The sequence below is a fragment of the Rhineura floridana genome, chromosome 3 (assembly GCF_030035675.1).
Source record: "Rhineura floridana isolate rRhiFlo1 chromosome 3, rRhiFlo1.hap2, whole genome shotgun sequence".
Lineage (NCBI taxonomy): Eukaryota > Metazoa > Chordata > Lepidosauria > Squamata > Rhineuridae > Rhineura > Rhineura floridana.
The window spans coordinates 132489530-132633708 of NC_084482.1; the positions used below are offsets into that span (position 1 = coordinate 132489530).

Below are 144179 nucleotides of genomic sequence, written 5' to 3' on the forward strand. Positions count from 1 at the left end.
AGCTCTGCTCACGGCCGGAGTTCGATTCCAACGGAAGCAGGAAGTCGAATCTCCAGTAAAACGGGTCGAGGTCCACTTAGCCTTCCATCTATCCGTGGTCGGTAAAATGAGTACCCGGCATATGCTGGGGGGTAAAGAAAGGCCGGGGAAGCAACTGGCAATCCCACCCCATATATACGGTCTGCCTAATAAATATCGCAAGACGTCACCCTAAGAGTCAGAAACGACTCGCACTACAAGTGCGGGGACATCTTTACCTTTACAGATACCTTGCACGTTAGCTGCAAGCAAAACGGATCAGCAACAGCAAACCTTCCAGGTCATCTATTTGACGCCCACATACAAAGGCACGTGCTATTTAATGATTCAACAGGTTGGGCAACTATCTTGGAGATATTGCATCATATTTAAATTAGCCATAAGATCCTTTAATATTCATATTTATTTCTTTGTTCATCTATCATTGCATAAGCTTGCTTTTTCAGAAAATATATTGCAACATTGAAGACACTGATAATGCAATCCTATACATACCCACCCAGAAGTTAGTCCCACACACCCTGAATTTTCATCTAATACAATAAACATACCTATGTCTAACTTTAAAAATTATGATATGAGCAGATATATAAACAAGCAGTAAAAGTCCTGACAATTAGTTTATTTAAAAAGCTGCTGTGGGTATGATGTTGAAAGGTATGGTAAATGAAATAAAATCAGGCTGTAAGGATGCACAAGTGCTTAAACTCATTGCAAGATTGTTAATAAATAACATACATGATATAACATGCCTAAATGCTTGTTGAAACAAAATTGCCATGCATTGCATTAATTAATATTAACCATGTTTGCTCAGTAATAACTCCCAAAGAGTTCATCGGACTTACTTCTAAGGAAGGGTGCATATATGCTCTATTCTCAATGGCATTGGTAGAGTATGAGCTTTGCATGCAAAAAAAAAAAAAAAAAAGAGGTGCTGGTACTCTGTATCAGTGTGTACTGTCACAAAAAAGCTGTGTGTCTTTGTCTGTGTTTTACTTGGCCTGATGAGTGAAATGGTGCATTCCAAGCCTGATTGCAGGCAGGCACCAGCACTATAAACTCCAAGACCTACAAGAAGCATCGAGAATTCCAAATTATGTCCATGATACTGAGCAAGTTAATATCTAGACTAGGTTATCTCTCATTGAACTTGCATGACCCAGCTGGTGTTGTGTCATGAAATGAACCTTCTACATAGCAGAATCTACAAAATGAAAGCAGCAGGGCAAGAAAAGCAAGGAGGGGGGAGGGAGGGCTGGTGATAAAAGATCAGAGTTCTGGATTCTGTTCAATGCTACATCAGTATTATTCATCATTTGCCAACAAGGTATTTGGCCATGTATAAAGCAGAAAGAAATTTTCCCTGCCCTTCTTATTTATTTAATCAGTAGCTCACCCTTCCTCCAGAGAGTCCTTAATGGCTAGAGTTTTTTCAAACTTAGCCTCATCAAAGTAACCCTTTAAAGTAGGGTAGGTCAAATACAGGCCTGGTTCTCATTAATATGGTACCCTTGGGCCAGGGTTCAAATCTTTCCACTGCAATAATAACAATATAAATAAGCATTCAAATGATATAGCAAGGGACAGTGAATCTTTCTCAGCCAGAGGGCTACACTCCCTCACGGGCAACCTTCTGCGGGACCACATGCCCAGTGGTGGGTGGGACCAGAGGCAACACAGAGGTGAGCCACAGATTTGACTTTGTACAATAGGCTACATTGTACGAAAGACAGAGGTTTCTACACCCCACCTCTATATATCTCCATCCTCCTTCTAGGTAAGCAAGAGGCATTATCACAGTTCAAGGACATCTTGAAGAAGGTGTGGTGAGGGACTGCTGAGGAGTGTGGTCTGGGGGACATGGCCTGAGGAAAATCTTGAGGGGTGGATAGAGAGGTTTGGAGGGCCACATTTGGCCTCTGGGCCTGAGCTGCTTTGGGTTAGAGGGTGACATGAATGACAGAGGGCTAAATCTGGTCAGCTGAACTGTGTGATTTGTATGGGGGAACATTAAGTCATGGGACTTCCCACCCACGGTCTGAAACTATGCAACCTAAACATAGCTAGATCATCTCAGTGAGAAGGAATAGACTAACCACTGGTTTTCATAGCCAAAGAGAGATTTTAACCCCATCCAAACCCAACACTGACAGCTGCACCACACTAGCTCTGAACTCTCTACAGGAAGTGAAAGCCATAGCAAGGAGACACCTGCACACAGGGACCTTCTGTGTTCCAAGTTAGGCAACTGTGTACTAAAATGGAGGAAATTTCTACCAAAGGGGAGCAATGTAGTATGGATGCTCAATGATAACATCGTTCCCTACGTGCTATAATTCACATTCATCTCACAATGGCCCAAATGCAAATGTGTGATGAATCAATATAGGCTGAAATTAGACAGCATGTAACTTAATAGGATCCGGTGTACTGAAAAAGCACATCCAATATTGATACATGTACATCCCCTTTGCTAATTTATTTGAAGGATTTGTGCTATGACAAATAGTCAAGGCTCAGTATTGATAAGTGCACTATCTAGACCTCAATGCTTCAGATTTTTGGGTTTTGCACCCTCCTATCCAATTATCTTCTTATTAGCTATTTCCTATTTTCCTATTAGTCACAAGAGGGCCACTTCACCCTTTCATGCCTTAGCCACTGTGCTGCCATGAACAGTCCTTTGCTGCTTTCCCTCTGCTGCTCAGCAACAGTGAGACAGCTCAAGTCCTTGATGGACGCACAATGGTTCCATTTATTAGCTGATGCTCCCATGCCAAATGCTGTCCTACATGTGGCTAATGCTTTCAGATGGCTAGAACGTCTGTCTGGGACACGAACATGCTGGGGCTTCTAGCCTGAGGTTTTGTATCATGGGATGGATTCTGTTTCTCTTGAGATAGTGGAAGTGATCTTGCAAAAAGCAGTATTTGTTTCCTGGTACATAAGAAAAGTCCTGCTGTAACAGACTGTCCCATGCATGTTCCCCAGCAACTGGCATTCAGAGGTATACTGGCTCTGATATTGGTGGCCATCAGTACATATTGTGGCAGTGAATTCCATAGTTTAAATATGTGCTGTATTTATTTATTTATTTATTTAATTACATTTCTAGACCGCCCTATAGCAGAAAGCTCTCAGGGCGGTGTACAACAAATATGAAGAACTGTATGAAGAACTACTTCCTTCCCAGCAGTGTGAACACACCTGTTGCCATATTATAACTGTTGTACTGTGAGCACTCCTAACAGCTGGTATAGCACAGTGGAGAGGAGAGCCTGGCTGGGAGTCCAGAGTCTGTGAGTTCAAATCCTCACTCGTGTCTCCTGGGTGTCAAGGGCCAGCTCAAGATCACCCCCACAGTGAGTGGCTCAGAGTTTACATAACTTGCCACCTGTGCAGCCATGGGCAAGCTGCAAAGTCTCAAGGAGCCCAGTTGCCCCCCAGCTGGCAGTTGCAGACAAGGAAGGGGCTGGCTTGTGCCGCTGTGGCAAGCTGAGCAGGCCCTCGCCAGCTGGGGAGGACTAGCCTCAGAGGGAGGCAATGGTAAACCCCCCTCTGAATACCACTTACCATGAAAACCCTATTCATAGGGTAGCCATAAATCGGGATGAACTTGAAGGCAGTCCATTTCCATTTTCACTGGGAGCACATCCATGGAGTAAGGGTACCTTTATTGCTGTGCAAGACTTTGAAATCTGGCTTTCAGTAAGAGAACATTGACTGGCAATAATAGGCAGTCTCCAACTAAGTCAGGGTCTCACAACTACTGGTAGTGCAATGGAACTTTCTCCCCTCTCCTCTCCCTGCATGCTCCCTAAATATGTTATATGGGTTCCTTCAAGCCATCAGAGCAGGGCATGTACAGGGGGAGGTAATCCTTGCACTGGCAGGAAGAGTTAGTTGAGTACTGCCCATTGTTACATAAAGTATAATAAAATCTCATACAAAACCAGTTAATATCAGTATAGTTAACTAGAATCTATTAGACTGACGGAGAGCCAGTGGGGTGTAGTGGTTAAAATGTTGGACTACGACCTGGAAGACCAGGCTTTGAATCCCCACACAGCCATGAAGCTCACTGGGTGACCTTGGGCCAGTCACTGCCTCTCAGCCTCAGAGGAAGCCTACTGATAGGGTTGCCATAAGTTGGGATTGACTTGAAGGCAGTCCATTTCCATTTCCATTAGACTGACAGCAGTCAGGGAAACAGTGCATACTTTTTTTAAAAAAAAGATATTAAGCCTAGCTGAAATAACATGTATCTGCAAGAAACCAAATTAATTTAGTCTAGCACAGATTTTAACAGAAGTTTGGGACAGCTCTCTTTTTCTCAGCTATGCCATATCCAAATGTGGTGCTAGAATTACACCACTGAGTTTCTGAAAGGAAAAGTTGTTGATGTCCATCGGCTACTTTTTGTGATTGTGTTATACTTTTAAATGTCTGTTCTTCTGTACTCAGGGCTCCCACAAAATGTAACATCCAACCTTTTAATTGCCCCTCATGGCTAATAAAAGCTAGCAGGATTGGAACAGCCGGCTGGGCCAAGAAGGTGATTAATGCCTCTTTACGAGAGGGAGTGGTCCCACCCTGCCTGAAACAGGCGGTGGTGAGACCGCTCCTAAAAAAATCCTCCTTGGACCCTGATAATTTGGACAACTATAGGCCAGTAGCAAATGTCCCATTCCTGGGCAAGGTTCTAGAGCGTGTGGTCGCTCGCCAACTCCAGGCTCTCTTGGATGAAACTGATTATCTAGACCCATTTCAATCGGGCTTTCGGCCGGGGTTTGGTACAGAAACGGCCTTGGTCGCCCTGTATGATGACCTCTGTCGGGAGAAAGACAGAGGGAGTGTAACTCTGTTGGTTCTCCTTGATCTCTCAGCGGCGTTTGATACCATCGACCATGGTATCCTTCTGGAGCGACTTACGGATTTAGGAGTGGGAGGCACTGCTTGGCGGTGGCTCTGCTCCTATCTCGGGAATCGTCTCCAGAAGGTGATGCTGGGGGAACATTACTCGAGTCCCTGGGTACTCCAATATGGGGTCCCGCAGGGTTCAGTTCTGTCCCCCATGCTTTTTAATATCTATATGAAGCCGCTGGGTGAGGTCATCAGGAGTTTTGGAGTGCGTTTCCAGCAATATGCTGATGATACGCAGCTCTACTACTCCTTTTCATCTTCCTCAGGTGAGGCTGTTGATGTACTAGACCGCTGCCTGGCCGCGATAATGGGCTGGATGAGAGCTAATAAACTGAAACTCAATCCTAACAAGACTGAGATGCTGTTGGTGGGAGGACCCTCTGCCCAGATGGTTGATGTTCGACCTGTCCTAGATGGGGTTACACTCCCCCTAAAGGAACAGGTACGTAGTTTGGGGGTCTTATTAGATCCGCTCCTGTCACTTGAGGCTCAGGTAGCCTCGGTGGCACGGAATGCATTCTACCAGCTCCGGCTGGTAGCCCAACTACGACCCTATTTGAGCAAGGACCATCTTGCCTCAGTTATCCATGCTATGGTAACCTCTAGATTGGACTACTGTAATGCACTCTACGTGGGGCTACCTATGAAGACGGTTCGGAAACTTCAGCTAGTGCAAAATGCTGCGGCCAGAGTTCTCACTGGGACAAAGAAATTTGACCATATAACACCTGTCCTGGCGCAGCTGCACTGGCTACCGATATGTTTCCGGGCCAGATTCAAAGTGTTGGTTCTTACCTATAAAGCCCTAAACGGCATCGGACCGCAATACCTGATGGAGCGCCTCTCTCGCTATGTACCTACCCGTTCACTACGCTCGAGGTCGAAGGCCCTTCTCCGGGTTCCAACCCATAAAGAGGCCCGGAGATCAACAACTAGATCTAGGGCCTTCTCGGTGGTGGCCCCCGAACTATGGAATGCCCTCCCAGACGAGATACGCCTGGCGCCTTCTCTGTTATCTTTTCGGCGCCAGGTAAAAACTTACCTTTTCGCCCAGGCTTTTTAAATTTTGTAAATTTTTAAATATTTTAATTTAACATTTTAAACTTAATATGATCTTAATTTAAATCTCAATGGCAATTTTATTAATGTTTTATAATTGTACTATATATATTTTTTTTCCACACTTGCTCATATTTTAATTGTGATTTTATTTGTTGTACACTGCCCTGAGAGCTTTCTGCTATAGGGCGGTCTAGAAATGTAATTAAATAAAATAAATAAATAAATAAATTCATTCTACATGCTCTTTGCTTCACTCTTTTTCTTCCTTCAGTTTCAGCAACTGCCATTAATTGCTTTTGCTACCCACCCACCCATTCCAAAGCTATGGATCAAGCAACAGATTTACAAGCAATTGCAAGTACTTCCCTCTTTGTACTGTGTTTTGTTAAAAGCAAAAAACAGAAGTGTGAATCTGCAGTCAGGAGGGGAAGGTTGGGATTGAGAGAAGGGAGTGCTTAACTCTTTCTCTCCCTACCATTTCCCAATCAAAATCACCCCCAGTTGCTTTTTCACCCATTGTTATTGGTATGTTTTCTCCAATGAATGGAAAAGCAGATGGAGGGGGTGATCTTGAGCAGAAAAACAGCAGTCAAGGAAAGCATCCCCTTTCTCTGTCCTCCACTGATCCTGGTTCCTATGATTGTTTTTTAAAAAAGAAACACACAGCCACATGTAATGTGTTACTTTGGCCCTATGCATTGACTAATACAGCCTCCAGGTATAGGCAATACATATACAGGATTCTGTTTTGAAGGCAAAGTTGCAATATTGCTACTTTGACTTATGATGAATTGCCATTACAACAGTCTCCAGGGGCTTTGGGGGAACCCTCTTGCCTGACAGGATATAAGAGGCTGCATAGGAGATGCCTGCCTACGCCCCCAGAATCCTCCAAGTCTGGTGGATGTTCAGGGTGAGCCCAGCAATAAGACCTTGAGTGTCAGCAGAGGCAGCAGGGAGCGTGTGAACTACTGCGAACTCCAGTGACTTTCACTTGATAGTAATCTTGGCATCCAGCCTATTTGTGTCATTGTGTTCCGGAGTGCAGCACAGGCTATGAACTTTGTTGACCTTTGTGTGCAGACTCCAGCCAAAATGTGTCTATAGTGGTTCTGCACAGATTACAATGAGTACACATCAAGGACAGAACTTTATGCAAAGTGAATGTCATGGTCTTTTGAAAAAAGAAATGTTTATTCAAAGGCTAAATATATTTTGAGCTAGACATGCCAAAAGGTTTTGTTTGGGGCTTTTGCTCAACCCTCCCTGTCTCTTTCAAAGCTTTTGACTCCTCTTGAGCTTTCCAAGAGATGGAATCCCTTCTTCCAGTGTTGTGGGGCATTTTGTCCTTCCAGGAAGGACTACACAGTAGGCATCCTGCTCTTTCATGTGTATGTTGTCACTAGTGCTTGAATTGGTTACTCTTCTCACCACAGGTAGGCTGGGGGCTGTAATGCCCTTCTTTCAGTTTCAGAAAGCTTCTGTGACAAGAATTCTCATGTCAAAGTTTTGGAAGCAAGCTTGCTGGGAAGGGAAAGATCCTTAGACTATCAGAATACAGACAAATTAATCAATGATAATAGTTCAGTGCTAATGGGGGAGTTTGGATTACGATATGCATATTGTAAAACTGCACTTGGAGAAGAGAGAATCAGACTCCTTTTCAGACACCCCCTCTCCCAGCTGTGCACCCCACCACCACTCAGAACTTACCCCACAAACAATCACACGAAAGTAGTCTCATCCACATCCACACTCAGATATACTCCCCTCCTCCATGCTTTCCTGACTGGAGAAACCATCTCTTCTTACATGTAACTCAATTAAACTAATTTGCTCTCTGACATTCTATGACAGAAAAGAGTCTTATTATCAAGAAAATAGCTCTCAAGCTGGGGGCATACTTTCCTCCCCTCTCTTTGCACCTGTTGTGCCCAAGGCCTGCAGAAGTGGGCATGTGGTTCCCTCCCCAGTCAATGGCTTTCCTTATGGCACCGATTGACATCTTAATTTCCACCTACAGTACTTAGTGACTGAGCTGGTATTTCATTAAACTAACCCCGATAACTGTAATTTGAGACAGGCATGGGACTATAGGCAGCTACCTTATACTGAGCCAAACCATTGGTCCATATAGCTGACTGACAGTGGCTCTTCAGGATTCCAGGCAGGGGACTCTCCCAGCCTTATCTGGAGATGCCAGGGATAGAATTAATCTCTGCCACTGGGCTATGTCCCTTTCCCCTATGAAGCTGCCTTCTGCTGAATCAACCCGCTGATTCACCTACCCAGTACTGCCTTCTCAGTCAGTAGTGAGACTTTTTTTATATAAAGCAGCAAACCGATGATGATGATGATAATACTCTGGCAGTAGCTCTCCAGGGTATTAGGCAAAGGCCCTTCCCTGCATTGCTACTTGAGATCTTTAAAACAATGAGATGGTGGCGATTTAACTGGGATCTTATGCATGTAAAGCATGTGCACTATCAGTCATCTCCCTATTGTGAAATACCAGCTTCACCTGTACTTCAGGAATTTTCTCTTCCTACATAACAGATAAAGAACCCAAGGACAACAGGAAACTCAGAGTCCTAAAAGTTGCTTCATGTGTTTCAACATTTCTGTCATGGAGGAAAGGATGTGAATCTTACATGTAGATCGAAAGTGATGGTCCTACATAAATGTACATCTCTCCGCCTACACTAAGGCAACATGCGGATGATCATTTCTGAGCCTGAATAGAGGACATCTACCTTCAGGTTTCCAAGGTACTAATTCCAGACTAGAATTGCTAGCTTGGTTATTGTACAAAAGTACTGCAGAATGGGAGAAACCTCCTGTCCTAGAGGAGGGGAGGCACCTGTTAACACCTATCCAAATGTCTTTTCCTTTTCCTAGCCTCATCCTATGAAGTGGTGGGCCAAATCACAAAAAAGTTCTGATGTAATCTATATTCCTCCAAATGGAAAGAAGAAAGGATATTTTTTGAAATGGTGGGGCACAAAGGAGTTGAAAAGACAACATCACCACCCTGGTTAATTTTAAATGGCCACAAGATAAGCAGTACCCTTCAAGGACTTAAAAAGTCAGGATCCAGGCCACAAGGAAATCTTCCACAGACAAGCTTTGAAGAACAAAGAACACAAGCAGGTTATAGGAGTGTTACAGACACCAAGAGCTCATTAGCCTGCCAACTTGCAAAATCTTTCACAGCTCAAACATCAAAATGTTCCTCTATCTTACAGTTATGACAGAACTTCAGAGGCCATGCTGCACTGTCTGATTCACTTTCTGGTTTTTCTTAGTCTAAATATAGCTAAACTAAGATTGCACTGGCTTTGCCAGGTTAATTGCTAAACAGAAATAATTATTGGTTCTTCTGATGTGTTGCTTTGTCATCAATAAGAAAAGTTCAATTTTGATATATGGCTGTTTTGGCACTAATAACAAGGTTGTATTCAAGGCTGAATATTTACTCAAGCTTTCTCTTGAAGAATCAGGGCTAGTTTCAGCTTCTGGGCCAAAAAGTAGAGAAAACTGATGCATACAGTAAATCCTATTTACTGGAAGATGGAGAATATTGTGTTCAGTATTCAAATATTCAGTATTCAGATGGAGATATACCTAACTCCATGCCAATGTCCTTTAAAAATTTTTTATGGCCAATGTCCTTAAAAAAAATCAAAACAATTAAGCTAAAAAACAGACAAAAAGCTGCTTTTGCTTGCTGAGTATGCCTAACTAAAATGCTCACTTTAATTTCATGCAATCAATATGTAACCTAGATTTGGATGGTTTTCATGAAAAACATTACCTACTTGGTACAAAACAGGTTGCAGCTTTTCCCATAATTTTTCATAGGCACTATCAAGCTTGCTCATGACTGCACTGGTTACAGGGAACAATGCAGGAGGATTTGATGCATTCCATAGCAAAAGAAGCTGGAAATGCTAAAAGGAATTACATTTTTAAAACATTTGAGGGTTGGGAAAACATAAGCTTGACAGTATGAATGTTTCAAAGGTATAATTAACCCAGTGTAGGACAATTCAAGAGGCAGCTGGACAACCATCTGTCGGGAATGCTTTGATTTGGATTCCTGGATTGAGCATGGGGTTGGACTTGATGACCTTATAGGCCCCTTCCAACTCTACTGTTCTATGATTCTATGATCCCATGGAAATGTACATATAACAGAATGGGATTCCAAATGCTTTGGGGTTTGTTCTACACGGTATGGTCACCAAGGTGGCAACATGGGAAGTTGCCTTACTGAGTTAGACCATTGATTCATCTGCCGAGGTTCTCCAGGATTTCAGACAGGAATCTCTTCTAGCCCTGCTGGAAATGCTAGAGACTGAACCTGAGACTTGCTGCATGCAAATCATGTTGCGGACCTGGGAGTCAAAGCCGATACAACACACACACACGCATTTGCAAATTGTGTCAATTTCCAGTAACAAACCTGAAACTCGTGAATATTCTCCCCAACCCTATATGAAAGTGGGTATATAAGCAAAGCTTTGTGATATTTTTCCTCAAAACTGATTTTTAGGCTTAGGCTCATGTGCCTTTGATTGTTGCTAGCCAGCAAAATTCTTCCTGTACTATTACCACTTTGTGTTAGGTTTTTTGTTACTACTTTTTGTTTCAAAAATTCTGGCAATGTAAAGTGGGTGTTTCTGAGCATGTGCAGAGAAAATCCTGCTTAGGACAGTAAAAATTCTTACTCAGATGGCAATACTATCTTCTGCATTGAAGGTATAGGAGTTGTATGACTCTGCCACTCTAGCCCTTCAGTCTTTTTGAACCACTGTAGAAGAAAACAGACAGCTTTGATAGCCTTTTAAGGACTCCCGCTAGGATCGTTTTAAATGTTCTATGATGGAGACTCATGGGTTTTTTTCCTGTGTGTGGCTTCCTTTACTAAACAACCCCTTCAAATTCCTCTCACTTTTATTAAGGTATGGATTTTGTTTAATTCTGAGACCTACCTACCATCTTATCTCCATCAGCTCTGCTGCTTTTTAGGAATATTCAAGAAAATCAAATCACAAATGAAAGTGAGCTCCATGACATATGATTATAGGGGTCTCTTCTGTTTTCCATAAATAATTTTGGTGTAAAAATGAGTAATACATAGTGGCACATCCAATTCCTTTTGGCATTCATTAGCCAAAGATTCAATGAAAGATTTCATACTTGGGCCTGCCAGAATATAAGCTTCATCACACACGCACCCAACACATTCACACAATATACAGTAGTGATAAAATGGGTGTTCCTAGTGGTGCTGCAATGTTTAGGCAATCAGTTAGATTATGCAACTGGGCAGTGACTTTTTTTTTTAAACCCTTCTAATCCAAGCCGTATTCATAAATACACCTTGCGTGTGTGCAGGTACCATCTTTGAAGAGTCCACCTTCTTTCACATGCAGGAGGGAATACCTCTTAGATGGTGATACCTGCTATGACATTTTTTTAAATTCAGAAATACTGTTTTATTCATATGCAAATTTGTGCAGTTAAAATTGATAACCGTTTTTTAAAAAATGATTAAGGCTCCAGTCCTATCCACACTTACTTGTAAATTCCAATGAACTCAGTGGGACTGGCTTCTGAGTAAACATATACAGGAATAACATTAACCAGTAGTTTATGTCTCACACCTGCATGGAAAGTGCAGTGGGCAACTCGCTGTTATATTGGGCTTGTTCTGTGGGCTGGAGATTACTGTGTATTTGCGTAGTCCACAACACCAATCTTAATGACAGAATACAAATTTCTTCTATCAATTCTGGAAACAAAAGCAAACAACAACAATTGAGTAGACAAGAAAAAGGTTTATTGATCAAACGAGTTTTGGACCTTGCATAAGAACTAGGAGAGGTAGCATATGTGAATTTTGTATTGCTGCTCAAAATGAACTTCCCTGAAGAAGGGCCAGTAGGATGCAAAATATGTTAGACCAATAAACCTTTTTCTTGTCTGTCCCATTGTTTTCTTTTGTTTCCATTTTGCTTTTGTTTTGAGCCCATTTTTATCGGGCTCTCTCAATTTCTGGCCCAAAAGGATCTACTAAAGGCACAAAAACATGTTTATTCAGAGATAAGTCTTATTGACTTCAATTGGATATTTCCAAGTAAGACTGGTTGTGTTTGCAGCCATTCAGAACTCCACCTTTAAAAATGAACAAGAATTAATACTGTTCGTTATTTATGCAATTGCTTAATGAATCAAAATGTAAACCATTCAAGAAGATACTTTGGTTCAGACAGAAACAGAGGGCATGGTCTGGGACATCTGTGCAGGTGGGATGCACAAATATTGCACTTATTCTCCAGTAGCTACAAACTTGATTTGATGGCAATATACTAGAGAAGCCCACACTAGTAGGCTGAATCCTGCACCTACTCAGAAATTGCTAAATAATTTGGAAGGAATTCCACAGGGAAATTCCAGTTTGTAGCTGCTACTTGTTCTCTTATTTAATTTGATGGTGTGTTATTTAATTTGATGGCTTACATACCTAAAATATTTCAGATTCAAACATTGAATTTAATGGGCTGTTTCTATTCCAGTCTTCTGTTATATTTTGCTAAAACATGTGTTTTAGTCGCCACCTGGTGGCTATAATACAGAATAACTTCCATCACAAAAGGAACTTGGATTCACTTTCCAACATGCCTATCTATTCAAATGGTTGATGTAATTTATAGAGATTAGAGAGGGAAGATTTCTCCAATTAAGGCTAGCTCATGAAAAGGTAACTTAACTCCCGCATTGTTCAGTGATGCTTACTCCTGAATAAGTGTTTGCTGCACATCTAATCACACTTATTTGGGAGAAAATCCCACTACGCTTAGTGGGACTTACTTCTGAGCAAACATGCATAGGCTCAGACTGTAGTCTTAAACACACTTACTTGGGAGAAAATATCACTGAAATCAGTTGTGATTACTTCAGAGTCAAAATGCAAAGAATCGAGCTGTACATTAACTTTGCTTACTTAAAAAGTAATTTCCACTAACATATTTCGAATAAAGTGTTATTCCCTGGAAAATGTGGAGCCCTAGAGATGGTCTTACTGTTTTTTGTAGCCCTGGGCTCTTTCAGGAGGAAGGGCGCAATATAAATTCAATAAACAATAATAATTATTGGACTACTGTTCCCATCAGTCCCAGTCAATATAACCCATAGTCATTATTCTGAGACCTGTAAGGCCACAGGTTCCTCACCTGTATCTTAAAAATACAGAATGTTTGGCAATGTTTGTTCTAAACTGTAGAAACTTTATACAGCCACAAGAATGGCTGTAAACTATAGCCAGCATGGATTTTTCACATTCTGCAATGTTAAATTTAAAATACCTCCCATGCCATTCTGTTGCTTCCCATAAGCTCATTTCAAAACAAAACCTTACAAACCTTAGAGTCCCGAACTCAGAAACACTTTCTTAACAACCTTCTAAATTTTCATGGTGATACACAAAACACTCAGAGAGAATCTAAAGTTCAGAGTGTAAATCCAAGAGGAAATAATCTAGACCCCTTGGACTCTTTTCTGTCAGTGGTCTCATAATTTGTTGAAATTGAAAATCAGCCATGTTCACAGAGTATCTGTAAACCTATTACTGACCTTGCCCCATACTCTGACCATCTTCTGCAGTTTAAAAGTTAAAAATGCATGGCTGATTTTTAATTAAGAAATTTAACATTGAAGTCTATTATAATGTTGGGCATGCTCAGTAAAAACTATTAGTGTTCTAAAAGCCAGACTCACAGCTGTTTGGCTTGGCTAATCAGGGGCCCACACCCACGCCAGACCTTTATTCTACTTTAGACCGTCATGGCTTCCCCCAAAGAATTGTGGGAAGTGTAGTTTGTGAAGAGTGCTGAGAATTGTTAGGAGACTGCTATTGCCAACAGCACCAGTAGCCAGAGTGATTTAACAGTAAGCCCCTCTTCTGGAAATTGTATATCTGAGAGGGAAATAGGGCCCTCAGCAACTCTCAGCATCCTTCCACAAACTACACTACCCAGAATTCTTTGAGGGAAGCCATAACAGTCTAAAGTGAAATAAAGGTCTAGTGTGGATGTGGCCAGGGACAGCTTTGGTTTAAATTTGGGTGAGAGACTACATGCTCCTGCTGTAGAATAAAAAGGTGGGGGAAACCCTGAAAAATACCAATACTGTTCACAATGTTTTCCTTCTGTAAAGGAAAGGAGCTTTCCCTCTGCCCAGTGCCCACCCACCCAATCTGTTCTCTCTTCCTTCGTCCCCAAGTCAGTTTCACCTATCTTAAGCATGATTGTACGGGAGTAAATCCCACTGAACTCAAAAAGCATGCTAATAACCAAACTGGCATTTTCCTCCTCCTTCTCCCTCCTATCCCCTCCCTGTTGCCCCTTCCCTCCTGACTTTCCCCCTCCCTCCTCCTCCTCTTCCATCTCCTGTCCCCTCCCCCCATCCTCCATGGTTTTACCTATTGTAAGCATGATTGCACACGAGTAAGTCCCACTGAACTCAATAAGCATGCAAATAATCAGACCTACCTGTCCCCTCCCTCTCTCCTCCTTCCCCTCTCCTTTCCTCCACATTAGTTCCTCCCCTCCCCTCTTCCTTCTCCCCTGGCCGCTCCCTCTCTCCTTCCTGCCCACCTTGGCCATTTTCACCTATCCTAAGCATGATTGCACAGGAGTAAATCCCACTGAACTCAATAAATGTGCAAATGATCAAACCTGCCCTCCCCTCTCCTCCCCCCGCTGCTCCCCTCCCCTTGCGCTTCCTCCTCCTCTGCTCCCTCTCCCCCCCATAGTCAGTTTCATCTATCCTAAGCATGATTGCAGGGGAGTAAATCCCATTCAACTGAACAAGCGTGCAAATTATAAAACCATTCTCTGCAAACTTGCACAGAATCCCATTTCTTACCTCTCAGATTAAAAAGCAGAGAAAATCAGCAACAGGCAAAAAAACCCTTGCAGTTTAAGAACGTACCTATAGCCAACAGACATTTCTATCAAACTTTAAAAAGCAGGGAAATTGGGCAGCTATAGTGAATGCACCAGTGGAGCAGGAGAACTGACCTCCTCTCTGAGATATTGTACTGCCCTACAAATTATGAGTGGTGGCAACACCTGCAATCAGCCCAAATAATAGAAAGAAGACATGTGCTGTGCTGATCTTGTTTTAGCAAGGAGGAAGCAACAGTATTAAGACAGATGATATAGTTCAGATAGTCACTTTATGTTTGATTTACTTTGCAATTTTAGTGACGTTCCCTATAGCAAATCATTTTCTTCTGTTTCTGTGAATATGTGAAGTACAGCAACACTTCGCAAAATGTCTACTAAAAAAATCAAAAAACAATTGCGGAATAATGGCACTGACTATTCTGCAGAATAGTCTCCAGTGGACATGAAGAGTGTCTCGGTTTGCACAAAGCAGTGGGAGGTGAAATACATTCTAGCAAAATTCTAGGTGTGCTTTATGTTTTTAATTGACTATGCCCACCATTCCTTAACTGGAGTGGCTTAATCATGGCAGGCTGAAAACATGCATCTTGGGCAGGCCAAGTTTGTTTCTTCCAACAGCTAGAGTCATTGCTTAAGTAGGAATATATTGTAATCAGTCTGATTTTACATCAAACTGCAGTTTTAGATTCAACTGTTGTTGTTGCTGTTATGTGCCTCCAAGTCGACTGTGACTTACGGCGACTCTATGAATCAGCAACCAAGAGCATCTGTAATGAACCACCCTGTTCAGGTCTGTGGCTTCCTTTATGGAATCAATCCATCTCTTGTTTGGCCTTCCTCTTTTTCTACTCCCTTGTAGAAAAGATAATATCTAATGAATCATGTCTTCTCATTATGTGTCCAAATTATGATAACCTCAGTTTCATCATTTTAGCTTCTAGTGATAGTTGCGGTTTAATTTGTTCTGACACCCACTTATTTGTCTTTTTAGTGGTCCATGGTATCTGCAAAGCTCCCCTGCAACACCACATTTCAAATGAGTTGATTTTTCTCTTACCTGCTTTTTTCACTGTCCAACTTTCACATCCATACATAGAGATCGGAAATACCATGGTCTGAGTGATCCTGACTTTAGTGTTCAGTGATACATCTTTGCATTTGAGGACCTTTTCTAGTTCTCTCACAGCTGCCCTCCCCAGTCCTAGCCTTCTTCTGATTTCTTGACTATTGTCTCTATTTTGGTTAATGACTGTGCCGAGGTATTGATAATCTTTGACAAATTCAATGTCCTCATTGTCAACTGTAAAGTTACATAAATCTTCTATTGTCATAACTTAAGTCTTCTTGATGTTCAGCTGTAGTTCTGCTTTTGTGCTTTCCCCTTTAACTTTCATTAGCATTCGTTTCAAATCCTTACTGGTTTCTGCTAGTAGTATGGTATCATCTGCATATCTTAAATTATTGATATTTCTCCCTCCAATTTTCACACCTCCTTCATCTTGGTCCAATCCAGCTTTCCATATGGTATGTTCTGAGTATAGATTAAATAAATAGGGTGATAAAATACACCCCAGTCTCACACCCTTTCCGATGGGGAACCAGTCAGTTTCTCCATATTCTGTCCTTACAGTAGCCTCTTGTGCAGAGAATAGGTTGCGCATCAGGACAATCAGGTGCTGTGGCACCCCTATTTCTTTTAAAGCATTCCATAGTTTTTCATGATCTACACAGTCAAAGGCTTTGCTGTAATCTATAAAGCACAGGGTGATTTTCTTCTGAAATTCCTTGCTCCGTTCCATTATCCAACGTATGTTTGCAATGTGATCTCTGGTGCCTCTTCCCTTTCTAAATCCAAATTCAACTGTAATTGAGCCCAAAATAGAAATAGAACATAACCTCAAGTTTGAAACACAAAAGGCTGTCTTCACCATCATATGACATTGACCAATAAAAAGGCTTTGAAATCAATAAAAATAAATTTGACACAGATTTCTAGATGAATAATGATAAAAATATAATTTTCTAGGTTAGATTCTCTGTAGAAACAGCAGTAACGCAGGAAAGAAGCAAACTAAGAAGAATACCAACAAACATGCAACAATGTATTTCTCCATCTTTGGAGAAGGCAGGTGTTGCCACCACTCACCATATGCTCAGAGGCATACATTACCAAATTCTTCCAAGCTACACAGGAAGTGGATTGGGCCGTGAAAAACCAGCCCCAATTGTGTTTGCATTTTTACAAGTTTGTAGGGCAGTACAACATCTCAGAGAGGTCAGGTCTCCTGCATTCACTGTAGCTGCTCAATTTCCCTGCTTTTTAAAGTTTGATAGAAATATCTATTGGCTATAGGTACATTCCTAAACTAGAAGGGTTTTTTTTGCCAGTGATTATTAGCAGTGATTAAATAAATAAGTACAGTAGGGCCCTTCTTTTTGGCGTTCCACTAATACAGCAGCTAAAATTAGAGTAATGCTCCACCCATACAGCGCTTATTTCTCTTTTATGGCATTTTTCGGGCATTGGCCGCCATTTTATTGAAGGAGTTCCACTTTTCGGCTGGTTTCACTTTTCGGCGGGGGACTGGAACATAACCCACCGTATGAGTGGGGCTCTACAGCAGTATAGCCTTTACTAGGCAGCAATTTCCAACTTAACTTCCTCCAGTATTGAGCTGCAATCCTGTACCCAGTTTCCTGGAAGTAAACAGTGTCATAACTGCTACTGCCAGTTCAGTTCCAGAACTCAGTTTCCCAAACCCAGGGCAATTGATCCTGCCAAGACACAACCTATGCCTCCCTTACCAGGATTAAAATAACAACAATCATGGAAGGTAGGTCGACTGCCACCGCCACCACCACCACTTAACCTGGTCACCCCCTTTGGGCTGAGAGGAAACCCAAAGTGCCAGGAATAGACCTGCTAAGGATTCCAACAGACAAGAGCCAAACTACACTCCTTGTCTTGGAGCCTTAGGCAAAATAAAATATATAGTAGCTCATGGTTAACTGCCAAGGTACTGGATTCAGAACCAAATTCCCTCCTAAAATGAACATATACTGGTAAATAAGAAGTAGCTTTATTAAATAAAATATGTGTACAATTACAGCAGTAAAATGGTTCCTCAAAATTCACATCTCTGAGGACTAAGAAAAATACAGAGAGTTACAGACACAAACATCTCAGACCCCATCTCAGTCAAGATGTTTCCCCCCACAGTTCTTTGCCTCAGAACTATTTTAGAATCAGGCATTCTTGACAAACAGCCCCACTAAACTAGGCCTTACTTCTGAGTAGACATGTATATACCCCTGCATGCAATGCTAACACTTTGGCATCCACGGTAGTATCCAAAACAGTACATTCTACCGCGTACTGATGGGAGGCAAAGCCTCCAACAGCGGCAAACTGAAACCAAAAAGGAAGTACAAGAATCTTGAAAGCGGCAAAAGTAAGTAGCGGCAGGTGCTGGTCAGAAACGGCTTCTGTGACTGGCTGTTGATTCCAGATGGTGATGGTTCCGCCTTCTCTTCCATCCAGCATAACTCCCCTAAGGCAAGGAAGCTCTTCCCGCAGTCTGCACACCAGACGCTGATATGTCAATTCCCAACAATTCTAAACAGTTACTTTCCTGTCGGAGGGCAGTTTTCTTTGCTTCCTCGCCTCCCCTTTAAGCGCAGGACGCCGTTACTAAAGCGGTCGGAGAAGCGGGCAAACCGAATTGCTCCGGCGGCAACAATAGTGACGGCTGTCGGTTCCACTTCGGGTCTTGTAGAATCATGGCGTTTGCTTGCTTGGTAAGGGCCGGGGAGATGGAGGTAGTCTGTGTTGGCGAGAAAATTCAGACAGGCAGTAGCGCGGTACTAACCGAAGTATAGGCAGGCTGGAAAGTCTGCAGCAAGGGGGGCGGCAGGGAAGGAGGGCATTTGGGTTGAAAGAGGCAGGTCCCTCAGAGTAGTGTGCGAAATGGAGACCTTGTAGTTGCACCAGTGATTTCAGCTTCTCTGTCTTCAACATCCAGTCCTACTAATATTTCACTGTAAAAAGACCCATAGTATTGTGTCGGCAGACAGAAATCGTAGGGGTGGATAGAAAATCAAAAGTAACACCGGCAACAGTAGCATCATAAATACGTTTATTAGGACCAGCTAAAAACGTACAAAAAAGTAACGAGCACGCTTTTTTTTGAGTTTCAACACTTAAAATATGTGGGAGAGAGAAGTGTGTGGTCTGACCATGATGTAAAAGCTCCAGTGTAATACTTTAAAGTGGAATGGAGGATATAAGTAGGTTACATTGTGCTTGGTGCAAAATGAATAATTGGCCTTATGTGCCTAGAAGTAGGATTGTCGGTTCCTCCCCCCTATTTCTGCTTTGCTAAATCCCTGTGCTGGGGGGAAAGTGTTGCCTGAATGCCTGCCATCATTGTAATTGTTAAAGACACAAGTGCCCCAAGGGTTGGGGGAGGGAGCAGGCTATCCTCGTCGAATGTGTTGTCACAGTTTGTCAGAAACTGGGATGGAGTAAATTTGTTTAAATGATTCTGCGCACTTTCTAGGCTTATCCTGCCAGTTTTAGTTTATTTACAATTTTACCATATCAACTGCATAGTAGGGAGCAGAATTGCCCTGACACTAAAGCTGTGGGGGATGTTAAAGCATAACTGGTTTGTATATGATGTATAGGAATCTGGTCAGATCCACAAAGTGCGAAACCAGGAATTCAAGATAAAGTACTCCATAGAAGAGATTGCTTTGCAGATTTGTTTCCTATGAGTTGTGTATAGGTGCAGTCTGGGTTGCAGGGACTGAATGCCTGAAAAACACTGTGTAATATGTATTCTTGACTTGAGCATTACAGTTTTCACAATATTTTAGTGATGATACAAAAAAATGACCTCAAAATGTTTTTCATGTGCCAAATATCATGATCCCAAATATTTTTACTTAGAATTAAGGTTGTTTCTAGATTATTTGTTTGCTGAGCATTCATCCTGATTTGCTTGCACACAGCTATGGGGAGGTTTGATGATATCAAATATTTGTTGACCATTTGTTCTGATTTGTTGTGGGGATGTTAGAAGGTGTTAGATCAAATAAGTGTTATCCCTTAGTTTCCGTGATTTTTCCTGTCACTTTCCTTATTGCAAAAAGTCTGATTTGGGGTGGGGAGTGGGTTTTGTTGCACCAGAGCTCCAAATCATTTTCATTTGCACAACCTGAATTTGCTGATTGATTAATTTGAATCTGATCTGAAAATAGTGATCGTCTGGAAGCACCCTAAGTCCCATTGATTTCAGGGAAGTTTCCATAGAAATGTGCTTAGGATTGTGAAGTAATCGCTGCTACTTGCAGTATGGGACAGGTGCAAATGTGATATTAAATGTACCCTGTGTATCACAGTAATCGCATTATGTAAGATGATGTTCTTAGAACTGTCCTATAAACAGTTATCACAAGACATAGCGATGGCCACAACTTGGGTGTTGGTTTTAAAAGCGGATTAGGCAAATTTATGGAGGATAACGCTGTGAGTGGCTACTAGCCATGATGACTGTATACTACTCCAGTGTTGGAGGTGATATGTCTTTGAATACCAGCTGCTGGGGATCATGAGCTGGGAGAGTGCTGTTGCGCTCAGGTCTTGCTTGTGGGCTTCTCATAGTCATCTGGTTAGCCACTGAAAACAGATTACTGCACTAGATGGACCTTTGGTTTAATGCTGCAAGGTCAACACACTGACATAAAAGCACCAAAGTATAGTCATGTTGTGGGCACTTAAAGGACTAACAAACTTATTAGATAACACCAGCTTTTGTAGGCTAAAGGCTATTTAATGTTTTTTCAGTAAAAGTCCTTTTTGATCGATTGATTGATTGTATTTGTACACCGCCCCACAGCCGAAGCTCTCTGGGCGGTTTACAGTAACTAAAAACATTAAAAACAAATATACAAATTTATTATTATTATTTATTTAATTTGTATCCCGCCCTTCCTCCCAGCAGGAGCCCAGGGCGGCAAACAAGGCATTAAAAAAAGTTAAAAAATCATAAAAACAAATCTTACAATACATTAAGACAAAACAGCTTTAAAAGCATTTTTAAAACTTTGTAAAAGGGTTAAAACATTATTAAAAAATGTATTAAGCAATTCTGACACAGACAGGGATAGCTCTCAACTTAAAAGGCTTGTTGAAAAAGAAAAGTCTTCAAAAGGCACCGAAAAGATAGCAGAGATGGCGCCTGCCTAATCTTCAAAGGGAGGGAATTCCACAGGGTAGGTGCTGCCACACTAAAAGTCAGTTTCCTATATTGTACAGAACGAACCTCCTGATAAGATGGTATCTGCAGGAGGCCCTCACCTGCAGAGTGCAGTGATCGACTGGGTATGTAAGGGATGAGACGGTATTTCAGGTATCCTGGTCCTGAGCTGTATAGGGCTTTGTACACCAAAACTAGAACCTTGAACTTGGCCTGGTAATTTAAAACACATCTTTTAAAAACAATTTGAAACACAATTTAAAAAATTTAAAACAATTTAAAAAACACATGCTAAAGTGCCTGGGAGAAGAGGATAGCTCTCCATACACTAATACTGTTCCAGGGCTGCATGTACTGTGTGTTGAAGAATATAATAAAATTTTCACAAAAGCATCTAGATTTTGTACTAGGAAAAGCTAGATCATCTAACCTGCATACATTATTCAAGTTAAACCAATCTGCATATTTTTCCGTATTTTGGTCTGCTACTGCTAGTCGTGGGGTGAGAAACTACTAAACCAAACAGTAGAAACCAGGCTTCTGAGGTTTTAGCAGGAACTAATAACACACTCTCAAGTGTATCTTCACAGCCACAAGGGATAGAAACGTTCTATTTAAAATGAATACTGAGACTCTTGGGAAGCTGAATTCTTCAGACACTTTTTTTAAAGAATTGCAGCTTATGCATTGCCCTGCAGCGACCCTTCCAAAGAAGTACTTGGGTATAGAATGTTGGGTGTATATGATATAGCTTAATCTACGGGCAGAACTCTGTAGCTTAAAATGAATTCTGAAGTAAGGAATCCATGGATGTGAGACACACTTCAGAGCTCAGTGAAGGCACAGTTTTGCATGAGAGGATGAGTACAGAATATACATGTGTGTATTTGGTGCTTGACATTTGTCTTATTTATTTTATTTATTATTTAATTTGTATCCCTTCCTTCCTCTTCTGCACAGAGTATGCAGGACATGGCTGTGATATTTTTGTGAGATTTAAAAAAATCACTATGAATTCTGCTCTTGTGCTCTATTCCAGAGGTTGTTGCCATGGCACTCACAAATGCCTTCAGTGGCGCCCGCAAGCTCAGAATCTAGGCTTACTTTTTTTTTAAAATGAAACTCTCTAGCCCTCCTAGAAAGAAAGTTATGGAGCAAAATGTGCAGGTACCTTTCTAAGTGATGTGAAATGAACCAGTCTGGCTGCTCCTGGTTGTTAGTGTTTTTAACCAGTGAATGAAGTCAGTGCTGTGATTGATAAATAAGTTGTTTGGATACTAGGCAATATGAACCATTGGGGTCCTAAAGAGCTGCTGTTTTGCCCTTCTCTTCTAATGCACTTTTCATACTTCTGTCTTTTCTCCTAGTCCTTGGAATTGCCATAGTTTGCCCTTCTTTTTCCCCTAGGAACTAGGATGCATCTACCTGTGCTGGGTTCACCTGAGATCAGATAATGCCTAGACATTATTTTCTTCAAATACTACAAAATAAGTGTGGGTGAATGGTAATAAATTCCCTTCCCCACAAATGTGAAAACTTTGCAGAGGTTTAGGCTGCAATCCAATACACACTTACCTGGGAGTAAGTCTCATTGAACCCAATGGAGCTTACTTTTGAGTAGACATGAATTGGATTGCAGTCTTAAGCATGTTTTCTCCTTTGCAGGAGCTAAAGACCAGGGACTCATTAAGAATTCACTGTATAATTAAGTTACACTACAATGGTGTATATACCTACTCAGAAGTGTCATTGTGTTCATTGAGGCTTACTTCCAGGTAAGTGGGTACAGGATGGCAGCCTAGGCTTCAGTTTAGGGCTGGCATTGGGGGCTAAACAGGATTCTTGTGCCTTTAACAGTTATGTGGCAGGCAGAAATTCAACAGGTCAGGCCTTTAAAGTATGGAAATACAATTATTGGAAAAACTTCACCATGATTACTTTCTAATGTTGTGTTCTGCCACACTACAATAGCAGCCATTTTGTGACTGGTGCACCAGCATTTTCTCAAAATTTGAAATGTGCCCTCTGGTCCAACAAAGTTGGCAACCTCTGCTCTACTCTTCTTGAGTTTGGGTGTTTTGTAAAATTTTCCAGCTGATCTGTGCTAAAATACCTATTGTTCTTACTAAGGCTGCAATCCAATATAAGTCTACTCAGAAGTAAGCTCCATTAGAGTAAATGGGACTTACTCCCAGGTAAGTATATATTTGATTGTAACCAAAAGGTACTGAAACTGCAACCATATGAAACTGAAAGCTGCAACTTTTAATCTATTAGATGACTGGGCTAAGCTCAAGATGCTGATATTGGTGTACAAAGCCCTATACAGCTTGGGACCAGGATAACTAAAAGATAATCTCGCTCATTATATTCGTCATATACCCAACTGGTTACTGTGCTCTGCCTCCTCTAGAGTGTCATCTCCTTAGGAGATCTGTTCCATACCATGTAGGAATTGGGCCTTAGTGTGGTAGCATCAACCCTTTGGGACAAGCACCATTCATATTGTCTTTTTGGCACCTTTCTTTTTAAACACTATTTTTAAGTGGACATTCTTATCTCAATCTGTATATGTATTGGATATGAAATTGTTTTTATATGTGTTTTAATCACTTTGGGTTTTTTCATGGGAAGCACTTTATAAATGAAATAAATCAATAAAAAAGGCTGAAAAGAAATCCTTAGTTAATGAGGCAGCAGATTTTTTTAAAAAAATATTTATTAATGCAAGTGCTTTAAAAACTGCAGATGGCAAGCATCTTCAAAAGGCATCCTCCCTTCTGTCACACACAGGATGAATGCCTTTTCTAATATTTTGAAATCTGAAATATTTTTAGCCCATCTTGTATATAAGGTCAAAAAAATTACTAGTCTTTTTTTTTACTAACCTCTTAGCTGACTAGTAAAAAAATGGCCTACCAAGTGAACTAGCAGAGGACATTTCTCTCTCTCCATAGAATCATAGAATAATAGGGTAGGAAGGGGCAGAGACTCCAACGCCCTGCTCAATGCAGAATCCAAGTTAAAGCATACCTGACAGATGGCTGTCCAGCTGCCTCTTGAAAATTCCAGGCTGTGCCTTTAGCTGACACTAGTCTGAGTGAATAACAAAATGAAACAATAAAACCAATAAGAAATCACAATAAAAATAATGCCTGCTATGGCACATGTGCAGCATCCAGAAACAGATAATGTATCCTGCTTACTTCAGAAATATTGTTTTAAGCCACATAAAAATTTAGTTCAATCATGACTTCTTTTTTCCTATAGGAAGATCCAACATTGGAGAGGCATTTCAAAGGCCACCGAGATGCAGTAACTAGTGTGGATTTCAGTCTAAATAATAAACAGCTAGGTAAGTTGCAATGCCAGCTAAACATAATTTTCTCTAGTATAGTTTTTGTACATTGAACAAAAAAGTGTTGTATCTGTTTTTAAATAGTTGGCCAATTTGTTTGCATTTATGAATACAGAGTATGCAGCATGGGATTGGGCCTTTACTAGAGTAGCTAAAATGAAGGAAAGCATCAACAAACCTGAGAACTTGCAGAACAACAACAGAGTAATTATTCAAAAGGTGTGATTGAACTATGCTTATCTGTCAAGCTTTATTCTGTTGTTGATTTTTATATTCAGGTTGTATTTTCAGTTTGTATTTTGGTGTATTATAATTTTATTTTTTACTTGAAATCCCTCTTGAACTTTTGTTATTGGGCAGTATGTAAATATTTGGAAATAAATAGCTTAGAAGAGAGAGCTATTTTCAAGCACCATAGAATAGTAGAGCTGAAAGGGGCCTATAAGGCTATAAGGTCCAACTCCCCCTAGCTTAATGTAGGGATCCCAAGTTAAAGCATAGCCATCAGGTGGCTGTCCAGCTGCCTCTTGAATGCCTCCAGCGTTGGAGAGCTCACCACCTCCCTAGATGATGTGATAAAAAAGTCTCTGGAGAGGTTGCATTTAAGGGATTTGAAATTGAATGCTGGGGAATGTTGCCCTACTGCAAGAATAGGTTGGTTGTGGAACAAATTGGTTTCCTGTAATTCAGTTTCCTTCCCTGGCTATTTTTAAGGAGAGACTGGATATACTTCAAGAGGCATTTTTTACCTAAGGTATTACTGGAAATGAAGTGGATAGTTTGTATGTTTTTTTAGTACTGTGATTAGTAAAACATTAGAGAGCCAGTGTGATGTAGTTGTTAGAGTGTTAAACTATGACCTGGGAGACCAGGGTTCAAATCTCCACTCAGCCATAAAGCTCACTGGGTGACCTTGGGCTAGTCACAGTTTCTCAGCCTAACCTACCTCACAGGGTGGTTGTGAGGATCAAATGAGGAGAGGGGGAGAACCTTGAGCTCATTGGAGGAAACATGGGATATACAGTGCCTTGCAAAAGTATTCAGACCCTTGGCCAATGCTCTCATATTACTGAATTACAAATGGTACATTGTAATTTCGTTCTGTATGATATTTTATTTTGAAACACTGAAACTCAAAATCAATTATTGTAAGGTGACACTGATTTATGTTGGGAAATGTTCGTAAGAAACATAAAAAACTGAAACATGGTGCTTGCATAAGTATTCAAGCCCCACGCATTAATATTTGGTAGAGCCACCTTTCGCTACAGTAACAGCTTTAAGTCTTTTGGGGTAAGTCTGTACCAGCTTTGCACAGTGTCGGAGGTATTTTGGCCCATTCTTCTTGGCAGATTCACTATAGGTTGTTCAGGTTGGTTGGACGTCACCTGTGGGCTGCAATTTTCAAAGAGCGCTATAGATTCTCAATGGGATTGAGATCAGGACTTTGACTGGGCCAGCGTAGGACATTGACCTTTTTGTTCTTGAACCACTCCAATGTTGCTTTGGCCTTGTGCTTGGGATCATTATCCTGCAGGAAACGGAATTTGAGAGCGTTGGTCAGGGGTCTGAATATTTTTGCAAGGCACTATAAATGCAATAATAAATAAAATGTTTTATTTCAAAGAGAAGAGGGAATTTGAGCCTGGTGATCAAACATTCTGCCAGCTGTGTCTGTGAGAGATCTTTCTTGAGTATAATTTTAAAAGGTAGTGTCATCTTTTTATCCAGTAAGTGGCTCTATGGATTCGTGTTTGATGATCTGGAGTATGAAACCGCAAATGAGAGCTTATCGCTTTGTGGGTCACAAAGATGCAGTAATGAGTGTGCATTTTTCACCGTCTGGCCATCTGATTGCTTCAGGTTCCAGGGACAAAACGGTTCGCTTGTGGGTTCCAAGTGTGTAAGTATGTGCTATCTTCCACTCCTTCCTAATGCTAAGTTGTGTATGTGATTTTACTTATTAGGAACACAGGAGCTGCTTTATTCAGAGTCTGATATTTTGTCCATTTAATTCAGCATTGCACTGACCAGCAATAGTTCTCCAGGGTTTCAAACAGGGATCTTTTCCTATCCCTATGTTGAGGTGCTAGGGACTGAATCTAGGATCTAATGTTCTAGTTTTGGTATACAAAGCTCCAGGAAGCTTGGGACAAGGATACCTGAAATATCGTCTTACCCCTTATATACCCAGTCGATCGCTATGCTCTTCAGGTGAGGACCTCCTGCAGATACCATCTTATCGGGAGATCTCTTCTGCACAGCCTAGTGGCATCTACACTTTGGAATTCCCTCCCCTTAAGTATTAGACAGGCACCATCTCTGTTCTCTTTTTGGTGCCTGCTGAAGACCTTCCTCTTTCAACAAGCCTTTGAAGTAGAGACTTTATCCCAGTCTGTGTCTGTGTTGGAATTACTTTTTTAGATGTTTTTAAAGCCTTTTAAATATTTTTAAAAACATGCTTTATTAATGTTTTAAAGTCTTTCGTTTTTAAGACATTTTAGAGTGTGTTTAGTGTTTTTGCTTGCTGCCCTGGGTTCCTTCTAGGAGGAAGGGCAGGATATAAATTTAATAAATAAATACATATGTAAAGCTTGTGCTCTACCACTGAGCTACAGCCCCTTTGTTCAAAGTTTTGAAGATCTGTGTTTGGTTTGTCTTTTAAGCAAGTTCAATTATGGTGAAGATAACTTGCTAATCTTAGAGGCAGAAATTATTTTCCCTGACTGCAATCGGACTGACTGACTTGTACGTTTATCAGTGTAAAACAGATGTATATAGGGGGAGAACAATGCCAAAGCCTCTGTTGCTGCTCACACTAGAGATGGTATTAAGAAGCCCTTTGTGTGTTAGCCTATGTGGGATGCAGTCACTAGACAGAACTAGTGTTAACTGACCACCTGTTGTAGATTGGTTCCAGATATGCCCCCTGTTAAAAATGAGTTGAAGATCTGGATGATATTAGCTGTTGGTGGTGGTGGAGAAATGATATTGCCATGTTGCTCTTGCTTAAACAATAAAAAGCTACTACTTTATCCCATCTAGCTTATGTTGCACGGGAAGGGCTCAGGATGCACTTTCTTTGAGGCAAACATCGACCGCATGGGTATTTTCATTGTGCTTCTTGTGGTATTCAGTTTTTCAGGATTATGCTGAATTAGACGTTTTCTCTGCTTGTTTCCTTGTGTAATTATGGCAAGGAGCTTGTCGCACAATTTTTTAAAAAGGAGCAATGTATTATTTGAGAAGAAAATATGTGCAAGTTGTCAGAGCTTTTACACAGACAATCATAGCAGGGATTTGAATGCCTTTTTTGTTTGTTTTTTTGGAAACCTTTCTCTTATATTTCCTAGCTTTATGGTTTTCAGTTTCATGTATGGAGTTGAGTCATAAACAAGAATACATAAAAACTCTTATAGCTCATTACCTATTTGTGCAAAAAAAAAGTCCAAGGCAAAGTAATATGTTTATGATTAAATGGTGAATTTCTCATTGGATGGTTGTAAAACTTCTCATACTTTCGCCTTCCTCGTGTATGATATAATGTTCTTACGCATTCTTCTTATTGTGTCATTGGAACAAACAGTTTCAACATGAGTCTTGTTTGACTTTTACTACTTCAAACGTTCTTTTTTATTCTGTGTAAAGGATACAAACGCAAGTTGTCTAAAGTTCAGAGCCATTCCAGTAACTAAATTTAAGTCAAACAGTTTCTTCCTTTGCTTTGTTTGGTATGCTCCAGAGGGCTAAAACCAACAGTTTCCTCTTAATGTAGATGTATATGTTAGAAGCTAGTAGGCAAACGTGTGTAAGCTTCAGACTGTTTGGAATGCAATGTGTTGATCTTCTGTTTTTTTCCTAAATTAAGCAAGGGAGAATCAACTGCATTCAAGGCTCATACAGCAACGGTCAGGAGTGTTCACTTTTCTAGTGATGGCCAGTCGTTGGTTACAGCCTCCGATGACAAAACAGTTAAAGTGTGGGCTGTCCACAGACAAAAATTCTTATTCTCATTAAGTCAGCACATAAACTGGGTTCGTTGTGCTAAGTAAGTAAAAATAATTTTCTGTATGATAATGTTGTTGTGGTGATGTATACATGGCAAAAAAACAAAAACATGCATGAGAAAACTACAGAAGCCCTGGAATTTTGCTTAACGTGTTTGAACTCATTAATCTTTTAACATGGCCATCCACGTACTTTAGGAGTTAGCCACTTCAGAGCTTCAGTTGTGTTTCCAACAAAGTCCTATATTGTTGAAAGAGGTGATCCTTTCTTATAGCCCAGACTGACATGAACGTTAGAATGGGAAGACTACAGAATAATTCAGTTCCTTTTAAATACAGTTTTCTCCCTCTTGGTGTTTTCCTAGGTCTAAAATGGAGTGCTGGTGGGTGGAACCTGTGGGTGTGGGTAGAAGAGAGAGAGAGAAGGGAGAAGGTTTTTGTTTTTAAAAGAGAACTTTTATTTCCAGAACAAGCAGTCAGTTAATATCACCAAGTAACATTATTATACTATGCATACTGAAAAAACTAAATCGCACTCCAGAGTACATCCACTGGAATCAATGAACTTAAGTGCATTGTTTTCATTAGGTCTACCGAATAAGGCTAATGTTGGATATACCACTCCACTGTTTTTCTTAAGATCTTTAAGATCTCTTTAATAATTATTGTTAATGTATAGCACAATGGGGAGGAGAGCCTGGCTGGGAGTCCAGAGTCTGTGAGTTCAAATCCCCACTCGTGTCTCCTGGGTGTCAAGGGCCAAAGATCACCCCACAGTGAGTGGCTCAGGGGTTACGTGCCCTGCCACCTGCGCAACCGTGGGCAAGCTGCATAGTCCCAAGGAGCCCAGTTGCCCCACATCTGGCAGTTGTGGACAAGGAAGGGGCTGGCTTGTGCAGCTGTGGCAATCTGAGCATGCCCTAGCCAGCTGGGGAGGACTAGCCTCAGAGGGAGGCAATGGTAAACCCCCTCTGAATACCGCTTACCATGAAATCCCTATTCATAGGGTCGCCATAAGTCGGGATCAACTTGAAGGCAGTCCATTTCCATTTTTTAATGTCAAAGATACTTAGAACTAACAAATGGAGAGAAAAATGGAAAATGTGTCTATACAAATAAGACATCAGTACCTTTATGCAGCATTTCACTATCTGCTGGTCTAGTAAGGAAGAGGTAGGCTTTTGTATTGAACTATCTGTGATTATTATTGGTTGTCTTGGTATCTCACAAGAATTGTCCATGTGTGGAAAAGTGCATTGTTCTTACTATATAATAATAATAATAGTAAAGTCTGTTTAAGGGAGAAATGGCAAGAATGGGTCAACAAGAACATTATTTATAGAATTTGTTACACAATTTTCTTAAGATTCCAAGGCAAGTCACAACAATATAAAAATACTATATTAAAATTAGGCAAAACAAATTACAATTGGAAGAATAAGGTGGCTCCTAAAAAAAAAAAACTTTTTGTTCACAAATGTCTGTTAGCTATAGAATTTTGAAACGATGATCTTGTCACTGAGGCTAATCCTGATCTACATTATGTTTCTAAACTGGTTTTAAATGTCTTTATTTTAGATTTTCCCCTGATGGAAGATTGATAGTATCATCCAGTGATGACAAAACTGTCAAACTTTGGGATAAAGCAAGCAGAGAATGTATACATTCTTTCTGTGAACATGGTGGGCAAGTATTGGTGCAGTTCCTTGGGGATTCAGGGGCTTGTCCTCGAACTTGTGGAACCCTGATTAGAATCTTGATATATGGATGTATAAGAACGTATTTCAGCAGGTGTAGCATGTTTCATGCTGTGAACAACTTGGCATCTAATTTTTGTACATTTGGTCATATTCTCACGTTTTTAATATAACTTTTTGCACCACAGTAAGCTCAGAAACCATAGAATAACAATTGCATTTGTGTCCACATTTTTTGGTAGGCATGCATGCAATTATTTTGAGAATTCTAAAGCTGAGTCACAGTAATGGTAAAGTCGCCAGAAGTTTTTAAAAACAATGTTAGTATCACATGGTGACTGTTCCCATTTGAATATGTCATCATGTGATGGGAATTGGTATTAGACTGATACCATAAATAGTCTTTTTGTAGTCTGTTTGGAATATTGTGCAAATGGCCTGGATGTTACTTCCTTCTGGATTAGTCACGTATCGTAGGATAGCTTTTATTTATCTAAAACATTTCTGTCTCATGTTTCTTTAAGTTTCAGGTGCCTAACAAAATACAATATGAAATAGAATAAAAGCAGTCAAAGTCAGTCCTACCCAGGATTTAGGATAAGGCTTACTTTGTCCTTGATGGAGGGACCCTATTACAGAGGGAGTTTAATTTAAGAGGGACCTTGCATGACTTAAAGTTCTACCTCTCCTCTTGGATCTAGGAAATATGAGATGCCTCTCTTTTCTAGGCTTTACTGTGGCAATGTAAGGCTCTTTGTGATCCCTTCTCAGCCCTGAAGCTGAGTAACTATGGGCCGCCCACTGTCTTTCAGGCAGCTTATTTTACAGGGTTGTTGTGGACAGAAAGTGGGATAGGTAGGGAGAACTGTGTAATCCTGAGTCCCCTAATCTCTTAGATGAAAGAACAGCCTAATTTGGCTGGCGATCACTTGCATTGGGACCTTAATGAAAGGAAAGAGGGCATACTGTATTATTTGGGGCGATGTAGGGTTCTTTTTTTGTAATTGTTTTAAAAATACAACTAACAACAATACTAATAAACCTAGTTACAAAAATCAAATTTAATTTAACTTGCTAATACAAATTTCAATAAGCTATAAAATTCATCCATTTATTGGCAACATTAATGGTCGAAACAGTCCTTCTTTCCTGTTAATTATTCCTGTTTATTTCTCCATGTTTGTCATGTTCAAATATTTTAGCGACCAGGCCTTCTATGTTGGAGGTTGAGAGTTGTTCCAACGTTTAGCCCCCAATATTTTAGCAGGAATCAATCCATTATCTAATGATTTTATCATACTAGGCAAATTATCTTTACTTACCTAATATGATAACTTCCACTAGTCGTACGTGTGCTGGCAGTATTACAACATTGCAGGAAGGGCAAGGCCTCTCTGGGTGAGCAGTGTTATGTAGGTTTGTTCACATCTGCATCCAAAGAGGTCAGTGTGTGAGTGGAAGTTTTTCTAATCCCTGAACTGTGGGAAAGATTTTGCAGTTCACTCTTCTGTGGATTCCTTGTTCCATAGAGGTAAGAGGGCTAGTGCTGTAGTGAAGTAGTCAATAAAATGGGCTGAATCTCGTGGAGACTGTATTATGCTGAAAAATGAAAATTAGCTCATAAGAAGCATTTATCCATTTTACAGGCTTTGGGAAACTCTTGGTATAAAGTAGCATAACATTTTGTAAGAACAACTTTTGAGAAACTAGTATTTTCATTATTTGTTTAAATCAATTTCTCTTCCTCCAAGGTAGAAGAGAGATTCGAATTTGCAATTTAATCTTTTCTGTAGGTTTGTACCTCACGTGGACTTTCACCCTAGTGGTACATGTATTGCTGCAGCGGGCACAGACAACACAGTGAAAGTATGGGATGTTAGGATGAATAGGCTTCTGCAACATTATCAAGGTAAACAGTGTGCTGTCAAAAGTCTTATTTTGTTACGCATGTAGCTGCATCTTTGAAGTAACAGTGAATCATTTCCAAGTTAAACCAGAGAAAGAAGAATAGTAGGTTTTTGCTGCTTCCTTGATTTCTGTTTTCCCCCATTAGTTTTGGTTGCTTTTTAATTAAAAAAATCACAGAACATAGCCAGCATTGTTTACCCATCATAAAGACTCCAGAATTACTCAACCATTCTGCACCAGACAAAGTGTATTCCAAAGCTCATGGTATCTAGACTATACCTGCTGTTTAGTTCAATAAATGGTGCTGCTGAACTTTCCAGTTTTATAGCCTTCTCTACTCCCACTCCCCGTCCCCTATCCCAGCCTCTGACTACTCGACTGCCTGCTCAAGGCTTCCCAGGCCTGCTCTGACATGAGTGTAACTAACCAGATAGGATCAAGATAGTCATAGTTGCTTGTTGCTAAAACTGGATTTCCCTTTAATGTGTAATTTGTTAAAAACAAAATTATAATGTGTGTGTGTTTTTAATTTGTTAGTTGCCTTCCACAAATGTGCCAAGGTGATGTACAAAATATAATAAAAACAGCTAAGAAACAGTCAGTTATGACAGACTTGGCTTCTGAGGCAGTGCCATTAATCAGTGCAGAATGTAACCATTATTTTTCTGTCAGTTTTCATAGAATTACATTTTCTGACAGTGCTTGGAAAACTTTGTATAGCATGAGCATCATGAGTAGGAAAAAATGGTCTTCCATCCGTTTCTTGTTCGAATGCATTTGTACCTTATCCAACTTTCTATTTCAGTTTGTATTGTATAAAATGTCAAGCCATGGTTGTAACTTTTGTTTCCCTTCTCCTTTCTCTTTTTAGTCCACAGTGCTTCAGTGAATTGCCTCTCCTTTCACTCCTCTGGAAACTACCTCATTACTGCTTCTAATGATTCAACTCTAAAAATACTGGATTTACTAGAGGGGAGGCTACTATACACCCTTCATGGCCACCAGGTGAGGATAATTATTGTAGACCTAGCATATTTCCATACAGTTTGTGTATGCTATGCCTTCTCCTATGGTATTATAATAGGGTCAGATGGATTTGGCTCCCCCTACCACTCAAAGGCAGGAACCCAGTTGACTTGATGGTCTCTTCCTTTGAAGCTCCGTTCCTGCCTTTGCTTGGAGTGGTTCACTGAGAATTTGTCCCTGTGTTTGTCTTCTCCATGTCTCAGGCTTCTTTATCACCATTTGTTTGTTTGGGTGAATGCGTTTTCCTGTCAGGACCTTATCTTATTAGGGTGCTCTGAAGGTTTGTACTTGCCATTTTTTGTTTTTCGCAGTAATTGATTTCGTGTTTATACCTTTTCCAACCAATAATTTCTCTTAGTGATTTTTCCCTCCAATAATCAATTTTCCTTTGTCATTCCTTCTCCCAGTGATTGTAAATGCACTTAAAAAAAATTAGAGATTCTTCATGTAGTAAAAATATCTTGCGTGAGATGTCATTAGGACACTGTAGTAGAGCTTAACTGAAATATGTTAAATATAATTCTGAATCTTGGTCTCAAGTTTTAATTGTGGAGGCCAGGACTCTGATCTAAAGCAGTATGAATGCATATTCTTCACTTTTAGAGTTTCTTTTTCAGAAGATGCTGTCCAGGACCTCCAAACTCTAATCTAAAACTCCCAAGTTCATAAAGCAGTTTGACATTTCAGTGCACAAACTAATGTTGTTTTATTTCCTGGATTTGTAAACCTTTCTTCAGTGTAAGTCTCCCAGGGTGGTGTATGAGTTAAAATCCTAAAACAAATCAGATTTATGTTGACCAGGGATTTGAACTCTGTCTCTCAGTCTATCCACTACACTATACTGACTCTATAGGTTTGTCTGGCATAACAACTGTGCCCCCTTGATTATCAACATCTTACCTTCATGATCCAAGCCTTGCTAACCTCTGCTGTGCTGCATTCTATATGACACTGCCTCTGAAGACTCTCAGAAGCTACAAGGGGCCCAAATGCTGCAGCTGGGGTTTTGACTGGAGTAAACCTCAAGAGCCATGTAATACCTTTCCTGAAATCTCCACTGGTTGCTAGTGGCATTTGGGCCCAAGTGTTGATTTTGACCTTAATTGTGAGTAGGGATGGAAGGATTTGTCACTTTCGGTTCTCTCATTTTTTAATTTTTTCAGTCTTCGGTTCGCATTTCTGCAACAACTTGTATTGTAAAAAAAACCACAGTGAAAATTAGCATTTTAGTGCACATTTCTCCAAATAAACACATTCTTGTATGCAGTTTTGACTAATACACACATTTTGGCAAGCAGTTTCCCCTAGTATAATGCCTTTCTGTATGTAGTATATCCATCTTTTGCTTTTAAGATGTTTTATAGATGTTTTTAGTGTTTTGCTGTTTGCTGCCCTGGGCTCCTTCTGGGAGAAAAAGCGGGATATAAATTTAATAAACAAATAACTTTTATGCACACTTTCCCTTAATATAATGCCTTTTTGTAAACATTGCTTGGTTGGAGAACTGCATTGCAAAATTCGGATGAATGTGAATTTTGAAAGATAGCTGTGTTTCAGTTCTCATTGTTTTGGAAAGTGCAGATTTGATAAATTTGGCTTTAAATGCAAACTGAATCAAATTTCTTCCCCATCCCTGAAGCTTTTTCTTTACCTGTGTATTCTTCCATGTACACTAAGATTTCCTAAAAAGGTTCTTTTGTGGCTGTCCCTTGTTTCTCACTGGTTTCTACAAGGTCTAATGCAGCCTTTTCCAATGTGGTGCCCTCCAGATATTTAGGACTACAGATTCCATCAGCCCCAGTCAGAAACATCTGGAGGCCACCGGATTGGAGAAGGCAACTCCCTGCCAGGCTCACCTATCTTCCTCCTTGTTAACTTTTAGAAGGCAAGTGAAAATGAACTTATTCTATGTTCTAAAATTTTCTAACTTTTTGCCTTGTGTAATATTTTATGGTGGTGGGTTTTTTAAATAAAAACTTCAGTATAAACTCTCTCTCAACATCATCTTCATCTGCTTTCTAAACGGAGAAAAATGGGTGAATTTCAGAGAGTAGCAAGTTGCGCAGTTGGGGCACCACAATACAACACTCTGAAACAGATTTTGTATTGTAGGCTGCATGAAGACCATTTCCTTAGAGAAGTGTGTGAACAATAAAATAACGTTGAAATCTTTGGCTAATTATGTAATTCTGCTGGCTCAGTCCTATGTTTTTTGTGCTGCTGGAATTTATTAAAACAGATTGGATATTACTAATGTGAAGGTATCATTTTTGTTAGATTGTTTTTATTACTGTTGGCTGCCTTGAGTCTCATTGGGCAAATAGACAGCACTGAAATGTTTAAAATAATACCTTGGGAGGACTTTGGGGAAGGGGTGTTCGTTGCTTTTCCATCCCAATGTGATATAGTACGCATTTTGTCTCATTTGCACAACTTTCAGAAAATTTTTAAACAATGTCCTGAATAACTAGAAAGTCCTGAGGCTTGTGCTTCTGCACTCTTTGCTGTGTGGACCATAGTTCACTAGTAAATATATTTCTAGTTGATTTGAAAGCTTTTCAGAATTTTAGCTAAATCTGTGTTGCTAATGACTATGCTGAAAAACGTGTTGATTTACCAGTATTTGTATCTTTCAAGTGCCTAGTCTATGGGGAAGATTAGTTACTCAGATGAACAGTTTCTTAAAGGCTTGTAATTTGCATGTTTGTGCTGAAGATACTGCCTGGTTTACATTTGCTTCTTATTCTGACAGCTGACTGGTGCTCTGGAACAATTACTCATGAGAAAAGCCTTGGATTCCTTAGATATGCTTTGACGTAACTATGGGTTTACCAGGAATTCATTACCAGCTGATTAGCACTAGTTTACATAGAGACAGCTGCCAAGTTTACATTGCTGTCTTTGATTATAATGGTGGTTACTCTTCATACCAGAAGGATCGTTGGGGAGATGGAGTTTAACTTGCTGCTGACATTTGCAGCCACAACATTTGGTATGCTGTGATCACATCTTAAGTGTCTCAGTTTATGAAATACTTTCTTCTTGCAGTACAAACAGGGCTTGAAATGAATACAGAGGTCCATTGCTGACATTTGACTTGTATAAAAACAGAATGTTCCAGAATGAAGTAACTCTTGAGTGGTATATCCACAGCATATGTCATTTCTAAACTGCATCTGCCATTTGGAGGGTTGGAGGGCCTTTTGTTTGTGTTTTTAAAAAGCTGTTCAGCCTTCCCCAAGCTGGTGCCCTCCAGATGTTGGTGAGCTCTAATGCCCACCAGCCCTAGCCAGTATAGCCAGTGGTCAGAGATTATTGTTGTAGTCCAACATCTGGAGGTCACCACCTTGGGGAAGACTGGAATAGTTTTTGGGATAGCAGGTCAGAGTTATTCTCAGGACACTTAATTGGCTATGGAATCCAGGCTTAATTATATAGACATGGCTATAATCATTGTCACTAGTAGAGCAAACAACTTTTTTTTTGAAGTGGGGAGCCATAGAATGTAATGCATTGACCACAAATGAGAGCCTATTTCAAATTATTAACAGGAATGAATAATTGTGTTTGGGGCTGGGAATTACACAAGGGTGACTACCTAATGCAAGTGTAAGCAAATCTGAGTACCTTTATTAGAGTAGTCAAATCGGGAACTCTCAAAATGTAAGCCCCAGTGGATGAGTCTATATTAAGACTGAACTAATACTTAAGTGCTTCTATAATGCCATTGTTTCCCTTAGTCACACATTGTCAGTTTTAAGATCAGTTTCGTAGTGAAGATTCTTCCATATACCTAGTGTGGTTTCTTTGTTTTCATAATATTAAGGAAGATAATTAAACTTGTGGGGATTTGCAGCACTCAGGATGATAAAATGATCCCTAAAGTGTAATGTTGAAAATAATGTTCTATTGCAAGTATCTGTGTGTAACAGCAGTAAATTTTTTACATATAGGATAATCTGGGTGAAATAAGAATTGTCTCATAGAGTACCAGCTATGCAGATTTCATATTTCGTTTAAAAGGAGACCTGGTAAAAGCTAGGCATAAATGTTTGACATATTTCCCATGTGCTTGTCTGAATTACACCATTCACAAAAGTGTCCTACAGAAATGATCAGTGTCTGCTTATATTTAGTGGCCATGACTTATTGGGGGAACAGCAGGTGAACATTTATCTTACTAATGCCTAAGTCTTACTCCCAAGTAAATGGATATAGGTGTGTAGCCTAAGTACTGGTTTTTGCTTTTCCTCAGGAGAAAGTACATCTGGGGAGAGCCACTAACCTAGAAACATTGGTACTGAGGGGCTACTCTGATTGGGCATAACATTTTTGTAACTACTTTATATGCTTCCTACCTTGTTAAATTTTATAGCATTCATATAATTTAACCAGCCAGCATTGTGTTCAATGTTAAATCAAGCATCTTTGGAACTTATCACACACTTTCAAGATCCTTAAAAAATAGACATTTCAAATTGTGTAACTCTTTTCCAGCTCTGAGACTACTTGACTGTGGGTGGTTCTGCATATATAAAAAACAGAATGTAATGGTTGTCTGCAAATATGATGAAGGTTAAAGATACTATCAATGGATAAGGTTCTTATATGTAGTGTATCACAGCTGTATATGTTCAGCCCTACTCCCTTGCCTCAGAATTCATCAGTAGGAGCTGCTGCCTGCCAGCACGCATCATGGGCTGAGAGAGTTCCAGCTGCTCAGTCTCACTTCCTTGCTGTCCCAGCAGACCTCAGTGGGATGAGGCCAGGAAATGCCACCTGAACAATCCTGACTTTAGGGGCACCATGTCATTTCTGTTCCTTGGAGCAGACTTGAATGTGATGTATGTTCGTGAGAATCTTTTGTAAGCTTCTATGAGAACCACTCTGTTTTATAGCCTCTTGGGGCTGTAAAATGCGATAAAAGCATTCTAAATATCCCTCCAATCAACACTAATGTTGAATTGTTGTTAAACTACCTTGGGGTGGGCTATAAATATTTCTGTAAACAATAGAGAAAAGCACCCCCCCTCCCGTTTCAGTATTCTTGGTCTGTTCAATCCATACTATGTTAGTTGTTCTCTTACAGGGACCAGCTACCTCCGTTACTTTTTCAAGATCGGGAGACTTCTTTGCTTCTGGAGGCTTTGATGAGCAGGTATCTACTTCATTTTTTAAAATTTTGTGTAAGAGTTTTTATCTCTCATTTCTAATTAGGTGCATCACTCAAGGTGGCTCACAACAAATAAGACTGGAATTTCAGGACAGAACCCTAATATCAAGAAAAAAATGACAGTCAAAATACAATAGGACAGGGGTAGGCATGCAGTTAAAACAATCTCCTCTGATACTTTAGAAAACCATTCTTAAGTAAACTGTTTTTCCTCTGTACATTGAATTTGGAGATTGAGTATAAAATGGCATCAGCATGTTATTGCTCAGCTCTGTCAGTCTAAGATTGTGGGCTCTGTTGCAGCATCTTAACTGTGATGGGGGTTGGATATGGATAAACCAACTGGAACAGAACCCAAGAAAAAGTTGCGATGAGTTACATAAATATATCCCTGTCCTGTTTCTGATGGGCTTGTTCCATAAGTTGCAGCACTGTGAGAGAGGAAGCCCTGTTTTGATACTAGTTGACGTGGCTTATTAATGTCCTCGGTTCTTATTTTTGTAATGAGGGCAACAGTTTTATTATGCTAGCTTTTTGCTACACTGTAGTTACTCTTGGTTGGACAATTAGCTTGTATGTCACTCCATGGATTTCAATGAAGTTGGCACTAGAACTGGCATTGTACTCTTCGTTGTGTTACTCTAGCTGAACCAGGAGTGGGTGAGTTAATGCAGTGCATTTTCAGAGCTATAATCCTGAGCCTAATTATATGTAAGCCTTACAGCAGGGCTGGGGAACCTGTGGTCCTCCAGATGTTGTGGGACTTCAGCTCTTATGATCCCTGGTCATTTGATATGTTGGCTGGGGCTGATGGGAGTTGGAGTTCAATGACATCTGGAGGGCCACAGGTTTCCCATTCCAGGTTTAAGTTAGACTTGCTCATAGTTGCATGCGAATGATATGTTTGCTTCTGTTTCCCTAAAATTTGTAAATGAATGAATGTTATTTGTATGAGTTATGGGTTTTTGTGTGTGTGGATTAACAATAAAAATGAACAGAAAAAGCATCAGTAGGTAGTTCAGCTACTGAAGACTTACTAGATGGAATCCCAAACAAGTCTGCATGATCAAACAGATTTTTTAAAACCAGTTTGTTTACTAATCTCAGACTTGCTTTTGATCATTGTACCTTGCATTGATGCTTCCAGCATCTTGAATCTAGCCCAAGACCTTCATAGCTTTAACAACATAACAGTGTAATGTCCTTGAGATTGCTCTCTGAGCCACCCTTTTGAATTTTTTTAAAAAATATTATTTTATTTATTAGATTTATATCTCACCCTTCCTCCCTATAGGAGCCTGGGATAATAGCTTGTGATGAAATTATTCTACTGGGGACTCAATATTACTTAAACATAGAGGTTACATTATTTTGGATACTGGGAAAAGCTTAATTGTATTCTCTTATTCTGGCAAAAACGTAATCTTAATCCTGGGAATGATTTGTGTCCAAGCTATGTCCAAAATAGTTGTGTGTGCGAAAGCTGTTTGAAATTGGCTTTACTCTACAGGTAATGGTTTGGAAAACAAACTTTGATGCTGCTGATTATGGCGATGTACTGCAAACACAGAAATGCAATATGAATGTGAATGGCGCCGACTCCGGTGATGGGCTGAAAATGCGGAGATCTGGTATGAATGTGAATGGCTCTTTTAACAGTGTGGTAAGTTTATGCCATTGATGGCCATTTTAGAATTTTAGGGTCTCTGGCTGTCTGACAGTTTAACAGAACTGATAGCTCTAGCTTCATTTATTTATTATTTGATTTATATCCCACCTTCCTCCCAGCAGGAGCCCAGGGTGTCAAACAAAAGCATTAAAAACACTCTCAAACATAATGAAAACAGACTTTAAAATACATTAAAACAACTTTAAAACATTTTTTTAAAAAAAGCTTTGAAGGCATCTTAAAAGTTAAAAACGTTTTTTTAAAAAAGTTTAAAAACATATTAAAAAGCAATTTCAACACAGAAGCAGACTGGGATAAGGTCTCAACTTAAAAGGCTTGTTGAAAGAGGAAAGTCTTCAATAGGCACAGAAAAGATAATTAGCCTGTCTAATATTTAAGGGTATGGAGTTCCACAGGGTAGGTGCCGCCACACTAAAGGTCCATTTCCTATGTTGTGCAGAACAGACCTCCTGATAAGATGGTATCTGCAGGAGACCCCCACCTGCAGAGTGCAGTGATCGACTGGGTATATAAGGGATAAGACAGTCTTTCAGGTATCCTAGTCCCAAGCTGCATAATATTTTGTACACCAAAACTAGAACCTTGAACTTGGACCGGTAGCAAATGGGCAGCCAGTGCAATTCTTTCAGCAGTGAGGTGACATGTTGGTGATACCCTGCTCCAGTGAGCAGTCTCACTGCTGCATTTTGCACAAGCTGCAGCTTCCAGACCAACCTCAAGGGCAGCCCCACATAGAGTGCATTACAGTAATCCAGCCTGGAGGTTACCAGTGCGTGGACAACAGTGGTCAGTCTATCCTAGTCCAGAAACAGCTGCAGGTGTCCTACCAGCTGAAGCTGGGAAAAGACACTCCTAGCCACGGAGGTCACTTGGGCCTCTAGTGACAAAGGTGGATCTAGGAGCACCCCCAGACTACAAACCTGCTCTTCCAGAGGGAGTATGACCCCATCCAAAGCAGGCAACTGACCAGTTATCTGAACTCGGGAACCACCAACCCACAGAGCTTCTGTCTTGCTAGGATTCAGACTCAGTTTATTGGCCCTCATCCAGCCCACCATCGAGTCCAGGCAGCAGTCCAGAGCTTGCACGGCCTCTCCCGAGTCAGATGTTACAAACAAATAGAGCTGGGTATCATCAGCATACTGCTGACATCTCACCCCAAATCTCCTGATGACCGCTCCCAAGGGCTTCATCTAGATGTTAAACAGCATGGGGGATAAGATGGTACCCTCTGGCACCCTGCAGCACAGCTGCCAGGGGGCCAAAAGACAATTGCCCAATGCTGTTATCTGAAAATGACCCTGGAGATAGGATTGGAACCACTGTAAAACAATGCGTCCAATGCTTTCCAGGGTAAGACATTAGATTACTGTATTTCTAGCTTTTGAGTTTAGGAAATTAGATTATTTGTAATTCCCGTTGAGCTTCCTACAGCATGTTGGTGATAATGAAAGCACAGCCCCAATAGAATCCAGACAATTTGAAACTGTGTCCCATTTGATATCTGATGGGAATGTTCAACTTTGCCTTATAGATTTACATATTTACAGACAAAAACAGTTGGAGTCATTTTTGAATAGGAGTTTAAGGATAGTCTTTTCCCCTTCCAGAAGCTTGCTTTAGGAGCACTTTCTGCATGCCCTGCTCCTTTACCCTTGTTCTTCTCTGGACTGTGAAGATACTGTACTATTACACTGTCCTGATTTTCACTAATATTTGTAAGGATTATCAGTGTCCAGTAGGACCCTTTCTGTTATTTTTAAAATAATGTGGTGGTTTTACCTGTATTTGGATATTTAAATTATACATCCCAGTGATGTTTTGAATATGTAAAGAGTATATGCTATATTTCATGTTAATGTATTTTGTTTTGGGTTTTTTTGCTTTGTGTGGTGGGGATGAGTATGATAAAAATATCTTACCTAGCAGTTCATAAAATTAGGTATTGTTTGCCCAATTACAAATCGTAGTTGCTCAATCTTACTCTGCTAGTGAAGGCAGAAGAATAACACACAGAGTTTTGTAAAATTGACAATGCAGGTAAACAGTCTTAGAATTTGGAGCTTTATAATGCAGAACACTCTCTTTAAAAACAAACAGCCAGACTGAATGAAAGGCAAGTAGCGGAGAGAATGGTGACAGGAAAGGAAGACAGCAGCAAAGGCGAAGTGATAGTAATCCTTAATGATTTCTGTATCAGCCTGTACAGGTCTAGAATATAAATTATGGAGATGAGGATTAAAAAGGAGGACACTTAACTTACCCAAGGAAGTCAGTTAACAGAAATAAGCAATGTAGCGACCTGTTCCTAGAGTTTTTTAAAAGCTTACTGTGGATAGAATTCAATGTAGGCAAAATGTGCTAACTTCAACTACTTCGTCATTTAACTTATTGAAATAAGGAGGGAAAATACTTTTCTGACTGTATTGCTACTTCCAATACAGCTAAGCTTAAACTGTGGAGGCTTACAAAATGTTTAGTAAGCAAAGCCACACATCTTAAGTGAAAGTCCTTGTTGACTATTACTTTAGCAATTCGGTTGCATGAAATTTATTGTCTTGAATCACAATGGCTTTCTACTGTGCCTTTGTCAGTGGAGTTACTGCTATTACAGAAACAGTAAGCTAAGCTACTAGGGCTTTTAAATTCATGAGATTGCTCCAAGCAAAGAAAATCTTTGTATAAGGGAAAACTTACATGTTGTCATTTCTAAAGTTCAGTGCAAATGTGTGTGCTGTCCCAAAAACATGCCTCTCAACAGATGTGCTTGCAGAAAAATAATGTTGCTGCTCTTCACATATGACATCGTTTATGGGTTTTCCTATGCAGAGTGTGATCAGGCCCTGACAAAGTTAGATAAAAGGGTTTGTTCATTTGCTTATCCCACCTATGCTAGCAATATCAACAGTTAGGACAGGGTTTTGAGGACAGGGTTTTGAGCAGTGAAAGAATAACATTTTCCTGAGCTATGCAGCACTAGTGAAAGTATACCTGTTGGCTCAGAGACTTGAGCTCTCAATCACTACAGTTACAATTATTTTCACTTGCAGTTATAGTGTTAGTGTAAGTGAAAATAATTGTAAAACACCTTGCACAATGGAAAGTGCTATATAAATGTTAATTATAAATTTGGGCGGGGGATGGAAGGTCCAGCCAAATGTGACTTCACCCCTGAAGGAGCAGGTCCAACGCTGATTAAACACTGTCACTGGAGGTTCAGTGGCCTCAGTGGCTAGGAGTGTCTTTTTCTAGCTCTGGCTGGTTCTCCAGCTTTGTCCCCTTTTGCAAAGAGAAGACTGGGCCACAGTGCTCTATGCTCTGGTATCTTTCAGATTGTATTATTGCAATGTGCTCTACGTGGGGCTTCCCTTGAAGAGAACTCAGAAACTTCAATTGGTCCAAAATGCAGCAGCCAGATTACTGGCTGGGGTTCCCTTTAGAACTCATTTAATCCCTATTTTAAAACAGTTGCATTGGTTGCTAGTTCATTTCCGGGCCCAGTTCAAGGTGCTCAAGTTAGTGTTTAAAGTCCTACATGACTTAGGTCCCAAATATCTGAAAGGCCGCCTCCTTTCCTACAGACCCTTTCGGGTGTTGAGATCAGCAGAGGGGCCCTTTTGGTAGTTCTGCCACCCTCGAAGTTCGGGAAGAGGGCATTCTCTGCAGCAGGCCTAAGCTGAGGAACTCCCTCCTCACCGAGGTGTGTCTGGCAACTTCATTGTACAGTTTTCAGTGAATGCTGAAGATGCACCTTTTTGCCCTGGCCTTCAACACCTGAGATGTATACTTTTAGGACCCACCCTATTTTCTGTGATGTTGTTTAGGTTGTTTTTAATTATGTGTTTTAAAATTGTTGTAACCTGCCCTGGGGCGTTTGGGTGAAGGTCAGATAATAAATTCTGATAATAATGATGGTGCTACTGCTGACGATAAATGGGTAACAGAAGAATATTGCAATCTATGAATTTTGCTGGAAATATTTGTGAGTTACAGTAAACAGAAATATCAAACTCATGCTCTACACAACTTGTGTGCAATTTATATGGAATTTGCATTTCATTTTTTAATCTATGTAGAGTGAGTTTGTTGAGTCCTTTGGCTATAGAGATTCTAGAATGAAGTATATTATAAGGCTAATACATGGCCATGTTCCCCCCACCTTGGTTTGCAATACAAAATTTTCCTTTCCTTTACAAGAGAATGATTTTACTTTGCTGTTCTGATGTACATGCATCACTCAAGGTGATTTACATCAACTAATATTACCACCTTAACAAGAGAGCTTCAGCATCAACAAAACAGATGAAAATGAATCTTCAGATTAAAATTTATCTATTTGGCTAAGCTAGAAAAGCTTCACAAGTTGAACTCTTTTACAAAATGAGGCAGAAGGTGACGGAGGCCTGGCATTCAAGTCTAATATTCCCATTGTTAATTCTTCAGTTGCTATGTAAGGCTGCCCACTTTCTGTATTTTGTCAATGGTCTCTTGGGCTGTTCCTATTGCTCACTGTAACATTTTGTTCCTTTTTATCCAGTTATTCTTTATGTAAGCAAATTCTTCCCGAACTACTCATATGCCAGATGTGCTTTCTGTTCTGACCCTGTGAATCTCAAATTAGGAATTCATTCTAATTTGGGTAATAATTTATCTCCTCCCCACCGAAACATCTTTCTATTGTATTTGGAGGGGGTGGGAGTATGACAAACAATGCCTTGGAACTCCTAATATGAGTGATTAACTAACGCCACACACAATCAATTTTTTCTTTAATAGAGTATTTACTCCTTGAAAAGCAAATCTAAATTTATCTATAATGCAACCGTGTAGAAGTAAACCCCACTGAGTAGAGTAGTATAGGTGGGTATAAGATTGTAGCCTAAACCTCATTTTTATGGAGAACTTGAGACTTGTGGAAGAATACTTTGAATGATCAACCCAGAGTCTGGCTGGGTTTCCAAAGTTTTGTAAAAATTTGTTTGTCTTCCCTGATTACTGTTCTCTATGACCTGCACAGGCTTATGCCCAGTTGTCATGCCTATCTCTTGCTGCTTTATCTTTTCTGTTTATCCTGGGGCCCATGTTAAAAAAAAGTGTTTTTTTAAACCTACATATTAAAACAAAATAACTAGTTAGTAATCATGAGATATCTGAATCTATGTACTTCTGAGTACAAGATGTGGGTTTTTCTGGTTTAGTCACTTTTGTTATAGTAGCCCTCTTCAGGTGCTAGAGTTCCTGTATTGCTCTGCACAGGAGTATGTGCCAGCTACCCTTTTATTTATTTATTTCATTCCATTTCTATACCGCCCCTAGCCAATGGCTCTCTGGGCGGTTCACAGCAAGGAATAAAATACAATACAATAAAATAGACATCAGATAAAATCCCTAAAAAAGACAGCTTAAGCATTTAACAACTTGATATAAAATTAACTTAACATTAAGCAATTAAAATGCCTGGGAGAATAAAAAGGTTTTAACCTGGCGCCGAAAATATAGAAGAGTAGGCGCCAGGCGCACCTCATCGGGGAGACTCTTCCATAATTCGGGGGCCACTACTGAAAAGGCCCTGGATCTAGTAACAGCCCTCCGAGCTTCCCTATGGGACGGGACTCGGAGGAGGGCCTTAGATGTTGAATGTAGTGAGCGGGTAGGTTCATAGCGGGAGAGGCGTTCCGCAAGATATTGTGGTCCCGCACCGTGTAAGGCTTTATAAGTCAAAACTAGCACTTTGAATCTGGCCCGGAAACAAATAGGTAGCCAGTGCAAACGCGCCAGAACAGGTGTTATATGTGCGGACCGTCTGGTCCTCGTCAGCAGTCTGGCTGCTGCGTTTTGCACTAGCTGTAGTTTCCGAATTGTCTTCAAAGGCAGCCCCACGTAGAGTGCATTGCAGTAGTCCAATCTCGAGGTTACGAGAGCATGGATGACTGAGGCGAGGTCATCATTATCCAGATAGGGGCCTACCAACCGAAGATGGTAGAACGCATTCCGTGCCACCGAGGCCACTTGAGCCTCAAGAGACAGGAATGGATCGAAAAGGACCCCCAAGCTACGAACCTGTTCCTTCAGGGGGAGTGTAACCCCATCCAGAACAGGTTGAACATCCACCACCTGGGTCGAGAAGGCACCCACCAACAACGTCTCAGTCTTGTCAGGATTGAGCTTCAGTTTGTTAGCTCTCATCCAGTCCATTATCGCGGCTAGGCAACGGTTCAGCACGTTAACAGCCTCACCTGAAGAAGATGAAAAGGAGAAATAGAGTTGCGTGTCATCAGCATACTGGTGACAACGCACTCCAAAGCTCCTGATGACCGCTCCCAGCGGCTTCATGTAGATGTTAAACAGCATAGGGGACAGGACCGATCCCTGTGGGACTCCACAATGGAGAGTCCAGGGCATCGAGTAATGTTCCCCAAGCCCTACCTTCTGGAGACGATCCACCAAGTAGGAGCGGAGCCACTGCCAAGCGGTACCTCCAACTCCCAATTCCGTGAGTCTCTCCAGAAGGATACCATGGTCGATGGTATCAAAAGCAGCTGAGAGGTCAAGCAGAATCAACAGGGTTACACTCCCCCCGTCTCTCTCCCGACATAGGTCATCATACAGGGCGACCAAGGCTGTTTCGGTGCCGAAACCGGGTCTAAAACAGGATTGAAATGGATCCAGATAATCGGTTTCATCCAAGAGTACCTGGAGCTGGTTGGCAACCACACGCTCTAGAACATTGCCCAAAAATGGGATGTTCGCGACTGGTCTATAGTTGTTCAGATTATCTGGGTCCAGGGAAGACTTCTTCAGGAGTGGTCTCACCACCGCCTCTTTCAGACAGCAGGGGACCACTCCCTCTCTCAAGGAGGCGTTTATCACTTCCCTGGCCCAGCCGGCTGTTCCAACCCTGGCAGCTTTCACTAGCCAAGAGGGGCAAGGATCCAGTACGGAAGTGGTTGCACGCACCAGTCCAAGTACCTTGTCAACGTCCTCAAGCTGTACCAACTGAAATTCATCCAATCAGTGAGGACAAGACTGTGCTTCGGATACCTCATTAGGTTCAACTGCCATAATATTGGAGTCTAAGTCCCGGCGGATGCATGAGATTTTATCTTGGAAGTGCCCAGCAAACTCATTGCAGCGGGTTTGAGATGGTTCTAAGATATCCGGAGGGCTAGAATGAAGAAGCCCTCGGACAACTTTAAAGAGCTCCGCTGGGTGGTTGAGAGATGATTTAATAGTGGCAGCAAAATATCGCTTTTTTGCTGCCCTCACCGCTTCTATATACTGTTTAGTGGAAGCACTTACCAAGGCATGATTGCATCCGTCGGGAGTCCGCCTCCATCTGCACTCGAGCCTCCTTCTCTCTTGCTTCATCACTCTCAGCTCCGGGGTATACCACGGAGCTGCATGAGCTCTGCAAGGGACAGGGTGCACAGGAGTGATCGTGTCCACGGCCCGGGTCATTTCGGTGTTCCATAATTCGACCAGGGCTTTGACAGGAGCGCCAGTCTTATCAGCCGGAAAAACCCCCAGAGCCCTCTGGAAACCCTGTGGATCCATTAGTCTCCGGGGTCGGACCAACTTAATAGGTCCCCCACCCTTGCAGAGGCAAAGGGGCGCTGTAAGCCTAAACTTCAGCAAGCAGTGATCTGTCCATGACAATGGGGTTATTGAAAGACTCCCCACCTCCAGATCACTATCTCCATGTCCAGTGGTGAAGATCAAATCAAGAGTGTGCCCTGACACATGCGTTGGGCCTGTAACAAATTGAGACAGCCCCATGGTTGTCATGGAGGCCATGAAGTCCTGAGCTGCCCCTGATACAGCAGTCTCGGCATGAATGTTGAAGTCTCCCAGTACCAAAAGTCTGGGAGACCTCAACAGTACCTCCGAGACTACCTCAGTCAGCTCAGTTAGGGAATCTGTTGGGCAGCAGGGTGGGCGGTACACCAACAGAATTCCCAGTCTGTCTCCTTGACCTAGCACAAGGTGAAGACACTCCAGACCAGTCGTCAACTGGACAGGGTGCTTGATGAGCGAGAGAGAACTCCTATAGGCCACAGCTACCCCACCTCCCCGACCCTCGGATCTACCACAGTGTTGAACCGTATAGCCAGGTGGGCACAGCTGGGAAAGAGCAACTCCTCCCTGATCGCCTACCCAGGTCTCGGTTACACATGCCAGGTCGGCACCCTTGTCAACAATTAAATCATGGACGAGGGAGATTTTATTAGATACCGACCTGGCATTTAAAAGCAACACTTGGAGATCCGAGGGCTGGCTGATAGGACAACCAACATTCCTGCAGGTGTGGGGAGGACCAGAACAAGGCACAGGCACAACTTGTCTGTGACGAGTTCCCCTTATCTGGCCTGTCCTCCTCACAACACCATACCTCCCTTTACCCGTCACTACATTAATTGGGGCCCCCGAAAGTCCCCCCGAGCGGAGCGAAGTCCTCTCTCCCAGGCACATAAAATATATAAGATTCACAATCACACCCTTCCCTCATGTCCGTACAGATATTTGTAGTGACGGCACATGGAGGCTTCCATGCATGCTGGAACCCCAATTGTGCAGGGTTCTAGGCTGTTTGGAAGCCTTCATGGATGCAGGTATTATACAGCCACAAGAGTGATTTATAATTTTATGCATAAAAGCTCTGTCACTACAGACACTCTCCTTACCCAGGGGAGTCAGGGTCAGGACTCCCATATAGAGCAACACAGGAGCTATGATGCTTGAACTATATGCAGATTGCTAAATACATACAGATGAGGTAATGTTGCTTGGAAGAAAGGATAGCATAATGTTTATGCTGTATAATCTTCTCAGAATGGAATAGCTCTAATTTGTTACACATTTTGAACTTAAAGTATCAGAAGAAGAAGAGAAGGCAAAACGTCATGGTAGTTTTTAGTTTATTGAAGTATTTAAGTGCACTTCGTATTAAATGCACCTTCCTATTAATTTTGCTTTTTTAAAAAAAATATGGAAGTCTTGGATTTGGGGAAAATATAAATGAAAGTGGTTAGATTGCCTGGCTTTTCCCTCAGCTTTTTCCAGACTTCCCATGAGCCAGGCTCTACTCATGGCATGCTCCGAGTGGAGGAAGTGGGAGGAGCAGGAGACATTTGTTCAGGCATCCCTCTTGCAGTTGCCTGAAAATTTGCTCTGGAGGGTTGAAGAGGCCCACTGGAACAGAGTGGGAGGGGTTGTGGAGAACTGTAAGGGGGAGGGGAAATTAATGAAAATTGGCTTCATTCCTCTTCACTGCTGGATTGCAGTCTCTTCTGTTCTTGGAAGTGCAACTTTGGATCCATCCCACTGCTTATAATTGATACCAGCTGATCTGTTATTGGTCGCAACAAAATGTTGCAGAACCAAGAAATTGCCTTTATTTCTAAATGCAACTTGGGATTGTTCTGTGCAATCTTTTAATCTTAGGGTTAATCTAAATTCCAAAAAGATAGGAAGGAAAAATATGTTCTAACACTAAATAGTTTTTAAATGGCATAAAATAATCAGATGGTATAAATAACTCGGAGCGTGGAAAATGGTGAGATGGTGTGTATTGACAATTTTGTATTGTCTTTAAAGTGTATGTTATCCCGGCTTTCTGGTGTTTGAGGCAGTTTTCAAAATTGTAGAATAACAATACAGTAGCATAGTCCTAAAAAAAGGAGACTTCATATTTGCAGAATGCTTGTGAGCAGGCCGAGCAGGCCTTCTATAACCCAAACCAGATAGTTTTAGTTAGACAGTATTGTTTCATTGTTATGGGTAGTTTTGGATAGACAGTATTGTTTTATTGTTGCCTAGAGAAAAGCTTGTTTTGATTATACAGTACCTTGCTTATGATATTTGTTTTATTAATACTGTGTGTATATATCTGACTATGGTTTTATTTTGAGCTGAACCAGATCGTTGATGGGTTTTGGCTTTCAGGTTTCAACATAACATATAGCAGTGGTGGATTTATTGTCCAGTTGGGTAATTTTCTAATTACCTTGATACATGCATGTGATTTATTTATCACCCTTTTACTTCTTATCATACATTTAACAACTTAGCCAGTTTCTGCAAAAGTTCATGCCTCAAAAGTTCTGCTCAACTTTTTGTTTTGTCTTAAGAAAGGAGTACTTCCACTGGATGTCACTACACTTTCTCTCGGTAGCTAGAGCTAAAACCACCCTTTACCTAAAGCTAAAACAGCTAGTCTGAAGGGGAAAATAGTTTTATAATGTCATGACTTTTGTCTTGAGATGTAAGCACTGCTTTCATTTAAAAATGAAATTCTAATGTTTCTCCTATTATTAACTAGGCTAACCTAAGGCATCCCTATAACCTTCGTTATTCTCGATGAGAGTAGACTTTTTAGAACACAATATATCTACACAAATTTTTGTGAATATAATTTGCTTTCTGTTAAGGTGGGCAAGGCATTCTTTCATTTGTTTGGAGTTCCCCTAAATGTAAGACTGCTGCAAGCTCAGTAAGGAATAGTCTTATGTGATTTATCTTTGTTATTTTGCATTGGCTAGTAGTTGAGAAAAGCTGGATGGACCAGCAAGTGATCCAGCAAGTGTCTTAAAAGAATATGCATGTGACATAGTGGAGAAAAGCTGAGCTGTGGAGTATGAAGTCCTTGGTTCATATCTCACTTCTGCCATGAACTTGCTGTGTAACAGTAGGAAGACTTTCAGCTTCTGTCATTCCCACCCCCCTCCAATCTGCGATATGGGAGTAAGAATATGGATTTTGCAGAGGAGTTGCTGTTTCTAGTTGGGATTACAAGATATTGGGTTGTATTCAACTAAATAAATGAGTGGAACGACTTTGCTTGCTCAATGAGACTTCCCCCTCCTTCTCCCCGCATGTGCCCTATGCTGTCCCAAATCTGCTCTGGAGGGTTGGGGGAAAACCCACAACAGATTTAGGGGGTGTGCAGAGGGAAAAAAGTCTATTGTGCAAGCAGAGGTTGTTTCACTCACGCAAGGAGCTGCTTTAGTGCTACACTGATACAACCCAATATGTAAAATACTAAAACATTAAAAATCTGTATATAAATGCCAAGTAATTATTCATGATTTTTGTTTCTATGAAATATGGCTGCTTTTTAGACCTCAGTGTATGTGCACTGATGTTATTGAACCTACTTGTAAATAAAGTTCAGTCTGTACAGGCCTAAATAAGTTGCTGAGCCAGTCTACCTGTTTGCACCCCTGCCCCCAATTAACAAGAATAATCTATAGTGTGGGAGTATGATACAATTTTCAAAAGGTGACTGATTTATTCTCCTTCGCAGCCCACAATGGTTGTAGCTCCCATCTTTCAATAGACGCTATAAATAAGTCAATTATGTTGATTCTTTTTTGCTAGTAATAATACCAAAATGGCTTGTCTATCCTACCATTTAGTATTTTTCTGTTCTTTTGAATATTTCCAGTACCTGTTAAGTAGATACTTGGTATCAAATACCTTTTGTTCTCTTGTGCTGAGCAAATTGTGCATGGGAACAATTAACTAAAATAGATTTATTCTCTGCACTCGTGTAATTATACAGTACCCTTTCTAAATAGTCCCAATTTAGAATTTTGCATATTGGCGGTGAACAAGCTCCACATAGAGTTTAATTTTGCTTGATAACCGCTGAGTAAGTGGCATTGTCTTCGTGTGTGTTTATGTATTTGAAAGGTTCTGAAGCCTCCAGCTTCCTTGGTTGAAAAATAAAGTTGAAAACTTAGTTTTGAACTATGTTAAGTGAGAGCTAGGAATTGAGGGCCTTGGTCCTGATCTTATGAAGCTGTGTAGATAACTCAGATATTAATATATCCTATTAGCCTCCTTGACATTGCCGCTAAATTGTACTCTAAATATCTCCTAATGAAATTAGAAGAGTGGGAATCTGCCAACAATGTCATCTTCCCTGAGCAAGCTGGTTTCCGTAAAGGACAAAGTACTAGACCATTGTGTAACTCCTTATTTTATTGCAAGGCAATGTATGTTAGGCCCCACTAAACACTTATACACCGCATTCATAGATCTGGCGGCGGCGTTTGACTCCATCGATAGGACAATGCTATGGTCCAAGCAAGCCAACACGAATATTGATAGTCGACTCTCATTCCTTATAAGGGAACTGTATACTGGCAATAAAGCAAGAGTGAGGGTGGTTTACATTTGCTCGCTAACGGACCCCATCGACTCCAACAAGGGAGTGAAACAAGGATGCTTGTTGGCGCCCTTTCTTTTTAATTTTTATCTCAAAAATAAAGTCACTGAACTGACAGGCTCAGAATATTTTCCCCCACCAGTTGGGTTCAGGAAAGTCCCGATCCTTCTATACGCAGATGACATGATTCTTCTTTCCATGACGTGTAATGGACTAAAGAGATTACTTTCGAAATGTAGTGCCTTTTGCCTAAAAGAAAAGCTACAGATCAACCATGCTAAAACAAAAGTCATGGTTTTGGTAAAAGGCACCATAATTTTCTTTGGTCAATGGATGGTCATCCAATTGAACAATGTCGTTTTTTAAAATACTTCGGTGTATTTTTTCAGGATAATCTTTCTTGGAAAAAACACATTGAATACACCAAAGCCATTGCCCTGAAAACATGTGGAGCTATCTTGAGCTTTTATAGATCAACAGGAGGTAACCTCATCCCCCCAGCCCTGAAAATTTATTATAGCAAAGTCATACCGCAGATCTTGTATGGTGTCCCAGTTTGGGGCTGGGAGGGTCCTCTTCGTAATCTCGAGGTGGTGCAGAACAGCTCTGCAAAAAAACTGCTGCGCTTGCCGGTAGGCATCCCAGCGGCTTTACTGTGCGCTGAGTTGGGCATTCCACCCGTAAGCGCTCTTATTCATTGTGCTCTACTTAAATTTTGGGATTCAATTAAAAATTCACATGCTAAGATTGTTTTGAAACTATGCGGCGAGCAGGCCTTCAGAGATCTCTGGCATTTACCATCTGTACCACATCTCCCCAGCCGACTCAGTTGCCCACGACGGAACAAGGCTGAAAGAGTCAATTCTCTTGCACTGTCACTGGCTGGATAGACTGGCGATTACCAATTCCAAATCTTTAGGATGGTTTGGGGTTATAAAAAAAGACCATCAAAGGGCGAATTATCTGGCCCACCCAATGACGCCAAATCTCAGACAAGCTTTTACTGCACTCCGGTTCCAGTCAATGCCAAACGCTGTTCTGGCGGGACGTTATAATCAGATTCCGTGGAGTCAGTGACTCTGCATATGTAGGGCTAATAAGGTGGAGGACCTCCCGCACTATTTGCTAGAATGCCCCTTATATGCACATCCACGGACCAATATACTAAGCGAATTGTTGGCAAGGGGGAGGTCTTTGCAGGATACCATTGTCTTTCTCTTAGCCGATGAAGACCCTATGGTCACATACAGGGTTGTTCTTTTCACCTGTGCGGAGCAAAAGATCCGGGCGACACAGGTAGCCCAACTGTTCAAGTAATCTTTAGGGGAGTTTAAGACAGCCATCTTGTATATCTCACGAAACTTATCATTGTATGTTTTAAATAATTGTTTTATATAACTTTTGTAATTGTGCAACTTGCAATGGCCTATGGCTAGGCAATAAAGATTGATTGATTGATTGACAGTATTTATTGTAAATAATCTGCATATGATCTCTCTCTTTCTTTTACTCACTCACTCATTCACTCACTCTCTTTCTTTCTCTCCCCCCCCATTTACTATGATTTGTGGGGGGGTTGTCTGGGAAAGCCATAATCTGAAGTTCCTGTAAACAATAAATACTAGCCTTGTAATAATGAAGAGGTGGAGTCAGTTTTACACTTTTTTCTTAAATTACATTTTTTGCCAGAGGGCTAGAGAAACTCTGGTGCACCCCAGTGAGCAGTCATTCCCAGGCTGATCTTCAGAATATCTGTGTTATTTTTTATTATTATTGGAGGGTTCTACTTTTTTAAATTGCTGGGCAAGTTGCAAAATTCTTAAATGGAGTCATTTCACATGGATAATCTATCACTGCTTTTTCATTCCCCTCATATTTTAACAAGCTTACATACTTTATATGTTGTAACTTTTATTTGTGGTTGGTGGACTCTGGTGGTGGATAATTTTTTTATTTGAAGTTGGAGTCATTCTACTCATAGTGCAGTTGCTTCCTATCAAATGCCTACTGAACTCCCTGCTGTTCTTTCTCCCTCCCCTCCATAGCTCTAATAAGACAAATGAAGTTATTCTTCTGGATCAAATTATTAAGATTTGAGAAAGCCACTTGGAAGTTGAGGATGGCTAATTTCACAATTCTGAGAGTGTATGATGAAAGCACTTATTTTTCATTTCTTGAGCATACTCTTTAAGCAATCTTGTAAGTGCAGAATCCAAGTTGTGGAGCTGTCAGGTTGGACATCTAAGTTCTGCTTTGCACTGTGGCATTGCGATCAAGTCAGAATGCAGCTGACTTTTGAAAATCAGTCTGAAAATGATAGGAACACTTAAGGCACGCTGAATTTCACATGGAATGAGTATTTGCAGGAAATGTTGAATAGCATAATCCTTCCTGGAATGTTTGTTTATAGAAACCAATGGATACTGGCAGTAGAGATATTGAAAAATCTAGAATTTACAGACAAGAAAAGGTAAGGAAAATCAAAGATCTCTTTAGGGATTTTTTCTGCTATTGTGATATATAGAGGAAAGCCTTCACAAGTATTTCAACAGAGCTTTGTCATAGCCTCACTTTTTACCTTTGATGAAAACACACTTTGCAAGCTATGAAAAATGATTAGCAAATGTCCCCTGTGGGTTGGTTCGCATGTAATGCCAAATCATGTTTTAGCACTACATACACAAGCTAGAATAAGCTGGAGCAAAGCTGAGGGTCGCACTTTCCTCTCCCTTTCCCTCCCTCCTTCTCTCATATAGCCAGAAGGAGAACTTCTGCAGAGTTTACTTTCCAGTTTCCACAAATCCTGTCTTATCATTGAGTATGACCCGGTGATGGTAGTTTAAAACAAAACTCTGGTTAAACGAACCACTTTGGCTTGAAGTTGGCTCATATTGAAACTTACAAGAATTGGTTTTAAACCATGATCTCTGGTTCATATGCAGCAAGAAGCCAGGATTGGGGAAGCGGAAAGTAAATGCTGCTGTAGTCTTCCCCTGGCTGCATGGGGGAGAAGAGGGCAGGGGGCAGGGCGTAAGTCCAAGGCATCACATGGATGTGTTCTAGTTTGTGACCTTAAAGCTAAACTATGGCTTAACCTTCCTTGAGTTCCAGGCTTATTGTGTGCCTGCAGTGAACATCAAAATGCTTGAAGGGCAGACTTCTGTGTGCGGGTATGTGTTTAATAGAATCCTAGGAGTTGCAAATGTCAGACTCCTGGGCATGTGTTTATGCTATGTTGCTGGAACAAATCTCTAGTTGTGGTAGAGACACTGCAAATGCTTTTATTCCTTTTTTTGGGGAAATAGTCATATGCTAGGATTTGAACCTGTATCTTTCCAGATTGCACACTTTTCATGGGTGGAACATCCTGATCTATATGGATTGTGTATAGGACAATGAACATTGAGTAATTATTGAAGGAGAAGGTAGCATGTAGATTGAGCTGGAAAGATGACTAAATATCCATTTGGCTGAGAGAAAACTGTGTGCTATAATTTATTAAATATTAAAATACAGTGTAAAATTTAGTTTATCAAAAGTGTATATTTGCACATTTCCCAAGAAAACATAATTGAGTTATAATCATCTAAAGGTGCACAATATCAGTTCAGTTTCATTGAAGTGCCTTGGGGAGGGAGAAATGTTTCTCCCCTGACTTCAGATTGAGGAGCCAGGTTCTCTTAGGATTCTAAATTTATTGATGATTATATATCAGTTGTCTGTTCTTCCTTTTGAATTTTCTGGTTGTATTTGATTTTTATTTTACTTCTCTTCATAATTTTAATAAAAACATGAAGCAAGTGCTGGATTGGACAAAAGGTTGGTGGGATGGCTTGTGGGTCGAACATCTGATTGCTACTAATCTGCCTTCATGGCCACCATGCACAAATTGGAGGGCTGTAGCAGCGCAACTCTTCACAGTGACTTGGGCAGCTCTTCTCTGAATGTCTGTCCAGCACTCCTTCCATGGCCTCTGTAGGTGTCATCCTAAACTGCATGTTGAGTGAATGCCTCTTTCCACTAGAGATGCTTTCTTTTTTTATCTTCATTTGATATGTTAAGGTATGTCTTTTCATCCTCTAGCAATCCGAGATGGATTTTGGGGAAGTTCCAGATAAACAAATGCAAGAAACTGAAACTGCAGAATTGGTCAGAAGGCGGCAAGAACAAATTGATGAGGCCAGTCTTGCCAGCACCCTCCAGCATATTGTAGGACAGCTGGATGTTCTCACTCAGGTATTGAATGCTTTCAGGAGTCTTGAAGCCCTCAATAGTGTCATAAACTCCCATTATTTGTCAACAAGGCAGGTATGAAAGGAATTGCTGCTTAAAACCTTTTCCTTGAAATGGATGCCATGAAATGGAATATTCCAAAAGATATCTCTGAGAGCTTCTCAACTGATTCTTCTTCGAGGTGTCCATTTCAAGGAAGAGTCTTAATTCCTTTTATATCTGCCTTATTTGCCTCCCAAATAATGGGAGGAAATGTAGTACTTTATGATTTGCAGATGAAATCTAAAACATACTCCCTATCAGTCCAAATTTTATTTAGTTTAAATTTGGTGCCTTATTGGCAAATGGTGAGAAGATGCCCATGTCACACAAGAAGCCTAACAAAATAAACACTGGATTTCACAAATGACAGCTTGCATGTTTTCTCCTACATGTACATTATCTTAGTAAAGGAAAAAAATGTCCTGTGTAAGGTGGCCCCATTTGGAACATTATGAGGTCATCCTTAAAAAAATAAAAAAAATCTGTGGACCTTAACTGCTGCCTCTGTCTTCACAGATAAGAAGCTGCACTAGTTGGGAATAGCTGCTTTACATATATGTCTAGGGAAGAGCTGAATAGGTGGCTGGCTTCCTTTGAAATGTTCGCCATTGCAATTCTTATAGGCTAGAAAACCTGTGAGACCCAGTGAATGCTGTCAGTTCAGCGAAGTAACCTAGTGTTGGATGGCAACAAGTATTGGGGGTCACTTATACTGTGCTTTAGTTCTGGATAGCTCCCAGCAGGGTATGGAAACAACCTTCTTACTCTTTTGTCATTTGTGCAGCTATAGTCATTTTTCTCCAGAGGCTTCAGTATCCAGTGATAATCAAAAGAATGTCCCAATTTACTTAACATGCAACTTTAATATGTATTCATCAACCAGAACCAGTTAGGCAAATGAACCATATTTCCTCTCTATGCACAGTGACCTTGTAAAACATTTCTTCTGTAAAGGCTGTTTTAACTTTTTACAGATGAATGTAGGCAAAATCATGTTTAGAAGAACCATCTCCTGGGTTGAGGTTGCTGAAACTGCTTGATAATAGCTTTAATAGATCTCATCTTATGGCAGCAAGGCATGCCCGTATTTAGCCCCACTTTGATGACACATTGTGGAGGAGGGGAAGTAAGAAAATAAAACTGAATATTTAGAATGCATAGGAACCATGAAATGTTTGCATTATAAAAAAAATATGCCCTGCCCTTCTGATCCATGTGCATTGTTCAGGGTGGTTTATTTTTTTACATTCCAGTTTTAGACAGCAAAATTGACTAAATCTGACAGATGTAGCAGATAAAAACACAGTTGTCAGATAATATTTTATCTACATGAAAAGGCAAAAGCCTGCTGGACTACTACTACTACTACTACTATAAAATAGTCTTCACTAACTGGTGGCATACAACCAGAGAGGGGACCTCCTGAGCTTTATGGGGCAAGGTGTTCCATAATGTTGGTGTGGCCACTGAGAAAGCTTTATTTCTCATCTCAACCAACCATGCTTCTACCATAGGTGGGCTACAGAATGGCCACAACGCTTGATCTTAATGTGTAGTGAAGCTGAGTCGGGATGGAAAGGGTCCCCTAGGTAACATGAACTCAAGTTATTTAGAGTTTTAAATGTAATCACCAGCACATAGAATTGGGCCCAGAAAAAAAATTGGCAACATTTGCAAGCATTGCAAGATGGGTGTAATATCCTATGCTGGCTAGCCCCCACTGAAATCATCATTGCTGCATTCTGGACCAACTAGTTTCTGAAGACTCCTCAAAGGTAGTTCCATGTAAAGTGCATTGTGATAATCCAACCTAGATGTAATTTACCACATTCTGGCCAGATCTGACCTCTTCAGGAGTGAGTGTCTCTGGCACAGCAGCCTAAACTGAGTAAAGGCACTCCTGGCTACCACTGCCACCTGAGAATATAGGTGCGGAAGGCCAAATCCCAGACTGCAAACTTGATTCTTCAAGGGGTGTATTATCCCATCCAAAACAAGCTGAATCCCTGTTCCAGAGTCTGTCTCTTAGATGGAGCCCCTTTGCCTTCTCTGGGTTAAGCCACTGTCTGTAAACCCTCATCCAGCCCATTACCACCGCCAGGCACAGATTCATAATTTCAGCAGCTTCCTCTAAATTATAAAATGGAGAGGGGGTGTATTCTATCCCAGCCAAAGGCTCTGTTTCCCAGTCGTCACTGTAACACAGCTAGCTTTAGTCTAATTTTGTTTTATTTGAATTCTGCATCTGGAGAAATCAGTTCAATAGTCAAAACATAGAATGCACAATTCTTCAAAATGTACTCTGTTCATATTTATTGTATGTGTTCAATTCTGTTGTGAGCTGCCCTGACTGCCTCATACTGTGGCAGGATGGGGGGACCAAAATGTTTTTAAATTAACGTTCACTGGCTGTGATCCTCAAACTGCTGTGGTGGACTAGCCCAGCTGAGGCCAGTGGTGGTACTGTGGAGCATGCTGTTTTCTACTGAGGCGACGGTGTCAAAGTGGAATGTGGTGTTATGAGAACAGCAGAATTGGCTTTTATTCTGTTAAGTAGCTTCCATCTGCCAGTCACTAATTATAGTAGGAATGATGAGACTGGGGTGGTATCAGGTCCTGCACAACAGAATGTGCAAATGCAGCCTAGCTTCTTCAGTTACAATTTTTGAAGTGTTTGGTCAGTCAGCAGCCACTGCCTTGTTCTGTCTTGCTGAACAGATTCTCTCGGACAAGTCAGGCATGTGTGTCACAAACGCCACAGTGAATGAGTGAGTTGGTGGGAGATTATATTGAAGTCACCAGGTCCAGCAAGGCCTTGGCCTTTTCAGTATAATTCAGTAATTGCAATATCTCTTGCTTGGAGTGGTCGGGCAGAAGACTAGTCCAGCGAAAGTTACTTGCAAGAATTTTGCATTGGGAATTCAGTAGGGCAGGAGTTACAATTGGGTGCATCCAGTGGTTACGGTCCTTGGATGGGCCAGTATGAGGGGGCCCTTTGCAAAGTGCCACGTAGTGCTGCTGCCATCAGGTAAGCCTGCCAGAGGAACCTTCTGGTGAGTATACCTGGCAGCAGCAACCCTTCAGTACAGCAATGCAATATCAGGAACATAATGGGAAATTAAATGGCCGGATCCTCTGATTTGGATGCATAGTGCAAATTCTTTGTCTAAAAGTGATGGTGAGGGACAGGGCAGGCATCAATGATGGGCTCTGCTAGGGCCCCAGCAGCTGCCCACGGATGCTTCAAGTTGACATCTAGCCTGTTCTGGGTATCTGGTTTGCTAACTAAACAACACATCCATTGCCACTTCATCAGACCTTGTGTTTACTGAATTCACACATCACAAAATAGGTCCATGATGTTCCTGTGTCTTTTACATTCCAAATCCTAGAGTCACTGTAAGAATGTAGAGCACAAACCTGAGTGCTCTAAATATTGGGGGTGAGGAGGGGAACTGAAAGCATTGTGTGAAGGGGAAGGCAAAAGTTGCCATATGCCTGCACCTAACCAGTTCCTCCGACTATTTATTTGAAATAGTTATTAAAACGTTGATACCCTGCCTTTTCTTTTAAAAAAAAGACCTCAAAGCTGCTAATCCCTGAGGATAGACGAGAGAGAGGGAGAGAGAGAATTTGTTCTGACATATTAATGTAGCAGAATGGTTTCCTTCTAATGCTGTCACTTAAGTCAAGCTGTGACAATTAGCAGGTGCCAGCTAGCAGGATAAAACCATGAGCTGTGATCTGGAATTTCCCAATTCATACCTAACTCAACCATGAACACACACAGTGCCCTGGAGAAGCCCCTCCCCCTTCCATCCTGTAATGTGGGGATGATAATATTGGCCTACTATATAGGGTGTTTCCGAGGATGATGTTTGAAGAATGTGTTGTATAAATAAGTGTTCAAAGTAAATTATCCTTTATGTTCTTTTACAATTCTTTCATTAGTGCACACAAAGAATTAAAAGTGAATTCACTAACAGGAAAAAACCTTGCGCTTTAAGAACGTACCTATAACCAACAAATATTTCTATCAAACTTTAAAAAACAGGGAAATTGGGCAGCTATAGTGAATGCACCAGGGAAGCAGGAGACCTGACCTCCTCTCTGAGATATTGGACTGCCCTACACATTTGTAAAAATGCAAACACAATTTGGGTTGCTCTTTCACAGTCCAATCCACTTCCTGTGGGGCTTGGAAGAATTTGGTAACGTGCCTCTAAGCATATGGTGAGTGGTGGCAACACCTGCCATCTCCAAAGATGGAGAATTGCATTTTTGTGTGTTTGTTGGGGTTCTTCTTACTTTGCTTCTTTTCTGTGTTACTATTTCTACAGAGAATCTAACCTAGAAAATTATATTTCTCTCATTATTCATCCTAGAAATCTGTCAAATTTATTTTTATTGGTTTCAAAGCCTTTTTATTGGTCAGTGACATATGATGGTGAAGACAGCCTTTTGTGTTTCAAATTGGAGGTTATGTTCTATTTCTATTTTGGGAGCATTAACAGTTGAATCTGAAACTGCAGTTTGATGTAAAATCAGACTGATTACAATATGTTGCTACTTAAGCAGTGACTCTAGCTGTTGGGAAAAAACACACTTGGTCTGCCCAAGATGCATGTTTTCAGCCTGCTATGTTTAACCCACTGCATTTAAGGAAAGGTGGGCACAGTCAATTAAAAACATAGAGCGCACTTAGAATTTTGCTAGAATATATTTCACCTGCCACTGTTTTATCTTGTGCAAACTAAGACAGTCCTCATGTCCATTGGAAATTGTTATGCAGAAGAGTCAGTGCCATTATTCCACAATTGTTTTTGAAGTTTTTTAATGTTGCAAAGTGTTGCTGTACTTCACATGTGCACAGAAACAGAAGGAAAAGAAAATGATGTACTGCAGGAAACTTCACTAAAATTGCAAAGTAAACCAAACATTTTTAAAGTAACTACCTGAACTATATTAACAGTCTTAATATTGTTGCTTCCTCCCTGCTAAAACAAGATCAGCACAGCACATATCTTGCTTGTTATTTAGGCTGATTGCAGGTGTTGCTACCACTCACCATATGCTCAGAGGCACGTTACCAATTTTTTCCAAGCTACACAGGAAGTGGATTGGACAGTGAAATACCAACCCAAATTGTGTTTGCATTTTGACAAATGTGTAGGACAGTACAATATCTCAGAAAGGAGGTCAGGTCTCCTGCTCCTCTGGAGCATTTACTGTAGCTGCCCAATTTCCCTGCTTGTTAAAATTTGATAGAAATATCCATTGGCTATAGGTACGTTCTTAAACTGCAAGGTTTTTGCCCATTAGTGAATTTCTGTTTTTTAATCAAGCAGGTAAGAAATGGGATCCTGTGCAAGTTTGCTGCGAATGAATTGATCATTTGCATTGGGATTTACTCCCCTGGGATCATGCTTGGGATAGGTGAAACTGAACGCAGGGGATGGGGAGTGGAGGAGGAGGAAGGGCAGGGGGAGGGGAAGAGGAGGAAGGGGGAACGGCAGAGGGGAGGGGGGGAGGAGGGCAGGTTTGAACTTTTGGATGTCTTTTGAGTTCAGTGGGATTTATGCCCATGCAGTCATGCTTAGGATAGGTAAAACTGACTGGGAGGGGAGAAAGGGATGGCTGGAGTGGGCAGGGGAGCAGGAAGAAGGGGCAGGGGAGGAGGGAGGGAGGGGAAAGGCAGGTCTAATCATTTGCATGTTTATTGAGTTCAATGGGATTTACTCCTATGCAATCATGGCTAGGATGGGTAAAACTGACCATGGGAGAGGAGGAGGGGGAGGGGAGTAGAGGGAAGGAGGAAGGGAGGGAAAAGGTAGTGGAAGAAGGGAGAGGGGGAAAGAGGGGATTGGAAGGGGAGGGGCAAAGGGAGGAAGGGGGGAAAGGGAGCTGATGGGAGGGGAGGGCAAGTTTGATTATTTGCATGCTTACTGAGTTCAATGGGATTTACTCCTGTGCAATCATGCTTAAGACAGGTAAAACTGACCATGAGGGGGAGGAGGGAGAGGGGAGGGGAAGGTGGAGGGGATTAGATGGGGATGGTGAGGGACGGGCAAGAGGGAGGGGATAGAAGGGGAGGAGGGGAGGGCAGGTTTGATCATTTTCATGCTTTTTGAGTGGGATTGGTGTGCAATCATGCTTAGGATAGGTGAAACTGACTTGGGAGAGGGGCAGGGAGAAGAAGGAGAGGAGATTGGGTGGGTGGGTGGGTGAGTACTGAGCATAGGGGAAGCCGCTTTCCTTTTTGTTCCTTTCCTTTCTAAAAGGAAAACGTTGTGAACAGTATCATTGCTTTTCATGGTTTCCCCACCTTTTATTCTACAGCAGGCACATGTAGCCTCCCACCCAAATTTAAACCAAAGCTGTCCCGGCCACATCCACACCAGATCTTTATTTCACTTTAGACAGTTATGGCTTCTCCCAAAGAATCCTGGGAAGTGTAGCTAGTGAAGGGTGCTGAGAGTTGCTAGGAGATGCCCTGATCCCCTCATAGAGCTTAAATCAGAGTGGCTGACTGTTAGACCACTATGAACACTGGAACTCTGTCAGGGGAATAGGAGTATCCTCTCAGTACCCTTCACAAACTATAACTTGTATAAGGTTTTGTTTTGAAATGAGCTTATGGGAAGTATCAGAATGGCATGGGGGGTATCTTCAATTTAACATTGCAGAATGTGAAAAATCCATGCTGACTATAGTATACAGTCACTCTTGTGGCTGTATAATACATAGGCTTTGCCTTGTATTCTCTTTGTTAACATTTAAAAGCTATATTAACTAGAAATTCACTTCTGGGATTTTTAAAGTATTTACTATGGTATAAACAGGAAGCATTCCTTTGGACAGTGCCATGGAATGACCAGCAGAGGGCCCTAAAATAAAACGTGCTATACTGAAAGAGATTTTATATACATTTAGCTGTATACGTGTCTTCTACATTTTTAACTTCATGTATTTGAACTTTATAGTCAGGTTTTATTGATTGTTTAAAATATGTGCCTTTATCATTCATAGGAGGCTTAAGAATGATTAAGGAGGCCGTTATAGGTGGATGCCTTTTTAATTGCTTGATTTCTAATATTATACATCTGTGCGGCTTCCTCTTTTGCATCGTTCAGCTCATCTTGCAAAATATTCTTTTCCCAGGGCAATACTTTATAGCACACAATGAAGTACCAAGTTGAGAAGTGACAGCCAGTTTTAGGTTGTATATGCATGGTGACTCCCTTTAGGATGCACACCTTAATGTGGTGAGGGGGTTTGAGAGTGCTCAAGAAGCTAAGAGCAATGCTGTCAGGAGTCTAGACCAAGAGGCTAGGAGGCATCCAAACTCAGGGGAAGGCAAAGGTAAAACACCTCTGAATGCCTCTTACCACAAAAACCCTATGAACAGAGTATCCAAAATGCAACCTGAGATAGTGCTGGAAGATGAGACCCCCAGGTCAGAAGGCACTCAACGAGCTACTGGGGAAGAACAAAGGACATGTACGAGTAGCGCTGTGACTAATGATGCAGCTGGGTCAAAGCCAAAGGAAGCCCAGAGGCTGAGGCGCACAGATGTGAAAGGAGAGTCGGGAGCTGTACAACGCACACAATAGGAACATGGAATGTGAGAAGCATGAACCAGGGAAAGTTAGAAATTGTCAAGCAAGAAATGGAACATATCAACATTACATTACTTGGCATGAGTGAATTAAAATGGACGGGAATGGGACACTTTCAATCAGGCAACTACAAAATATTTTATGCAGGAAATGAGAAATCAAGAAGAAACGGGGTTGCTTTAATAGTGAGAAGTGATGTAGCAAAAGCAATTAGGAGCTACAATGCAAGGTCTGAGCGAGTGATATCAATGAGATTAAACGGGAAACCTATTAACATAACCATCATCCAAGTCTACGCTCCTATGTCAAACGCAGAAGAAGAATTGGAGAGATTTTATGCAGAAGTACAGGAGGAAATTCATCACATCAAAACAAAATATGATGATAATCATGGGGGACTGGAATGCAAAAGTAGGGAACAGAGAAGAACTAGGAATTGTGGGGAAATGGGGCTTAGGAAACAAATTGAAGCAGGAGAAAGACTTATTGAATTCTGTGAAGCCAATAATTTGTTTCTTGCAAACACATTTTTTGAGCAACCAAAACGACGACTGTACACGTGGACATCACCAAATAGTCAATATAGGAATCAAATTGATTATATAATTGGCAACAGAAGATGGAGAAGTTCCATATTTTCTGCCAAAACAAGACCAGGAGCAGAATGCAGTACAGATCATCAGCTGGTCGTATCGAAAATCAGAGTAAAGCTAAAGTTGAACAACAAAGCAATCATAATGCCAAAATACAATTTAAATAACATCCCAGAAGAATATAAAGATCAAATAAGGAACAGGTTTGAGGCTTTAAACTTAGTTGACAGAGAACCAGAAGAACTATGGAGTGAAGTCAGAGACATTATCAGGGAAGAATGCAAAAAGACAATACCTCTAGTTAAAAAGAGAAAGACCTCAATGGATGACTGAAGAAACTCTTAAAATGGTTAAAGAGAGAAGGAAGGCAAAAGCAAAAGGAGATAGAAACACTAGTACGCAGGCACAAAGAACTATTACAGTAGTTACAGGCATACCCCGCTTTAACGTTCGCAATGGGACCGGAGAGTATACTTTAAGGGAAAATAAACATTAAGTGAAGCAATTGTCTTCACTTGTACTGCACGCAATTACCACTAGATGGCAGCGGCGTCATGCCAATAAACTGTACATTATTGCGAAGCGCGCAAACGTTAAGCGGGGTATGGGGATGTATGGAGCATGTACGTTATAGCGAGGCGACGTTAAGCGGGGTATGCCTGTATTGTATAGAAATAGAAGAGGACAACAAAAAGGGAAGAACAAGAGCTCTATTCCAAAAGATTAGAGAAATGAAAGGGAAATTTAAACCATGAGTAGGGATGCTGAATAATCAAAAGGGCAATGCACTGACTGACCAAGATGAAATAAAAGGAAAGATGGAAGCAATACACTGTAAAACTCTATAGAAGAGATGCAAGGATGACAGATTCATTCATGGAGGAACCATATGATGAAGAACCAGAAATTTTAGAATGTGAAGTAAAAGCTGCTCTTAAAATACTTGGAAGAAACAAATCACCAGGAACAGATGGCATACCAAGAGGTACTACAAGCCGCTGAGACTGAATCTGTCCAAATTTTGAAAAAAAATTGTCAACAAATATGGGGCACTAAACAATGGCCCACAGACTGGAAGCATTCAATATATATCCCAATTCCAAAGAAAGGGGATCCCAGGGAATGCAGTAATGACAACAGAAGATTTGTAACTTTAAAGTTGACAATGAAGACATTGAACTTGTCGAGGATTATCAATACCTCGGCACAGTCATTAACCAAAACGGAGACAATAGTCAAGAAATCAGAAGAAGGCTAGGACTGGGGAGGGCAGCTATGAGAGAACTAGAAAAGGTCCTCATATGCAAAGATGCGTCACTGAACACTAAAGTCAGGATCATTCAGATCATTGTATTCCCGATCTCTATGTATGGACGTGTAAGTTGGACAGTGAAAAAAGCAGACAAGAGAAAAATCAACTCATTTGAAATGTGGTGTTGGAGGGGAGCTTTGAAAATATAGTAGGGCCCCGCTTATATGGCGGGTTCTGTTCCGGACCCCCGCCGCAAAGCGGAAATCACCGTAAAGCGGAACCCCATTGACTTTAATGGGGTGCATTGCGTGAAAATGATGCAAAAATGCCGCAAAATCGGCTTTAAAAGAGGGGAGGAAAGCCGGGAAGCGGAGCCCTACTGTGCCATGGAACGCGAAAAAGACAAATAATTGGGTGTCAGAACAAATTAAACCAGAAGTGTCACTAGAAGTTAAAATTATGAAACTGAGGTTATCATATTTTGGACACATAATGAGAATACATGATTCACTAGAAAAGACAATCATGCTGGGAAAAACAGAAGGGAGTAGAAATAGAAAAAGACCAAACAAGCGATGGATTAATTCCTTAAAGGAAGCCACAGACCTGAACTTAAAAGATCTGAACAGGGTGGTTCACAACAGATGCTCTTGGATGTCACTGATGCATAGGGTTGCCATAAGTCGTAATCTACTTAAAGGCACATAACAACAACATGCATGGTGAATATTGGTTTTTTTGATGCTTTCACTGTATAGACACCTGTAAAAGCCAGGTCTCAATGGCTATGCAGATCCAGTTTGCTTCTCATTGGCTCCCATTCCTCAAGGGATGAAATAAATTATAGTCTGGGGCACACGCAAGAGGAGGCAAACTCTGTGGTCATTCTAGGCACTAGGTTTGTTGGCAAATGAGACCCAGGACTAGCTGTATTACCATCCCAGTTGTGACTCTGAATCCTTGCTGTTACTTTTCTGTGACAGAAAAGGAGCCCCTCTTTCCCAGGTAACTCCACAATTATAGGGTTCTCCTCCCCCCCCCCAAAAAAACTACCTTGCCTACCAGACAAAAATCCAGTTTGGAAGAGCATGACTGCTCATCCTAGCCAATGCACCTTCTGGTTTGGGAGTGGGGATATATCTCTTGTAATCGTTATCATCTTGAGGACTGAAGGTGATATTTGGTTGGGGAAGTAGGGCTCTGAGACAATAGTGTCAATGAATAGAGATGTAGGGGTGTAGAGTGGGCTTGGGGAAAGGACTAGAATTCCCTGTTGCTTCCCTGTCGCTCAGGGATGGTCTTTTAGATAGTATGCGATAAAGGCCACATTTTCTTTCACACAGTAGTGTTTTCAGTGGGACAAACTTATGGCTTTGTACTAAGTGAAACCTTTGGTAAATGTTAATTTAGGTATTTTTCTACTTTTGGAATTCAATTCAGTTGTGGAGAGCAGCAGGAAAATCATCTACATAATGCAGTAAAATGAATGTTCTTCTGTTTTCCAAAACACTGTGTCTTTACAGTTGAAAATAACTAGCTGTTTACTCCTGTATTATGCCAGCATCCTGCATCTCAATTTAGATGTTTTAATTTTTGTGCTATCTTTGTATGATTTGTATTATTCTCTTTTGAGGGTTGTTTTGTAGGATAGCAAAACAGCCTATATGCATGAATATAAATAAGATGTGCAGTGCAACCTGATCCTGTGCCTATTTATTCAGAGGTAAATTCACTGAGTTCAGCTTTGTCCCAGGTAGAAGTACATAGGATTGTATGCTAAGATCTTGCAACACCTTTCAACTGTTGCCTTTCTCATTTTGCAGACTGTTTCCATTCTAGAACAAAGATTAACATTAACAGAAGACAAGCTGAAGGAATGCCTTGAGAATCAACAAAAGATTGCTCAAACTAAATCCAACTAATTCCTCAGGGAGCTGATGAAGCCAGCCTTGTTGGGGTGTGAGTGTGTGCATTCTGAGCATGTAGTATGACTGGTTTATAAAGTGAAAACATTTCCTGTTCTATTAGAATAAATTGTACAGCTAATGGTGCCTGTAAATACACTTTTGTTCAGATTAAAGTTTCCTTTCTTACTATCAATGGCTATTTGTGATGCTTGGTTTTACTACCCTGGTTGGCATTTCCATGGGTTGAGGGGTTGTTTCTTTTAAAGTAACAGCTTTGCTTCTCAGGGCAGCTACATTGAGAATTAGATAGCCTCATTTTGATACTGACAAGCTTCTAGAGCCAGTAGACTTGTTGAAATACTGTGTGAAGGTGCCTGTGAGAACACTGTGGGAGTTTCCCTTCAGGTACAGAATTCCCAAAATACCGGAGGAGTTCTCTGTTCCAAATGTATTGCAAGCAATTCAAGTAGAAATCTGACTCATTCCTGGGAGATACTGCCTAAAGTGGCTGCTAGAAAATTTCCTGAAGGCCATCTTATAATCTACATGTTGCTTGCACAAAGAGGCCCACCATGCAAGATCTTTAGATACCTATTTCAGTGTGTTGGAGTGGAAAATAGCACATCAAACTGATATGAAGCATTCCAGATCCAGAATGATTCCCATTATTTTTTTAAGAAGAACATTGCTTGTCTAATGTCACACACCTTGACTATTTTTTCTACATGTATATTTTCAAAGTCTGTGCTAGCTTTGCATGCATTTTCATGATCATGGATTTCTTTTGGCATAGTAGGAACTCCTCCATCACTTTACATACATTGGAACTATGATTGGGTTGCCCTTTCTGATGTTATTTTTGTGGCATGGGAGACCTTGTAGTGCAGCATCTTCCCATAGTGCAAAGATGACATCAAAAACCCTGGATCACATGGAAGGGCTCCATGGCGTGGCTCCCTCCCAGATCAGTGCTGCCCCTCCTGGAAGCTGGGGCAACATAGACATGGGAAGTAGCCAGTTAGCGAACCAAGTGACCCAGGGTGTCTGTTATCTAAGCAGCATAGGAGGGGGCTACTCTGCAGTGTCACTGGTTCTATAAAGGTAAACTGTGTGTGTGGTTCTTTGATATTCCTTTAGCTGCTGAAGTTCTCTTCCCCTTTCTAAGACCTTTAGTATTGCCAGTTTCAAAAATTTACCTACACTGCTATAACTCTTTTTATCCCAATTCCTGCTGGATCTCCTGGATAGAAATTAAAATTTCTGTCACACATGCTTTACGTTTCCTAGAACGGTATGCGTTCTCTACACTACACCTATTTCCATTGAAGTCTGTCTGCCTGTGTTTTACTGAAACCTTGAAAGGCTTTCTAGGGCCTTATCATTTCCATCTGGGAGGTTTTTTCTTTTGCCAATTCCATAAAAAAATTCCACCTCTTTCCATTAGACTGTATTCCAACCTTCTTGGAAAGTCTGTAGGAGCAACAGGTTATTTGGCTTCTTGGCTTGAAATAAAAAGAGATTTGTTCCTTGCTTAGTTTTTCTAGTCTTTTTTTTTTTTAAACACTTTGCCCAGGGGGCTTTTGCACATTACAGAAAATGGGTCAAGGAGGGAGCCAGAGTGGTTTGTGACAGCATGAGCTCCAGGTGTGAGAACAGCTTGCCATCTTCTCCTGGCAAACGCACTCTGCCCACCTCTGGTCTTTCATAGCAAAAATGGGAGAAGAGCTCAAGTGAGTTGTGCTGTCTCTTTTGCTATCTGCATAATGTGCAAAAACCCCCACCCGGCTTCCATGTAGAATGATTTTGACATCTTTCCCTCTGGAGTTCCCTGTATGGAAATGCCTTTTTGCAGGGCAGCCTTCTGTACATGGGGTCCTTGTTGAGTATATGAGAGAGACAGCAAGTATGTATGTGGCAGAACTTTTAAACAGAATGTTCTTGTCCAAGGGAGAGGGCTATAAATATACTCATTCCTTGTATTTAGCGCTTCTTCCTGACAATGAAACATCTGTGGTGATCATCTTGCAAAACTGCTAGTGCAGGAAGCAACTGAATAGATCATTGAGGGCGTGCATGTTTCAAATGCCAGGGTAAAAGTTCCAAGAGCCAGAGCAGCTCATCTAAGAGAATTGCTTTGTAGGGCTGGTTCTGGAGGAGATGACAAAGGGTTAAGGATCTCCAAGGCAATTGCTCAGCCAAGTTCCTAAAAAAAGCAGTTTAATTTGTTGCCATTAGGCTTGCCAAAGTATGACCTCACTAAAGTTTTAGTAACAGCACTTTTTACTCAGATTGGTCCCCAAGGGAGCTACATATGCCAGAGGGCTGGAGCAAAGGGAATTTTTGGCTGTTATGGGCATGGAACATGTAAAAACATACTTGTACACTGAAAAATAGTGATCACTAAGTAATGCCCACTTTTCTTCCTGTCCGGGAGTTTAAATTAAAGCAATATTATAGTTCATAATTATATTGGCAGAAGTATGCAGCACCATGAGAGTGACTGTGAAGGGCTTATATATGTCAGATGTCCAGCAGAAATAGCTGTATTCCTATTCCTACAGTGACTTTATTAAGTCCTAGCCCCACTTAACTGGGAGAAAGCCACATTGAATTAAATAGGACTTGTGAGTAGATGGGGCTAGGCAGCCTAAGTCTGCATAGTGGACCCACATTTTGTGTAGATTCTCAAACACTCATTCTTAATTGTGTGTGCTTTATTCGTGGGTGTGATTTCATTCACAAATGATTACAAGACAGGAGCTTCTCCAGGCCATTCTGAAAATCCAGCATATGGAAAGATTTCTTCTTTGATACATCAAGGAATGTTTACAGGTTAGGCATACATGTGATGTGATTCTTACCTTGGTAACAGATCACTGACCTTTAATTATAGCAGACAGCATTGGGAAACAAGACTTGGGTTCTGTTCCTCTACTGGGTACCTGCTATCATGCCTCTACCAAAAATTTCCAGGGGAGTGACATCAAGGAGGCATCCAAAGGAAGAAGTGCTATAGCAATGTACAACTTCAATTATCTTCACATGGACTGGTTTTGTGGGGGGGGGACAGAGGTAACATTTCTAGATACCCTAAATGACTGCCCTAGAAGAGTTGGTTATGGATCTGACCAGAATGGTAGTCACTCCGGATTTAAGTGTCTCTTGGAACTTGGTATGAGATGTAGCTGTTGTTGAAATGATTGGGAACTGGGCCCACACTGCTATCAAATTCAACATAAATGTAAGCAGACCATTGCCAAGCAAATCCATCACAGTGAAACGTCAAAAGAGGGGATTGGTAAAAAGGAAATTGAAAGCGAAAGTCAAGAGGGTCAAATCTCTCCAAAATTCTTGGTGGTGGTTCAAAACCACAGTAATAGAAACTCAGCTAGAATGTATGTGGCAGTTCTGGAAAGGTATCACCAGGGTCATGATGTTGCGAATGGGGTTTCAGAAGCAGAGTCAAGAAAGTTTGGATTGTAAGAAGGCTTCCTTTAGAAAATGGAAATGAGAAGAAAAAGGAACACAACCTTTAGTAAAAAGTTCAAGCATACAAGGGGGGGGGGAAGCCAGGAGCACATTGCTAAAAAAAAAAAAGCACAAAGACGAAGTATTATTTAAATATATTAGTAATAGGACATTGGCTAGGGAGGCAATTGGACCTTTGAATGACAAGAGAGTCAAAGATTGCTTAAAGCAGATTGCACAGAAGCTGAATTATTTGCATCTGTCTTCGCAGCTGATGATATAGGGCAGATCCCGATGCTGAATTAACTTTCCTGGGAAGGGAATTAGGAATTGAGGCAAATAGTGATGACAAGAGGCAAAGTTCTAGGCCTTTTTGATAAATGAAAAATGGCTGGCATCCACCTGAGCCTTCTTTAGGAATTCTTGTATGAAATTGTGCATAATCTAAGACCAGTCTCCATATCTAAGGACTGGAAAGTAGCCAAAGTAACACCAATCTTCTGCGGGATTGGGAAATTGCAGGCTAATTAGTTTAATGTATGTTCTGGTTGGAGTGAGTAGTGAGATAGCAAAGTTTGCTGATGATGCTAAATTGTTTAGTATGATTAAAGCAAAAAGGGATTGTGAAGAGTCCCAAATATCTCTCCAGACTGGATGAATAGGCATAAAAATGGCAAATGCAGTGTAAAGTGATGCACATTGGGGCAATAAATAAATAAATCCTAATTTCATGTAGATGCTAATGAGGTCTGAATTGGCAGTGAATGACTAGGAAAAAGGCCTTGGGGTCATGGTGAATACCTTGATGAAAGTGGTTGACCTATTTGTTTTTAATGTTTTTAATTGTTGTAAACCGCCCAGAGAGCTTCGGCTATGGGGCGGTATACAAATGTAATAAATAATAATATTGTGCAGAAGCTGTGAAAAAAAGGAAATTCCAGGTTAAGGATCCTTTTGAAAGGGATTGAAAGTAAAACTTCCAATATCTTAATTCCATTATGCAAATCTGTACTGAGGCCACACTTGGAATACTGTGTACAGTTTGAAAAAGAGCCTGCTGGATCAGGCCAATGGCCCACCTAGTCCAGCATCCTGTTCTCACAGTGGCTACCCAGTTACCCACTGGAAACTCACAAGCAGGACTGGGATACAAAGAACACTCTCCACTCCTGTGGTTTCCAGCAACTGGTGTTTTCCGCCTATGGAGACTGAGCATAGCCATCAAGTAGCCACTGATAGCGTTTTCCTCCATGTATTTGTCTAATTCTCTTTTAAATTCATTCAAGTTGTTGGCTATTGCTGCCCCTTGTGGGAGCGAATTATACAGTTTAACTATGCTCTGTGTGAAGAAGTCCTTTTGTCTGGTTGCCTCACCTCAAAAAGCATATTATACCGTTGGAAAAGGTTCAGAAAAGGGTGACCAAAATGATTCAAGGAATAGAGCAGCTTATGTATGATGAAAGTTTGCAACATATGTGGCTTTTGCTGGGAAACATGATAGAGGTCTATACAATTATGCATGGTGTGGAGAAAGTGGACAGAGATGTTTTTCTCACTCATAGTATTAGAACTCAGGGTCATCCAATGAAACAATGTTGGAAGATTCCAGTCACAAAAGAGAGAACCTTTCACAATGTACAGTTAAAGTGGCTCTAAGTGGGGTTTAGACAAATTCATGGAGGACCAAGCTATGGAGAGCTTCTAGCCATTATGGCTAGGTACTATCTCCGGCATTGGAAGTTGTATGGCTCTGTATACCAGTTACTGGGAATTGCAAGTTGGGAAAGTGCTGTCCCACTCATGTCCTGCTTGCAGGCTTTCCATAGGTATCTGATTGGCCACTGTGAGAACAGGATCTCTTTATGTTCCTCATAACATTTTCTTCATATGCATATTGTAGAAATTTGAGTAAATCTGTTTTGAATCTTCACATGCCCCCAGTTTTTCTGTCTCATAGGAACAGCTAGTAGCCCAATACAGGGGCAAAGTACATGGATGGAGTTCAGTCTATGTCTCCAGGAATGGGTGAAGCACAGCATTTTTATTTATGTCTTTACAAACCCAGGGCATCATGATGCTTAACTGAAACTCCTGGCATTCACTTGATGAGGATAGAATGGGTGCTGCAACAGCTGCAATGGCAACCATTGATAAAATAGTTGCCTACGTAAGCCTTCCTTGTGAACTCTGTCATATATAAATGTACTGCGTGAGTTGGCCACTTCATGTTTAGTTGCATGTCAGTAATCCACCTATGCAGGTATATTGCGAGCCTGCTTAACTCTGCATGTGAATGGGCTGGCTGCAGAGGGCAAACCTCGCTTGTGGGCCCAGCTGGGGCCAAAGATTCCGGGTGTGGACACTGGCCATAGATGTCTGCCGTGTCTGTTTTGGCTACTCCTTCCCCCTCTTTTTTTCAGAATGGGTTCTTTCTGGGACACTAGAGCTCTATGGATTTGAAAGAAAAGGGTTAAACGTTTTCTTTTTGGTTTTGATCTGTGGTTTCTAATCTTGGGAGAGGACACTCCTTCTCTCAGTGCCTCCTTGGAATCTTGCACCCTGACATTTTCACCTAAGAAAATGAACCAGCATCGGTGCAAGTGCTAGTACCTACACCCACATTTGCTTTTGCAATACTGTATGTTGTTTCCAAAGCTAGTAATTACCTTCGAATGCATCCTTCCATCTTCAGGGTGGTGGGAGGAGAGGTATCACTTTTAATCCTGCTTAATTATGCTGTGCTGGCCCCGTCAGTATCATTTTTCTCTTCCTTCTTTCCGTGTGCCCAAGAGCCATCGCCATCATCCCTTGTCCTATCATGGGTCATATGAGCAGATTTGACTGCTAAAAAGGGTTAATGTAGGAATTCTGCCGTGTGGGTTGTTTGGATGGAGTTCAGCATTGCTTCACTTCCCTTTTACACTCCCTCTGTGAGTATTTTCTTAACAGCTGTCTGGGATCTGTTCCATTCAGACTTCCCCTAGTGGGGGCCTAAGACAACATGCAGTCTGCAACTCTCAGTAAAGTTTCCATTGTCGCACCCTTTACTGGAAAGATAGAAAAGCATACTGCACAGGGATTAAATTTTAACATCTAGTGACTACTTGAATATCTTTTTAAAAAAGGATTAGTGGAAGATGATAATTCCTTCGTGATCTAATCCCGTGATGATGAATCTGTGGCCCTTTTGATGTTGTTGGACTCCAATTTCCATCATCCCTGGCTAGCATGACAAATAGTCCATAATCATGGGAGTTGTCCTGTAACATAGCAAGGGCCACAGGTTCCCCACTCCTGTTCTGACAAATAAGAATCTCTAGAACTCTTGAACATCCTTTCCACTCTGGTCCATGTAACCAACACTCCTTCTGAAATGCACTTAGAATAGAATAAGGAAGTAGTAGAAGCTTCGAGTGTGAAGTCGTTACTACCATTATTCCTGCCAGAGTCTTTGTGTTTTTAACAATTAACACCTACAGGACATACAGAAATTCAAGCGGCATAGGTTCCCTTTTACTGCATTTCTATACCTGTTGAGTATCTGCTGCCATGCAGTGCACAAGATTCCTCGTAGTGCAATGTCCTCACCTCCCTTTGTGGTTCTGGATAAGTCATTATCAGTTCCTGATATCTAAAATGCAGGGGTGTAGTTGTCTGGGGTCATAGACTCTTTCCTTTTTTGGGAGCAGGGTACGAGCCAATCACCACCAAAGTTATCCATTGAGAGGAGTCCTTGTCCTTGTCCTTTTGTGCTGATCCAATAAGAGTGAAAGGAGGTAAATCAGTCACTGAGAAGACTCTTCTCAGCAGCTAACACAACCTCACCTTTCATGCTGATTGGCTCCTAGGGACGTTTGTTATAGTGGAGTGTGGACTTAGAGATGACACGGAGAGCAAGGGACACAAGGGAAAGTGGAAAAGGAGGCATGGCTATGAGGGGACATGGTGTGACTATCATGAAGGGACCCTGCACTTCTGAATTTGCCACTACACCACTGCTAAAATGAGAAGAATTGTTTCGTTAGGATCTGAAAAAGGTAACTATAAATCCATTTGCACAATTAACGTGTTTTAGAAATGATAAAAAAATAGTCTACATAGATCTATGCAAAACAGCACGGTGAAAGAGCAGAGCCTCTGTACAAACTGTTGGGGAAGGTCAGATTCACATTCTGTATGATCTGATTGAAGAAATGTGTGTTTTCTCACGGACCTTCCTTATTAGCAGACAGCAAGTATCAAAGAGTCAGCTGTGACTGTTGATGCCCCATGTGTGGTGCAGGTAGCTGGAGGCTGTGGTGTACTGGAACAGATTCAGAAAGGTCCTCGAGCTTCACTGACCATTCCTGGTTGCCACACCTGGGCTGCACTGCTGCCTTCCCTCTCCAGCATAGCAGACTAGATCTGAGGCGAAACAACATCAGCATGCATGGGGTGGGGTGCTCAGAGCTTGGAAAAGTTACTTTTTTGAACTACAACTCCCATCAGCCCAAACCAGTGGCCATGTTGGCTGGGGCTGATGGGAGTTGTAATTCAAAAAAGTAACTTTTCCAAGTTCTGGGGGAGCTGCACAGGAAAGTGCACAAGAGAGGGACACTGTTTCATACTTTTGACCTGTAACGTGAAACACTTGCCAAAAGTTGCCCTAGCTTAGGTCATTCAAGAGAAGAAACGAAGCCACATCTCTGCCTAATAACGATACAAGCCATTTCCATTTGCACAGGGGCTCACCCCCTCCATTTGCCATTTAGGTACAATCCTAAGCACACTTCCTTGAAAGCCAGTTCTTTTTATAGTATCGAAAGTAATGAAGAGCAGACATTTGCTTTTGCCTTTCCTTATCTGTAGTAAATACTGATGGGTGAAGTAATACATCCCTGCATAAAGAGGAACTTGAGTCTGCAAAGCTGAGCCAAACACAACACTGGCTGACAGTTTGCTCTAATTCAGGTTCGTGGGAGGAAAAGTTGAGAAGGTTTGGTGGCCGGTCGTAACTGATGCTTGATGTTGCCTGGCAGACCAGGTTCCCAGTATGAACATAAGAGCCCTGCCAGATCAGACCAAACGTCGGTCTAGACCCATATTCTGTTTCCCGTGGTGAACCAGATGTCTCTGAGAAGCAGGACTGGATCACATTGCCTCTCTCACAGTGACTGCTATTTAGAGACGCATGGTCTCTGAACCTGGAGGTTGCATACAGCTGTTGCGATTAGTAGCCAGTGATAGCTTTGTCCTCCATGCGTTGCATTGATTACAGTGCTGAACTGCAGAGACTTGGCAGGAGGGTCACAAATCCAGGCAAAGGTTCAAGGCAGTCAAATGAAATGGATAAAGCTCAGTAGACTGGTTCCGGACCATTCATTTACCTCTAGTTCAGGGGATGGGAGTAAGCAAAATGCAGAACATTAATTAATCTCTGTGCTATTCTGTATGTGGGTATTTTTAAGTCTGGAAATCACCAGTGTATAATTTGGCAAAAATCTGTCAGTAAATAAGGTGTGATTTGTACTATATAAACACCAGCATGTAGAAACCATTATGCATGTATAGTTTGTTGTTGTTATGCGACTTCAAGTCGATTATGACTTATGGCGACCCTATGAATCAGTGACCTCCAAGAGCATCTGTCATGAACCACCCTGTTCAGATCTTGTAAGTTCATATATGTGGCTTCCTTTCTGGAATCAATCTATCTCTTCTTTGGCCTTCCTCTTTTTCTACTCCCTGCTGTTTTTCCCAGCATTATTGTCCTTTCTAGTGAATCCTGTCTTCTCATTATGTGTCCAAAGTATTGTTATGAATGGGGGGGGGGATTGGAATGGATGATTTCTATGGGTCACCTTTCCAGCCTCTGATATGGAATCCTATGCCCTGGGGGCTGTCTCTGCTAGCCAGATGAATCTCCTTTGTTAATCAAATAGAGTGGCCAGGTAAGATGATGGGCCTATTTAGTTGCCCCGGCAACTGGTGAAATGGGCCAGGAACATCCTTTTGTTATTGAAACTCTGTAGGAAAGCCTTTCCCCACTCCTGGCAGCTAGCAGAAGGTTTGTGCTGGTAGCTTTGAGTGTGTCTAGAGAATGGCTGGGGCTGCAGGCACGCAGAGAGGCTATCCCTCTGCATCATGGCTATCGGATGCCCCTGCACCCAGATGGAAAAGCTGGATATTGGACTGCTGATGCATTGAACCCCTCCATTCTGAAGCTCAGGTTGGAATGTGTGTAAATAAACAAACCATATTTCATAAAGACACCGCAGTCTCTGCTGACCTTCTTCCCAAAGGAAACCAAACCCTGGATGGGCGCAGGGACCCCCAAAATCTCACCGCTCAGAGATTGGGGGAGGTGCGCAACAGTATGATAACCTCAGTTTCATCATTTTACCTTCTAGTGACAGTTCTGGTTTAATTTGTTCTGACACCCAATTATTCGTCTTTTTCATGGTTCATGGTATCTGCAAAGCTTCCCTCCAACACCACATTTCAAATGAGTTGATTTTTCTCTTATCCATTTTTTTCACTGTCCAACTTTCACATCCATACATAGAGATCGGGAATACCATGGCCTGAATGATCCTGACTTTAGTGTTCAGTGATGCATCTTTGCATTTGAGGACCTTTTCTAGATCTCTCATAGCTGCCCTCACCAGTCCTCGTCTTCTTCTGATTTCTTGACTATTGTTTCCGTTTTGGTTAATGACTGTGCCGAGGTATTGATAATCCTTGACAAGTTCAATGTCCTCATTGTCAACTTTAAAGTTACATAAATCTTCTGTTCTCATTACTTCAGTCTTTTGGACGTTCAGCTGTAGTCCTGCTTTTGTGCTTTCCTCTTTAACTTTCATCAGCATTCGTTTCAAATCATTACTGGTTTCTGCTAGTAGTATGGTATCATCTGCATAAATTATTGATATTTCTCCCAATTTTCACACCTCCTTCATCTTGTTCCAATCCTGCTTTCCGTATGATATGTTCTGCGTATAGATTAAACAAATAGGGTGATAAAATACACCTGTCTCACACCCTTTCCAATGGGGAACCAATCGGTTTCTCCATATTCTGTCCTTACAGTAGCCTGTTGTGCAGAGTATAGGTTGTGCATCAGGACAATCAGATGCTGTGGCACCCCCATTTCTTTTAAAGCATTCCATAGTTTTTCATGATCTACACAGTCAAAGGCTTTGCTGTAATCTATAAAGCACAGGGTGATTTTCTTCTGAAATTCCTTGGTCCGTTCCATTATCCAACATATGTTTGTGATATGATCTCTGGTGCCTCTTCCCTTTCTAAATCCAGCTTGGACATCTGGCATTTCTTGTTCCATATATGGTAAGAGCCTTTGTTGTAGAATCTTGAGCATTACTTTATTTGCATGGGATATTAAGGCAATAGTTTGATAATTACTGCATTTCCTGGGATCCCCTTTCTTTGGAATTGGGATGTATATTGAACGCTTCCAGTCTGTGGGCCATTGTTTAGTTTTCCATATCTGTTGACAATTTTTGTCAAAATTTGGACAGATTCAGTCTCAGTAGCTTGTAGCAACTCTATTGGGATGCCATCTGTTCCTGGAAATTTGTTTGTTCCAAGTATTTTAAGAGCAGCTTTTACCTCACATTCTAAAATTTCTGGGTCTTCATCATATGGTTCCTCCATAAATGCATCTGTTGCATTGTTGCATTTAGGGTTCTGATCATGCTTCTATCTCCTCTTGCTTTTGCTTTCCTTCTCTCTTTAACCATTTAAAGAGTTTTTTCCATCATCCATTGAGGTCTTTCTCTCTTTTTAATGAGAAGTATTGTCTTTTTGCATTCTTCCCTGATAATGTCTCTGACTTCAGTCCATAGTTCTTCTGGTTCTCTGTCAACTAAGTTTAAAGCCTCAAACCTGTTCCTTATTTGATCTTTATATTCTTCTGGGATGTTATTTAAATTGTATTTTGGCATTGTGATTGCTTTGTTCTTCTTTAGCTTTACTCTGATTTTCGATATGACTAATTGATTATCTGTACCACAGTCTTCTCCTGGTCTTGTTTTTGCAGAAAATATGGAATTTCTCCATCTTCTGCTACCAATTATATAATCAATTTGATTCCTATATTGACCATTTGGTGATGTCCATGTGTACAGTTGTGTTTGCAAGAAACAAATTATTGGATTCACAGAATTCAATAAGTCTTTCTTCTGCTTCATTTCTGTGTCCCAAGCTCTATTTCCCCACAATTCCTAGTTTTCCTCTGTTCCCTGCTTTTGCATTCCAGTCCCCCATGATTATCAGCACATCTTGTTTTGGTGTGTGATCAATTTCTTCCTGTACTTCTGCGTAAAATCTCTCCAATTCTTCTTCTGTGTTTGCTGTTGAAGCATAGACCTGGATGATGGTTATGTATAATAGTAATTTTCACTCTGTATGTCACTTTTCAATGTAATTAAAGAGAAAAAAGAGAGGTCCTTGTCTGGAGGACCTTACAATCTAAATTACTCAGAGTATTTTTCCCATTATACCTGAGGTGGGTGGATAATTCCATGTTTTTATTTTTGACAGATGATCTGTGTTTTCAACTGCTACAGAATTTACCAATCAGTGTATCTCCATGCTAGGAAATGTAGCACCTGTTGAATTTGTCCTTGTCATGTAGCTGTTAATAGACTAAGGATTGGCTAATCTGTCAATTTTGATTTTTCATTTTTCCACTCAAAACTTCAGTTTGCCACACATCTGTATCAGTTTGCCTTTTTAAAAAAATGTCTTCATGAAAACTCGTCAAGATTGTAACATGCAGTTCTCCTATTATGCACATTTTTGTATGTTGTTTTCACTAATATATGCGTTTTTGCACATATTCACCAAATATATGCATGTTTGTACACTTTACTTGGCTGGACAACTGCACTGCAAAATTTAGAGCAGTGTGAACTTTGAAGTGTAGAAGAAACGGAACTTCATGTCGTGTTTGAAGCAGATCCGCTAGAGGTACTTTATAAAATATCGCAAGCACCTGCTTGGAGAGAAATTCAGACAGACAAGGAGGCTCCCTGCAAGCCCAAAAGTTCTCTGTGCTAAGCAGTTTTCAGCACAAATCTATCACATTTTTTCAGAAGCACAAAGAAAGCTGCTTTCTTATCACACAAGCATCTTAGCTACTAGGGGTTGAGTAATTAGCACTACGCACATATGTTTGTCGGTTTTGTGATTAGGTCGGGCGTCAACGTGTCCTCAGAACATCCTGTAACATATCCTCATAACATTTCTTAACAGCATGTTTCAACGTTATTCTTCCCATCACCCTTTTCATACATACACAGTCTTAACCAAAGTTTGAGGCCTACAGAAGGATGGCTGAATTCTGGTTTCAGGATTTGCCAATGAGGTAGGTTCTTCACAATAAAATGTGAAATGAACTAAATTCTGTTCCTGATCCCTATAACAGTCATAGAGCCCAGGGCCAGCACCAGGTGTGACTGGGCCCTTGGGAATCAGCCTGCCCTGGGCTTGGAGTGTTGTAGCCCCAACATCCCCTCCTGATAGAAGTGGTGTGGGGCTTAAATAGGCCCACCCGCCCCATCTACCTCCCGTGTCAGTGCAAATGCATGCTTGCCATCACCCAAGTTGGTGGCAGGGGTGTCAACCCCTGAGCAACGTCCCCGCTGCAATCTTGGGGGATGGCAGGCATGTGCATGCACCATGTGGGGGGTGCGCGTTGATGCGCTAACATAACTGTGTGGGTGGGTGTGCCTAGATCCCACTCTGTGATCCACGGCGGCAGGGGCCCTCAACCAGTTGGTGGGTGGCTGAGTCAGTTCTAGATCCTTGGGAGCCAAGCTGTTTCATGGTCCACCCCCCAATATGCTGCCAAACCATCACCTACACTCCCCCTTTTTGACTGTATAAGAGTCAGAACTCAATCTCAGGTGGATGTGACATTGGATCTCCCCCTTATGACATCGGAGGTCTCTGATGTATCACATTGTCCCGGGGTTTCCCTTCGCAAGAACCATTGAATTGCAGCCTAAGTAGAAAATATGGTTAAAGCAAGTACTTGTTTATGTATATGTATATTGTTTGTGTTTTGCTTTGTAAATTAATTTGATACGCGTGCATCCCTGCCATGAACCAAGATGGTGGCAGAGGCTTCAGCCCCTTAGGGAAACCTCGGTCGCCATCTTTGTTAAGGGCAGCGCTGCATGTGCAACCGCAGAACAAGCGTAGGTTAAGCAAGGGAATGGCGGGGCGTGTGATCTGTGGCAGCGATCCTACCATGAATCACGGAAGGGGAGTGTCAGGGCCTGGGGCAGGCTTGTGCCCAAGGGCCCCAGCATGGCTGGGGCCTGCCCTGACTCCCAGGCAAGCAAGCATAGTGGGACTTACTTCTGAATGAAGGTGTATAGGATTGCCCTCTAATCTTTAGCTATTCTGTCCATTGGTTTATCGTGGATAGGCTGGCAATCAGATGACTGCCTTGCCTTCATCAACCTGCAATGCTTTTGAAAACAACCATGTTTAATGGCAGGCACAAAGGGTTGATTAAGGGAAACTTTTTTCACTTTGCTTAATCATTTTGGTTGATATTTTTGGTCATTTCACTCCCAGATCCTAGTAATCTCTTATGTTCATCCATTTATTTTGAGATAAGAATTGTTGACTGTGATCATTGTATGATAGGATAAAGAAGAATGCATGCAACTCATATGCAAAATAAAAGAAAAGATGCCAGTTTAAGGGGGGAGGAGGTTGATTTCAACGGGATTTAGGATTGCAGCATTTTTTTCTGCTTCTATTGTTTCAGTTGGAGAAGGAACACTTCTACAGAGGATGGAAGTTAACTTGGAATAAAGGAACTCCAGCATGAAAACGTCACTTCTGATTTTTAGATTTAAAGGAATGACCTGCTTATGTATATGAACAGATTAGACTGAGTAAATTCTCCTTTCATGAACTATGCTTTCAGTTTTCAGGTTTTACTGTGAAAAGCAGTTTAGGTTAAGGTAATAACAGCATGAAGGTGTTTATCTTAATGGTTTGGATGACATCTAACATAATCACCCAGTTGACTGTCTTTATAAGATTATTTTGATATGGACCAATTTGGGGACAGCCAGTGATTTCAGATAATCCAGGAGATTTGGAGAATAATAATAAAGTTTTGGAGAATGGGTACTCTCTTTGTGCTACAGTGGCATGTGGAGGGACCCCCAGAGACAGATTTGGCATTACACAAATGCTGTGGGATAGAGACATTATACAGTCCCAGAGAAAACAATCTGAACCACATACTTCCACTACATTCTGTTCATGGAAAATGCATCTATATAATAGAAACAATTAAATGGAATAATAGGGAATTTTACCCATGAGTTAGGGGGTTCAACTTAGCCTTGAACAAGATACTTCGGTAGAACACAGAAAAGGTAGTCAGTGGACCGACTTCAAAGTTAGTGGTTCTTTTCTATCTACAACTGCCCATGGTAGCGTATGTGGAAGGTGATTTGTTGTATATATACATAAAAACCTTCATAGAGACTACCATCCTCCGTCCTTTATTTATTTGCATTTGCATCTTAGCTTTCTTTGATGGAACAAGTAGTGTATGTAGGATCGCTAGTGAGCAGTAGTGAGTGGCAGGTTCAGAAGTGCAAGGCCCTTTCATGGTGGCTATGCCACACCCCCTTTCCTACTTCCTTCCTGTCATCTTGTAGTCCATGTGCCACTACAACAGATGTTCATAAGAGCCAATCAGCATGAAAGGAGAGGCTGTTACCTGCTGAGAAGAGTCTTCTCAGTGGCTGACTCACTTCCTTTCATGCTGATAGGCTCCAGTCAGCATGAAAATACAAGGTCTCTTCTCTGTGGCTAACATGTTCCCTTTTCATCCTGTTTGGCCCATACATAGGGACTTGGCTGGGACTCTGCTCCCAAAAGAGTGATGGGTCTATGACCCCCTGCAACCCCCAAATGACTGCACCCCTGCTAGCGAGTCTTCCATCCAAACACTAACCCAGACCAGCTTAGCTTCACCATTCTAAATTAGGTGTGTTTGCATATATGTGTACATGCACCTTCTTATGTATGGGAGCAAGCAGATTTGTCTTACTATGGTTCTGGATCTTATGTATATGTGATAGCAAGAAGAGCATCAAGCATCAAATTCTGAGGAAAAATGTGTGCTGATGCTGTCTCCCAGACCATTGATGGAAGTTTCCCATTCTCAGCCATCCTGTTGGAAAGAGATGCATTTACTACCCTTAGTGCTATTTTCATGATCATTGGAAGTTGCCATATACTGCATCAGACCACTAGTCTATCTAGTATTGTCTGTACCAGGGATGGGAGACCTGTGGCCCTCTGTATTTTCCTGGACTGTATCTTTCATCATCCCCAGTTGTTGGCCATGCTGGCGGGGCTGATGGGACCTTGATTCCAGCAACATCTGGAGGACCATAGGTTCCTCACCCCTGGACTGTGCTGATGGGCAGTGTTTCTCTCTGGGGTTTCATAAAGAAGTCTCCCAGTCCTAGCAGGGATTGAACCTAGACCTTCTGTTTGCAAAGAATGTGCTCTGTAAGTGAGATCCAGCCATTTCCTCATCAATGATTTATCTATAGTACACAACTACAGTTCTGAGCTCTCCTACTACTCTAGTAGACAATTAATATTGGCAAGCAGCAGAGCCATTATCAGCCTTCGAATGATCCTCTCCTATTTACCAGATCATGACCCAATTCTATTTTGAGGGGAGTGTTGTCTTTGAAATGTAGCACTTTTTTCATACTGTTTTTTTTCAATCCCCCTCCCCTGCAACCCAAATTTGTTGGTAACAGTGCAATGAAATGTCAAAGAACAATAGGGATAGCAAAGCATATTCTGTCTGGAAAAAGAGGTGGGGATGTTTAACAGCATGTGTGTTGTGTAAATGAGTCTAAGCAATTAGCAGGCCAACCTGAACTCCCACAGCAACTGTTCATATTAGATTGTTAAGGACTGCCGGAGACTTAGCAGCCTTCTGTTTCCCCTCCCCTATTGTCTTTATTGGGGAACTCTGGCTACCCAGCCCATTAAACCTGCTGCTACCTTATGTAAGTAAAACCGTACATACATACATTTCAGGGGGGCTGAATCTGGATCTAGAAACCTAAAGGTTTGGATATTGATTTATTCATTTGACTTAAGAAGCCAGTTATGGAAAAAGCTTTATTTAGTATTGCAAGGCCTTTTGGTTAAGAATCCATTTAAAAGGACGCTTTTAAAAGATACCATTTAATGTTTCCTATGGGAGAGATCATTTGATCGTGCACTGGAATGGGGGTTTCTTTCAGTGTGTAATTTCATAGAATCAATAGACCATAAACAACAGCCTATTCTATAGGGTAAAGTTACTCAAGCAAGGAGAGACAAGGCTCTTCCGATGGGGAAAGTTGAAAATAATCTTATCCAGGAATGCAAGACAGAAGGTCCTGGAATCACTTCTGAAAGCAAAATACAGTTTATCAGGATAAGTTTACACATTTCTTTATGCCGCGGTCCACATATTTAATATGTATCTCACAGTGGTTTACAATAAGAATAAAGCAACACAATAGAGTCCAGTCCAAAATAATACGAACCACTACTGCACAATAAAAGAACCAATTTGTAAACCATGGGTGGGGAAACTGTGGCTTTGCAGATGTTGTTGGACTACTACTCTTATCACCCCTGATGATTGGCCGTGCTGGCTGGGGCTGATGGAAGTTGGAGTCCAACAACATTTGGAGGGTCAGAGGTTCTCCACCCTGGTTTAAACCATCAAGGGGGAACCTGCAGCCTTCCAGATGTTGTTGGACTCCAACTCCCCATCAGCTCCAGCCAGCACGGCCAATTGTCAGCAATGGTGGGAGTTTGTGTCCAGCAACATCTGGAGAACCAAATGTTCCACTCCCTGGTTTAAAGGGTTTAAAAAACGACGACACAGATTCAAAAGCCTGAGATAAATCAAAAATAGGAAGTACACATAACAAATGTTTTCCCTGTTGCGTAAAATATAATGAAGAAATCAGGCAAGCTCTTTTGGGAAGTGGGTTCCACAAGATAAGAACATAAGAACATGAAAAGGCTCTCTCCCTGGTCCTGACCTGCTTTATGTCTGATCACAGAGAAGGTCCTCAGATGAAGATTTTAATGGTCAACGCCAGGGAGATTGATCTGGGAAAAGATATTCCGTAAGGTAACTGTACTCCACTGTCAGGGAAGTGTATTACATACTTACCACAGGCATCTGCAGTCATGTAAATACATTGACATGAACATAAAATCCAGTTTTGAACATTTTATTGAACAAAAGAGTGTTATTCATGGGCATGTAATGCAGCAACAGTTTGGTGGATTGTGTAGGAGTGTGCAAAAGCTTGAAAATGCAATGTGTGCAGGTACTGTCTCACTAATACCATGGAGACTGCTGCACAGATGGTCCCAATTTCATCACCGCCCCTTCACCCACACAGCATCCAGCCACAAGGCAGTGTAGGCCGTGATAGGATCATAGGAAGCTGCCTTATACTGAGTCAGACCACTGGTCCATTTACCTGAGTATTGTCTACACTGATGGGCGGTGGCTCTTCAGGATTTCAGGCAGGGGACACTTCCAGCCCTGCCTGGGAATGTTGGGGATGGAACCTGGGACCTCCTGCATAGAAAGCAGATGATCTACCCCTGACCCACAGCCCTTCCCCAGCATGTTTTGATGATGAAGCAAGTGGCTGTAAAATGGAACACTCCAATCAATGTTCATCAGACAGAAGAAGCCTGAGGAGCGATGAACCCCCGATTCCTTCTCTGGGAAAGAGAAAGGAATACACACAGAGGCAGGCAGACAGAGAGACCAACATGTCTCTCTCTGTGTGTGTGTTCCCAAGGTGACACACCATGGCCTTCCTCGACATCTGGATGGCTGAAAAATGAACAAAAGGCAGCAACATAGAGACATCAAGCTGTTCTCATGGATTGTAGGTAGTGAGATGAGAGGGAATTCCATGGAGACCCAGAGAAATTTGCCATATACATACTGTGGCCTTAAGAAGTGGTGAAAAGAAAGCTGGCCAGTAGCAAGTCCATTCACGTGCCCAACCTTTCCCTGTTCTGAAGTGCTTGACCAGTTCTTGCCCTTGAACAAGAGAATTGTCTGGGGTGAAGCAATGGCTCTAATGCTGCCGAAAAGGACAGATGAATGAGTGAGGATGAAGTGAAACGGCAATATCTTGTACTTCAACTGCTGCAGCATCCACCTCAGGAGTTCAGCGTTCAGTCCCAGAACAGTGATCAGTCTGTTACTCTTTCCTTGCAGTATTTATATTTGACAATGACATACAAACCCATCTGCAGGGCAAGGGCTACCACCGCTTCGTGGTAGAGCACGTGTGGCATGCAGAAGGTCGGAGGTTCAGTCTCCAGCATCTCCATGTAGGGTTGAGACGAACCTTAATCTGAAACATTGGAGAGCTGCTGTCAGCTGGTGCCAACAATACTGAGCTAGGCGGACCAGTGGTCTGACTTGGTATAAGACAGCTTCCTAGGTTCCTGAGCCTTCCAAGGAATATGAAGTTGAATTTTAAGATGACATAGTTGTGGATAAAGAGACACAGCCTGCTGAAGGAACAGATATGATGTGAAAGAAGATGGAGCAGAGTGTATATTTCATGAATGAAAAACATTAACATTTCAGAGCTCATTGTAATGCCTCAAGCGCAGGTTGGAGTTTTAAAACTTTGTCTTTTTATTATTTTTAAATATTTTATTACATTTCTGCCCAGTCCTTCTTCCATCATGGAACCCAAGGTGGTATCCGTGTGGCTCCCAGGTGGCTATCCATCCAGGCACTGACCAGATCTAGACCTGCTAAACTTCAGCAAGGTGGTGGCCTCATGTGCTTTCAGACCATACCCCAGGGCTTTGCATTCATCTCTCTTACATTGCTTGGCTTAGTGGTTTCACTTTGTCATATGATATCGATCTTGTTACCCATCAGCTCCAGCTGTGATGTCAGTGAGACATGTCACTCTGCAACACTTCTTCTTTATAATAATGAAAGTAGGGAGGTATTGTTATCCCTGTATTATACAGCCACAAGAGTGGCTCTATACTATAGCCAGTGTGGATTTTTCTCATTCCACAATGTTAAATTGAAAATACCCCCCATGCCATTCTGATGCTTTCCATAAGCTCATTTCAAAACAAACCCTTACAAAACTTATAGTCCTGAACTCAGAAATGCTTGCTTAACATCACTCTCAATTTTCATGGCAGTAAACAAAACAGTCAGAAAGAATCGAGAGTTCAAAGTTTAAAGAGAGAGAAAAAAAACCCAGAAACCTTTTGGACTTCTTTCTCTCAGAGTTCTTATAATATGTTGAAATTAATGAAAAATCAGCCATGTTCACAGAGGACCTGTAATCCTGTTACTGACCTTGCCCCATACTCTGACCTTTATCTTCTGTAGTTTAAAAGTTAAAAAAATGCCTGGCTGATTTTTAATTAATTTAATAAATTTTGCATTGAACTGAATAATAATGTCGGGGATGCTCAGTAAGTGTCATGGCCCCTTCGGAGGACTTGTCAGACGAGGATGACTCAGGAATAACAGCCACAGACCCAGAAGGGGAAACAGAGGAAACTCCTGAAAATGCAGCTTCTGCTCCCCCTCAGCTGGAGAGCATGCAAGATACAGCTGAAGCTCTTCAGCCCGAATCAGGCAGTGACCAGGAGGCTCCCCTCCCACCTGCAGAGCGAAGGTGACAGAAAGTCAGGCAGCAGAGGGGCTGGCCTGTCCGTTTAAGGCCGGCACGCTTGCAGAAACCAGAGGGGTGATTGTTCCCACCTGTCTGCAGAGGTGTTCTTTAAAAGATAGACCCTGGCTTCAGCATGTTGCTGACTACAACGTCGGGCGTGACCTCCATGTGAAACGTAGTTCGCAGACTCCAGACCCTACGGACTGAACCCCTGGCTTTCTGAACCTAGCTTCCCCACCTTGATGATGCTTACGGACACTGCTACTGGTACAGTTGCTAGAGGCATTCCTTTCTCCAGCCAGCTCCTGTTATCTGCTGGCCTTGGCAGATTTGTGACCTAGCTAGCTGCCGGCTGCTTAGTTACAGCCCAGCTCCCAGCCCCGAAGCTGACAGTAAGAACCAACTGCCAGTGTTCTAAAATCCAAACTCACAGCTGCTGGGCTTGCCTAATCAGGAGGCCACACCCACGCCAAACTTTGATTTCAGATGAGACAGTCATGGCTTCCCTCAGAGAATCCTGGGAAGTGTAGTTTGTGAAGGGTGCTGAGAGGAGACTCCTATTCCCCTGAGAGAGCTCCAGTGGTTAGAGAGGTTTAACAGTCAGCTGCTCTGACTGAAACTCTGTGAGGGGAACAGGGCATCTCCTAGCAACTCTCAGCACCCTTCACTAACTACACTTCCCAGGATTCTTTGAAAGAAGCCATGACTGTCTAAAGTGAAATAAAGGTCTGGTGTGGATGTGGCCAGGGACATCATTGGTTTAAATTTGTGTGGGAGGCTACATGTGCCTGCTGTAGAATAAAAAGGTGGGGGGAAACCTGAAAAGCAATGACACTGTTCACAATGTTTTGGAAAGGAAAAGGGCTTCCCCTCTGCCCAGTGCTCACCCATCCAATCTCCTCCCTCCCCCTCCCCCAGGTCACTGTTGGACTATGACCTGGGAGACCAGGGTTGTAATCCCCACACAGCCATGAAACATAAAACATAAAACACTATTCATAGGGTCACCATAAATTGGGATCGACTTGAAGGCAGTCCATTGCCATTTTCAAACATGATTGCACAGAAATAATTCCCATTGAACTCAAAAAGTATGCAACTGATCAAAGCCATGCTCCATTCTCGTCCCTCCTATCCCCTCCCTCTTGCCCCTTCCCTCCCACCTCCAATCCCCTCCCCTCCAATCCCCTCCAATCCCCTCCTCATGGTCAGTTTTACCTATCTTAAGCATGATTGCACAGGAGTAAATACCACTGAACTCAATAAGCATGCAAATGATCAAACCTGCCCTCCCCCTCCAATCCCCTCCTCCCCTCCCCCTCCTTCTGCTCCCTTCTCTCCCTTTCTCCTTCCCTCTCCCCTCCCCTGCTCCTCCCCCATGGACAGTTTTACCTATCCTAACCATGATTACATAGGAGTAAATCCCATTGAACCCAATAAGCATGCAAATGATCAGACCTGGCTTTCCCCTCCTTCCCCTTTCCTCTCCCTTCCTCCTCCCCTCCCCTTTTCCTTCTTCCTCCTCCCCTGCCCACTCCAGCCATCCCTCTCTCCCCTCCCGGTCAGTTTTACCTATCCTAAGCACGATTACACAGGAGTAAATCCCACTGAACTCAATAAACATGCAAATGATCAAACCTGTCCTTCTCTTCCCCTCCTCCTCCTGCCTGCTCCCATCCCCCTCCTCTCCTCTGCCCACCCTCCCTCCTCCCTTCCCCATCCCCTGTGGTCAGTTTCACCTATCCTAAGCATGATTGCAGGGGAGTAAATACCACTAAACTCAATAAGCATGCAAATGATCAATCCATTCTCAGCAAGCTTGCACAGGATCCCATTTCTTACTTCCCAGATTAAAAAGCAGAGAAATTCACTAACAGGCAAAAAACCTTGCTGTTTAATAACGTACCTATAGCCAACAGCTATATCTATCAAACTTTAAAAAGCAGGGAAATCGGGCAGCTATAGTGAATGCGCCAGGGGAGCAGGAGACCTGATCTCCTCTCTGAGATATTGGAATGCCCTACAAAGTTGTCAAAATGCAAACACAATTTGGGTTGGTCTTTCACAGTCCAATCCACTTCCTGTGTAGCTTGGAAGAATTTGGTAACATGTGCGTCTGAACATATGGTGAGTGGTGGCAACACCTGCAATCAGCCCAAATAATAGAAAGAAGACATGTGCTGTGCTGATCTTGTTTTAGCAGGGAGGAAGCAACATTATTAAGACAGTCAACATAGTTCAGTTAGTCACTTTAAATATGTCTGATTTACTTTGCAATGTCAGTGAAGCTTCCTATAGGAAATCATTTTCTTTTGCTTCTGTTTCTGTGCATATGTGAAGTACAGCAATACTTTGCAAAATTTACACTAAAAAAACTCCAAAAATAATTGTAGAATAATGGCATTGACTATTCTGCAGAATAGTCTCCAGTGGACATGAGGAGAGTCTCAGTTTGCACAAGATAAAACAGTGGGAGGGGAAATATATTCTAGCAAAATTCTAGGTGTGCTCTATGTTTTTAATTGACCGTGCCCACCTTGCCTTAAATGAAGTGGTTTAAGCATAGTAGGCTGAAAACATGCATCTTGGGCAGGCTAAGTTTGTTTTTTCCCCAACAACTAGAATCATTCCTGAAGTAGCAACATATTGTAATCAGTCTGATTTTACATCAAACTGCAGTTTCAGATTCAACTGTCAATGCACCCAAAATAGAAATAGAACATAACCTCCAATTTGAAACACAAAAAGGCTGTATTCACCATTATATGACACTGACCAATAATAAAATTAATAAAAATAAATTTGACACTGTTTTCTAGGATGAATAATGAGAGAAATAAGATTTTCTATATCAGATTCTCTGTAGAAACAATAGTAACACAGGAATGATGCAAAGTACAAAGAACCCCAACAAACATACAAAAATGTAATTCATCTTTGGAGATGGCAGGTGTTGCCACCACTCACCATATGCTCAGAGGCACATGTTACCAAATTCTCCCAAGCTACACAGAAAGTGGATTGGACCAACCCAAATTGTGTTTGCATTTTGACAACTTTGTAGGGCAGTCTAATATCTCAGAGAGGAGGTCAGGTCTCCTGCTCCGCTGGTGCATTCACTATAGCTGCCCAATTTCCCTGATTTTTAAAGTTGGATGGAAATATCTATTGGCTATAGGTACATTCTTAAACCGTAAGGTTTTTTGCCTATTAGTGAACACTTATAGAGATGTACTTTTTTGCACATGCAGACATACACATGCACACAAATACAGATGTTTCTGATTCCAGAGGCACAGTCCTTCCTCAAAAGGGGAGATCCTCTTTGTTAGCTGAGAATGCCGTGTTTCATCAGACATGGCATTTCGGTTTTCAGGGTGATCTTCTTGAAGGGAAAAGAAGACCCAGAACGTCTGAGTTCCTTGAATGGGAGAATGGGAAACTTCTTACAAAGGCGTTTCTTGAGGTTCCACAAGAGCTTGTCAGTCACCTACAGAGTAGCAAATATTGAATTCCTTTTACTTCAAGAGGAATTGAATAGAAATGTCAGAAGAACAGTTTCAGTTCCAACCTCCACCCCCCGCCCCCAATCTAGAAAGTCAAAAGAGAAATGTTTGAAGGAGTTCCTTTCACTTCACAGAAGTAGCAGCACAATGTCAAAACAAACTGTTGGAAATACTTAGCAGTCGCAGAGTTAACATTAATATTTGTAGGAGTTGGTTCACTTCTGGTAAGGTGCACATGGATATGTTGAAAGATAAGATTACTAATGCAACACAAAATGAACATTTTTTAATTGTTTCATGCTAATAATAATAAAAAGGAAAGATAAACTTGATAGGAATAGCAATTTATATTCTCTGTCATGTTGGGGTGGGGGGTGGGCTCTAACTCAGTCGTAGAGCATCTGTTTTGCATTAAGAAGATTCCTGGTTCAATTCCCGGCATCTCCAGTTAGGGCTGGCAATGTCCCTTGTCTGAAATCTGGTTAGAGCTGGCAGTCAGTGAAGCTGACCTAGATGGACCAATGGCTTCATTCTGTAAAAGCCAGCTTCCTATGTTCCTACAGTAACGAATTCAAGCTAGGTATTACCCATATATAACTGCAAATTAAATGGATGTAATCCTGTTTCTCCCAGTTCTGATAGCGGCAAAGTAATCCTGTACACCAATTGTACCAAAGGTGGAGAATGAATGTCATATGCAATGCTTGTTTAGGCTGAGAAAAGTGTGGAGAACACACAGTGAGAAAAAAATTAAAATGGCATAAAAACAGCAGATACACCCCAGCAACCCTGGAAACACTAACAGTACCCACATCAGAGACTGTGTTGGTGATCATTTCCAAACTCTCTACACGGACAGAACCAACCTGCGCAGGCTGAGCCAGGCTCATGTCTGTCACATCACCATACTCCCAACATGCAAGTAACAGAACCAGGCACTAGCCACAGGCACACAACCAAGCAAACTCTGTGGCACTGTCTGTTAAAGCTGGCACAACATACCCTGGAAAATGCGAGGGGAGATTCTTTGTGCCAGATCTGGGACTGGTTTAAAGTTCTGCTGCTGCTGGGCACATGGCCATGGTCTGGAGGAGTGCAGGATTTGGCTAAGTGTGCTCCTACCCTGTGTAGGGATGTACAAATCTGTCAATATAAGTTTTTCTCAGGTTTTTAATTTTTAAGTTCAGCTCTCCACATTTCCACATCATTTTTTAAAAGTCCTCATGAAAATTCACCAGCATTTTAGTTTAAACTTCTGCTAACATACACATTCTAAAGTTATTTTGCCTAATACACACATTTTGGCAAAGCAAATTCCCCTTAAATAAAGCATTTTTGTATGTTATTTTCCCTAATATATGCATTTTAATCAACCCTTTACCCCAGTATAGGCACTTTTGTACATGTAACTTTGGCTGGACAACTGCATTGTAAAATTCAGAGAAGTGTGAATTTTGAAGAATGGCTCTGTTTTGATTCTTATATTGTTTTGGAAAGTGTGAATTAGGTAGGTTTGCCTTTAAAAGCCAACTGAATTGAATTTTTGCCTCCTCTGTACCCCTGTGCCACCGCCATGACTCATACCCCATTTTGGCTGTCCCACCAACCTGTCTTCACTGATGGGACAGCAGCACTGGGAATGTTCTGCTGGTCTATCTGTGGTGTTCCACAAGCACATTTTTCATGGTAGTGGTGTACAGTAGGGCCCCGCTTTATGGCGCTTCGCTTTACAGTGATTCGCTAATACAGCGGTCTCAATTAGATGCAATTAGACTAAAGCCCCACCCATACGGTGCTTGTTCCGCTTTTACGGCGGATTTCAGGCTTTGTACGCATTCTATTCAATGAGTTCCTCTTTACAGTGGTTTTCGCTTTACAGCAGGGGTCTGGAACATAACCTGCCGTATGAGTGGGGCCCTACTGTATCTTGTATTCATTCTTAGTAATGAGGCTTTGGCTAGATCCTATGCCCCTATGATGCTTTAGGACCGCACGCTAAAGGAATAGCTCCTTAATGAAAGAGAGAGATTGAGAGTCTTCCAGTAAATCCCCACAGACCTCATTTTAGTACAGAGTTTCAGTTCCCTTCCACTTCATGGAAGTTCTGGTAAGTCCCCCAAACTTCTGTTTAATGACAAGAGAGAACAATTATGCTTCCATTTTCTTAAACATTACAAAGATATTAATAGTGGTCTCCCTCAAGTGGCTGCTTTAGTCAGTAATGTAGCAAATATCCTGAGAAGGCAGTATGACTAAATACTGTCATTACAGAATTAAAACAAATTTCTGGAACACCAGCAGGATCTTCTTCCTAATATGAAAGTGGAATTTCAATAGCACCACCACATAATGGGTGGTAGCCTAGAATCTCTGTCTGTCTGTCTGTCTGTTGGCATACCTTTCCACAGATCTACGTGAATCCATAGTTAATAACGGGAATCCCACGGCATTACTAATCCAAGGAAACAAAGTTACAGACAAATATTGGGACATTTTATATTACTTATAATGACTAGGCACTGTTCAGAGCACACGCTCATGCTCTGTGTGCTCTAGGAAGATGGGCACGGTACCTCTCCAAGTTTGGGGGATTTGCCATTGTGGATGCCTCAGGCATGAATGAAAATGCAGCAGATGGTGTCTATGCAACATGGTGGTAGGAGTAGTAGGTCCTTGTGAAGGTAGCCTGCAAGGCAATCAGACAGCATTCAGGGCAGGAAAGCTGAGCATGCACATGAGCCCTCACACACCACCATGGAGAGCATAACGATGTGAGAAGGAAATGGTTCCTCCTCAGTTAACCCTCACTGTTCTGACTTTCCAGCTGATGTGCTTTCCCCCTCCACCATGCTGGCTCCAAGGGGAGGGAGTCCTTGTGCAAGATGCTCTCTGAGTGGGCCCACCTTTATCTTGTTGCTGTTGCCTTTGGCCCAGTTCTTGTAGCCACCAAGAGGGAGAGGGCAAGCTGAAGGGAGGCTCCTCCTCCTCCTTGTTCCTCTCACTGCTCATTTGCTTAGAGGGGATAGGTGAGCGCAGTGAGTGGCAACAAGGAGGAGGAGCAGGAGGAGGAGCTGGAACAAGACCAGGCAGGGTGTGGGGACTCCAGGGCTTGGTAGTGGGGGAGGGCCCTGCTAGAGTGTGGGCCTTGGCAAATGCCCAATGATGCTGATGCCTGATGCTGGCCTTGCTCTTTTTGGTTGTTAGTTTTGGTTTACTGTAAAGCTTCTGCAACGTTTTTTTTTAAAGTCCAACTAATTCATACTGGATTCAGTCAGTGCCATTGACCTCCAAAGGATTGCATGATAAGGTATTCTGAGAGAAAAGAATATGGCTCCAGTTTATGTATGTCACCGATGAGAAGTGTGTAGTTGCAAACCATGAGCATATGAATGGACACCTAAGCTCTGGTGAGTCTGAGAAAACTGATGTACATGGCAAAATACAATACTAATAAAGAGTTCAACATGCTAACATGAGCTTAGTGTTTGTACCCTCAATGGTTTCCCCAACATGGTCTAACCACAGATTCCAAGCATAAAGAATGCCTGGAAGATTCCATACCTGAAAGCTGTGATTTGACCACATGAGGGAGCCTTTCATGCAGACTTTTACTACTGAAGACTCACCGATCTTTCTAATCTGCTGGTTACAAAGCTCTTCCAACAAGGAGTGTATAAATTCACCCTTAGACTTTGAGAGTCAATGCAAACAAGATTCTTTGCCTACTGAGACTGTTCCTCAGTCTAAAATGTGTGTGTGTGTGTGTGTGTTCTGAAAATAAACCAAGGGAAATGTCAATATTGCAGCTACACTGCTAATTTTAATCTAAGAACAATGGCTTTTACATACTTTCAGAGCTCAAGGTCTTCAGTAAAAAGTCAGCATGGGATGCTTCTTTTCCGGGCTGGAAAGCTATTAATGTTTTTAAATGATGCAAAAAGTGAGCAAGTGAGTGTGACAGAGAATGGCGACGGCTGTTCCCAATACATTTTCTTTCCTTTGGATGCAGGAGAAACTCACCCATGATATCAATGTATATTAAAGTAAGGTGAGAATGACTATCCACCTATTGATCTCAGAAAGCAGACCTATATCCTTGTTTCTCCCATAAGCAGGCCTTTTCTCCTTAATAGGCATGTCTATATGCTTTCTCAATAAGGTACCCAAGTTTGCCTTTATTCCTCTTCTCTGCTTGTCCCCCTTTCCTTTTGTATCATGTCTTTAACACCGAACGTTTGCGGGCAGGTACTATTCTTGTTTTAATTGAATGTGTGTAAGACACTCTGGGAGCCTTTTTGCAAGAGAGCAGGGTACAAATGTAATAATAATAATAATAATAATAATAATAATAATAATAATAATAATAACAACAACAACAACAACCTTAGTCACATATAAATAGTAGACATGGGTATGGCTGGCTAACAGTGCCCCACTGGTTGTAAAGTAGTGTTATGAGTTTATTTCAATTTATGTATTTATTTATTGTTGTTGCTGTTGTTGATTATGATGATGATGATAATAACGACAACAACAACAATATCCTGCCCAGGGTGGCAAACAAAAACACTTAAATAACCTTAAAACATCTTAAAAACTTTAAAACATATGAAAACAAAATTTCTTAAAAACACCTTTAAAAAACACCTTTAAAAACTTCTTAAAAAGCAATTCCTGCACAGACCCAGACTGGGATAAGATCTCTACTTAAAAGGCTTATTGTAATAGATGACCAGTGTGATGCTTGGTGCATAGATGGGGCTGATAATAGATTACAATGGCCACAGTGTAGACCAGAATGGGCCACTTCATACATGACATTTTTCTGACGTGAAGACAGTCTACATGATGGCGGGTCGAGGGGAACAACCACTGCCATGTCCTTTGTGATGTACAGCACAAGTCTTCCTGTCAGTCAGTCATACACATACAGGCTAAGAAACAGACGGGCACGGAGGAGCTTTGCAAGCCATGTAACTTGTGACCAAGTAACACCCACAATGCCTGCCACAAATGACGGTGTGTACATATTTTATCCCTGTAAAGGAAAAATATTGTGTGAGGCAGCCCTGAGGTTAAAGGCTATTTATGCAGCTGAAAATCAGGCTCAGGTATATCAGCTCTGAATAAAGGGCTGGGAATGAAAGAAGCCTCACATCAAGGCCATAAGCTGAAATGTTGCAGTGGAGGAGACCTAAAAGGAATGTGGCAAGTAGGGAACAATAAGCTGAAAGAGCAAAAACCAAACCTGGCACGGGGGTATGTGTGTATAATCTTGTTGCCTGTTGCAACCTCCCACCCCTGTGCGTGCTGCTTTATGTAGCAGACCTTTCTGCTGCTGCTCCCTCCCCACTGTCAGTAAGCAGCCCTTTGGAAAGGGGAAGAATTGTGTCCATCAATTAAATGACCGATTGGATTGGCCCCCAATAATCTAACTCTTGTAAAAGCCGCTATTGACAGGGCAGTTCCCCACTCCTACTCTAATTGAAGGTGATCACTATTGGAGTCTAGCTTAAAGATAAGGAACCATACAAAAGGACGCTGCCCATCAAGACTTAGCAGCACTTGGTCAACTGACTAAGCAGGCACACAAGTCCCCTGGTGTCTTCCTCGCTCTAGTGAGATATATTGCATTTCTATTTACATTATAGTCATACTTTCTAAATTGGAATCTGTGCATATAAATTACCATATGCAAATTATATGCAAATTGCTGCCCTCTGTTTTTGGTGATGCAAATCCTCTTTTTTTGGCAATGCAGAACTGCCCACCCTACACCCAGGTAGATGTGCATAGGACTGCAGTGTTCCAGTGCAGGCCTTTACACAATTATTTCTTTAGCAACCATATTTTTATTTTGCTTTTCAGACATTCATTGCCTCCCAAACTGGCTCACATCAATAAAAAGAAGAAGAGACCGGCCCTACTATTAGGCTTACAAACTAAAAAGACCATATACCCGCACACAAGGGAAGGGAAATGGAGGAAAAGGTAGAGGTGGAAGAGCCATTCTTTAAGGCCCAAACACAATGGTAATTTATAAGTGGTCATTTATAACTCATCCTTGAGCCAGGCTGCTCTTTTCATGTCTACTCAGAAGTAAGTCCCATTAATAACATAAAATTACAGCCATATATATATATATTTAAAAATCAAGTGCTTGCGAACCATTTCGGCACCTTTACATTCACTGGCTAGAATACTGAAGTTGGGTGCTTCTTACTAAGCAAATGGGTGCAATTCTTCCTGCACATTTCCTTGGTGACACAAGATCAGAGTCTTAAACAAAAGGAATTAAACCTGGAAATTCAGAAGAGGTACTTGGAATATCTCTGAAACCCCACCTCTTTTGATCTCTACAACTCTAGAAAAATATGCTATCGGTGTGAGCTTCAGCAGGGAACAGTTTTGGAACAACTGAAGCAGGGGGTAATAAAACTTCACAAAACCAAGGGAAAGTCTGCTTTCATCAGTCTGCTGCTTGCACTCTGTAAATAACTTTCCTTTTTAACTTCCATAATTCAATTAACCTTCACTCTAATTGTTAAACTAATTTAATTACCTCATAGTTGCAAGACCCATTGTATGCCTTGCCAGGCTTATTCTGCCACATCCTTCAGCTGTGCAGCAAAGTCTCCAATGGAATAAAGTATTCCCCTGCCATCAAGTTGCTTTAAAAGTTCATTTATTTAAAAACCAATGCTGGTCTCTGTGTGAAGTGGCCAGAATCACCTTGGAGCATAATGTCGAATCAAATGCCATGTAACAGAGCACATGGGCTGCTAGAGAGGAATGCTTTTGATGCCTGGAAGTGATTCCAGAGTCTTTTCTCCTCAGGAATAGCCCAGCCATGCAGCAAGGTGAAGTGATGTGCTTTAAGCTGTGCCATGGGCTGCTGGTGGTGGTAGTAGATAAAGACCCTTCAGGTATAATCCATGGTCATGTAGGTGTACTTTCTCTGGAGAGGTCAAAAAGCTATAAGCAATTGCATGCCCCCTTGATTCCATGTGCATCACCATTGCATCACATCAGGTGATTTACTTGAAAATATTGGGTTTAGCCACCTTTAGTCACCAAGCACAAAAAGTTCTCAGAGTACAGTCCCCCCTCGCCCCAGTTTCTTTATTATTCACAGTGTGTTTTATGGCAGATGGGGCCAGAAGCAGATGCAGGTGGAACAACGGATATGGCTTTTACCCTTGTACAGTAGGCTGTGTTCAAAATCAGAGGACACTACACATTAGGGATGGAAAGATCTGTTAGTTTTGGTTCTCTTCATTTCTCACTTTTTCCAATCTTAAATTCAGTTCTCCGCATTTCTGCAGCAAATTCTCATTTTAAAAAAATCCTCATGCAAATTCAGCATTTTAGTACGTATTTCTCCTAATAAATACATTTTTATAGGCAGTTTTGACTAATGGACACATTTTGAAAGCAATTTCTCATCATATAATGCATTTTTGTACATTATTTTCACTCATATAATATTTTTATGCACACATTCCCCCTAATATATGCATCTTTGTAAACATTTTTTGGGTTGGTGAACTATATCACAACATTTGAATAAGTGCGAATTTTGAAGGATGGCTGTGTTTCAGTTCTTGTATTATTTTGGAAAGTACGAGTTTCTGCCTGAAATGTGAACTGAATCCATTTCCTCTCCCATCCCTACTCCATACAAACACCTTTCTTCACCCTCCATCCAGGCAAGTATGATCACAGTTCAATGACATATTCCAGCCAGGCAGAACAGTAGAGGAGGGGGTAGAGCAGGGTCAGTGAGAGATCATGTGGTGCAAAGGGAGAGGACATGTGGCCTGGGAAAGTACATGGCCTAGGGAGAGTACCAAGGGCCAGACAGGGAGGCCTGGAGGGCCATATCCCCCTTCCCGCATTCTGATATTCCCAACCAGTTTATATATCATTGTAAGGATTACTGAGATAATAATACATGAAGCCAAAATAGTAAGTATGTTGATCATCATCGATAAGACCCATCTGGATGTTTAGCGTCACTCAGCGGCTGCACCCTCAAGTGTGTGAAAAGAACCCATTCCTGATCAAACAACACAGATAGCCACAACATTTTTCAACAGAGGCCGTTTGTACACTCAGCTGCAAGTCATCAAGCAAGGTAGCATCCTGTGATATATATGGGCGTGAATCAGCCCTGAGTTTAACAAATAAATTATCAGGGCAGGAAGTGGGATGCCCTGTTTTGTATTAGCTCAGCTTTTACGGTATTCCCTCCCCCCCCAACACGCACACAGAAGAAGCTGCAATTCGGTGGCTGCTGAGTAAGCAGCCTTGGGAGAATGATGTTCTCCGGCTCCTTCCTACAGCCTGCAGGTAACCTTGTTCTCTCTGACCTCTGAATGAATGGCCCATTGAGAAGTTCCTCCTGACAACATGTTTGGGAGGTCACATTCTTTGCAGCATTGAATGTCCCTTTGCCTCTTGGAATTGCACTTTTGTTCCAGGCTAGAGACAAAGATGAAAGGGAAGAGAGATTTGCACAATAATGTTTTCCCTCTAGTTTCTTAAAGTTATATCCTAACCTTCTGTCTGGGGCTGATGGGAGCCATGTTCAAAGACATCTGGAGGGTACCAGCTTGGCAAAGATTGGGACAGACCATTGGACTAGAACAGCCGTTCCCAACTAGTGGGCCACCAGGTGTTGTTGGACCACAACTCCCATCAGCCTCAGCCAGCATTGCCAATGGTCAGGAAAGATGGGAATTGTGGTCCAACAACATCTGGTGGCCCATTAGTTGGGAAAGGCTGGACTAGAAGACATTTTCCTTGCTCTTCTCCATCCCACCCTTCAACAGCAGGGATGGGGAACCTGTGGCCCTCCAGATGTTCAACTTCTATTGCCCCACCCAGCCACACATTCAGTAATCAGGGATGATGGGAGTTGTGGTGGAGCAACATCTGGAGGACCAACGCTCTCCATCCCGGCTCTGTCCCATCTACACTGTGTTTTGTTTGTCTTTGCTCTTCTTCCTTTTTTAAATTTCCTTTTTTCTTTAAACTTAATTGTCCCAAATATATCACCAGGACAGGCGAATCATTACATGGTCAAGCTCCAAGTGTGAAACAGGGTAAGGAAGCGGTGGCCATCCAGACGTCATCAGACTCCAGCTCCCATCATCCCTGATAGTTGGCCATGCTGGCTGGGGCTGTTCTGACTAGAGTTCAACCACACACTGGAGGGTCGCAGGTTCCCCCATCCCTACAATTGTTTAATATCACATAAGACAAACATGGCAACACTTAACAGATCAGTGACCATGGGGAAGGAAACCACGAGAAATGGAGGCATCTTGATCTATGGTGGAAGGGGGGACTGCTGCCCTTCAGCTGCTTTTAGACTACAGTTCCCATCATCCCTGACCATTGACCCTGCTGGTTGGACTGATGGAAGTTAGAGTCCAACAACATCTGGAGAGCCACAAGTTCTCCACCCCTGGTACATATCCTGCATCACCAGCTGCATAATGAGGAAGCGGGGGAAGGGGAAGGGAGGTTCTTTTATTGTAAAACTCTTAAAAACCTTTCAGTAGCCAATAAATAGCAAAAAAGTATATACCGTTGAACAAATGAACTTTTTCTGGTGCTATTTTAATTTTTTTTATAAAGGCAGGCAAAGGCAAAATGCCAAAGTATTTTTGGGGATTTTTTGGAAGCCAGCATATCACCTTGCACACAGTTGTGAGTCTTATGTATGTCAGGCTCATTTTAAAAATTCACACTTCCACACGCCAATGGGGATACATGCAAGATGTACACATTTTGCCTTCTGGCATTGCTACATGAATGAGGTGGGAGGGACAGAATTTTTGCAAAGGACAGCAACTTTCTTTTAAATGCAAATGTTCCGGTAATTAACATTGATGGGAAAGGAATGATGGAAAGTACCTGACAGCTAAATGAGAGCTTGCTAAAATGTATTTCCATATGCTTTACTTTAGCATAGCAGGCTAATTTTGTATGCTGCCTGTATGACGTTCTTCTCCTCTTTGCTTAAGGAGAAATCCCAGGTACTTGGATTTTGTTTCCTCACCTAAGAGGCCATTAGAACCTCTATCAGGAACATATATCAGAATCCAATGACATATGTCTCTCCTTTTATCCTCACAACACCCCTGTGAGGTAGAGAGAGAGTGCCTAGCCCAAGGTCACCCCGTGAGCTGAGTGGGAATTTAAATCCATGTCTCTCTGGTCCTACACTCTTATAATTAAACTACACTGCCTCATTAAACAAGGGAGGGCAGACTTACTTTGGGAGAAGACCAAGAGATGAGATATGTTTTGTTTAGATTCACAAAGTATTTTTTTGATGACAGGCCATGGGAGGCTTTGGCTTAACCCAGGGGTGGCTGACCTTTTTGGGTTACCTGTTGGCCCAACCCCCTGAGGGCTGTATGTGGGTGTGGCCAAAGCAAAAGTGGGAGTGGTCACCCCACAGTTACTGTCCTTTGCACATACAGATAGCACAATCACTCAGTTAATCCTCCCAGAGCTTAAAACCACAATGGAGGAAGAGCCCTCCCTTCCCTAGTGCTGCAAAGGAGAGAGCTGCCATTCAGCACGTTCAGACTCTTTCATTCCTCTTCACTGCAGTACCCAGCCCAACATACTCCATCCCTCCTTACCTGTGCCTCTTCCTCTATTCAATTCTGTTCAATAAAATATTGAATAGAGTCTATTGTCTCCAAGTTGCCCCTTTTGAAATGTTGGTGTAAGCTCCTTGACGTCGGGAATGTTTAGCTTACGAAACCCCATAGAGCACCATGTCTTTTGATGGGTTTTATCATCATCACAAATGTTACTAACAGCACGTCTTATTGGCTCCCCACCAACCACGTAGATTAGCCACGCACACGACTGCATTCGGAAGTTACATGTGTGACTGGAATAAATGTATCAGTCAGCTCCCTTGACTTCTGGGAGTAATTTCTTGAATGGCAGAGTGTGTAAATCAAGGTTGGTCTGCCTGGGGCAAGGCAGGCAGCTGGAATCTTTAGTGCAGCACAACAGGAGAAGCCGGGCTCTGGAATCTTCCTATGGGCCTAAAATCAGATGTTTCCTTTGCAGGCCCTTTCCACAGCTACTTTTCTGCTAGCTGGGAGTAACTTATTGCATAGCAGATTGTCGTGAGTGGACTTCCCACCCAGGTCTGTTTCTCAAGTGGTCAGGCCGGGGGAAGAGGTGCAGAGAGAGGAAGGTGCAGGGGCCTGCCCATCACCTCTCCTTTGAATACACCCCTTCTCCAATGTCAGAGCTTGGAAAAGTTACTTTTTTAAACTGCAACTCCCATCAGCCCCAGCCAGCATGGCCACTGGATTGGGCTGATGGGAGTTGTAGTTCAAAAAAGTAACTTTTCCAAGCTCTATTTTGCCCTTTACCAACAAACACTGGGAGATGGGGAAAGTGTGGCTTCTGCGTGCCTCCCAAACATCTAGTTCCACTGGACTTAACTTTGGGTTATGCTCCAAGAGATCTGAAATGAACGAGAGGGAGCCAATTATTCCCTCGATGTTTTAAGCTTCCTGAAATTCTCCTTTTGAAGCATGATGCCTGTTCACTGTTAGGCAGAGTAATTTGTGCTTATAGTTTCATTAATGTACAAGAGTCTACAAGCGCCACTATCAAAATGATAATAAGGACTTAAGGAGAACATATTCTCCTTAAGACCTTGTAATCGTTGGCAAACTGGTGCTCCATCTTAAGGAGACTCTGATTACAGGCTGCTTGCGTCTTCACAGTTATTAAATTTTAAAAAAACATGGAGCAGATCCTGTTTTGGGTACAGCTCTGAGCAAGGGGTGGTGCATAAATGGCCCACCCGAGGAATAGCCCTGGGAAGCATTTTGCTCCAAAGATGCTGAGTCACAAGCATCATGGCATAATTGCTTCCATGTTCTTGGAAACAGTAATTTAATGTGTTGATCCGGGCATATTTATCGGAAATCACTGTGACAGAATATTTAAGACAGCCCCCCAGAATTCTGAATGAAACAGGGAGGGCATGATTAATCCAATGCACACCCACTCACTGACCTCTTTGGGGGGGGCATGACTTCTAGGCTGTTAACTGGGTCATGAAAGGCAAACATTGAGCTGATATAGCTTCAGCATCAGGGCTGGCCTGAGGCATTTTGTTTGCTGATGGGGAAGAGCAAATCATCCCCCCCCCCGTCCCCAAGGCAAGATGGTCCTGCTTGTGGGTTTCCCATAGGCATCTGGCTGGCGATTATGAGACCAGGATGATGGACTAGATGGGCCCTTGGCCTGGCCCAACAGGGGCTTTTCTTATGTTCTTATAGTATTCAAGGCCAGCCAAATTGTTGTTGTGGTTGTTGTTGTTAGTATATAAATTTATATCCCCCCCCCTTCCTCCGAAAAGGAACCCAGGGTGGCACAAAATTATTTTGGCACCTGAGCCAGACAACCCCACGAATGCCTCACCCCCCTCCCTGGCAGTAAAAACAAACAATAATAAAGAAAGTAACTAACAGTTTGCTGTCATTGCCGGCATCCCAAAACAGCTGTCGGAAGCAGCTGCTTCACTCTGCCTAATGGTTGGGCCAGCCCTTCAAGGATGGCTTCTGGAACACCCTTCTCCCCACACCGTGACGGTTGAAGACTTTCCTTCCCTTGCTGGGTTCCGTATTCATTTCATCTGCTGTCAGCTGTTTTGCTGTTAGCTGTTAGTCCACTGACCTTAGTTGTTATTTGAACTTAAGGATGTTTAACAGAATGCTTGAATTTCACATGAGATTTGGTTGTGTTTATTATAGTCGGAAGAGCTGCAACATAAGCAAATCCAGCAAGATTTAACTATTTGGTTTGACAGACAGTCATTGAGGGAATAGAGTGGAAGCAGTGCGCTGGAACTTTACAGCTGAACAACCAAGAAAGTATCAAGTTAGCCACAGCCTGGGTCTGGACACATGGCATTAAAAGCAGAGAGGATGCTTGTTCTTTTTTGGTTAAAGATATATTAGAAAGACATAATATCCTATAATATATGGACATTTCTCACTAGCTGCAGCATGGTTATAAAATGGTACTTAAGTAAGAACTCAAAAGCCATGACAAACTTCATTTCCCAAATATCTTTGTACTGGGAACTTCTGTTTGATAAGGCTTTGGGGCCTAATGAAGCCAGCGTGGTGTAGTGATTGGAGTGTTGGACATGGACCTGGGAGACCAGAGATTAAATGTCCACTCAGCCATGAAGCTCACTGGGTGACCTTGGGCCAGTTGTCAACTCTCAGCCTCACCTACCTCATAGGTTAAAATGGAGCAGAAGAGGACCATGTATGCCACCTCGAGCTCCTTGGAGGAAAGGTGGGCTATAACTAATAAATAAGTAAATAAATACATGGATAAGGAACAACTCTTCCCTCCCAACTAGGGTTGCTAGGCTCACGGCCTGAGACTGATCCTGTATCTTAGGAGAAGAGAAAGTCAGCCAAGTGCAGGTGTTCTTGCAACACTGTAATAGGAAAACCCACAAGGTGGAATTCTCCCTTCCCACTGCACAACTTTTAAAGATACAGAAGACCTCTTGGAGGCCGGGCCTGGCAACCAAAAGGTCTTCTGTATCTTTAAAAGTTGTACAAGGGGAAGGGAGAATTCCACCTTGTGGTTTTTCCCATTACCGTATTGCAAGAACACATGCACTTGGCTGACTTTCTCTTCTCCTAAAGATACAGGATCAGTCTCGGGCCCTGAACCTGGCAACCCTACTACCAACTGTTGCTGCTGAAAGGAAAGTTTTGTGGAAAGGGAAGGGTGGAAAGGCAGTTTAAAATAAGCCGAGTTTATTTATGACTTTGAGCCCAGCCAAAAGTCAAAGGCATTTTGGCTGAAACCGTAAAAAGATGGTTATTTCCAAACTGGGAGGGGAGGTGGGGACTTTCTAAAACTTAGCAACATAATTGTTCACACATGTGCACTTTATCACATGCATGGCTATTAGGGTCAACATTCATCCACATCTCTACTCAGAGATTTAACTTGGCCTAGAGATTCTAGGGAGAGAACTGGAACACATGAATGGCAACTGTAGCACACACATTCACATAAGATCCCAAAAGGGCAGCAATTTACCAGAGGCAGATACCAGAAAATACAGATAGTCCCAGGTCAATAGGTAAAGCATTTGTGTTCATGCTGGAGAAACTTAATTCTCCTCCCCCAAAGATCTGATGCAGCTTTCTCCCTAAAGGGTGTAGCAAACCCATGGCTTATCATATGATTAAATGGGGCGGAAGAAGCATCTCCTTGAGAAACATAATTGTCTGCCATCAAAATGAGCGGGGAAAGGCACAAGCAAATACAGTTTTATTCTTCTCCGTATAAGAAGACGTTTGGAGAGCCATTTAGCATGATAGTGTTCAAGAAATGCATCTTTAAAATCTTCTTTTTGGGAGAACAGGTGTATCTAGTGAAAATGAATAATTACCACTCATACCCATATCTGCCAGCAGATGTCACCTTAATGCAGAACTGGAAAAGTGAGAGAAAACACTTTCTGCCAAAAGATTGTATCTATGCTTGCTCATTAGCAGCATGGAGAAATTGCATTCACTCCTTCTGTTACAATGGACTTCTGTAAATACTATGCAATTATTTGCATATTACCGTGACTAGTGAAGGGCAAAAATGATTGTACTGCCTTTAATATCCTCTGAACGGCAGTCATTTTGCTGTTCTGAGATTTGGCCTGGCTGACTTGGGGTGTGGTGGTCTCATGAGTAACTGCACCTAACAGTTTTGGTCATTAGGGTAGGCCAAAGCTAAATGTTGCAGTAATATTGTAGTGAATGATGCCAACTTTTAAATAATTTATTTCTTCTTCTTCTTTAAAAAAAACATTTATTTCATCTGGCCTTTCAATGTGAGGAAGCTTCAAATAGTGCAGAATATCTGATGTTCTTCTACTCCCATTCAGCACAAGGTCAAACTGATGTAAATAAAATTGCAGTATTTATTATGGTCTTCTAAGCACTCAAATACTGCTCTTGCATGTACATTTTAAAGCACATTTTTTTTCTGTATATACACTCAAGGGAACCCAATTATTATATACATGAAACACACCATGATGATTTGTAAAAAAGAAAAGAAAAGATTAAAGTTGTATAATGAAACATTATGAAAATATATACTGCCATTAAATAATAAGTGATGGGGTTAAATCTGGGTTGGGACATAAAAACCAGAGTGTTAATCCATAATCCGTCCTGATTTATTTTCTTTCAGTCTAATTCTTAGAGTTAGTTCATCCCTTACCCAGAAGAAAGGGGAAATGGTACACCTTAGGCTGCAACCCTATGTATATTTACTTGGGAGTAAACTCTATGAATGGAACTTATACCTGGCATAGGATCTGGCTGTCATTCATGCTGCTGCTTCTCCATTCCTGTGTGACTCGGCTCTTAAAATAATTTCATATGCGACATGAAGAGTCCATTTGAATCTCTCTCATGTAGTTGGTGTAACATGAGTATTATTAATGCAGAAGAGAAAATGAAAGATAAATTGAATATACATCCCTACCAATGCAGGTGTGATATTTGCACTGGAGCTGATTTAATCCTCAAGTGTGAAGATGACCTTGGTGTTGTGACCACAACAAAAACATTGTCACATTACATTTCATTTCACTTTTGCCCCTTGCTGGAGGCCACTTGGAACATATGAGAAGTTCTGACAATGGATGCATGGGTATCTAGGGTGCCTGCTTTTTGCATTTCTATTGAAATGTCACAAAGAATTTGAGCTTCAGATGGACAGATCACAGAATCATAGAATAGTAGAGTTGGGAGGGTTCTACAAGGCCATCAAGTCAAACCCCCTGCTCAATGCAGGAATCCAAATCAAAGCATTCCCGACAGATGGCTGTCCAGCTGCCTCTTGAAGGCCTCCAGTGTCAGAGAGCCCACTACCTCTCTAGGTAATTGGTTCCATTGTCGTTTGGCTCTAACAGTTAGGAAGCTTTTCCTGATGTTAAGTCGAAATCTGGCTTCCTGCAACTTGAGCCCATTATTCCGTGTCCTGCACTCTGGGACGATTGAGAAGAGATCCCGGCCCTCCTCTGTGTGACAACCTTTCATGTACTTGAAGAGTGCTATCATATCTCCCCTCAGTCTTCTCTTCTCTAGGCTAAACATGTCCAGTTCTTTCAGTCTGTCCTCACAGGGCTTTGTTTCCAGTCCCCTTATCATCCTTGTTGCCCTCCTCTGAACCTGTTCCAGTTTGTCTGCATCCTTCTTGAAGTGCGGAAACCAGAACTGGATGCAGTACTCAAGATGAGGCCTAACCAGTGCTGAATAGAGGGGAACTAATACTTCATGCGATTTGGAAACTATACTTCTGTTAATGCAGCTTAATAGAGCATTTGCCTTTTTTGTAGCCACATCACACTGTTGGCTCATATTCAGCTTGTGATCAACAACAATTCCAAGATCCTTCTCACATGTCGTATTGCTGAGCCAAGTATCCCCCATCTTATTACTGTGCATTTGGTTTCTTTTTCCTAAGTGTAGAACTTTGCATTTATCCCTGTTGAATTTCATTCTGTTGTTTTCAGCCCAATGCTCCAGCCTATCAAGGTCCCTTTGAATGTTGTTTCTGTCTTCCACGGTATTAGCTATGCCCCCCAATTTTGTATCATCTGCAAATTTGATAAGTGTGCTCTGTACTTCCTCATCTAAGTCATTAATAAAAATGTTGAAGAGCACTGGGCCCAGGACCGAGCCCTGCGGTACCCCACTTGTTACTTCCACCCAGTTTGAGAAGGATCATGTATCCTCTCTATACAGGAGTTCTACACTGAAGATGATGAGTAGCAGAATGATTTATAAAATGCCTAATCCTAGTTGTTGCTGCACAAAAATCATAAAATTATATAAAACAGGCTCTGCCCCAGAGCTTACCTTCTAAGCTTAACAGATGTACCTGCAAAGGGACATACTAAAAAGGCCACTGAGTGGTCATTGTAATGCATTGGTTCCTTCTGAATGATCATAGGAAGTCATTGCATGTTTTAGGGACCACCTTCAAATCAAAATAGTTGCTTTAGGAAATCACTGGATGTTTTTAGGGACTATCTTCCAATGAAAATCGTTTGCCAGGAAACTTTAGCAAACAACGTCAAATGGTTAAAACCACTGGAATGCATTAAACCAGGAACGGTGGAAGAGGCAGCAATATAGGTAATCTAGGAAGCTTCATTATAGTGAGTTAGACCCATGAATCCATTGAGCTCAGTGCTGTCTACAGTGACTGGCAGTAGTTCTCCAGGGTTCCCAGCCCTATCTGGACATGCTAGGGATTGAACCTCAGGCCTTCCATACAGCAGTCAATCAAAACACATGCTCTGCCCCTGAGCTATGACCCTCAGTGATCTTTAAGCACAGAGGTAGGTTGACATTTCATGGACTGGATGTCTCAATTCTATAACGCATGACCAGACCCAAAGTTGGCTTCTTAGTGCTTTTTGGCTTTTTTTTTTTAACAACAAGAATGACTACAGTCCATTTATTCCACAGCCACGCTCTGTTCTGGAAGTTGAGGAAGTGGGGAGGACATGGTTACAGAAGCCCCCTATTCCTCCAGTTACAGGAGAGGGCAGAGGATGCAGTTCATGTATGCTGTCAGAGTAGGGCCTATCACTTTAGAACCCAGATGATGCTCTTCAAAGGCCTAGCTGGTTCCTCTCTGGCTCTGCTGAGGTGTTGCATGTGAAATCACACACTTACACTACAGTGAAAACACTGCAAGTGAAAGAGAGGGACCCCCCCCTCTTGTGCCTGCCTTTTGGTGCTTTTAATTACGTTCGAAGCCTGTGTGACTCAGAACAAATTTACCATCCCCATGCACTGCCTCCTCCTGGAGGAGGCTCAAAGTTTTTCTTTCTTTTGTCAATAAAAACTGATTTGGGACAAATGCATCTCGGGGCCTTTGTCATTTCAGGAAATGCACCCAGTAAATGTGCACCATCCCAGAGAAAGCGCTTTGGTGGGTGGAGTGAAGAGGGACCCTGAGATGAAGTTCCAGGTTTATGAAGTAGCTTGACTTTTAGCAGGTGACATTGCTAAGGTACCAGGTAAGTGGGTTACAAGAGGTGCACAGATGCAACTTCGTGGACACAAAACCAAAAGAGGGAAGGTGAGAGTGAAGGATGGGCAGGACAAAGCACGACATGATGACACTTTTGTTCTTGAGACTAAGGCTCAAAGGCCTCGACCCAGTTTAATGCTGTTATTTGAGAAAGCCAGGAAATGGAGTGCAAACAATGATAGATCATGAGATGCAGTGGAGACTTATCATGCAAAACTGGCAACTGATTCTTGGGGGGGGGGAAAGAAACAAGAACCAGAACTGAATCTGTTGGTTTGTCTGGACTTGGTCTTATTCACTGATTTTTATCATTGCTCATTTGTTTGTTCTGCCTTGCATAGCTTCCAGCAGGTTCAGTTGTCAGTATCTTAATTTTTGGCATTGCAAAGGTTTCCGGATTTAGTCTTTGGAAGGTGGAAACTATTCTGGACCAGCTGCTTAGTAACTGTTTTGCCTGCATCAGTGTGATGCTGCCTTTTAGTCATCCTTTCTGACTCATGCGGTAGCTGGAGACAGCCTGTCCACCAGGGCCTGGTTCTCCCATCAGCAATGATTGTGCCCCTCCTTACTGTTAGCAACACGCCTCAAGCACTCTTTTTAAACTCAAAACGTTCAGCGGTGATGTGTCACTCCCTTCAATTAATAGTAGGCATCAATGCTGATACACATACCTTTTAAAGGCAGAAATGGTTATGTGCACCGTGAGATTCCAACTGATATAGCCCCATCATGCTGTTGAAGTGACATTTTGTACATGGCCACATCAGTGGTTCCTCATTTTTGGGAATGTTTCAGTGGTCTGCATCAGTGATCATCTTAACAGGAAACAAAGAGTACTTCAGAATTACAAATATTTTGTTGTTTTTGTCGTTTTTGCAACGTCTATGCCAAATTCACAAAGGAATTCAAATGCCCTGATTCCTAAATTTGTATCTATGACCTATCTGTGGATTAAATTTTGTCTTGCACGGGGACACCTGATCATCTCATAAAAAGCAAAGGTAGATGTGTTGCTCCATAAGAAAAAAACTCCAAAGTCCACAATTGGGTAATACCTTTATTGGGACCAACTAAAAGTCATAAAAAGCTTGCCACATTCTTGTGAATGTTTGGTTGGTGCTAATAAAGGTAACACCCAACTGTGGACAAATAATCTTAGCATCTCACTTGGACATCACTGGTTAATGATAAACTATGTTTTTTTGAGGTGGGAATGAATCTAGCCTCCATCTGCTCCCTTCCTCTTCTCTGGCATAGCTGCTAGGAAGAGATTATAATATTTTGTTTCCATTTCCATAAACTGTGGTCAACCTTAACTAGGGATGTCAGAGAATGCCTACAAAAATGGGAAAGGAAGTGGAAATTGCTGCAGTTTACACGTTTGTCTGGGATCAGGAATGGAAATCAGTCAAGAAAATATAATTGAAATTTAATCACATTCTTGTTTTTTTAAAAGTCTGCAACTGATACATAATTACTGACTTTTTAAACTTCATTTTGAAGTTTCCCTTATATTGAAATGAATGTAAGGTATGTAGCCTATGTTCAATAGCAGACAGCGAGATTAATAATGTAGTATTTGGCAGAACCCAAACTACAGAGGAACGGAAACGGCGCTGATTGTGATGAATACAGGCTGGCTTAGAAATAGCTGCCTTCTCACATCCTTAGTTTAGCTATGGTTTGTTGAAACAAGCCAGTTTCACCAACCACAGTTTGGGGTTGGCTTGCTTCAAACAAGCCATAGTTAAGATTAACTTAACTGCTTGGGTGCAGATGACATGGCAAGCTGCAGCTAATGAAAAATGAAAGTCTCTCCATAGCTATGCTGTAGGTGGAGTGGGGAACATGTGAGTCTAGAGAAGGCTAGTTTCATTCCTGTCATGGTAAACTATGTCATATTGTGATGTTCAAACATAGCCATGATCTTTTCTGTATCCTTGTGCTCTATTTTACCTTGCTTCTGACAGTTCGATAGCCTACCGACCCAATAGAAAGCATTCTTCTGATACTTTGAAAATTATTTGTGAATTATTATGACCTTACCAAAGTGGATTGCCCATGGCCACTATGTAAGCCCTTTATAACATGTTTTAAAACTACACACACTTGGGAGAGAAGTGTTAAATTAATTTAGCTTCGGGTCCAAGGGTTAATCATTTAGCAACACGGGGGGTCTTTAAGGGTGTGAATCGGCATGAATTGTAAAGATGCTCTTGCCAGACACTTTCCCGTTAACCTCGACACAACATGTACTACAGAGTCACTCTTCGCTGCATGGAATGTTTAGTGCACTGGAGCTGAGATCAGATACATATATGGAAATTGTGCAGAGAGCCTTTTGATCCAGGAATTGGATTGGAAAACTCCAGAGGCCCCTTCTAAGGTTATCATTTGTGATTAAGAGTTCAGATGTAGGCCATGTGCCTTTGTTGAAGCAGCAGAGGAATGCCTTTTAGACTCCACAGTCTTTTTATGCGTAACAGCTCCATGCAACAGGGACTGTTCCTATGTCTTCTTTGTCTCTTATTTTTTCAGGCCTGAGGAGAAAAGCTGCTTGCTTTTCCTCGTATGACAGAATGAGAGTTGCTTTCACTGTGTGCTGGTGTGTGCCCTTTGGGGGCCCTGTCAGGGTCAGGGTCATGAAAAAGCAGCAAATGAATTGTCATTTAGTGGGTTGTTTTGTATTTTTACTGCTATGGAGGGGAAGAGGTGCTTGTGAAATTTTTGGTCTCAGGTGCCAAAATGACTTGGTTGGTCTCTATCTAGTAGGATGCAACTTGCCTTGGAGAGGGTTGGGGGTCATTTGCTGCTCTGCCTCAGGCAACATAATGCCTTGGGCAGGTCGGCCCTGTATCATCACGATCCAAATCAATCTAGTGGATTGGCTCAGAATTAGAGATGTGAAGGCCTGGAAAAAAACTGGGAAAATTCAGGGGGAAAAGCCCCCCCCCCATTCCCCCACTTTCCCCTGGTTTTTCATCCCACCCCATTTTTCCTGTTTCTTTTTCTGGGCCTTTACATCTTTACTCAGGATCCAAAAAGGAAAAAGGAAGTGTTGGGACTGGAAGTTGGTCAGTGGGGGTATACTTTTTAACTGCAGTTTGCTGAGAACTGACCAGGGATGTAGCTGTCCAGGGTCTTGGGGTGTGCGTCTTAGACCCCTTGCTTTTTTGGGAGCAGGGTCCCAGCAGGGTCTCTATGTCTCCAGCATCCTATGATACAATCAACATGAAAGGGGAGTGTGTTAGCCACTGAGAAGAGTCTTCTAGCCTGCTTCCTTGTTCTTTCCTGCTGATTGGAACTGATTAAAGTGAAAGGAGGTGAGTCAGCCACTGAGAAGACACTTCTCAGCAGCTAATACTCTCTCCTTTTGTGCTTATTGGCTCCTAGGCATATATGTGCTGTTGTGGGAGAAGGAATTAACAAATCTTTCATTTTTAAAATAGCAGCAAAAAGGGGGGGCATGGCTGTGACTAACATGAAGGGACCCTGTACTTCTGAATTTACAACTACATTATTGCAGCTGACTTGTGTAAGCACACCAAGAACTTACCTCTGGTCAAATTCTGGGCCCAAATGAGCATTATAAGGAGATGTTCATGCCCATTCTTGCCTATTTGGCAGGTAAGAGGCCAGATCACCACCAGTCTGTAAGAGAGCATTTCCACACAGGAAGTAGCTTGGATTCTTAGACTGAGGCTGTGTGCACACTACAGCTTAGCGTGCATTCGGTGCATTGTACGTATGTCAACCCTGATCCAGACATATCTTGTTTCTTTTCATGAATTAATGCAGTTTTTCACAAACTAATTTTGATAGGAAAAGATACAATATTTTAAAACTGAATAAATGCACACTTTAGCCTGCCCGTATACAAATGCCAGCGCATACAAACAGCAGTATTCTTGCAGGAGTGCATTCCCACAATGGTGACGTTGCAGTAGGTGTGTACCACAGTGGAGCATCTCATTTCCTTTCTGCCCCTTGGGATATCACTTAGCTTCTGTGTGTTCATTCACCTCCACCTCACCTTAGCTTTTGCTTTAGTTCTGGTGGGGCTGGGTGCAACCATTTTTTTTAATCCACTGTTTTGTGAAAGTCTGGTGTATTGGAAAACTTGTATCTGAAAGTGCACCCACAGATAAACAGCATGCTCACAATGGACTTCAGGTTTCTGGAACTCAGGATGGGTGGGTTACTGGTGGGGCTGGGCCATTATTACTTTTAAAAAAAAATTAATCTACTGTTTTGTGAAAGCATGATATATATTGGAAAACTTGTACCTCAAAAATTAAAAATATTGGTGCGCACATTCAAACAAATACCTACACACATGCCCACAATGGGGTGTGGAAACACTAACTGAGGTGGGGGAGTTGAGAACACCAGTGCACATAATCTGCCAAGTACATGCCCACCCATGTGTATGGATAGCAGTGATATAGCTGCCACTTCAGCTATCAGTACACTGCACAGGTATGGACAATTGTGAAGCAATGTGTGCAGAAGTGCTCTTGAAAAAAAGAAAAGAGCCCTGTGCATGTCCAGTACTTAGGTTGTACACAGCCTGAAAGCATGCTGCAAGGGATTTCAAGAGAGGCAGTGATGTACTAATTAGGTACATGCAGTGCTTTTTTTGTAGTAAAAAATGAGGTGCCGGTACTCATATCCTGATAAAGCACAAAATGGCTGCCATGGGCAGCAAAAAAAGAGGCAATGTACTGATGAGTACAGGCACAAAAAAGCATTTGGTATGTGTATGTGAGGGAAAGCTCTTGAGCCGAAAGAGGGCAGAGCAACGGACTTGACTTTTACAATAGGCTACATTTCATGAAAATGATAGAGGCTTCCGCAGACCCATCCACATCTCTGCATTCTCTTCTCGACCAGGAAGAGTCATTACCACAGCTGAAAAACAGTTCAGAAACAGTTGGAGGAAGGTTTGAGCAGGGCCAGTGAGGGGTATAGGCTGGGGAGAATCCTGAGGGCCATACAGAAAGGCCTGGAGGGCCGCATTCAGCTCCTGGGCCTGAGCTTTCCAACCCCCGGCATATATGATATGAAATTAAAAGACATTACTGTTTGGGGTGAAAGGTGAAAATTTCCCCCTCTGTGAAAAATGTCAAGATTAGTCCCAGGTACATAGAGGCCAGCTGTGGTAATATAATTGGGATGCTGTGGCACTTTATACATATGCAGAGGCACAGAATTTGACAAGTCATAGAATGAATGAATGAATGAATCTTTATTTTTACCCCGCCCTTTTTCCAAAACTGGAACTCAGGGCGGCTTACAAATAAAAACTACACATAGGTAAAAAAACATACAAAAATATACAATTAAAATTGAATTAAACTATTCATGACATTAAAACCATGAAACATACACTTAAGATACTAAGAGAATTTAAAACATTAAGAATAGGACCATAGAACAATACAACAGACCTTATGAGGCCCTATCTTAAACATCTTCTAGTCCAAAAGCCTGTTGGAATAAAAAAGTCTTAGAAGCCAGGAGTGATGGATGAAAAGAGGCTACAAGATCCAGGGCCACGGAAGGGAGGTGCCAAAGGAACTAAAATGCCCAAGATTGTCCCTTGCAAAAAGTTTCACTTGGCCTGTCCCTCTGCAGCAGCACATTCTGAGAAGGCAGCTAATGTTGTTCCTCCTTAACGTGCTACTCTGTGCAGTGCCAAGCATATTATGTAAGAAAACTGACTGTGAGCAATTTCCCTAATCAGGTAAAGAAATTGCATAACGAGCTCAATCACAATCATTTTCTTTAAAGCTCGTGTGATGAGAAAAGATGCAATTCCAACAGAGACTTATGTAACAGCCAAGCATATCCAGCAAGGATTATTGCCCAGAGAACTCTGATGATGTGCAGAGTGCAGGCTAATTACTCTAGGATAGGGACGGTGGTTCCAGCCAGAAGCGCTCTCATTACTATTGTCTTATTGGATGTCATTATTAGGATTTGCCCGTCTGAAAATGTTCCAACTGGAGAAATATACTCATGTACAAATAGTGGGTGGGTTTAAATGCCTCACTGAGACCCCCTTCTTTCGTGGCAATGTAGAACTGGGCACAGCAGACCTCTGCTCTCCTGGGTTAACTCTTTTTGTCTCCTATCCAGTTGGCACAGACTGTATATAGCAAAAGGGGAGCCTTTGCCAACTTTTCCACACATATAGGGAGTTGGATCTGTGGCGCCTGGATTAGTTTATCTCCTTCTCCTATAGATTTAGCTCAGGGCAAGCCCTTATCTGTCAGCTCCCATCCTGCTATCTGTAAATAATGATGACTCACCTCACAGGATTTGGAATGAAGGGTTGTAGCTCAGTGGTAGAGCAGATGCGTTTCTATGCAGACAGTCCAAAGTTCAGTCCCCATCGTCTCCAGATAGGGCTGGGAAAGACTCTTACCTGTATCTGCAAAGCTGCTGCCTTCAGCAGGGATGGGCAAATCTATCAATTTCTGCTTCTCTCTTGAGTTTTTCAGCTTTTCAATTTTCAATTCGGATCCACATGTTTCCGCATTCATTTTTGATTTTTAAAGAAAGTCTGCATGAAAATTCACGCGCATTTTTCTACACGTTTCTCCTATAAACACGTTTTTGTATGTGATTTGGCCTAAATTTGCATTTTTGCAAGGAGCTTCCCTGATTCAGGAAGTGAAGATTAGGTAGGTTTGTTTTAAAATACGAATGGAACAATTTTCTCCCCCATCTCTAGCAGACAATATTGTTGTTGTTGATGATGATGATGTTACATTTATTATCCCCCCCCATCTTTCACCAGCAGGCCCCAGGGGCAAGTTACAACACTTTAAAATTCAGTATTAAAAACAGTTAAAACAAATTATAGTCACAGGAGTAGGGTGGATCCTGAAAACACATATCTTAGATATCAAAGTCCAGGGTAAAATGGAACACTTAGTAAATTAAAAATGTTTTAGACATTATAAACACAAGTTAAGAAGAGGTAGAGAATGGAGTAGGAATGATTGTCAAATTAGCACAGAGGACATCCACCCATATGATCAGCTGTGCCATCCATCGACATGGTAAAGAGAATTTAACACACACCAGTGCTCCATTAGAACTCTGTAAGTGAGCAAGGGCTGGTACCATTCATGAATACTACCACGTGGGCAAACAATACAGACAGCAGGCTCCCTGTATGGCTACAGACCCTCAGTTCTAGATAAATAGGGTCATCTGTATTAATTGCCTCCACATTCACTGAAATAGCTCTGACAAGGTAGTAATGCACTGTGAAGACCTACAAAAGTGGAGTTTTAAATAAATATTGTGTTGAGTTTCTTGATTATAACTTTTGGTAAGACAGATTGGCCAGAAAAAAAAATCCCTATCCTATACCAATCCCTTTTGATCTATTTGTTTTTCTATGAAATGTTTATGCTGCTTTCTCATGAAACCGTGCATCAAGTGGCATTTTTTATCCAACCCTGTAGAGTTTTGTGGACACCCACGGCAATCTGATGACACATCTATACCATGATTCACAAAGCACTGATATTCCCATTTGAGGCACCGAGAGAGGGTGCATCGAGTTGTGTTTTCAAAAAGTTGCATTAGGAAACTGCTTCATACAGACTGCCAAGTCAGACCATGGGCTCCTCTAGCTCAGCTTTGTTTATGCCAGGAATGCGGGAGCCTGTGGACCTCAAGATGCTGTTGGACTCCAGCTTCCATTATCCTTGACCATTGGCTGTGCTGGATGTGGCTCATGAGAGGTGGGTTCCAAGAACATGTGGAGGGCACAGGTTCCCCACGCCCAGTCTTCACTTACTGGCAGTGGCTCTACAGGATTTCAGACAGGAGTCTTCCCCAGCCCTATCTGGATTGAACCTGGGATCTTCTGCATGTAAAACATGTGCTCTACCAGACTTAAGTATACACTCCTCTGCACTTGTTGCACAATATGTGTGTGTGTGTGTACTGTCTCCAAAGAATTGCCAATTTTTTTCACATATGCGCTTTCACATTAAATTTTGCATATATGCTCATGGGGTCTGAACTGGTGGTGACTGACCAGGAAAAGACCTTGCGGTTGTAGTGGATAGCTCAATGAAGATGTCACCTTGGTGCGGCAGCTGTGAAAAAGGCAAATTCCATGCTAGGAATCATTAAGAAAGGTATTGGAAATAAAATTGCCAATATCATACTGCCATCATTCAAATCTATGGGGCAGCTACATTTGGAATACTGCGTGTAGTTTTGGTCGCCTCATCTCAAAAAGGATATTGCAGAGCTGGAAAAGGTTCAGAAAATGGCAACCAAAATTATCAAGGGGAGGAAGCAATTCCCCTATGAGGGCAGGTTGCAGCATTTGGGGTTTTTTAGTTTAGAGAAAAGGTGAGTCAGAGGTGACATCATAGTAGTATATACAATTATGCTCGCCATGGAGAAAGGGGATAGAAAAGCTTTTTCTTTCTCTCTTAACACTAGAACTCATGGACATCCAAGGCAGCTGAATGTTTGAAGTTTGAGGACAGACAAAAGAAAGTACTTCTTTGCACATTGCATAGGGGAAACTATGGAATGCTCTCCCCCAAGAGGCAGTGATGGCCGCCAGCTTGGATGGATATAAAAGAGGATTAGACAAATTTGTGGAGAAAAAGGCTATCGGTGGCTACTAGCCATGATGGCTATGCTCATCCTCTATAGGCAGAGGCAGTATGTTTTCAAATACCAGTTGCTGGAAACTGCGGGAGGGGAGAGTCCTATTTGCACTCAGGTCCTGCTTGGGGGCTTCCCATGGGCACCTGGCTGGCTACTGTGAGAACAGAATGCTGGACCAGATGGGCCATTGGCCTGATCCAGCAGACTCTTCTTCTGTTCTTATGTAAAGCCTCCACATATTCTTAAAGGGTTCAAACACTGACACATCATTTTTGAGCAACTTATAGAATGGCTGAGCAGGTGGGGAAGGATGTGTCTCTGGTTATTAAGTATGCCACAAATAGGTGAAACATGCATGTCTGATTCCTCAGTGCAATAACAATGGCACTGAATTGGGAAGGTGGTGGCGGTGGGGGCAGGAATATCACATACAAAATACAGCATGGTTGAATACCTGGCAAATGTGATACTCGTTAAGCAGCAGCCCTACATATAAGAAAGACATACAGACTGTGCACCATATGGAACAAATGTGCTTTTAATGTTCAAAAACCTAATACATGGAAAGGCTTTGAAATGTTATCCTCAATTCTCATGCACTATCGATTCCACTTCCTTCCATCTCTAATGAGGAACTCGTTTTGTTTTTTGTTTTTTAAAGAGGAAAAATCATCACAACAATACACATATCGGCAGGGCCCGATAAACTGCATCCTAGAGTACTGAAGCAACTGGCTGAAGAACTCTCAGAACCGCTTTCTATTATCTTTGCAAAATCATGGAGGACTGGTGAAGTGCCGGATAACTGGAGGAGAGCTAATGTTGTCCCTATCTTCAAAAAAGGCAAAAAGGAGGAACCGGGGAACTACAGGTCAGTCAGCCTAACATCAATCCCTGGAAAAACTCTGGAGCAGATTATAAAACAGTCAATCTGTAAGCACCTTGAAAACAATGCAGTGATTACTAGGAGCCAACATAGATTTATGAAGAACAAATCCTGCCAAACTAACCTTATCTCAATTTTTGACGGGGTAACCTCCCTTGTAGACTGTGGGAATGCTGTGGACATAATATATCTTGACTTCAGCAAAGCTTTTGACAAAGTGTCCCATGATATTCTGATTAGCAAACTAGCTAAATGTGGGCTGGATGGAACAACTATCAGGTGGATCCACAGTTGACTCCAGAATTGTACTCAAAGAGTGCTTATCAATGGTTCCTTCTCAAACTGGGCAGAAGTAACAAGTGGGGTACCACAGGGTTCGGTCCTGGGCCCAGTGCTCTTCAACATTTTTATTACGACTTGGATGAGGAGGTACAGAGCATGCTTATCAAATTTGCAGATGATACAAAATTGGGGGGCATAGCTAATACCGTGGAAGATAGAAACAAATTCAAAGGGACCTTGATAGGCTGGAGCATTGGGCTGAAAACAACAGAATGAAATTCAACAGGAATAAATGCAAAGTTCTACACTTAGGAAAAAGAAACCAAATGCTAAGTTATAAGATGGGGGATACTTGGCTCAGCAATATGACATGTGAGAAGGATCTTGGAATTGTCGTTGATCACAAGCTGAATATGAGTCAACAGTGTGATGTGGCTGCAAAAAAGGCAAACGCTATATTAGGCTGCATTAACAGAAGTATAGTTTCTAAATCATGTGAAGTATTAGTTCCCCTCTATTCAGCACTGGTTAGGCCTCATCTTGGGTACTGCGTCCAGTTCTGGTCTCCGCACTTCAAGAAGGATGCAGACAAACTGGAACAGGTTTAGAAGAGAGCGACAAGGATGATCAGTCTTTTAATTGGGATGACCTCCTTAAATGTGTTATATATTTGTCCAACATTGCCATTAGTCTCTCCTCTCAGGTGCAAAATACACCTAGTAGTGAATGCTTTCCTAGTTCTTATGGCTGAGCCTTGCCTTGCCATACTATCCAGCCAGGTGACTACATTTTCATGAAGGGCCAAGCAGAGACCTTTTCAAGTCCTGATGACCACCGATACAGCTATCCAAGTGGAGGGAAGAATCGCATGGATCTACGGAAGTCACGCTCACAGCCCAGTTGACCTGAGTAGCAGAGACATGCTATTACCACCCCCCAAGCCCAAGAAGGATGACATCTGCCCAGAAAAGACAGAAGAGATCGCAGAGGGGCTAAGAAAACAGTCCTATTCCACAGATGAAAGCATTGATCCAGACCTGATTGCCCAAGTAGGAACTACAGGAGAGATTCCAGATTTTCTTCGGGATGTCCTGGAAGGTTTTCTGATGGCTCCAGCTCTGATGAGATGGCATCAGGTCTAATGGGCACTGCGGTGGAACCCCAGTTGAAAACCTGGTTGATAGCCCAGGTTTTCCTGATCCACCTCCCTGCCCTTATAATCTGAAGCCAAGGAAAGACTCGGAAGAAAGACGATCAAAGGGGGGTGAGGCCAGCTTAACTTCTACTCTGCAGCTTCCTTTCCAGGTTTGGCCTGTCCAATCATTTAAATACAGGTCAACCACCTAAAGAGGAACAGTTTTGGTCCTGCAGGGTGCTCTGAAGAAAGCCACCCATGGCCAGACAAGCCACCAGTACCAGAGGAGAAGAATGAGAGGAGCCAATCGTCCATTTTATCTGGCAGTTGCAAAGCCTTCACCTGCTCGTCATCAAAGGAGTTCTATGCAACAAGCTACAGATACTTGTCTGCAAAGCAGCTTGAGCTAATTTTTTAAACTGCAATCTGGAAACCGCTGAAAGACACACTACATCAAGTCCGAAAATATGTAATAAGGAGACATCTTCAACTCCATTGTCATCAAGGAAAATGGGCCAAAATAAAGCCCCTACAAAGACTCGCGGCAATCCTCAGGACCTAAGACCAAGGACGGGGTCTCAGGAGCACAACAGCAGAGGAGCCGCCTGAAGAAATTTGAAGCAGTGAATGGACACTTCCAGCAGGCCCAGCTGTAGGCAGGAATAAGGAGCTCCAGAGCTGCCAAGAAATTGTGTGAAGCTATTCTAGCTTCAAAGGGGGGAAATAATGGGGAATTCTATATATCCACACATGTATGATCATGACTAGTAAGAAGGCACATTTCTTTTATAATTATAAAGAATTAAGTATTGAATTGCAGCCCTAGTGGGGCCCTAAGGAGTCCTGAATCTTAGCATTTTATTCAGGCTAACAGCAAAAATCTGTTGCGATGGCAATGGGTCATACTGACCGTCTGTTTTCTTGGCAAACCGACTAGTACTTGACAAGGCTGAAATTAATGATTTTATTGTTTGGAATTAAGAAGCGTAAAGACTGTAAAAGAAGGTTGGGGTTGATGAAAAGAGTAGGGATTTCCAATGTTTGATTCTTAAATGCCATCTAGGGGAGAAGTAATCAAATGTTTTAATAAATAGATTTTAGTAAATATTTAAATAACAGTGTATTAAATTTATAACTTTATAGATGTCTTTCCATTAAGAAAAAGGTACTTCTGGGGTGGCCTGCTTGTCTGTTTACATATCTAAAGAGGCTAGAGTCACCCATCTTTCCTTTGTTTGTGTAAGTTCAAAATGAGCTCAAGTGTTTTAAATAAAATCCTCCTTCATGTTGCTGTAAACCGCCCAGAGAGCTTCGGCTATGGGGCGGTATACAAGTATAATAAATAAATAAATAAATTCATGAGCTATGTATTTTAAATAGAGCTTGGAAAAGTTACTATTTTGAACTACAACTCCCATCAGCCCCAGCCAGCATGGGGTCTAAGCTGCACTGTACTCTGCAGTTTGCCCAGACTCCTCGTAAGCAAAGTTTGTTTACAAAAGTATGATTGTGAAAAGGGGAAAGGAGCAAGAGGTCTTAGGATAAGAGATCTGGAGCTCAGGGCCCCTAGGACACTCTGTAACAGCATCCTTGAAGGACCACGTTTATCTGCTTCAGATGTGATGCTTCATAATTACGCTTCAAACATGTACTCTGGCAGGAAGCCTATTTGCACAACCTTATCCCACCTAGCATTGATGTTAGGCTGGTGTCCAAGCAGCTCTGGGCTCTGTATGAAGTAACAGAATTCCAGCAAAACAAGTTACAGCCATGCTTTTCAGGATATACTACTCCTTAAGGAACCAGTACTAGCTCAATTCAGGTTTTTCTTGGATAATCAGCATGTTATATGAAGCCCCGATTTCACAGGTTGGGCGCACTGGCATAATGGCAGTCTTTCACTGCTCTTACGGGCCTGGAATAAAGTATCTTTCTAAAAGATTTAATCTCTGGTAGTGAGGCTGAGTATTGCATGCTTGATCCTGCATAGCAAGATGTGGAAGACTGCATGCATAGGTAAATGAATGCTGAGTGGGAGAGCAATGAGCCCTACAGGCAAACTCAGATGTATAGAACAGACGACAGGGCATGTCACTAAGGTGCTCCTGCATGATAATAGCAAGAAGGCAACTAATCTAGAATATATATTAGGCCTGTGTTATTGACATGGGTTTCTATTGGGAAGGTACATTTGAATGTTGCAGTATCAGGGCCCAACCAGGCAAACTTTAGACTTTAGAAGTCTGAAAATGCCATAAGGCTAGCTGAAACATGTTTGGCATTGGATCAAATGGACTTCTAAAGTAAAACTAAGGATTGTTTGATTGGCAAACAACTTTTTTTTTCCGCAGGACTTCTTATAGAATCAAGATGACTTCCATGACCAAATTTGGGACTGTTTAACTTGCAAATTACTTCTTTTCTTAACTTCATATATTTGTATCATGTTTGTATATGTATTCCATATTAGAGATGGTAGATTTGATTCAACTTGGATATATTGTCAGATCACCTTTAGCAAGCCCAGTGTTGAGCTTTGGGTTTGTGCTTTCATTTTGCACGGTGCTTGTTGGGTTAAACCTAGTAGGCTTACCCCCCAGTACAAACAATATTCTCCACCTTTATGATAAATGGAGCAGGGACGCCATTAATCTTCTCTCCACCCTTCCGCCATAAGATAACATGGATGCCTATCCAACATTCCTTGAAAATCTCTGGGGAAAGAGATTGCACAAGAGGTCGTCAGCCTCTTCTGGTCCTGGAGCAAGAGGTCTGAAATGTTGACTCTGTACTATGGTATGCACTTTGTAAGTCATCCTTCTTGTGGGTATACATGCTTTGTCATTGCACGTGGGTTGGCTGGAGCCCAGTCTGACCATATTGCAGCAGAAGCTTGTGGGGAAGTGCTCAGTCAGGATGGTATGCACTGAAGCTGCTGGTTTATACACTGTGCAGAGGGGAAGCAGTAGGTTGCAATAGAGGAGGACAGATTTGAGGAGAACATTTTAACTCCCAGAGCAATTCTGCTAGGAAAGAGTCTGCATGCAGAGATGGAGGAATATCCTTTCATGGAAGTTTCAAGGAATGATAGCTGCACATTTTTGAGGGACAGTCTAGGTACAGAGTATTATTTATTTTATTTATTACATTTATACCCCACCTATCTTTCATCATGGAACCCAAGGCAGTTTATATATGGTTCCCAGGCGGTCTCCCATCCAGGCATTGACCAGACCCAGACCTGCTTAGCTTCAGCAAGGTGGTGGCCTCATGTGCTGGGAGTATCCTGGAAAGAGAGATGGATGAGACCCCCACACACACACTTCAGAGAATGTTAATTGGCTTTAGTCCCATTGCAATTAATGGGAGTAAAGTTGGTCACCAATAATTGCTGCCACTGCTTTTAATGGGATTTGCATGTAAGTAACCTTTTTTCTTACTATATTTATACACTACTTTTCAGCAAAAATGGCACCTCAGGCAGGTTATGATAAAACAAATTTAAAAAATGCAATTAAAACAGTTCAAGGATAATCACCAGCAGGGAAGGAGCCTAACCAATAGCAGCAACATCAGGACATTCAAAGCAAATGTATAAAGCAGCAGCGACAGAACATGCTTAATCTAATTTCTGAAGAAAAAAAGAAAGATTTTGCGCCCATCTTCCAAGGGGCCACCATAGAAAAAGCTCTGCTCCTTGTTGAGGTCAGCCTAGCACCCACAATGCAATGGAACACACTTCATTGGCAGAGTTGGTGTGATATAGTAGCTAGAATAGCCCCATTCAAGTGTGCTACTCACACGTAAATCCTATGTGCATGGAGGGTGAGTTGGGACGAGCATCTTAAACTCTGCCCCCACATTGCTTTCCCCATTTCCCTTCATGAGTTGCAGGGCAAAGTCTGAAGCAGGGAGCTTCCTCTACATCCCCCACAATTTAGAACCCCAGTTTTGCACTCCCTACTGGTGTTCTCTTCCAGACCCCTGATTTGTTGTACCTCCTGTTGGTGTTCTGTCCCATGTGGTGATTCATCTTCAAACTCAGGCAGGGGGTTCCATAAAAGAGTGCCAGTTCCTGGCAGGATCTTAGACAACTCAAAGTGACACTCAGGCTGGAGACTCAAAGACAGACCAACCCAAAGAGTGTTTCAGCAAGAGAGACCCCCTAGATTGAGGTTTAAATAGGGCTGCGGCTGAGACTGGGTGGCTAGCTCCCCCTCTGTTGGGAGAAGAAACCTCTTGTGGTTAATGGGGCCTTGCCTGCTTTTGCAGCCATTGGTTCCAACAGCACTAGGGGACTGTGGCTCCACTGTGGTTTCCAGGCTGTAGTCCCCAGACTCTGATGACAGTGGTAGCACAACCTCCTTAGGCCGGGGAGATGATGGCAAGATGGGCTCCTCAGATGCTGGGACTTCTTGGGAATGGAGTCATTTGGGGTTGGCGCTGAGGGTAATTCCACACCATCACCCCATGAATGTGTGGGGAGTCTATCCCCAGAGTTGCTCTAGACAAGCAGCCATATTGACAAGTAGCAGACCAGCCTGTACTGAGTGAGCATATCCTACCCCATCCCACAACTAATCACAATGCAGGTGACCTCTTTAGTTTATAGGCCCTCTGGGTACTTTTGCGTACTATACTGTGCCCTATCGCACTGCTGGTATGTGTCAATATGTGTCAAAAAAGTAGCAGAACTAGAAATCAATATGGTGCTGTCTGGTAGAAAGACCCTTGGGCCTCCTTTAACAGTGGGAGCAACCCCAAGTCCGTAAGCAAGGGCTCCATCTGAAAGTGAGTGTTTGTCCTTGGACGTTTTATTTGACAATAAATTTTGCAGCATTACTCACTCATGTACTGCTCCCCTGGCCATGCCAGTATGATGAACCTTTGTGAAGAGCCATTGCCAGCTATGCTTAGCTGACAGTCATCAGATGATCACTGAGTCATTTGGTAGGCTCCACCCTGCCTGTTTGTGCCATGATGCGAGTTGAGCGTCACCAAATACAGAGCTCAGGCTCAGTTCCTTTCTTCTGTGATGTGTTTGGAAAGAGGCACAAACTTTTACTGCTTGCTAATTGCTTTCTCCTGTTCCCAGAATGACTTTGGGTGTGATCATAATAATTGCATCCCCAAGGGAAAAAGGCCATGAGACTCTGGGTTAGTAGGAAAGGAACTGACTCACTGACACCACTGTTAGCCATTATCAATTGCAATGCTCAGCTTTGTGGTCTGTGGCATGGTTCTTTCAGTTTTGTTTCTCAGGCAATCTATCCAAATATGCTGGCATGTGTAATATTACAGTAAGAACCTTGTGGGAAGGGCACCCGCTTTGCATGTAGGAGGTCCCAGGCTGAATCTCTGACATCTTGAGTTAAAAAAGAATCTCAGGTAGCAAGTGATGTGATAGACCTCTCTCTGGGACCTTGGAGAGCTGCTGCCGGCCAGAGTAAGCAATACTAGGCCAGATGGATAGTTTGACTTGATATGAGGCAGCTCCCTATGTTCTTAACATTGTTAGTTTAAAAAAAATAAATCTTAAAACCAACCAAGTATTCTTGGTAAATATTACTTTATCCACATTTTTTCACATACACATAAAGTAGAATACAGTATTTACTTGTCTGGTTTATAAATATCCAAAACAAGATCCAGATATTTCCAAGGTTTACCATTAAATCTCAAGGCCAACCAATTACCTTTGGTAATCAACCAAAGTGCATCCTTTGGTTTATCTGCCAAAAACAAGTTTTATGATGTCATGAAAATGGTAAATGGACTGCCTGCTTACTACCTCGTATGGCCAGGATGAACTTCCTTCGTCTCCATCTGGCCCATAAAGCAGTGGGGAAGCTGGCCTGCAGTCATTGTGTCACAGAGTTGGCCAGATCTTCATGAAGGTAGTGTTGCCACCTAACCGGGGCCTGGCCCAACTTGTCAGTGACTTAGTTCTGGCAGAAGGAACCCAGTTACAGGGCCGGTTTGCTCCCCGATGGAAATATCTAGTTTGATCATTGCTTGAACAGCATCATTTCCAAATTCTGAACGTTCATGTAGAAGTATTCTTGGGACTCTTTGTTATTAGACAGTTCAACATAACTCCCTACATGATAGCATATGCGAGTGGCACATGCTACAATTCCTACGTATTGTATGTTTTCAGAATATTGAGAAATGTGGTCACATAATGAGATGTGACCTTTGCAGCTAGAAAAGCTATTTATCCATTTCCATGTCAGAGGCTGCTAGCATCTGATAACACAAATATTTACTTTCAGTCTCTTCGCTGTTCACTTCAAGCCTAAGAGGGCATGTTCACCGACGGAAATGAAAGGTTAATAATATCTTATTAGGAGGTCCATTCTGCACAACATAGGAAATGGACCTTTAGTGTGGAATTCCCTCCCCTTAAATATTAGGCAGGCACCATTTCTGTTATCTTTTCGGCACCTATTGAAGACTTTCCTCTTTCAACAAGCCTTTTAAGTTGAGACCTATCCCTGTCTGCCTCTGTGTTGGAATTACTTTTAAATATGTTTTTTTAAAAAAAACCTTTCCCCCCCTAAACAATACTTTTTAACCTTTTTTATTTAAGATGTTTTTAAAGCTTTAAAAAAATGTTTTTAAAGTTATTTTGTTTTAATGTATTTTAAGGTCTGTTTTTATGATGTTTTAAAGTGTTTTTAGTGCTTTTGTTTGCCACCCTGAGCTCCTGCTGGGAGGAAGGGCGGGATATAAATCAAATAATAAATAATAAGTAAATAAAGAAATAAACTTTCCTTTGGACCTATTTCTGTGCACATTTACTGTGGCCGCTAGACAGCCATTTCCTTTCCTTGTAATTTCTGCACATTAGTTTCATGAGCATAACATTCTTTGCCTATTTAAACATTCTGCGGAAGCCCGGGAGTATTTGCTGCCTGACCATTAGGCTGTGACTGTGGATGGGGGGGAGGAAGGGCTATTGCTGAGCCATTGAGACAAAAGCGGACTTGCTTCTGGCAGTGAGAATGGGAGCCAGGGGAGCTGTCAAAACCAAGAACCATCTCACTGCCCCATCTTCTTGTTGAGAACATGATATGTGTTGTGCAGGAGAGAGTGAGCCTCATCATGAGCATTAGGTACACACACACTAGAGTGTAGGAAGATGGACAGAGGCACTTAGGGCTGAGCACTTAGAAGTGCTTTTTTCACCCTGGAGCTTTAAATCGGGATGGGGCTGATGCTGCTTCTGACCCATTTAAGCACAGCCTCCCTCTCTTGAATAATCCAGCAGCAAGGGGTTCCTGGGCTCTGATGCCAACTGGGTGCCTAAGGTAAACTGTGTTGTAGATTAATATAAAATGCCATGCTTCCACCAGGATCATCAGAACCCAAGTATGGCGCGGTGGTTGGTAAAGGTGGTGATGGGGAAAGGCTACTGTTTCCCAGGGGTCCAGTGGAGCCCCTACAACCCCATTACAAGGAGGGGGAACATGAGGGTAAATTCTAGATCAAAACAACCTATAATGTTTTTTTATATTCATTTCTAAAATAGGTGACATTAGAGGCTGAGTAAGTGGAAGAAGCTTCTAAGGATGCTTCCAGATGAGTGTTTAAGGTGGGCTTGCTACTCTTCGAGCATGCAATTTTTTGTGGGGCAGCTTTCACTAGGGATGGAACAATCTGTCTGTCTGTTAAATTCAGTTCTCTACATTTCTACAGCGATCTATGATTTTTTTTCTTAAATTCTCATGAAAATTCTCCACCATTTCAGTGTGAATTTCTCCAAATAAACACATTTTTGTAGGCAATTTTGACAAAGGTACACGTTTTTGCAAGCCATTTCTCATCATTTCATGCCTTTTTGCATGTTATTTTCACCCATGTATTCATTTCTATGCACGCTTTCCCGTAATATATGCATTTTTGCAAACGTTTAGCTGGCAAACTGCATCCCAAAATTCTTAAAAATGTGAATGTTTCAGTTCTCATATTGTTTTGGAAATTGCAAATTTGATAAACTCTGCTTGAAATGCAAACTGAATAGAAATTCTCGCCCATCCCTAGCTTCCACACAATGTCATCCATGGATTTACCCTTTCTGGAGGAAATCTGATAAGTTAAAAAAAAAGCTATTGCAAATGGCTCATTTGTGATATCTCAATGACTTGTTTACAGTATTAAGCACTAACCACCCCCCAGTCTGGAAGAACCCTAAATGTCTACTTCACAAGTATCCTACAGATTCTTCTGAGACTTTTTCCTTGTGAAATGCTGCATTTCAGAAAAAAACAACTCGAAGTTTATTTTTGGAAAAGAGTATGACCAATCCTCACTTACTTTACTGAGGTTTACCTTTTTCCCCAACCCCCCCAACCAGCTGCAACTAATTTTCAGTGAAGTATACAGAGCCCTATAGGTATTTGTTTTTGCATACTGCCAAAGACTGTCAGAAACGGAAAGAAGTTTCAGCAAGCAATCACTCATCAAAAATTGCAGACATTCTACTATGGGGCAAGTAGCTACCTAGCTATTTTGTCTATCAGTTGTGACTTTGCAAGAAAAAGAGGTTTGGGGAAAATAATTCATGATTTTGCAAAGAAAAGGGCCAGAAAAATAAAGCTATAATGTAGATTGATTGATTTATAAATTGCTTGCAGTTACATTGGTACCTCAGAATAAAAAAATCAAAATATTGACAGGATAACCTTTTTAGTGGGATAAGAAAATAGTTACAAATAGTCAGCAAGCTTTGTAAGACTTTTCTTCAGGCTGGATGTTACATTAAACAAACTTAGCAAAAAAGGAAAAGAAAAAAAGAAAGCAAAGGGGTTGGGGATGTGGTAGAAAAGCCCTAGTAATTTCATGATGTAATTTCAGAAATGTAGGAAATGTAATTGCAGAATAAAAATAGAAACTTTTCTTTCATGCTTAGAAATGTGAAGACCTGGAAAAGAAAGAAACTGAAAGAAACAAAAAAAAAAACCCAAACCAAAATGCACACCCATTTTTCCTGATGCATTTTGTGTGTGTTTTTTTCCTGAAAAATTGGGGGAAATGGGGGTGGGGAATTCCTGGACAAAAAGAGGCTTTTTCCCTATTTTTCCCCCTCAGGCCATTGCATCTGTCTGTATGCAATGAGGATGTGGCATGTGTCTGGGAGGGCCCCTGTATTACAGGTTTCTACTGGCCCTGAAAAAATGATACTTAGGCCCTGCTATCACCATATATTCCCACTGTTGTAGACAACCAACTGGATGATCCCACTTAAGTTCGAGGGCAGATCATGGGCAATACAGATCAGCAAGGATATCCCCTCTGCTGTATACATGAGGTATAGCAATGGTAAGTGTACAGCATGGGTGGCTATTAGTTGAACAGAAGTTATCCCTCCAATTCATAGAAGGCAATAAGGGGTGGAGGTAGTGTGCTTCTCTGCGCTCTCCCTCATCGCATGAAAGATTAGAATGTCTGAATAGTGCCAGAGTTTTGAGTTCATTTGCTAGAGAAGCCAGGGTACCCTACATAAGGTTGAAACTGATCTGTATAGAGGAAGAGAACCAATTAGTAAGACTACAGGCTAGTTAGTTTAATGTCTGTTCTGGAAAAACTGGTGCAAAGCATTGTTAAAGATAGAATTACCAAGCTAATAGAAGAATAAGTCCTGCTGAAGCAGAACCAGCATGGCCTCTGCAAGGAAAAGTCTTGTCTCACTAATCAATTAAAATTATTTGAGAATGTTAATAAGCATATAGAGAGAGGTGATCCAGTTGACACTGTGTACTTAGACTTTCAAAAAGCTTTTGACAAAGTACCTCAGCAAAGACTCCTAAGTAAGCTTAGCAGTCATGGAATAAGAAGTGAGGTCCTCATATGGATCAGGATCTGGTTAAGTAACAGAAAGCAAAGAATAAATGGACAGTTCTCCTGGTTGAGGGCTGTAGAAAGTGGGGTGGCCCAATGATTATTATTGGGACCTCTACTTTTTAACTTATTCATAAATGATCTAGAGTTAGGGGTGAGAAGTGAGGTGGCCAAGTTGACTGATGATACCAAATTGTTCATGGTGGTTAAAACGAAAAGATTTTGTGAGGAGTTCCAAAAGGATATCTCCAAACTGCATGAATGGGCAGTAAAACGGCAAATCCAATTCAATGTAAGCAATTGTAAAGTGATATACATTGGGGCAAAAATTAAAAATAGTCTAAATTTCACAAATATGTTCATGGGATCTGAACCAGCAGTGACTGACAAGAAAAGAGACCTTGGAGTCATGTTAGATAGCTTGACGAAGATGTCAACCCAGCGTGCAGCAGATGTGAAAAAGGCAAATGCCATGTTAGGGTTTGGGATGATAGTGTGGGAAAGGATTAAGTATCACTGCCCCAACCTCCCCCCCCCATAACTGCACTTAGGTTTTTGAAGAAAGTTAGGGCATTCAGTCACTGATCTTCCTTATCATATCTGTTTGGGCCCTCAAGCGCTGCTAACTTTGGGACATACAATCCATCCTCTTAAATTGAGGGATGTGTTTAAAAACCTTGCTTAGCTAGGTGAAATATTTTGGAGCCTGTCAAGTTGCTTGTGGCTAGCTAAATTCAGAGAGTGATCATCTCTTGGGCAAGGGGAGCTTTTAAAAGTCACTGCACAGAGACCAACTGTGAAATCCCAAGACATTGTGTTATAAGTCTTAAAAAGCTTCAGAAAGATGTCCAGCCCTGGTACCAAATGCAGGTGCTCAACTCTTCTTATGGAACAACTCATCTTTATTTAGCTTCTCTGTCAATTGCTTCACCCCCCTGGCAGACTGGATTTTGCACAGCTGCTAACAATTTTCTTCTTGGCAAGGAAATCAAATGCAATAGATGTGGGGACTTTGCTGAGTTTTTTGGAAAGATTACTAGTAAGGCACAGGTATTACCCAGACACACATTACCCAGAGTGCGCACTTGCTTGACAGCCTAGAGTGTGTTACTCACTCACAGACTCACAGTCCCCCTTCTCCACACAGAACCCAGCATTTGTCCTCAACAGGGTTGTGCAAATCTGTCAATTTTGGTTTCTCTCCTTTTCTAATTTTTCTAGTCTTAAGTTCAGTTCTTCACATTTCCACATCAGTTTGTGATTTTTTTAAATAAATGAGTCCTCATGAAAACTCATCAGCATTTGAGTGCAAATTTCTCATAATATACACCTTTTTGTATGCAGTTTTGCTTTGTACATATTTTTGCAAGCAATTTCTGCTATGCAGCTTTCATTAATATATGCAATGGCATGCACATGTTTCCCTAATATACATATTTTTGTACACATTTCTTGGCTGGAGAACTGTATTGCAAAAAGTATTGTTTCGGTAAGTGTGAATTAGGTAGGTTCACCTTTAAATGCAAACTGAACGAAACTTCTCCCCCATCCCTAATCCTCACTGGTAAGAGGCCCTGTTTTGGAGTAAGGGGTGGAGTTTGCAAAATGCAGAAGTTCCAACTTGCTCATGTGGTTGACACTGGAGTCCAGATGTGTGTTGGAACTTCCCACGTTGCAGAAGGAGAGTGGCCCACACCTGACTCTGTTGCCTTTATGTGGGATCTATGCCACTGAAGAAGCAAGGCATAGGTAGAGCAAATAAAAAATGGCTGTTGCCACCATTTGATCTGGGTGTTGACTTGCACTCACCAGGGAGTTCCCTTTTTTCTGAAAACCTTCTTGCATTTAAACAGTGAAGTTGGCCATTCCTGAAAGACAGGGTTTGCATAACAGGTCTTAAGTGGTTGTACTGGAGGAGGCAGACTCATTTGCAAATCTGTTTTATGAGAAATAGCCTTCCAAGCCATTTCCTTCTCCCTGTGAGTTTCCGCAGTGTATCCAAGGCAATCTAGCATCACATTCAAAACTTCTTTTTGCCCATAGGGTGAGGTGGAGCTGATTGCATTAGGTACAGCACAATCTAGAGCAGGTGTGGGGAACCTTTGGCCCTCCAGATCAGCCTTTCCCAACCAGTGTGCCTCCAGATGTTGTTGGACCACAACTCCCATCTTTCCTGACCATTGGCAATGCTGGCTGAGGCTGATGGGAGTTGTGGTCCAACAACATCGGGAGGCACACTGGTTGGGAAAGGCTGCTCCAGATGTTGCTGAGCTACAACTCCCATCATCCCCAGCTAGCATGGCCAATGGTCAGGAATGATGAGAGCTGTCGTTCAGCAGTGTCTGGAGGGCCAAGAGTTCCCCGCACCTGTCCAGAGATAAACTAAATGATTACTTCTAACCTACAAGTGAAAACGAACAAATCCATCAGTTGCAAATGTATCCTTGGAGTGGAAGTTGGAAGCTCTGAAACTGCGGATGGCGACTGCCAGCAGATGCACAGCAGCTTCCTACTAGTTTCTTGAAGTTGGAGCTCCATAAAACAGAATGTTTCAAAGCACATAAATAAATGCTTACAGAACAACCCCAACCCACAATCTCTGGTGCTGGTGGGGGTTGGCATTTGACGGGGGTGGTGAAATCCACTGTGACCACTAAAAGGGTGATGGAATACATGCGAGTGCTGGTGATGTGCCCACTGATCCCGGGTGTTATGGGGCTGGGGCAGAGCCAACAACAGATCAGCTCCTGTTCCTGAAGAAGGAGCCAATATGGATCCCTATGCTGTGCCAGCCTGGAGCCAATGCCACATAATAGGTGGGACAACTGCTCCCCCCTCATTTCCCACCCTGCCTTGGCAGGAGGCAGCAGGGCTGTGGATGTAGCAGAGAATGTGCCGCTCTACTGCTCAGCCTCGGATGTGTGTTTTATTTAAGTCTTCTCACAACTAGTTTTAAAGAAATTAGTTTCTGGGATCAATTCAAGGTGCTAATGTTAACGTTTAATGCCCTGTCCATCTTAGGTCCGGCTTACTTTATAAACTCGTGCCTGTCCTCCCTTGTCCGGTTCCCCCTGCACTCCAGGTCATCTACTATGGACTTGCACCAAATTCCACCATATGCAGGAGCTAGTGTTGGTGCACTGTGAATGATGGGAGACTGCATTGATCAGCTCCTGCCCCATGGTGACTAATGGGGGATAGATGCCATGTGCCAAGGGAGTCACAATGTTACTTTTCCAATTCATTTTGGAGTGTGAGTAGAAGTGGCCCACTAGGGGCATGGGGCTACTATAGTAGCTTCCCCGGCAGGTGGGTTGGCACAATGAAATGGACCGGCTGGTGTGTTTGCACTGTGCCAAATTCCCCACTGCTTCGCCCCTCCTCCTCTCCCTCCAGGAAAGCAACAGCAACCCACCTGCTGGGATGCTAGCATAGCGGCTCCACTCCATCTGCCGAATCACTTTGGAGTAGAAGGCTGCCCAGCTCTGATGGGCACTAACTACTTTGAAAGTAGTTGAGCTACAACTACTAGGTACTACCTTGATAAGGAATGTTTTAACAACTTTACCTTGAAAAGTAATGTTTTAACTACTTGTTAATTACGTTTAGTAAAAGTAACTGGAGCTGCTTTTGTGACTGCTAAATTAAATTGTCTCAGTTACTTTTTAAAGTACTTCCCTGATGTTGCACACTAAAATATTGACTGTGCAATCCTACACATGTGTACTCAGAACTAAGACCCATTTCATTCAGTACAACTTATTCCCTGATAAGTGTGTACATGTATAAGGAAGTCTGTATTCTTTTGGATTTTCAGTATGATAACAACAACAGCAACAACTTTTTAAATTAATATCCTCCCTAATGGCTGAAAGTAATTAGTGTTGTCAGTAATTAAATAACAGAAGCCAATTACCAACAAAATAGTTTAACTATGCAGTTTGAACTTCTTTTTATAAGAAGCTTGTAACTATCATTCAACACCATGAAGTAACTAATAGCGTTACCTGCTTGTAATTTAACTGCTGCCCATCACTGTTGCCCAGATGAACCCAAAGTCAGAAGATTGTCCGGATGTTTGCCAGTTTTATTTTTGACAGGGTTCAGCATGAACATCTGGAACTGATGCATCTTTTCCTTCATCATTTAGGGCTGTAGGCAAGCTTTTACCTGTCTAGAGTGACACATAAAATCCAAGCTTCAAATGACTCCAAGTTCGCAATTGTCTCTGCCCCCCACGCCAACACCCACTTCTTGTTCTTTTGATTTAGACCCTCTCTCTTATTCTGTCCTATCTTTCTCTATTTAGATGTCTCTTTTTCATTCCAGTTTTTAAGTCATGCTCTTTGTGGCAGTCAATCTCCATAACAATGCCATTCTGAATCTTCTATTCTTCTTCCTGACATTTTCCTCTTCTTATCAGTCCCAGTAGTGGCATTTGCATGTACCCTACTGTAAATATTTCTGGTTTTTGCTCCCATGATAATTTGCTTCAGAACAATTCACTCACATACAAATGGGATCGGCATTATTCCAGCCTTCCCCATCTCCCTCTCCTCTAGTTCATCCTGTTGCTGATTTTCTGTCTTGCCCCTCGAGCTTCTTTCAAGTGCTACTTTCAATAATGATGGACAGCAGTATTTGCTCTGGGCCAGGCGAGATGTTCACTTAATTATATAACATACAACTACGTATCTGTTTCTCCTCAAATAATTACAGGTGCAGGGGAGCCCAATTCCTACTCGAACAAGCAGCATCTAGGGAGGGGTAGCTTCATTCCCCCATCTTGATTGGAACTCAGCCCTCCCCACGCACAGAGAGCTAGGAATCTTAGGGAAAGGTCTTCATTGTGTAGGGTGGAGGGGAGAATCTCTGTTCTGACCCCAGTGGGGAAATGAAGAGATAAGCCCCTATCTCATGCACAGTCATCTTTGTAATCGGGGGGAGGGACAAATGGGGGCACCCCCTCAGAGATGTGCCTCCCAAGTTTTATGGGGGGGGATGAAATTGTCTTCTTTTTGACATGTGACATGACAGACAGTGACAACCTCCATTTAAGGAAGGATAGCTTGTTTTAAAAACAGGAGCAATTTAGGAATAGGACCCTCTGAAAAACTCAGTGAATAAGGCAGGGCAAATGCACAACAAAAGCCTCACTTAGAAGAACTTCCAAAAGTCTGTTCACTCAAAATTTTATCTGACTGAGGGTCATAATTGTGATTTTTCATGATCACAATCACTCTATAATTACTTGAGCCTGAAAAATCAGCCTGTATAGTAACATGACTCTTCAAGAGTTAAAAATTAGAATTTTGTATTATGAGCTAGATTTAGACTCCACCCCTTGGACTTTTCTTTGATCTGCTTTTCAGTTTCAGTTTCAGGTGTGTTCTCTACCCAGCCAGCAATAAAGAAACCTGCAGTAAGAAGTAAGAGTTTATTATACAGCCATGAGAGTGGCTGTATACTATAGGCAGCATGGATTTTTCACATTCCAACATGTTAAATTGAAAATACCCCCATGCCATTCTGCTGCTGCTTCCCATAAACTCGTTTCAAAACAAAATCTTACAACGCTTATAGTCCTGAACTCAGAAATGCTTCCTTAACAACTCTCTTAAGTTGTCATGCTGATACACAAAACACTCAGAGAGAATCCTGAATTCAAAGTCTAAAACAAGAGTAAAACAATCCAGACCTCTGTTGGACTTTTTTCTGTCAGTGGACTCATCATTTGTTGAAATTAATAAAAAAATCAGCCATGTTCACAGAGTACATATAATCCTATTACTGACCTTGCCCCATACTCTGACCTTCATCTTCTGCAGTTTAAAAGTAAAAAAAAAAATCCATGGCTGAGTTTTAATTAATTTTATAAAATTAACATTGGAGTCTATGATAAGCACAGGCATGTAAGAACCAACTGTCAGTGTTCTAAAAGCCAGACAAACAGTGGTTTGGCTTGGTTAATCAGGGGGCCACACCCATGCCAGACGTTTATTTCACTTTAAGCAGTCATGGTTTCCCCCAAAGAATCCTGGGAACTATAGTTTGTGAAGGATGCGGAGAGTTGTTAGGAGAGGAGAGGGTGAGGGGTGGAGAGAGAGAGGAGAAAGGCAGGCTTGATCATTTGATGCTTATTGAATTTACTAATGCATGTATCCTACAGCAAGCTGTCCCAGTCCAAGAATGGCTGAAGTTGATGCACCAGCCATAGCTGGTAAAAGCTGCTCCTAGCCGCTGAAGCAACCTGGATCCAGGAGCACCCCCAAACCATGCATCTGTTCTTTCACAGGGAGAGTAATCCCACCTGCAACAGGCAAATAGCTAGTCTCCAGGACACTGGGACCACCCACAGTGCCTCCATCTTCCCAGGTTCAAGCTCAGTTTATTAGTCCTTATCCATTCCACAATTACATCTAGACAACGATCCATACCATGCTCAGCCTATCCTGATGTTATGGCGAAAGAGAGCCACATATCATTAGCATACTCATGGCACTTTGCCCCAAAATTCCTAATGACTACTCCCAATGGCTTCATATACATATTTAACAGCACTGGCAACAAGACTGTGCCCTGCGGCACACCATGGCACCAAGACCTTAGGGCTAAGACACAATCCCCCAATGCTATTGTCTGAAATCTGGACTTGGCCCTGCAGGTAGGAATAGAACCACTGTAAAACAGTGCCCCTAATATCCACCCCACAGAGCCAGTCCCGGAGGATACTGTGGCCTATGATATTGAAAGCCACAGAAAGATCAAGAAGCAGGAGAAGAGGTGCAGTCTCCCTGCCCCGCTCTTGACACAGGTCATCCATCAGGGCAATCAAGACTGATTCAGTCCCCAAACCATACCTGAATCCAGATTGAAATGAACAGATAGTCCATATCCTCCAGAAACTCTTGCAACTGCTCCGCTACCACTCTCTCTACCACCTTGCCCCAAAAGGGGGTATTTGTGACTGGGTCACTAGTTGTTGTAAACTGCAGGGTCCAGGGTGGGCTTCTTCAGGAGTGGATGCACTATTGCTTGTTTAAGGGCAGCAGGCACCACTCCATCATGTAGGGATGTGTTCATCACACCCTGGATCCAGAGCTTGGAAAAGTTACTTTTTTGAACTACAACTCCCATCAGCCCCAGCCAGGCTGGAGCTGATGGGAGATGTAGTTCAAAAAAGTAACTTTTCCAAGCTCTGCCTGGATCCACCCAGTCATTCCCTGACCCTGGACTGGCTTTCCCCAGGTGTCAAGAGAGCAAGAAGTTGGTGGTATCATTGCAAGAGTCCTGTCCACATAATCAGGGCCTGTCTGCTAAACTTGATCCCATAGAATATGGGAAGGTGATGCACCAGACACCTCAACTGGACTTGCAAAAACTACGTCTAAGGTGCTATGCAGCTGAGTAATTTATGCACAAAGTGCTGTGCAAACTGCTCACAGCATGCTACCAAGTGCTGCACGGGGCCATCCACCACTTCAGTTAGCCTCTGGATCACCTGAAATAACTCTGCTAGATGGCATATTGAGGATGTGATGCTGGCTGCAAATTCTTCACTGCCTTCAACGTCAGTTGGAAAGCAAAACTGTGTGACCTAACAAGTGTTCGGACAGCTTTGGAGTGGGTTGTCCACCATCTGCATTCCAGTTGTCTCCCAGCCTGCTTCATTACCCACAACTCCTCAGTAAACCAAGGTGCAGTGCAGGCCCTGCAGCATCAGAGAGGACCCTTGGGGGAGGGATCATGTTGATAACCCTCCCGATCTCTCTATCCCACAATGAGACCATGGCCTCAACAGGATCACCAGCTCTATCCATTGGGAAATCCTACAGAGCCTTCAGGAATCTTTCCCAGGAGATGTAAATTTAGACTTAATCCAATTACTGACATAAGTTGCTTGCTGGAAGACACTTTATTGTTATGGTCCAGAGGTAATTAATGCTACATAAGGGCATCTACTTGCATTACATATGAGGTTCCAGGGACTAATTAAGCTTGCACTCACAGGATCCATTATGTCTATCAATTATTGCAGGGAATTTCCCCTGTATAGCACGCTACTGTGGAGAAGGTATTCTGCCCAAACCACTAGAATTTCCTCAGTGGAGTAATTTTTATCTTATACCACTGTAGCTTTATTGGAATCCTTGAGATGTCACTGTGTTCATTGGTCAAAGTAAAGCCAAAACAGACACAGGCTCAGGGCGCATGCAGTTTGTTTCACCTGAGCTTCTCAGTAAATACTGTCTGCTGCTTCACCAGTTCCTAGTCTTGAGCTTCTGGAACTACCCTCTCCTCATTTTTCTTTTTATCACTTTGACCACTCTCTAACAATTTCCATTGGTGATCTCATCACTCTCCCCCCAGAAATTCCATAAGGAGGATCCCTCAACGTGTCTTCTACGCCTAACTCCAGGAGATCATACTTGTTCATGGCTTCCATTGTCTCTTTTATGCAGTTTATTCACTCACAAGGCTACTTTTGACCTCATAACCTTCTGTGCAACCCCCATTCCCTCCCCCCCCCGTTCTCTGATATCTCCTTGTGAATGTTCTGCCAACATCACTGCTGATCGTAGCAAGGACATCTGCTTTTTCTACGAAAGCCCTCTGTCTTGCTTTGTGTCATTGATTCATTTGAACTAGCAGCAATCAGCCTGTGGGGTCAGCGCAGTCGCCATGGAACTTGTGGGTAGTGGGTGCACTGATTTAGCATGCCTGACACTTGCAAACACCTCTGCCTGGAAGTAACTGAAGTGATACTAAAATAGACACTGCTCTTCTTAGACACAGCTCCTCTTATAAGTAGGTATAGTGGGAGGGAATTAATAAATTGCTTTCTTTCGCTAAGCTGTCTCTCTTCGCTGTCCTTGTCAGTTTTGTTTTTCTCAGAGAAGCACCTGTAGCCGTTTCATGATGGGAACTATTTTCTTGCAGGCTTTTAAAAAGAATGTCATGAATGTGTATTTTTTATTTCTTACACACAGATTCTATGAGCTGCTGTGCATACCCAGCAGTCCACTGGATGCCATGGAAGAATACCTAATTGGGGGGCACAACTCATCCCTTCATTGTAGCACAAGGATCCAGCACCAAAGTGCCAGCAAAACAGCTGCCATTCATACAGTGTGGCATTGGATGGTCAAGATGTATTGCTGGAAGCTGATGGTGGACTTTTGGGGAGGTGGGTAGGGATGAACCTGGGGAGTGCAGGAGGTCAGCGCTCAGCGGCAGAACACCTGTTTTGCACGCAGAAAGCCCTCGGGCGGTTCCCTGGCCTCTCCAGTTAAATGGATAAGGTTGCAGGTGATAGGATAGACATCTACACAGAGAGCTGCTGCCAATTACAGTAGGGGACATCGGGATGGGAGAGAAATTTGACTGAGTTCACATTTCAAGCCACATTTATTCAATCCGGACTTTCCGAGACAACAGAAGAACTGAAACACAGCCTCCTTCAAAATGCACACTTAGCCAGATTTTGTGACACAGTTCTCCATCTAAGCAAGGTTTACAAAAATGCATATATTGGGGAAAGTGTGCATAAAATGAATATATTTGTGAAAATAACATATAGAATGCATTATATGAAGAGATGTGGCTTGCAAAAATGTGTACATTGGTCAAACTGCCTACAAAAATGTGTTTCTTAGGAGAAATCCACACTGAAATGCTGAAGAATTTTCATGAGGAGTTTTATTTTTTTTAAAAATCACAAATTGTTGCAGAAATGTGGAGAACTGAATTTAAGACTGGAAAAATGAGAAGCCGAGAGAACTGAAATTGACAGATCCCTCCATCCCTTGGTGCTGCCTAGATAGAAAATAGTCTGTCCTGGTATCAGGCACCTTCTTATGAACAATGGACAATACTCATGATATGACTTCACTTGCTAAAGCAAATAACGAATAAGGACCAGAACGCAGGGCACTTAATGTTCTTTAAGAACATCCTCCTGAAGAACGAGTAGGTTTTGCATGAATAACTTTTCTAAGCTTTTGCAAGAGAAGTCTAAGAGGCAATTCACACTTCACAGAGGCTGGCATGTTTGTCATATTAACACCAGCCGTCCTGTGGGAAACACATAAAGCATGAAGAGGAGGCAAGTACCACCAACCAGCTGACATGCATGCTGGAAGGACCAGATTACTTACAGCTCCCAAACATACGTGTACAGCAGGTTTCCAGTCATACTTTAGTCTCCCAAGGCTTCCCTAAGGGGCTGATGCCTCTGCCACCATTTTGGTGGATGGCACGCATGCGTGCTATGCGTGCGCATACCTGCCATCAACCAAGATGGCAGCAGGGGCATCAGCCCCTTAGGGAAACCTTGGCCGCCATCTTGGTTGATGACAGGCTTGCACCTGCAGAGCGGCAAGCATTTACTTCAAGGGAGAGGTAGGTGGGGTATGCAGGCAGGAGTCGTGGGCCTGCGCGGTAGTGGGGGGTGCCTGGGAGCTCCCTTTCTGCGATCTGTGGCAGGGTCAGGAACCAATGCTGCTGTGGATCATGGAAGGGAGCACTACCCTCCTACCGTAAGGAGGGGCCCTCTGGTGCCGGCCCTGATGACATTAGGCACAATCCATATCTAGGCATGTATCTGTTTATGTGCTGGCCAGTGAGGTTTCAATGTGTGTGAGCATGGGCATTCAAATACACTCTCCCCCACCCACAGCCTGAAACAGAGTCCCAGGAACTCTGTATAGCATGGTTTATCTGAATGTGTAAATCAGCCACAAACAGTTCTATAAACAAATAATAAAACCAGACCCTGAGAGTGATTTGGTGCTTCTGTAGACAATGAAGCATGAAAAGGCAGAAAATGAGCATCAGTGATTGTGTGTCTGAGTGTAGGAGTAGTGGCACCACAGCATTTATGGTTTAGTGGAAGGTTGGACCTTCTTTTTAAAAAGTTACTTATCAAACTCAAACCTGCTAAAGCCTTCCCCAAACTGTAACTTAGTCCTTTCCTTTGTTTTGACATGCAGCAGAGTCCCCTTCATCATAGCATCACAGAAATTTCTATAGCAACTGCACGTGCCTTGCTGCAAGAATTGTGTTGTGGCAGATTTTCTGTATGCACAGTTAGGAAAGTGTGATTTCTGTTGCAAAGGCTCAAACTCTCAGGGAGCTATTTGTGCAGAGCATGCAAGCTATTCCAGAGGGTGATATCTTTTATAGAAGGCAAAAGGCAAAGAACTGTACTGTTCTTATTACTTCTTGGCTATTGATTGATTTGAGTGAGGCTCTCTTGCCACAATGAGGGAGCAGGAACTCCAAAGGTTCCAAAGGTGAAACACCCCAAAGACATCAAGAGCAAAAATACTTAAATCAGAAGTATTATTATTATTAATTGAATTGAATTTATATCCCCCCTTCCTCCCGAAAGAGCCCAGAGCGGCAAACTTAAACAAAAGAATTTAACAAGAAAAACCATACTAAACGCAGTTATGATGATGGACTGCCTTCAAGTTGATCCCAACTTATGGCGACCCAATGAATAGGGTTTTCATGGTAAGCAGTATTCAGAGGGGGTTTACCATTGCCTTCCTCTAAAAGCATTTAAAAACATTGTAAAACACAGTTAAAAACATTGTATCAGTGATCTTTGCAGAGCGTGAAAAGTTACTTTTTTAAACTACAACTCCCATCAGCCCCAGCCAGCATGGCCATTGGATTGGGCTGATGGGAGTTGTAGTTCAAAAAAGTAACTTTTCCAAGCTCTGGATCTTTGGATTGCCACGAACAGTCCTCTTCAGCCCTCAAATGCCTGAGTAAACAGGAATGTTTTCAAATTCCTCCTGAAAGTCAACAGTGATGGAAGCAGATGCACCTCACTGAGGAGGGCATTCCACAAACCTACCCTGTAGGTTTGTTGTCTGATACTGAGGACACATGGAAAATCTACTCCAACTCCAACTTGATTATTATCAGCAGTAGTGCCCTGGTGAACCGTTTGTTTCTATCATTTTCCTAAATAAAATACATTGTTCAATGTTTGGATTGCGGTCCTTGCAATTTTTTTCTGACCTGACTCTTAGAGAGTGAACAAATTCCCCACACATCTGACTGTGAGTGAGTGGCACACTCACTGGTCCTCAAGCATCCAGCAACCACCACAAATCATTCACAACAACCCTGTGAGGTAACATGACATGCTTCAACTTTTTAACCATCACAAAGTCACACGTTTAGCTTCATGGCTGCATGTGCATTTATGCTGATGTGTCAAAGGACATCATCTTTACTAAACACTGTCTATGATTCCAAAGCATACCTTGATTTAGATTTTGTTAAATTATAGAATACACATTACCTATAAGTAATTATCTCTCAAGATCTAAAAAACAGATCCCCCCTCCTATTTTGTTAACAGTCATGCAACATGGTGAGGACCAGTAGAAAAAATAATTTAGGCTGCAATCTTATGTCGACTTACCCAGGAATTAACCTGTACAGGATTGCACTGTCATTCTGGAAGGATAGGCATGTCTATGACTACTTAGCAGAATTATAAGAGCATGCTCTTATCATCTGTTTTATTATATAAACATAAATGGATATTTATATTTTAATATTTGTGTAATTGGTTTTCATACTTGTAACTCCCTTAGAAGGCTATTTTGGCATTTAGCAGTATTCAAATTAAATAACAACAGCAGCAGCAACAATAATAACAATAATAATAATAATTCTTACAACTTCAAGAAATCTGCACTGCAGCTGGATGCAGTCCACCAGCACAGATGAACACTTTGTTGACATTTATGCTCCAGCTCCTCTCATTCCAATTATGTGATGGCCTAATCTCCCTCCACCTCATTCGATGCGCTCAGACTTTTAGCTTCAGGCATCATACTTCTAAACAACATTCTTCTTTTGTCATTTCATTTATCATTTCTGTTTCCACCCCAGCCTGTGCCTGCTATGATTGTGAAATGACTGAGTCATTTGGATTTGCCAAAGCGTTAATGCAACAGACACCCAGAGACGTTAACTTTAGTGGAATAAAACCAATGTTAATATTTGACTTGTTTCATTAATGATGATGCAAGGATAGGGCAAAAAGATGGGGCCCTTGCAGAGGCTGATTAGATGGAACCAATGCCAGAGCTGTTAATCATACAGCAATGTGACAGTTAGACACATCTATGCATGGGAACCTTGTGCTCACATCAGAAGCCCTGAATCAATCAATTAATTGATTTCTCATCAGAACATTCCCACTTCTGACTTGGGGCATAGCAGCAGGATGCCCTGGCACACAGTTTTAGAATTACTGGGCTAGAGGAATGCCCAGCTAATCTGACGTCACTGCATATGATTACTGTCTAATGCCCGCTCAACTGTTGGAGAAAATGCTAAGCAGATGAGTTAAGTCAAGCTAAAGAATGGGAGACACAGCTGCAAACAGTGGCTTTTCAGTTCAAAAGGGAAGACATGGCTAAAATGATCCAACTGAGATTGTGGTGTTAGTGAAGATTCCCCCACTCATTTCCCATTCTCTTCTTTGCTCTACAGCCACTCTGTGTATTTATGTTTTTTACATATCACCTGGGTAACACTCCCT

At 41.9% G+C, this 144179-nt stretch overlaps 1 protein-coding gene across 5 annotated transcripts; it reads left to right on the plus strand.

Annotated features, from left to right (window-relative positions):
• The first annotated feature begins 18537 nt into the window (after window positions 1-18537).
• POC1A (POC1 centriolar protein A) lies at window positions 18538-80771 on the plus strand. Of its 5 annotated transcripts, none has more exons than XM_061617969.1 (12): window positions 18540-18800; window positions 24533-24617; window positions 26352-26523; window positions 28489-28668; window positions 30206-30313; window positions 32118-32233; window positions 33104-33237; window positions 38348-38416; window positions 39942-40094; window positions 54701-54760; window positions 56374-56526; window positions 67853-68125. In XM_061617969.1, the coding sequence occupies exons 1-12, from the start codon at window positions 18783-18785 to the stop codon at window positions 67949-67951; spliced, it is 1347 nt and encodes a 448-aa protein (XP_061473953.1). In that variant the 5' UTR covers window positions 18540-18782; the 3' UTR covers window positions 67952-68125. The 5 variants fall into 5 exon arrangements, with proteins under 5 accessions (XP_061473956.1, XP_061473953.1, XP_061473954.1 ...); XM_061617971.1 differs by lacking the exon at window positions 18540-18800 and adding an exon at window positions 24736-24839 and having other exon boundaries at window positions 24532-24617; XM_061617970.1 differs by lacking the exon at window positions 54701-54760 and having other exon boundaries at window positions 18541-18800.
• Window positions 80772-144179: the final 63408 nt, after the last annotated feature.

Bases quoted from the DNA above. Each gene is read 5' to 3' on its own strand.
- POC1A (XM_061617969.1), top strand. The intron at 24,618-26,351 runs GTAAGTTGCAAT...CTTTTTATCCAG, and splicing joins TCTAAATAATAAACAGCTAG to TAAGTGGCTCTATGGATTCG. The intron at 40,095-54,700 runs GTAAGTTTATGC...GTTTGTTTATAG, and splicing joins ATGGCTCTTTTAACAGTGTG to AAACCAATGGATACTGGCAG.